This window comes from Microchirus variegatus, assembly GCF_963457635.1.
Source record: "Microchirus variegatus genome assembly, chromosome: 2".
In the NCBI taxonomy this organism is placed as follows: Eukaryota; Metazoa; Chordata; class Actinopteri; order Pleuronectiformes; family Soleidae; genus Microchirus; species Microchirus variegatus.
Genome location: NC_139803.1, coordinates 14,066,131 through 14,186,030, shown reverse-complemented (window position 1 = coordinate 14,186,030; position 119,900 = coordinate 14,066,131). Strand labels below are relative to the sequence as shown.

Below are 119,900 nucleotides of genomic sequence, written 5' to 3'. Positions count from 1 at the left end.
ACAAAGGATCCCTGACTGAGTGATGAGTGTTGACAAGTTGATAAAATGTTTAGGCTTAAATTAAAGAGCAACTGCTGTGGTTTCTAAAAGAAAACACTAACCCGGAAATACAGTACGACACAATAGGTTTATATTGTGGTAAAAAAAACACCATCTAATTCAGTTTCTGTGGCCGGTTTGATGGAGAGGCGTTAGAATAATGTGTAAAGAACATGACACACACCATGCATAGTGACGACTTGGTTTTGTTCATGGTTTCTTGTCTTGTTTTTTAGTTGTATCTTACACTCTCTCTCTTCATAATTAGTTACACCAGTTATCTCATGTCACATGTGTCACTTGTGTCTCTTTTGCTTTTGGTTGTGTTGTTGTTGATGTGTGTGATTGTCCCTGCCTCCATAGTTGACTAAGGCCCCGTCCCAATACCTCCCCTAACCCAAAATGTTTGCCCTAACCCTAAATTTTGTGTGGTCTCATGTAGGGGGGAGCAAGGGGAGAGCGATTTAGCCCTTATAATCAACCCTCAAAATGTAGTGAGCTCTGATGAGGGTTTAAAACAAAGTGGAAGATGAAATCACCCATGATGCTTTGCGAATTCAGTGAGCCGGCTGATTGTTTTTCTCCAACAAAGATGGCGGCCACATCATGCCGAGGAACAATTTTGTTGTAAGTATATTTTTGCAAATAAGCAATGTGGAAATGTGTTGGAATATGTTGGTTTGATATACATCCAGTGGACCGTTGAGCTTTGAACACTAATGTCAGAAAATAACTTGTGAAAGCAGCTAGCTAACTAGCTAGCTAGCTACTATTTGGAGTGCTTAGAGTAGTAGCATGCGCCACCGGTAGAATTGTCAACATGTGATGTAGGTTAGCATGTTCGTTACGTTCACTACGCTAATTTGCATATAGTGGTGTCCCAATTTCATGGGGAAGTCACTTCCTCAACGAGGGGAATTTACCGTTGAGGGGGCACTTCAAACAGAACAAACAGGGAACAGAAATCTTAAGGGAGAGAAATGGGACGGGGCCTTAAGGTCACAGTATACTCCGTTGTCCCTTGACAGAGTGACGGACAAAATATTTTGTGCACCCAGAGACGACGTAGAGACTCTCTGACAGCCTCTCCGGCGACGTAGAGGGGTCTCCGTAACCTACGTAGAGCACTTTATGCAGAAGTATACATTGGGCTTTAGTCTCAGTGCTTCCCAATGTCTTTGACTCTTCATCCTGCTCTGTTTCCATCTTTGAATGTGTTTTAATCCTCAGGTTTTCCCTGACACCATCTCTTTCCGTGTTGAATGTGTGTTGTTTATTTTATCAAAGACTTGTGCGTTAATTACGCAGTCCTGCAATCGGGTCCTTCCTCTTGCAATCCTGACACTTATGGTTGGAGAATATCACACAGATATGCATCACACAGCACCAGAATAGACTCAACTCTAGGAAAAAGAAAGACAAAAAAAACTTGCAACAGTTTGCAGAATCACACATCGACTGTGAATCTCTCACCTCCCTCTGCTAACACCCTGACGACTTTTCCAAGCTACTCCACAACAAAGGAAGAGTCGCTTTCACTTAGACAAGTGAGATGGAAACATTACAGACGTCATCTCCTGATGAAATTTGCCATTAATGTGAAACTGTTTCATGTGGATGTGAATTATGAGATCCAGAATCTCTCCACAGGGGGGTTTGATTATTATTTGGAATTTGATGTGTTCCTCAATTCCATAAAAGTAATGTACGAATAAATGAATGCTGACTCGGGTACACACTGCACTTTGTGAGGACAAAGATGGAAAGTGACAAACTGAGTCACCCCACTGACCAATGGAGCAGATATTTCTTTGCACAAACAAGACTGAGCGTAGGAGGAAGTAACAATGAAGTAACAAGGAATGAAAAACAACAAATGGCTCCCCGGGCTGTATGTGTGCAATTAAGGGGAAAAGACAAGACAATCGTGCTTCGCTCCATTAGAGCTGTAACCACTGTCATTACAAGAGAAGACAGTAAAAGCAAATGACTGGATGACCTTCATATCATAGCAAGAGATAGCCATAGGTGTTTGACTATATCTACTGTATATCCCAAAGTAAATATCTTTACTGTAATACTTGGGAACAATGAGCTGGGCTTATCAGAATGTTGCTGTTATCAGGATTACGCTTAAACTGCTTTTTTGTGGGAGAGAATAAGCGGTCCTAGTATCCTTCCTGGAGGTACACCACATGTTATGTTTGTTCTTCTAAAACAAAGCAAAAACAGATGCTCTTTTTCGTAAGTACATTCTTAGAAATTAAAGTGCTAAGTAGAACCATATAAGGTTCTTTGGCTTGTCCTCATAGGAGAACCCTTTTTGGCTCCAGGTAGAACCTTTTTTATAAAGGTTCCACCTGGAACCCTTTTGGAGGGTTCCACCAAGAACCTTTTTAAAACCCTTTTTCCGGGAAACGGGTTTTAAAGGGTTCTCTGGATCAAAATGGTGGAACCATTAGTGTTACTAAGAACTCTTTCTTCGGAAAAGGGTTTTTCAGACGCAAATGGTTCCAGGCAGAACCTCAGCCCTTGTAGAATAACCCTTTTGGAACCTTTATATAAGAGTGTAATGGGGCATTACCAACATGCTGTTTGGGAGTGAATTTCCATACAATAACACTAAACACACATTTATTACAAAGAAGAAGTCTAGAGTTTGTTCCCTTCATGCACCTTGAGAGATTTCTCTCTTCGACTTCCTTTTCCAGTGTTGAGCATCACTGCTTTCATGTGTCGATGGACAGTCAGTCAGGCCAGAGGAGCTAACTAACCTTGAGCCGTCAGATTCATGCATTAATGCACGGCTCTGCATGTACTATAACGGTCATTAAAGGAGCCGACACATGTTCAGATCCCCTCTTCCTCTTTGCTGTCAGCCCATGTGGAATGAATAAGCGACGTGCTTCATGGTGGGCTGAGCAATGTCAATGAGGGAACCAACGCAAACGATTCAACAAGACATAAATGGCATAAAGCAAGGGTTCCGGGGGCTGCTGTCACTGAAGCTGCAGCAGCAGAAGACGTCATTACCCTCCGGCAAGTTCTAATGATCCCTCCTTGTTTCTCATCTCGCCTTGAAGCGAGTGGCTTGACTTCAAACTGTGCCAGTGAGGTCCCAAACACGATGAGGGATTAATTTGATTTGCATGCTCACTAACAAGGATGTAATGTAAATTGACAGCGGAGTAGTGTTATGTGCTGCAGTGGGTTCAGTGTCAGGGTGCAGCGAGAGGGGAGTTATGAATAGCTCAGTTCTCTGAATTAAACATGAGCTTATGCTTGACTTGGCAATGTTGTTAGGCTTTTGTTGCCGTTTTTAGCTCTCGTGATTCTATATTTAGAGTTTCCACTGCAGCATGAACTGATTCAGAAAAAAAACTTCTAAAGGCGATTAATGGATGTGCCTATCGTGTACATGGCATCATACGCATTCATGTGTTAGACATGTGAAGCAGCAGCCGAGAGGCAGCTTTGTGAATGGCTTAGTGCACAAACACAGTCAATGGCAACAGCACGGTATGAATGGAGTGGAGTAGAAGAGCAGGTTATAGGGTATACATATATATACATATTATATATAGCATGTACACACCTACATTCATAATAGTCACGTCTGTCAGGTTATACAAAGGTGTGTTCAGCAGAGACGACACAAACACACACTGGCGCACAGTACAGAATGGACTTTTACTCTTCTACAAACTTATACAAGTGATGATTCTATTTCAGCGTGACATTTTAGTATCAGTCATTATTAAACTTCAGATCGATGTCAGTAAAAGTGCCTCGGTCCAAAAATCCATGACACATGCCATTATTGTTTCTCTTCCCTGTGTAATTGAGCGCTACCTCACTGGGTTGAACCAGTTCGACTGTCGTGTTTCACAGTCTGAAGACCTCCGTGTCAAAATCACAGAGTTCTGAATAACTGCGGGAAAAGTGTTGCCATATAACTTTTGTTGCAGTTAAGCTAGGTGCGCACAAGCATTCGGAGTCGTTGCTAACCCTGTAAAATTAGCTAAAACATTCACTTTAATATAGAAAAGTGAACATGGTCAACATGCTACTTGGTGTTTACAGTCTGTGTCTATGAATTTAGTCAATATACGTCGACATGAAGACTACGTTTACTAGCACATTTGAGGCTACACACGAGAGACACAATGAGGTCATTTCCATACACTTAGAAATAAAAGTGCTAAGGAGAACCATAAAAGGTTCTTTGGCTTGTCCTCATATTAGAACCCTTTTTGGTTCCACCTGGAACCCTTAGTGTTACCAAGAACCCTTTTAAAAACCCTTTATTCAGGAAAGGGGTTTTTAAAGGGTTCTCTGGATCAAAATGGTTCTTACTGGAACCATTAGTGTTACCAAGAACCCTTGAAAAACAAATAGTTCCAGGTAGAACCACAGCCCTTGTAGAAGAACACTTTTGGAACCCCTATTTCTAAGAGTGTGGATAAGGTCCACAGTGAGTGTGTGTGTAAATATATAATAAACAATGTCATTTTTCAACTAACTTTTTTGTTTTACTAAGACCTAACTATTGAATAATGAATGATATTATCAATACATCTTCAATAACTGTAACTTCTTCAATAGCAATAAAACAATAACTGGATTATAATTAATTGGTTTTTTTAAAAGAATTAAAACCAGTTTCAGATTTTCCAGCTTGTTAAATGTAAATATTTCTTTGCTCCACATAGCAAAGAAATCATTGAACTGAGTTCTGAGAAATTAATGTCTGTTCCTACAAATCTACGTACGTTCCTATGAATCTATGTAGGACCAATGTTATCAAAGTTGTCGAAAGGTTTTGCGGATTCAAAACGTGTGACCATGGCAACCCTTGGCGAATTTTGACCATTCGCCACATTACAGGAAGTGCCCTATAACTTCGGCATAGATTGAGTTCCACCGAGTTTCTACGAAACTAGCCGGGAAGACCATGGCCTCAACTCAACAGGAAGTTGGCCTTTCTGAATTTTGACGTCCATTTTGGCGATTTGCACCCTACGTAAATGAGCTCGACACATCGAAAAGTTGTCGAAAGTAGTTTTTTCCCCCACTTTTTGTTCTATAGGCCGGCCCCTATTGACCATACTAGACATTCAGTGGCCCCCAGGTCATTTGACTTTGACACCCCTGCTCTAACACAATCAGACATGGTAAATAGGATTGATTATTCGAGAGGTCAGGTGACCTGCATACTGAGCAATGATGTTCAAAGTGAATGCTGTGCTGCAACCTCCTTTACAAAGTCCATTAAAAAAAAAAAGACTACAAACTCTTTGGATCAGTGCAATAATGCTCTTGATGGAAGATGTCCCAGTGATGACTAAAGAAGTCTAATTTAAAATATTAGGCATCTCATCGTGAAATCTACAAAATAATTTTTGGCAAAAGGGTTCAATCTAATTTCTTAATTTCTTTCAAGGCCATCGACTGTTTTCTATTTCTTTTCAAAGTATTTATTGTCGTTTGATCCTGTTTTAGTCAAATACAATACACACATTCCCTATACCATATGTGAAAACACAGTATGATATGGTTCGAATGAGCTCATTCTTCGACCACAGGAACTTCACGCTGCCCGTCTTCCACATGTGGCAGTCGAGAACGAGCGGATGAGAATTTGTTTTTCTGTGGAAAAAAACTCAGGAAACGGACTCAAATTCTGTCCATTCATGAGAACCATATTTCAAATGGTGTCGAAATCCGATTTTAAGGAATGTGACATGATAAAAGAAAAAAGAAGCGTGCCAAGACGGACACAATAAGTAGAACAGTATGGTTAGTGTAGATCATGTGCTGACAGGGCGGAAACAGAATGAACATAAATTATTCTTTGTGACTTGATTATTGGAGCCTGAGTCTGTCTTTACGGACACTGTGCGTGTGTGCGCAAGGTGTGGGAATGTGAGAGTCCAACCCAAAATGATGATAAATGATGATTATATTTATTTACCTATTTATTGGTTTATTTGACGTGGACAATGCACATTAATAAGTAATTTCTGTTAGTAGGCCATTACCTAGAATAGGCTCTCTATTTATGATCACATGCAACTTTAACATGAGACAGTTGAGCATAATTCACATATAAATAAAATAAAATAAAATAAGACAGCTATCCCAGCAAATTTGGCCACATATTGATCTTGAACCACATAGTGAAGTGACATAAATGTGATTTTAGAATCAAGATCTCTGCGTCGACACCACAAACCACCACAAAAATTTGATCTGAGTCACATCAGCAGATCAGATTTGGATGAGTAAATTCAGCCTGATCATCTGTATGTAGCCTAGTTTGGTTAACTCTTTAAGGTACGCACCAAGAAAAAAGCAAAGGAAAAATTATTTATTTGCATTTTTTTTTTTTTATGATAACAATAACGACAATCAATCAATATATATATATATAGATAGATATATATATATATCTATCTATATATATATATATTTTTTTTAATTGGACCCTACAGTATTACAGGTACAGGCCTCTACCAAACGGTTGAGACGTCTGTTCATAATAAACCTGGTTTGCATAATTCATGAAGTACAACATTCAAAACAAGTGGCATTAAGTGTTAGTGAGTTCAGCTTGATGCATTTTTCAATGAGATATAGTGACTTAAAGTGTGGTCGACCAAATGGTTGAGTAGTACCTTAAAGGGTTAAGTAAATCCTGCTCTAAAAGTGCTGAAAGTAAAGAGCTGCACGCATAAGAAATTAACCCAAATATTCTTGTTTCAGTCAGAAAAAACGTACAGTTACCTAACAGTGGAGAGAATCTTCTCTGATGCCTACAATGACCCACTAGTGATCCACTTTTTGGAGGGTGTCAGGGCTGGGGCTAGTGTTTTTGCTGACCAGTGACCAAAGATAGTTTGTAAGCTGCACAGTTTATTAAAATCCTCACATTTCTTTGACGGAGTTCCTCTCATGATATGATCACAGTTAGGACACATTTGATTTATGCACAACAGATGACCCGAGGCCACCTCTCCATCTCTGAAGCTCTCTGCCAATGTTTTTCATTGCCTTTTACTGTCTGACTCTTTTTTTTTTTTTTTAACCTTTATCTTTTGTTCAGTTTGGAGTGTTTTTTGTTGGTATTGGCTGTATTGTCCATGCTCTGATTGGTCAAATCCTCCCATGGTGCTACGATTTAGCTGTGAACGAAGCCAAAAGGAGGTGCAGACTGCAGAAGTTGTTGATTGACATTGTGCTGAAAGGTTATGATGAAATTATTTTTTCCAATAATGCCGAAAGAATCTTGCCTACTGTGCCTCAGTGTTGGACGTTTTGCTTTAGCGTATGGGTCGATATCATTCCAAGACATGTAACTAAAATGCTGAGTCATATTATATTGGTTCAGCACCATATCTTTGTAAAATCAATGATATTATCCGTATACTGGAGAGAAAACAGACTCTGGGCTAAAGCACTGGCTCCTATTAGTCTCCTGTAGATCGGTCACTGCGGCCCAGTGTCTTTCTGACATAAACAAAAGCTGCATCATGAGGTGGTGACAGAAATAATTAAACCCAGTGGAGACTGGCATGTTGAATCTCAGCAGGACTGATCACTTGGCTGTTCTGGCCGTTCTGTTCGGGTCACAGAGCCAACATGACTTGCAAATCTATTTTTCGATCCCCACCTTTTCACTCATCCGATCAATTCAATCGATCAAGGTTCCGATTCCTTTCATCGATGATGGAAGTGATTGTGATTTAGCTAATGACATTCGTACTGAAAGCCTTTTTGGTTTCGAGACCGGTGAACTCCCATGACCCATGCAGGGTGAAAGCCATCAGTCTGGCTCATGGTCACTGATTTACTGTCTTACCTATGGCGTCCTGTCATAACAGATGTGTCTATGAAGGGATGGAAGGAGGATGGGCAGGGGGAGAAAAGGGGAACCCTAAATCTCTGCAGCGGGCAAAATCAGGCAAATGAGGTCTTCAAGGAGTCAGAAGATGAATAAATATCTTCAGGTTAGATAAAACCAAATAAGCAGAGATTAGGTGAGGCTTTTTCTCTCTTTATCCAAAATTTAAGTGTATTAAATATAACATTTCTATTAATAGGAAGCCACAGTGCGATTTAAAACATTAGGTACATACAGTATAGGATGATGTACAAAGCATAAATAAATGCCAGTTAATTCAAGCAACTGCATCTCTCACTATCTTTAAAAATCATTTAAAAGGAGGATGAGAATGACTGTTAAGAAAAAGGCTTTAATTATCCCAAGAGAGAAGTGTCTCTCTCACAAACACGCACACACACACACACACCCCGTTGTTTATCATAGCAATAACTAAACCCACATGACGTTTTATCCCAGCTTCAATCCAACCAGTGAATCCATCAGATGCAGGCGTAGGCAGAAGCCAACAGCATTCTCGTGGGACTGAGGGGGGATTTATGGGATGTAGGCAGCAGGGTGGGTAATATACACAGTACTCTCTCTCACACACACACCAGCACCAAACATAAAATATTCATTTCCACATATCGCTGCTCTTCTCATACTCGGTGCAGGTCAAACTAAAATTTTGAAGGTGTTTTATCAAATTGCTTATTCGCCATATTCAACAGCTTTGAGGGGGTTTTATAATGTAAAAAGTGTGATTTATTGTGCAAGTTGGACAGATCTACTATACTGTTTATTATCACTATAACTGCTGAGGCAAGGGACTTCATATTCCCACCCTAACACTAATAATCATGGGAATCATGAGGATAGCACCTGCACATGCATCAGACTGCAGGGTGTGAGGCTGACATGTGTTAATTTACACCACGAGCTCCCACTCAAACATGATGATGGCTTTGATAAATCTAACATTTAGACAAGGGAGAGCCTTTTTTTTTTAGGCTCTGAGCAATGCTGTGCACTTGCTTACTGGAAATGATGGGAGCAGCTCATGTTTTATCTCACCACCAGTCTGCAAACTGAAATGACTCCCACAATAGATCTTTGGGCTCCACCCTGTGGTCACAAACTGTATTATATACTTGTCAGTGGCTCATTTCTCATGCAGATATATGATGGGTTTATTCTTGCTATTGGCTACGCAGCACATATTGCTCTATAAACACTTCACTATTTCAGAAAATGCACAGTTGCCACAACAGCTGTCAGTTAGGGATCACTTTTTTACTGCTTTATGAAATGTTCATGCATTTTAAAATGTGTTAAATTATCTTTAAACCAGTGATTCTCAAACGTTATTATACCAAGTACCAAGATTTATTCCAAATAAGATAATTTGCTCTCTCATCATCCTCCTCTTCCTCACATATACTGTACTTCACACACTGGTCTAGTGATATTAGATTAAGATGGATTGAGAGATAAAGTGACTCTTATTATTATTCTTGTTGTTGTTATTCGTTTCATTTTCTATTCACACCAGTCAAAATTCCTCAACTCCACTCCGATCATATACCCTGGTATATAGAGTAGAACAGGATTTCTGATTTTCTGCTGTATATTTATACCAGTAGCTATCATATACATATATGTAGTATTTGCATATATCATTATAAGAGGTGCCCTGCTTTTAAGTGTAGTGGTATCTTCTTGGTTTTTTCTTAGAGTTGATCCTAATCCAAGTTGTAATGCTGTTTAAGTAGCATTAATGCATTTTGGGTGCGATATTAGTTGTTGTAATGAACTGGTTAGCATATTGAGTCACGACTTAAAGGTGAAGTAAGTAGTTTATAGTGCCATCTAGAGAGGCTGAAATTTACAACAAAGAACTGCTGCTCTGCTCACCCCCTCCCTTCCCTGAGCGCTACGGTATCCTCAGCTGGTCAAATGTCGTCCTTGTCGTCTTTCTCCGTGTCAGCAGATGAGGTTCGTGAGGCGAGGGAGAGGGCGAGCTACCGCGGCCGTAGCAGACGAAGCGGAGAGAGTGGAGGCGGGACTTCCGCTACAAGTAAAGAGACGCTTGATTTGTTGTCTCGCGTTTGTCCTTACAGGCCCGGTAGAAACATGGCGTCTCGCTGCTAACAGTGGCAATGCAACCGCGGCCCACGACCATGTTATTTTACATGACTTTTTGAAACACTACGAAAATGAAACAAAAACCATTATACAGCGACTAGACAATGCAGGAGCACATAATATGTATAAAAAAGTGTATTTTGGGTTATATAAACCCATAAATACTACACATTGTCCCTTTAACAGATGAAGTGACAAAATTATGCAGTATGAGATTTTCCTGCAGAGGGCAGCATTGCACCTCTTAGTGAACAGAATGCCAGAAGTGATAATGATTAGAAGAGTAAAGCCATGACAGGTAACGCCATTTTGATTAGCACCACAAAAGTAGGCAAGACTTATTGACCTGCGCCAAGGATGTATATGTTTTCACCAAAGTTTGTCTGTCTTTTAGCAACATAACTCGAAAAGTCACAGACAGATTTGGAATTTTCTAAAAAAGTCCGTGATCCGTAGTAGCTATCACTATTTTGTAGGCACTTGAGCTGCCTTGGCAGAGGTCTGCGCTCTCTGAGTGCTTTTCCCAGAGTTGTGAATGTAACTCATAAAAGCCAGCTATATTTCAAAGCACCTTGGTTCATTTCTATTATATAAACTAAATATTAAACTGCATGTGTGGTTGGGCATTTCAACTAAGTATTTACAACCAACAGTGTTGTAGCCGCATTTAAGACTAAGTCACAAAAACAGAAGCAAGAGTTTGCTAATAAAAGCCTGTTTAATATTTTTCATAAAAAATAAACCAATAAAGTAAGCAAAAAAAAGAGGGGGGAGGGAAAGACACAGAAGGAATGGTAATTCCTGCCACAAGGCCTCGGTGATGAACAGAGCAGAATGACACCAAACAAGAGTTCAACTGAGAACACACAACATGAAGGGAATTTTACGACATCTGAATTCTATCATGATTTTTAATTGACTGAATTCAAATTTGAAGCAAAATCATAATCTGAGATGATTCCAACCCCAGAGGATCGACAACATAAAAAAAACCCAGAGCAGTCGTCTTTATTACGAGGTGTCCATCGAAGCTGTTTCTGAAATGCAAGAACAGAAATACACTTTATTTCCCTTTGTAACATTGTTTTGAAGAGTGTTATACAAAGTAAGTTATTACTGTGTCTCTCGTGGGCTATGCTGTAAGACTACAAACGATTTTTTTGATTTAACTGATGAACTCACGTGTTTCATTAAAGAGGAAGGAATCCTGATACTCCTTCATGTATTGAGAGGATCTGGCCTCATCCAGGAACAACGAGTAGACTCGCTTAATGTCGTCCACCTGCACTTCTGTCCCCTGAAGAAGCCACAACGCAAAGATTAGCTCAACAAGAAGGCTACAAGCAATCAGGAATACATGTTTTTGTTGTTGTTGTTGTTGTGATCAGCAACCCCAACAATAAACTTTCAACACAACATGAATCAAGCAAAGAGACAATTGCATTTCTGCACCTCCTCTGGGCTCGGTTTATAGCTTTTGCTAAATCTAGCCCGTCCCAGCAGACTAACCAATCTAAGCACTTCAGAGAGAAGCCACTCCTACTGGACGATTTACATTGGCTTGTCAGAGTTTATCTGACGTTTATCCATTCAGACTTCCGTTCAAACCATAAAGATTCCATATATCTTTAAAAGAATATAGCATGTCATGTTATATTCCAAGTCTAGATACAGCATACCTTGCGTTTGCGACACACCAGTCCTGCAGTGCTGATCAGCTGGATGGCGTAACGCAGCGACGTCTCCATGCCGATGCGAGTCAGCACAGTGTGAGCTTCCTCGCTCAGCTCCACATCCTCCTCCTCACACCTGAAATAAACAGCCAGGTTTACTTCATTTCTACTCAGAGGAGGTGGAAACAAATTTTTGATGATGATGATGAGAGCAGACTCTCACCGGATCTTGAGGATCTGCCTCGTCTCTTTCTCGGTGTACGGCGAGGTGGCGATGATGAGGAGGCGATCCAGCAGGTCGATGGGGATTCCGTGAGGGCTCTGATAGTTTGTGCCACGGATACTGAATGGGAGGATATTAAGGATTAGGTGACGACTGTCACAAACTTAAGAATAACAATTTGTGAACATTCGAAACAAGAGTTAAAGACAGATGTAAACCATACCGAGTGATGCCTCTGTTGGTGGCCATAATGAGAACAGGGGACAGGTCACTTTCGAGGGCACGATTCAGGAAAGAAAAGCACTCCATATCCAGCATATGGACCTCGTCGATAAATAACACCTGGAGCCACAGAAATGGAAAATCAGTCATGTGCTCATCAGACATATGAACCACACACACATGCACACACTTGGACCTACCCCTGGTATGATCTCTGCCTTTCCCTCTTCCCTCCACTCGCACACTTTAGCATTAATCTGCTCGCGGACTTCCGACTTTATCTCTCCCGTGTCTCCGGAGAAAAGAGCCAGGAATCCTTGTGTGCGGCTGTTGATGACGTCGATCTCGTGGAGGGACACCGTGTGGACCACCTCTTTCCTCTTCTGCAGCTCTCCCTCTGGACACTGTACAAACTGTGTCTGCAAAGGCACATTTCGAATGCATTTTAAAAAGCTATCAACGCTACTTTGAACAAATTAAAAGTCCAAGGCACAGACATACAAAATGTTAGGCGCACCAAGGCAACCAAAGACAATGCAGTTGATCGCCAAACATTTTAGTGATGTATCAGCATACCTGAGCTCCCATGGCATCATAGTCTCTGGCTCTGGTGAAGGAGCGGCCCAGTTTGCTGATCTTTCCAGTGGCTTTGTCAATGGTAATAACATCTCTGAAAGACATAAGCGAAAAAGCAGTTTAAGCAAATCACAGGCCTGAAATTTGTGAAACTGGAGATTGCATACCGATCTTTTAAATATACATAACTTACCCTGAGCTCCACTCTGTGGTCACAAACTGTATTATATACTTGACTTACCCTGCTTGGACCTTCTCTTTACTAAGACTTTCAATCATCTTGTTGCCTAAATCATATATTGTCTCCATCTCAGTAGTCTTCAAAGTCAGCTTTCCAACCTTGGCACCCTGATAGAAAATAATTACTTTCATTAACATGATAATCCAAAAGGGTTGTTTAGGTTGTTTGTTCAAATATGTTTCAAAGCAGGCAACTGCAAATACACCCTACCGTTCCAGTGGCTGGTCGATCAATCTGGATTTCCACCACCTCTCCTTCAATAATCTCTGTTTCTTCTCTGTAAACAACAACAATTATTTAACAGCAATATATTTAAAATAATAAGAAATATGACTTATGATTATTGTGTTTCACTCACTTGATCCTCACTCCAATGGCTTTTCTAAAAGCTTGACTGAGTGCCTCGGTTTTGCTCATCTCAAGAGAGAAGATCTCACTACCAGCCAAGGCTGTGAAAGGTGTATCAGAGCCAAGAGACTGAGCGATGCCTGCATAAACAAGAACATTTCAAATGAACCTACATGCCATCAATTCATCTGAGAGCAGGGATTCTTTAAACAAAGTAAATATAACTGAAGAAATTGACAAATTAATTCAAAGCAACAATATTACTTCCATGATGATGACGAACTGACACTGAATTTTGGAGTTTCCTGTGTGACACTCACCCATAGCAATGGCTGTCTTTCCTGTGCCAGGTTGGCCAGCGATCAGGACGGCCCTGCCAGCGATTTGACCATCTTTGATAATCTCCAGAATGACTCCAGCAGCTCGACGGGAGGCCAGCTGGCCAACCATGCCCTGAGACACCTGCAGGTGAACAGAGACTTGCTTAAACTGCTCGACAACATTAAATAAACTGAAATTCAAATCCACAAATGTTATGACACAATTATCAACTGTACCTGTCTCGGCTCCAAAGCATCATCCAAACCAAGGCCTCGGATGTGAGAGTGTGCACCTGAACAAAAGATACAGTGGTGACAGAGAAGTCTAGTTCTATATGGGAAAGGCTGTCTATTTTCACATCAAGTGATTATTCATTTATATCCATTGACTGCTTTGCAGTCAGTGTATATGTCATATATATTGTTATGAGACACTGTCTTACCAATTCTCTCGATCCGCATTATATCACGAACCTCTGGAACCTTTGTAGTCGCCATCTGCATTGAGGGATAAGAAGACAACTTGTTTTTTGTTTTTCTGGATGAAAACAGCAGTGACACTAACACTCATCACACTTTTTTCTATCTTTCACAATCTCTGGAATAAAAAACACAGCTAAGCAAGACCCGCACCCCCCTGTACACATGTCATGTATGAAACCACACAAATTATGTTTTGAACAACACTCAGAAGTCGTTGGTGACATAGAAGAACCTGTGTTGTCCAGTCGGTTGTCATAGAGACAGACAACACTGGTTCGACCGTTGCGTTAACGATGTAAATGTGGTCAATTATTTGTATTACACGTCATTTTTATTCATAACAAAACACCGGTGGGTCTGCAATCTCAACATGTCTATGAAAGCCAAACACTGAGCTCCATCTTCTCAACAGCATGAGTTTAACGAAATGCGATGCTAACGCTAGCTAATGTTGTGTTAGCATACAAGCTAGGTCCATTCATAAGTTTCTGTCTTTTATAACAACTCCTACACTCCGATGATGACGTAAAGCTGACACTCGTATGAGGATTTACCCAATATGTTCGCACACTTTTAAAATGTACACGATTTGTGTGATATTTCGTTAAAAATGCACTTACCTCTGCAGCCACACTTGTGAAAATGTGAGAATGCGGCGCTTCTTTCTGAAGGTGCGCAGGGGAAATGTGTCCGGAGAGAAACGAGCTGTTTCTCTATGGGCTAAGCTGTGTTCCGGGTTACCCTCTGTGCACATGGCGGCGACAGAAAAGACAGGTAAAATGTTGAAAAATGTTCAATAATTGTTAAATTATTAGGCAAGTCAAACCTACACACAACCATACATTCAGAACAATATGACCCTGTTGCTTTTGAGCGGTGTTAAAACTACCTGTATCTGGAAACTGACGAAAAGTAGTAAAACGCTAGCTATACATGTTTTACCAGGAAAAGCAGAAAGAAAATAATGCAGTTGGGAATATTGATAACAGAAAAATACGGCGTATAAACATGAGCTTGTAGTTGCGTACATTAGCATGTTGCTACATCGTAGCTTTCCTTTTATTTTTTTCATGATAATAATAAATAAGATAATCACACTGTTGCCTTTGATCTTTGTTAATTTTTACCTGAACCTGTCAAAATGGCTGCTGTGCAAAGACAGCAAATAATAAATGTAATGTTTTTGTTTGTTTGTTTGTTTTACCATATATTTACCATATACCACCTATTTAAGTTATTCATTCATTCATTCATTCATTCATTCATTCATTCATTCATTTACTGTTTCTCCAACAGTGAAACTTCTTTCCACAGCTGATTTTGCGGCAATGATTGGCTCAGCAAGTACTGCACACGTTTCTCCACTAGGGGGAGCATGGATCATGGAGATTTTATAGGTATGTATGCCTAGGAAAAATAACAATATTACAACTCTCACTTTCAGATGCTTCTGAAAAAAAATAAATCATATATTTAATAACAACCAACATCTGTACTATCCTAAATACGTTTTAGTGAAATCTGAAGAAGTGATAGTTGTTTGTCTCCCTTTCCTGGCTAAATACCTACAAAGTGGCAAAAACTTAGTAAGTCAGAAGGTGTTTTTCAATTCTGGGGCCATTCGTTCTGCAAACTGGAAACATTTAGATAACATTTGAATAAAGGTTTCCAGGATCCTGGCGGGAGACTTTCATATCCTTTATGTAATATCCTCCAAGTTTTCCCTTCAGGCTACAGTTTTAGGATTCCACAATCTAAACCTACTTTACTCACACAGGGACAGGAGGACAATACTGGAAGTTACAAACTGTTACCAGAAGTAGTTGTTTGTCACTGTAAAATTGTGATGTGTTATCACTGGATTTGTCAATAGATGTGCTTAGTTGCCTCCCTGAATTTCATATCTTGTTTTGCGTTTTTTTCACAAAGAAAACGTCCACCTGAATCCAGATCTTTAATGAATAACTAGATGATAACGATCTTTACTATTACACTGGGCCATACCTTAGATAAGCATAGCACAAACTTCGAAAGCTGCTTCTTTGGCGAGTTTCGGCCATGTGTGAATTCAGGAGCTCTCCGTTACACCTCACCTACTTCTGTACAGTTTCTCCCAAAGCTCTCAGACGTCCACAAAACCAACACTGCTGTCTATCTCAGCGCACCAGTCATAACACACAAACACACTGTTTCACCGTTATAATAGTATGTCAACAATTATTTATTTTAATATACTTCAGACAAAATATGTGCTTTCTGTGATCTTACAGGCATCTTATTCTGAAATAAATGCATATTATAGTATATATAATATGGAGGATATATTAAAAGCACAAAACACCAGTTCAATCTTGTTATAAAAAATTTTATTGATTAAAAAATATATTCATTAAAAGCGTATCTTCGCCGTATAAATGGTCCTGTGGCATATTTCAATCAAGTACAGCTTTAATTATTTTAAATAATAGGAATGATCATTAACTTCATACACCTGAGTTTAGATTCCACACATGTTAATTTGAAGAATATTCACAGTCATCAAAACCAAGTCCCCTGATACTCAACACATGTTTGTATTGTAAGAAAAAAAGAACATAGCCGAGAGATTATAACATGTCATTACAGAGAAGTAATAGCTTTGTTCTGTATATGTAAAATATCCCTGAATCACTGTTGTACATTGATTGGCAGTGTATATATACGTAAGGGTGATATTTAATTACACCTGGATGATGGTGATGGCTGACTCGTACCAAACCCAGAAGCCTGGATAGACAGCTTCACTGAAAGAGGCCTTGAAGCGATGGATGAGAGACATGGTGTCTCCTACAGTGTAGAAAGAGAGGGTACCCCCAGAATGGTCAAGGAACACGCCGATGCGAGAGGAGTAGGGTGCGCTGACCTCTATCTGATCCTTGCTGTGACGGGCTGAGTAGCTGGAATCAGAACAGAAGAGGCTCCAAGATTTGCGGTTGTATCCGATGCGGCAGCTGTCTCCATAGCCGTTCCTCTTGATGCCTTTGAAGGTGACGCCGATGGCAGCCCCCTCCCCACTCCAGTCAACCTCCCAGTAGTAGGCACCACCAGAAAGGGGCTCCTTACACAGGACCTGTGGCAGGGAGTCAAACCTGACAGGGTTGTCACCATAGTTCTGGGGGTCTCTCTTGAGGGTGGCTTTCCTGTTTCCTCGGGACAAGTAGAGCTGTCTATAGGCTGTGTTTGAGTCCAGAGTGAGCTGGCAAGCATCTAGAAGGAGACAGAAATTTTAAAATCGGTTGCTCGGAATACATGTATTTGAGGAAATCCAAGAAGTCACCATTTCACCACCAGCTGCAAGGCTGCAGATGTTAGCAGAAGGAGACTATTATTTTTTTTTAGTTCTGTAAGATGTTTAACTTCTGCAATTATTTGCTGTTGAATAAAAGTGGGAGACCCCCTAATCAGATTAAACCCAGGGGTTAGATATCACCTGCCTGCTGTCTGCAGGTCACAGCTGGTGGGACACCCGGTGACCTCGGTTAGATCGGCCCGGCTTATTATCTGGAATGCCAGAGGTATTAACACGGTTTATAAGTTTGACCACTGACATAGGTGCACCTAACAAAGTGCATTTTAAACTGTAGCGTGACACCCATGAGCTTTAGGCACCTTACAGAGTGACCTTAAAGATGCAAGTTATAAGTAAACGAAAGTGGCAAAAAGATAAATGAATAACAAGTTGTATTTTTTAAAACTATGGCATGTTTTACTTTAAGCTGACTGGTTAGTAAGTGTTACACTAAAACTGCAAAGCTCTGCAAATGCTCCCAAATGACAGTGTCACTCACAGTAGTTACTCAGTAGTGATTTTTGTGGTCAGCCACAGGCACTGACCAAGAAAACCTCATCAGCGTCTGATGTGTGTTTCCAGTGAAATAAGCAGCGAGAGAGCGAGAGCAGTGAAGTGTGTCTCTACAGGAAACTGTTTCAGAGAAGCTGGGACTCACATTTCAGGAAATCCTCCCTGTACTGAGGTTCCTGCACTGGAACAGACTTGTACATGGCAGCTTCATCACCTGCGGAAGGAAACACATACAGTATATCAGTGAAGCGCTTTTATGCAGACTTACTTTTTTAGTACACTGTGGTACTAAACAGCATTATTGAACAGTAAATGTGATTTTAACAGTAACTGATAACAAATTCTATCAATCAAAGCTGATCCAACAATATGCAGCTTGTTTTTTTTTATGAGAAACATGATATAATAGAAAATCAAAGTAAACATTTAACCACGAGTGACCTGAGACTTCCCTCTAATTAATATAAGCTGCAGCCATGACTGAACATCAAACACAAACTGCACAAAGGCTATAGAGTACAAAGCGGTGGGTGAATGTGTTTGACTCTCCCCTTTTTGGAGCTGACTGGCATAGTGGATTAAATAGAATTTAAACTCATATTACGACTCCTAACTTTTATGCCAACATAAAATCAGCAATAGAAAAGGTATTTATCTTGAAGGGCTGACTTACCTTTTATTGCCTCGTGTTTTGTTGACCGTCTCTTTTTGGACTCATCCAGTTGGCAGAAGGTCATCTTGTTGACTGCAAACAAGGCGAATGTATTAAAATGGTTGCAGTGATAAAACGGTATGTTGAGGACAGAAATAATATCAAACCAAAAATGTTGTATTTGTCTGGCTCCACACTCACCTGTCTTGGCTACCTTGACCAGTTCTTCATTGCCAAATTCATTCAAGTGCTGCTTCATCTCAGAGACGGCCTTATTTACTGGGCCGAAGGTGAAGTAGGGGTTGACGCTGACTGTGGGCAGCTCCTCAGCCTCTGTCTGAGCGATCAGCATGTGATAGGTCTAATAAGGAGAAAACAGAAAATCATGAGGGTTATGTATGCTTTGAATTTGTGCACAATTTCTAGTCAGTCAGTTAGTCAGTCATTTACCTGGATGAAGTGGATGTGGTCCTCAGTGCGGGACAGCTGGGTGATCTCAGTGTCTCTCCTCTTCAGGTCAGCGATCTCGTGGCTCAGACGCTCCAAGTGGCCCTCCGCGTTGTTGAGCGCCGCCCGCTTGTTGGAGGTGATGAGCTTTGCCATCTCCTGCTGCATCCTCTCGATGGAGCGCATCATGTCGCTGAACATTTTCTCGCATTCCTGCAGCGCTCTCTGCGCCGAGTTCTGCACATAGGAAACACAGAGGTATGCAGTGAATCAACTGGCTGTCACACTGGTTTGTCAAGCACATTGAAGGGAAGCTGTCATCAGCCATACATGGAGGAATGTTGTCTGTGTTGTTTCGTTGATTTATCATAACTTTCTTTTCGGCATGCCGTAGTTAATCTGGTCCTATCTGCATGATGAATGATGTTGGCACAAACCTTGAGTGAGTCTACTGCTTGTTTTAGTTCCTCCATCTGCTTGAGCCGGTCATGAATCTTCTCCTGGATCTCAGCCTGGGTGGCCCCCAGTCGTTGCTATAAAGAGAACAGACATTGTTTATACTTGAGACACCCGTTATTTTAGACTAAATAATCCGGTCACTATTTTATAAAACAGACCGATTTTAGAGAAACTGAGTTAAACACAACTCAACACATGCAGCCAGCAGAGTCTCAAATGCCAGAGAATTAGTTTAATTGCCTAGTTTCATGTACTGTAAGCTGCTCTTTCATGCATTACCTGCCACTGTGCTGGTTGTGCAATGACCCATAATATGTGACTGTGTAACTACTGCTTCACAAATGACACACTGTTCATTTACATACAGTATGATAAGATCCGCCATGTTGAGCAAAGTACTTTCGAGCGCTATTACAACTACTGGCGGCGAAAGTCTGAAAACCTGTGTTGTCACTTTATGTAAAAAAGTTACCAACCTGCTCCTCGGCTCTCTCCTGCTCAGCAGACACCATGTCGTGGCCTTTGTGTTCTTTCACCGTACACAGCACACAGATGCACATCTGGTCAGTGCGACAGAACAGCTCCAGACCCTTCTGATGCTGGGGACAGATCTGTCTGTCAAGGTGGCCAATCTCATCCACCAGCTTGTGCCTTTTGAAAGTGGCAGACTCAAAGTGAGGCTTGAGGTGCTTCTCGCAGTATGAGGCCAGACACATCAGGCAGGTCTTAATGGCTTTGTGCTTTTTGCCGATGCAGATGTCACAGCCGACATCCTGGGGTCCTGCATAGTTGTAGTCAGGAGACGGGGGCGGAGGTGGAAAGGCTTCGGAGTTGCGTTGGACGGTGGAGTGCCGTGAGCCCGCCATGCGTCTTGGTGTGGGCCTCTTGCTGTAGCTGACTCTGCACTGTGGGCAGAGGAAGGAGCCTGTGTGGTCAGCGTGGTCCCAGTATGTTTTCAGGCAAATAGAGCAGAAAACGTGGCCACATGGGATGGACACAGGATCCCTGAGGTACTCCTTACACAGGTAGCAGCTATCCTGGTCAGATGACATGAAGACAACTTGGTGCAGTTCCCTTTAGTACAGTGAAGATGCTCCAAGAACAGCCGGTGACTTGTGACAGCACAGTTGCAAAGTGATCACACAGGTACTACAGGCAAGGGTTATATAGCGTAAACAGAGAGGGAGGCTAAACTGGTTGAGCCGAAACCAGTAAAACAAAGGCGGGGCAAGTAAAGGACAATAAATGCCTCCACCAGTCATTACAGAGTGTAAAGAGAATGAATGAAATGTTTGATTACAAGATACAAGGTTTGGCATTGAGAGCACAGGTGCATTTTCAATGTGTGTGTGTGTTTTTTTAAATTCAAATAAACATTTTAAAAATAAATCTGCATAAGCTGGAAGCGTTTTACTCGTGTTTGAGCTAGAAATGGAAGCATAACGTGTGATATTATTAATAATAATGTTTGCATCACATATACAGTAGGTGAGTAATGTGGGGGAAAGTATGATATTCATTGTTACAAGTCTTCCATGCAGCAATGCAAAGTGAAGCAACCACAGGCGTGTCACACTTACTACACTGTTGCACGTACTCTAATTGCTGTGTGTCACGGATTGACTGGTAACAGACTGTTCCCTGTTACGATGTGTTATGATACCCACTCAAGTCACAATGACCTATACAGATTGTTTTCTGTGCTATAACTGACAATGATAGTACAGTTTTCTTTGTGATGTAGCAAATGACTTTGGAAATTGAGGCTTTTTGAAATTGAGTTGTTGTGGTCTTCATGATCCAGTGAGAAGTTGACCTTCAGCTTACCTGCAACCAGTTAATTATCAACCTGTTTTACTTTTGCTTTGACAGGACACACGATATACACACATGCTATCGCATAATATGAGATAGCATGTCTGTGCTATATTTTTGCGATAGTATATTACAATATCGCAAAATTAATTCCACAAAACCTAACTAATCATAAGAAAGTGTATCCTTCCTTGCTAAAAAACCTTCCTCTGAATATTTCATCTTACAGTGAACACACCTCTCTGCCAAGATGGAGTTTCAGTGCTGCTGGAGATAGGAATGCAACTACACTTGATAGCCCAGATAACAGGAGGGCCGAGAAAGCTTGCTCAAAGGATTCCATTGTATTGGAGCCAGCGGGGCCCAAGCAGATTGCCAAGCATCGCAGGGTCTGTTGTCCGTCAACAACGGTAACTACAGCTGACACGGAACACTTCATGTAGCATCATATTTGACAAAAAAATATTCCACTGATGCAGCCAAATTCATGTGATGCTACCGTCGCTTGATACACTGTGTCCAGTTCTTTAGTTTGAAGTGATTCATTTCAGTTATCATCAAAGCACTGGTCTTGATATAACCAAACAAAATGTGTAGCCTTGGTTCAGCAGCAACATTTAATTACTGTCTCGCAAGAAGTTTGTTTTTTTTACTTTGTTCTATCAACTTAGATAACCTCTGAACTCTGTTCGTGCCAGAGCATGGACTTTGCTTCATAAAATAGAAATAAAGTTTTTATGAGGGAGAAGCATATGTAGGCTTTCATTTACAACAGCTCACTTTGATATTGAAGAAACATGCACAAAAAGTTTCTTCTGTACTTCCTTTTTCTTAAGACGAGGCAGAATTGTGAGATTAGATGAGGTGATATTGGGGATATAGGACTGTTAAATTCTTATTCTCATCCAGGACTCACTGGCCGTGGTCGACGTGACAACAGTAACATTTGCAAGCTTTTTAGTTCACTTCCAGCCCCTGAGTGTTTTATCCCCTTTAATCTTTATTTATCTACCAGCATCAGCATATGCGTGCATTGTTTTCTCATAACATGTTTGCATGTCGTAGTTTCCTGTTTTCATTACTCACTCACTCTCAGTGAGTGGGTCAAGCGAGTCTACGTTTTCCTTTGATCAAAAAATATCTGTACACATTCGCCCGCACTTGTCCTGCAGAAAGCACACACGTTAATGGAGGTTGACATTTCACCTTATGCTTGATCTTGTGTAGTTTCATCACAACACACTGGAGTGCAAAGATTATAATTTAAACGTCTTATATCTTAGATCTTCATTATGCTTCATATTAACTTTCCTGAGTTCTTTATTAACAAACATGCATTATCTTAATTTATCTGTCCTGTGATTGAAACACTCATATAAATCAAGTCTGTTGTTGGTCGTGTCTCTCAGTAACAAGTAGTTTATCTGTAAACACACATTGCTCCCTTGACTCTGGAAGAAGGAAGGAAAGCTTGCTTATCAGAAAGCTCGCCAAACATGGAGCGATGAAACTGCCTAGTGTATGAAGTAAGGCACAAAATGCAGTCAAGGTGTGGCCAGTAAACTTAAATTAACATTTAGTTGTCTCGAGTGTGAATCTCGATCAGGCCAGAGCTCATTTATTTCAGGCAAAACCCATTGGTGTTTTCAAAGTAATCTTGTGCAGCAGACTGATACTTTAGTGCTATAATAGGGCAAGAGTATTGGTGGAAACCAGTGGACAAAAGGTCTAGTTGAAATGCAAATGATGTCAACTGACATGGTGTTTCACATCTGTCCTGAGTGATCTAATCAAAAGTGCACAACCTTTAGTAGGATTGTTCACACCTGGCATGAAAATGTGACCATGTGATTTGAATCCAGTTGCACAGCAGCAACAGGTCTGAATCAGGCCTTTAGTCGTTTTTCTCCAACACTCTACACATGATAAATTCATGGTGTATGTTGGCTGAGGGATGATTAACCTGGAGAGTAAGGACATTTTTGAGAAAGGAGGACGGATTTTTAAAAATGTGTTTGTTGGCTTTACAGCTTTATTTAATAAATATGTCATGTCATTAAAGAGTCATTAAAATTAAGTGCCCTGATACTCAACACATTGTGTAGTTTTATATCCACTACAATCACAAGCTGCCACTCAGTGAACCAGGGTTAAAGACACATTTCTGTTTGATGTTTGACCTTGCGGTTTTAATCAAACATGTAGTTCATCAGTTGAGGGAAGAAGAGGAGACACACTGTTATGCAGTAACCGGGTGTAATAACAACAACCACTTGACATCGTGACACCAGCATAACAGTGAATCCCCCAATGATTAGGTTTACTATCCGTCTTCAGAGGGTGGTGTAGAGAGAGGAGACATCTGTGCTCCAGCAGTTGGCAACTTCTTAAAGTGTTTTCTGGGTGTATCTGGACTGCTGAAGAGGAGAGCCAGAGTATTAGTCTACTGCGAGCAAAAACACACAGTAGCAGCACAATGACAGGACAAACAACTGGCTGTAATGAAGTCCAGGCTTATTTATACTAGTCTCCTGTCACAGCCTGTTCACCCTGCTGCAGTCGAGCAACAAATAAATACTTTCTGTGACCTATTCATGCACTAGACTTTGTTTTATGAGTAGCAAAAAGGGGGACTACAACAAACACCCTGTGATATACAGTGGTGAATAAAAGCAGTTGCACTAGAGCAATAAATGGTAGCATATGTAAATGACGCATGCTGCTGAGGAAGGATTTTTACAGATAGCTGAGGTTTGCCGCTTGTCATTCAGATAATGTAAATCTGCGTGTGTGCGTGTATCATTCGCAGCTGTCATGGAATCCTGCTAAGGAAAGTCTGGAAGTCTACACGCAATGTTGTCAGTCAAAATTAGAATTCTTCTTGGCTTTCGTTTCCTGCTTTTTTCCCTTTGAGCATCTAAAAACTGGGATCCTGAAATATAACGTGAAAATAGATGTTACCTGTTACCTTATTGTGAGGATCAGTGGTGCAAAATCTCCCTGCAACTTTCGTTTTTTGCTGGCATCTGGCATCCAGTGCCTTTCTGGTGTCACCTTAGGTGGAGGTGGCTGCCTATAACAGCAGCTCCCAAATGGCAGCCCACAGGTCATGCCTTTATGGCGACTGTAAAGTCTTCATAAGGCATGTTTATGTATGTTACTGTAACAGGTTCTAGTAACGGGCATAATGAGAGTATCTGGAGTTTATTGACAGAGTTGGAGCATAACACAGTCTCATTTGGAATATATGAGTTGGGGGTAGAAGACAATGTTTTTAATGAATTTATTCAAAGAGAGAAATTGAGAGACCACCTACGTGCCGAGCTCTCAGATCTGTGCGAGACTTGACATAAAACATACTCTGCCCAGCCCAAAACAAAAACCACATAGACCAGTGTTTCCTATTTCCGTATGTGCCTATCGTACAAACCTGTTGGGACAGTGTTATAATCTTGGGTTGGTCCAGTTGGTCGCAACATTATGTAACCAAAAAATGAGGTCACCTAAGTAAATATACTGAATGACCAGGTTTTTCTTGCAAGTCTAAGATGACAATGCCATTCATTGGGTTGAAGTTTTAAAAGACTAGCATGACTCAGTATTTTCACACAGGGATTGGCCACCATAGAATCCAGACCTTTTAACCCCACTGAGAGTCTTTGCTGGACTTGACTTAACACAGCTGTCTAACCCCATCACAAATAGCGTCTTATCCATTCAACGCGTTTCTGTTTTTTTTAAAGGTATCACTTGCATTTCATATCCAAACAACATCAAAGTGGCACCTTTAGTAACTCACCTGTCAAGCAACAATAGATGTTGTGTAGCTTATCTTAATAATACCATGGTGAATGCATGCATGCATGTCGTAATTTAAGCCAAAGGCACAAAACAAGCTGTGGAAAGTAAATACAGACGCACGTCCATGCTTTATCCCTGCTACTGCTACTACTATATATGTGTGTGTGTATATATATGTGTGTATATGTATATATGCATAGCAATGCTGTAACCTTTTATGTAGAAGCATCCAGTGTCAGCCAGTCAGCATACAATATTTCAGTACACGCACTGTTAATTTGTTAATTTTAATTCATTATTTATGTTGATGTTTAATTACTTTGAGCACTTTGTTATGACGCGAAAGCTTTCAAATATTACATGAAGCCCAGCTGTAATAACCACATCCATGTGTTGAATTAATCTGCACTGAATTTTTGTGTCCCATGTTCATATAAAAACAATGATATATGGGGAATTATTGAGTCTAGTCTCGTGTGTTGATCAGCGTCGCATTTCAAGGTTTTGGGTGTGGACCTCGGGACTGGCTGCTCTGAACAGACAGTAAACATGGTCTCAGTTAAAAAAAAAACACTACATTATTATTGAAAGAAATGTTTGGACTTTGTTCTACCACCTCAAATAACCCTCTAATGTTCACGCCAGAGGATGGACTTTGCTTCGTAAAACAAAAATGTCGTTTTAATGGGGAAGAATGACCTGTAGGTCTTCACTTACTACAGTTCATATTTATGAACCTTTGCACTTATACTGGAAACTCTTCAGCGTAGGAATCTGTGTCATAGAAGGCAGAATTGTGACGCCAAACGTAATGAAATGCTACGCCTTTACACTTAAAAACTTGTGTTACAAACCAAATCCATACATTCCTACCTCAATGATGTATTTTGATGTTTCAGATGTATCTAAAATCCTTGTAATGGCAACCTTGAAAAATATCCTTTCTTTTGATGCTCCAGTAGAATTTGGTGTTTTTTTTCCTTCAGTATTCAGCAGAAACATTTGCAAGTTATTTACATTTTTCATTTACTTTCAGCCCCTGTGTGTTTCATTACTTTTAATCTTTATCCATCTATCAACACAAACGCATGTGGGCACTGTTTTTCCCTCGCTCCACATTTGAATATCGTAGCTTCCTGTTTTTATTACTCACTCTCAGTGAGTGAGTCAAGTCCACATTTCCTTTGCTCATACGACCATTTGCTTTCTCCTGCTCTCGTCTTGCAGAAAGTTATTCATATTTGCTTCACCTTAACTGAGGTTGCCGTTTCACCTTGAACTTGAACTCAACTTCCAAGGACTGTGTAGCCACTTTTACGCAGATTGTAATTTAAATATGTTTTGTATGCATAACATTATCATGCTAAACATGTAAACGTTCCCATTTTCTTTTTTTTTCATGCACCCACTTCATCTGTCTATCATGTGATTTTTAATGCTCGTATAAATCAAGTTCATTGCTGACTGTCTCTTCCTCTAACACGTAGTTAATCTGTAAGCACACAGCGCTCCCTTTACTCTGGAGGAAGGAAGGAAAACTGGCTTATCAGAAACCTGACCAAATATGGAGAGGTGAAACTGTGTAGTGTATGAACTAAGGCACAAAATGAAGTCAAGGTGGGGCCAAATGTAGTCTTTACAACCTTATATTAACGTTTATTTTCTCCAACACAATTCTGGACCAGGTTGTAAAAGCAGAGTACATTAAAAGGCTTTTATTTCAGAGTATTTTATTTATTTATAGTTTGAAATTATTGTGAACAGCAGACTGATTCTTGTAGTAAAAAGATATGCTGACAGCTCGTGATATAGAAGAGTTCATGGTGAAGAATGCACACAAATATGTAAAACATCCATTGCATCAGCACACCTGGAGTGTACAGAAAACATCTCTTTGAGAACAAGTATGCACGCATGTGTGACGCAGTAGTGACATTTCCTCACTACTGCGCAAACACATACAATACAGTTGCCAAATTAACTCGCACAAGTGTCCAAACTGGTTCGACTGGCCGCTGTGTCAACATGACAGATCTGCATTCTGCTCCCAGACAAACGGCCAGCAGCAAGTTACACTTTTCAGCAAGTTTTTTTGGTGATAAAAGTCACAAAGCAGGGATGTTTGTTTATTGGGTGGTCCCTTAAATTCCTACAGTACCTTCGTCCACGTTGATGTTTGTCGGACTGTAACCGGTCTAAGACAATGGCGATTCTGTCGGACAACAATAGGTGGAAATGCAGCTGCCGACCGGTGTGTGCGCAATTCATCCACAGATGAGCCACATGAGGAGTTTCAGAGAGAAAAGGAAGCAGCAGGGAAAATGGAAGCATTTTCTTCCACATTGTTGACACCTCATTGCTTTTCACATTTCATTCATTCTCTTTCACTGTTTTCTCACTCCCTCTCTCTGTCTCTCTCTCTCTCTCTCTCTCTCTCTCCCCGCTCAACCTGCTTATCTAAACTGGGCAGGGCTCAATATACTCACAGCACAGGGGGAGGGCCTTGTCTGCTTTCAATCAATAACCTCTGGAATTCAGAAATACAAGTAGGTCCTGTCCCTGGCAGGCTGTACCAAACTCTTGAGGGCGGGCTCCCAAGCACAGTCGACGAAAGCTTCATCCACTTCTCGCATTCTCTCTGTCTTCTTCCACAGGTCTGACTGTGTTCCAGGTCCATCACAATGGCCGATCACAGTTCTCCAGATTACTTCAGCTGCTCCCTGTGTCTGAACCTCCTCAGGGACCCCGTGGCGATTCCCTGTGGACACAGTTTCTGCATGGACTGCATCAGTGGCTACTGGAACGAGGCTGATTACACAGGGATTTACGTTTGTCCCCAGTGCAAGATCACATTCACCCAGAGGCCTGTGCTTCGCCCCAATGCCACTCTGAACATGGTGGCTGAGAAGATCAAAAAGAGCGGTCTGAACCTCAACCTCAACACGTCCCAGGGGAATATCTACGCTGGACCTACTGATGTCCCCTGTGACTTCTGTTCTGGGAAGAAGTTAAAGGCTGTTAAGTCCTGTCTGAACTGTCTGGCGTCCTATTGTGAGAAGCACCTGAAGCCTCACTATGAGTCAGCCACATTTAAGAGGCACAAGCTGGTGGACGAGCTGGGAAACCTGGACAGGAAGATCTGCCCGCAGCACCAGAAGTCCCTGGAGCTGTTCTGTCGGACAGACCAGATGTGTATCTGTGCTATCTGCACAGTCAGTGAACACAGGGGCCATGACATCGTCTCTGCTGAGGCAGAGAGGGGTGAGAAACAGGTAAGAAAATCCGGCTGTCTCTGCTGGTGACTTCTTCTTTTAATAGACTCAACATTCAAAGGCAAAGGGATATTAGTAGTAGTAGTATTATTGTTAATCACTTTCTGTCAGCCTCTCAGAGACAGATATACTTAGCTGCATGGGAGAGACCACAAGCTGAAGTCCTTGACATGTCAGAAATAATAAAGCAAACAGAGTGTTTTGACCAACTCCTGCTGCTGTGCTACAAGTGGTAGTTGGACTTTGACCCATTTCACCAGTGCTATCAGCTAGCCCTGGCATTCACCGCCAAAACAAATCCAGCTCTCTGATTAGCTGCGTGCATGAAGGATGGGGGAGTGTTGTTTTTTTTTGTTATCTCCCCTGAGAGCTGCTTTTCACAGAATGTGGTGTTCCAGCAGTGAGATAGATACACAGAAACTGTCCACTTTCCTCTGCTGCTCTGACTCTCACCTGTGGGAGTGGGTCTGTACTGATACTGGACTGTCAGGGAGTCGACGCTTCCCACACCACATGATCAACAAGTGACAGTGTTGAAACCACATTCAAATGAATCAGCCTGTGAAACAATGTGGAATATATAGCACTGCCACCAGACACCGCAGTGTAAATCAGCTTTGTTGAGAGCAGTGGAGCATAGTGGTTTTACATGAATTATGCAGTGAGAGGTTTTTTATGGCAAGTATGAATACGAGCTGACATCTTTTAAGGGCCGGGAGAAGTCATAATTCATCCTGGTTGTTCTCTTTATAACATCAGAAGTCTGCTTTCTCTCATCCAAAGATTTACAGCCTGAATCTCACACATCTCTCTCCATCTCCCATTCTCTCCCCTCCCCCTTCTCATGCTCACCCCTCAGTCCCTTACACCCCCCCCCGAGATTCCCCACATTCCTCGAGCTTATCTTGAAGAATGGGTCGGTGGGCTTGAGTAAAAGCTGAATTAGAAGCCCTCTATTCTGCGTGTCAGTGCTGTGTGCACCTTGAAACATCTCTTTAAAAGTCGGCCAGGGGTAGATTCACATTCCTGACAGAATTCCACCAAAGCAGCAGCCCAGCTCCCTCCCTCTGAGATAAAAAGCTGGGTGTATTAAGCTGATTCTTTTTGAGTTGGGTTTATTAGACATGCCAAAGGGCCTCCCCAGATATTTCTTGATGAAAAAGAATGTTTGCACTGATCCAACAAATATCAAGCTCTATTAGACATAATTCAGCTATGTTTGATTTAATAAAAGTGAATCAACAATTTGTAGCACTGCATAATTCTGTAACCTAAAACAAAAACAGTGAAACAGATGGTTGACTAACACTCCTTTATTCTGCAGAAACTGTTGGGAGTCTCCCAAGCTGAGATTAGACAGAAATGCCAGGAGAGGGTGAAGGAGTTGGAGGAGCTGAAGACATCAGTTGATTCACTGAAGGTGAGAACATTTTGTTAAAAACATTCTGTTTCTTTCTGCAAATCAGCTGCATCTGATTAAAGCAGGAGAGTGCACCTGACTTCAGGCATTTAGATGTAGGCAACAGGGCTTTTTAGGTCAATGTCAAAGTCAATTTGCCTGGTTTAGCTTCATCATGAACACACACCCTGTGTATTCTGTGCAGAATTCAGCCCAGAGAGCCATGGTGGAGAGCCAGAAGATGTTTGAGGACATGATCCGCTCCATTGACAGGATGAAGTCTGAAGTGAGCAAGCTGATCGGCATCAACGAGAAGGCTGCTTTCAACCAGGCCGAGGCTTTGATCGAGCGACTGGAGCAGGAGATCGACGAGCTGAAGAAGAAGGAGACGGGGCTCAAGCAGCTGTACAGCACGGAGGACCACATCCACTTTTTGCAGGTGACATGAATAATGACATGAATTAACATTTTTAGAAGCGATACAACTGGAGTTGAGGTTTAAGGTGCTGTGGTTCACTGTTGGTCTCATACAGTGCACCTATATGACAACACTGTGAATTCTGTTTTTTGAATTTGAGTAAGCCAAACATTAGTCAGTGTTTCACAGTTTTTTGATAGATGGATAGATGATAAGATGTAAACGATGTATACAATTTGGAATATGTGGATTCACTCTCAAGTGAAGCGCTATGATAAGAATAACTAATATCATAGACTTTATTTACCACAAAAGTTCAATAGTACTTACATAAAATGTAACGTATATAGATATGAATGCATAATATACATATACATTACAGTTAATTTCACAGAAGGACAGGCTGGTGCCCAATTTGCCCAAATCTGCATGTTTTTGGGAGGATTTCATTTCTTATTATGCCGTCATGATCCTCATAATTATTTGAGTTATTACAAGTGCAAAGTATGGTGCATTAAATATCACCATCAGTGTTTAGATATAGCCTTCAGTATGTTTATGGCTCCTGATCCAGTATTATTCATGTTCATCAATGTTCGCCTTTCTTTCCCCTCAGAACTTTAACTACCTTTGCACTCCCACCGATGACGGCTTCATTCCTAAAGTTACTGTAAACCCCGACTTTTCCTTTGGCGCTGTGAGGAAAGCTGTGGCCGAGATTAAGGATCGCCTGGAAGAGTTTGGCAGAGAGGAGCTGCTCAAGATCTCCAAGTCAGGTCTGAACTTACCAGCAGAAACACACCACTTTTACATCACAGGCATTAAATATAAACAGCCTGTGTGTGCTAAATATGAATGTCAAATGTCTTACAGTGAGTGAGGTTCCAGTCTACACCACAGAAAGTCGAACACTGGAAAGAAGGAGCAGAGGTGAGCACTAACACGTCCTATGGCAATACAAAACTGGAGGAGGTAAATGATTGTCCATGTTGACAGTGCAGTCATCCTCAGGTGTTGCATGAAAACCACACAGCACTTGCATCATACATTCCTCTGTTACAAACTAAAATAACTATGACAAAAGAATTGAAGGCATGTGGGTGTGTGTTCAGTTCGATCTAATCAGTGCTTCCTCCTCTGCAGGCAAAGAAATGATCGTGAACAACCTTCCTCCTTCAGAGCCAAGGACCAGAGCAGATTTTGTGAAATGTAAGTGCATTACTGGGAGGAGTGACAATATTGGTCAATTTATTTACAAGATAAACACAGTGAAAATGGTTTTATTCCTCTCCCTCCTAGACTTCTGCCAACTCAAACTGGACCCGATCACCGCCTACAAGGAGCTGTTCATCTCTGAAAGCAGCAGAAAGGTCATCCGCACCCGGGACCTGCAGCCATACGGAGAGAGCCCAGAGCGGTTTGACAGCTTTGCTCAGGTGCTGTGCCGGGAGGCTCTCTCTGGAGGCCGCTTCTACTGGGAGATAGAGTGGAATGGAGAGTTCTCCATCGGAGTGGCGTACAAGAGCATCAGCAGAAAGGGCAAAGGCTCGCTGTGTCTCCTGGGTTACAACGACAAATCCTGGAGTCTCCTTTGTTCCGATACAGGTTACTCCGCCTGGCACAACAGGGTGGACAAATCTGTCAGCGGGCCGCACTCCCCGAGAATCGGTGTTTACCTGGATCACAGTGCAGGTGTCCTGGCATTTTACAGCATAGGCAACAGCATGACCCTGCTGTACAGGTTTGAGACCACATTTGTGGAGCCCCTCTATCCAGGCTTTGGAGTTGGAACCTCAGTCAAGATCTGCAATGTCAAGTGATTGTCAATATTTGAGCTGTCATTCGAAAATCTCTAAATATCCGCCACTTGTTTCTTACACTAAATGGAAATGCTTTTGGGATATATATTTTTGCTATATTGTAAAATTGTACCAAACCACATAACTTAACTTTTTTGCTATTTTTTTTAAAGAAGCCTTCTAATGGTGTATATATATATATATATGCCCTGCACATCATATATCACATGTTACGTTCTGCTGTCAAATCATACAGTAATGTTAGTTTTCGAAAAAGCTAAGTGAAATGGATAACTGCGTCATGATCGCACTAGTTGAAAATGAAGAAAAGTATTAAGCATCTGACATTAAAGTCTGGATAATATTATAACATGTCACGTGTATGTAATAAATGTCTAAGTCTCAAGTTCTAATTCTCACGGAATTGTAATGATGTACTTATTGTTCAAAACGACTGTACCCTTGTGATAACCCAAGGTATATTTACTGATGTCATGATGCTGTAGGCCACTATTACTGAATACTACATGTAAAATATATCAAACAAACGTATTTCAACTACGTTCATATTGGTGCATTAACAGGTATTAGCATGGTTTCACTACATTCAGAATATTTCATTGTCATTTCATTTTGTCATGTTTTGATATTATCTAACATGTTTTTTTTTCACCCTGAACTAACTTTTATTTAATTTTGTGTATGTTTACTCATAATGGCCAACCAGATCATAACCATTACCCATAAAAATCTTGTTTTGTAACAAAATGATTCATTTATTGTTCAAAATAAAGAGCGACATGAATTAATGGATTGTTGATTTCGATATTTGTTTTTAAACAAGAACATATAGATATTTTATATAGTTAGTTATAGTTTTATACATGTATTTCATTTCAGTCGGTAAGTCAGTTTGTGAACCACCCCTTTATAAGCACATGACTATGAATCAGCAAACTACCTTTCCTGAAATACGTTGAAGTACACTGTTCGAAACCTTGTTTAACATTGACAGTGCTCATGGCTCCCGCTGTTGGTTTATTATGGACATTGATATTCACATTCAGTATGTGTTTACACCACAAATTTGCAGGTCAGAGATATTCCATACTTGTCCATACCCAAACAGAACAAACCATTACATATCCAAATGTACAAGATTTAGTGGTGGGTATTGACATCCAGATATTAATTTACTGTAATAAAATGGTCATCAAAAGCAGAACTCCATATCAGTTCATAAGGAAAGATTATGCAGTCAGGAAAATTGAGGACTATGATTACATCTGTAATATGTAATATGTAATTATCAGTAATAGTTGATGATCACATTAATTACCGACAGGCCTTCATAATACCAGGTTATGAACTCCTCATAGTAAGAAAAGCACAGCAGTTAATAACATTGACTTTCTTCTGAGGTTTATCCAGTATGTATAATGGGCTATATTGATTACCGACATTTTAATAAATACAAACTGGTAAACGTATGTGGCTGTTTGCTCCGGTCACAAGTCACAACCAATCCTTATTACAGAGAAAGCATTGAGTCAGAGAATATGTTTTTTTTTCAACATACATCCATTTATTATATACCAGGATTGTTGCTGGAAGTTGAACATATAACGCTCAAGAAAAAGAAAGCATGACGGTCCAAAATTCAAACGTTGTAGCCAACAAGGCCTCCTTTGCCAATGCACTCGCCGATGTAGAACCACATCAACACTTCGGTGGCGACCAGTCCATTCCTGAGAGCGTCCTGTGAGAAATTACATATGTATTGGTATTTCTCATTTACATAACATATAGCTACTTGCCAAGTTATTTTTTAACCATCCATTAAAGATGGACAAATATCCATCTATAAATTATTCGCATATCTCTCGAATCGATGGTCCGATTAATTTCAAACTTGACAGGTGTCTCGCATCAGACGACACAATGTGACACAAAAACACACAAAAAAGATGTTACTGAACATTTGTACACAGTTTGTCTAAAACACTTGAACACACCTTCACTGTGGTTTGACCGAGACGTCCTGTCTGGAAACCCTTGATGAGGTCTTTGGCTCCCTCAATGGCCTTGGGGATTTCAGCAGGGCTAGGTGGCACAAGTTCAACACGGGCGTAATGCCAGAAGGTTGCTAGCCGAGGTTTGGAGTAGGTGACAGCGGCTAGAGAAGAAATAACAATGTGAATACTGACAGCAGCATATTAAGATAACATAAATAAATGAATTAAAACAATCGCCAACATAGAATCATTTGTTTTTATGAGTTTTACGTTTGTCTTACGATGCTATTAAGTTGCTGATTGCCGCAAACCAGAATGTTATTGAATAGGAATATGACTCCCTATCTGCACTGTACTACTCTATTACTATTTAGCATTGAGCTCCTTCAGCATTAGCTGTTTAGCTACATGGCTAATGTTCAATGAGTGCATCCAACACAAATAGTGGGATAGCAAACCATACCAGACAGAATCTTCCGACAGTTTTCATGCTCAAATGTAGTTTTGCACATTTCTACTACAGACATTGAGCAAACACCGAGTCCACTTCATTTAGTTTGTGACCAGGTCACGGTGAAACTGACAGCGTCGGCCTCGCTACATTAAGTAGTAGGAGATTACACAAAACCTCCGTCACAATTTTTTATTACTAGACGCATTGGAAGGACTGTGTCATTATACAACAAAATCAACTCACCGCCGACCATTGTCGGTACTTTAGCGACCAGCCTTTGCACTGCCTGGGCCATGTTGAAGTATTTGTCGATGCTAACCGCTCCTGCTGTTCCTGCTAGCCGACTGAATGTCACCCCCAGAAGGACCCAATCATGTAGCTAGCTGACCACACCACTGCCTGTACAGAAACATCCTAGCCGGGGTTTATTATGTACAGTTAGTTCGCATTTAAATGTCACGTTAACGGCCTTTTAACATTTCCACGACTTAAATATAATTCCATTTATACTTTCCTTAAACCATTCAACCATACACTTTATGTATATAAAACAGTTGAAAGCTAATTAAAGGTTACCTGCTGATGCACAAGCCACAGTTTTGTCATGCGGCCAGCAGAGGGTGCAGTGAGCCATATTACAGAAACTATTATGGGATAATCATGACTAAATACATTGGAGAAATGTGTCTGTTATTTAGTATAACATTCTATCACAGCATATAGGATTTAATATTGACTTGATGCCATTATTTTTTCCTAGTCTAAAGGACAAAGGAGGTTACCCAGATTTCCTCTCAACATTGTACCAATACAACAGTTTTTTTTATTGTGATGATGTAATTGTGAATGATATGTTTATTTTTCTGTTTTTTTATGTGCAGTGTTCTTTTTGAAGGTTTGTCGCCTCCCACATGATTCCTATTGTGACCCACTGAAGTCACCACCACCTGTATTCACTCAGTCATGATTGGATGATGCCCCTCTCGAAGTTTTTGGAAAAGTTTGGTTGATGGTTGTTGACCTTTTTGCCCTTCAAGGTCAAAATTAGTTGGCGGTTAATTTCCCTGTACTGCGTATTAAACCATTCTCAAGTATTTTTGTTCCTGCTCCATACAAGAGTGCCTGAAGTTTATATTGTACTTCAAGAGCACCATCTTGAGTCGGACAAGCAAAACACTGCCTTTTTCCCACATACATTGGATTTTCACCAAGAGGATTATGAGAGCGATTCAAGGTAAACTACAGCTTTAAGGTCATGTCTGTTTATGCCTGTGCCAAAAACACACATTCTCATGGACATCACCACTTTTATGATGAGCAAACATTTATTTCATTTGTATCATGTACTTGAAACACACACCCAACAAAATACATTTATCCTGTATACTTTACATCCTGTATTACTCATACAGAATATCAATTTTAAAACCTAAAGAAAACAATTCCTTTGCTTTTTCTGTCTGTTGTTTGTCTTAAACAAATTGAGATTATAGTTCTGCAATTCATTTATTCTGCATTCTGACACTGTTATATTTGTTCCCTTTCGTCTTTTGGATTTCTTTTCGCCGCGATAATGTGATCGTCCAGGTTGGAAAATCTTCAGGATGATGCGTCTTGGTTGATCACACTTGGTTGGTCCTGCTAAGATAAAAGTATAAGACAACATGGTTAAGAAAGTGGCTGCTATTAAAGTGATAAATGTAGGTTCCAGTATTTCATGCACCTCACTGACATGTCTGGAGTCAGTCTGCTTCGTCTTGTGATAGCTTATCTTATCCATGACTGTTAAGGAAAGAAAATGTCCTCCATCTTTCACAAGCATAATAACATCTTCTAGATGTTTTTCCTCCACGTTTTGGCCGTTCACTTCTATCACCACGTCTCCCACAAGCAGTCCTGCCCTCTGCCCCGAGCCACCAAAAGCCACCTATGGGAGAAAATGATTGTCAAAGTAATACTACAGTATACTGCGCTGTGTGCTTAAGTGATAAAGTTATTTTAAGCTGTGGAACGATCACCCACCTGGCTGACAAAGATCCCAGGACTCTGTGGGACACAACCCAGAGTGAAGCCAAACCCTGAAGGTCCTTTGCAAAGAGAGCAGAGTCTGGGCTTACATGAGCCATCTGTTTCCCTCTGGGAAGACGTCTCTTCTTCCTCACAGAAGAGAAGAGGTGACAGACCAAACTGCAGAAATATTAAAAAACAAACACTGATCTTTGTCGAGATAATGACTATGTTTACATGTTGACTTATATGACTTATGATTAGTAGTAGTAGTAGTAGTAATGATGAGTAATGATGCAGATGTTGTGGAGCGAGCTAATGTAAGACCATACATCTCAGACTCTCTTTTATCCCAAGATGGTTAAATCAGTCATGCACAGAGGTGGAAAGTAACGAAATACATTTACTCAAGTTACTGTATTGAATACTTTTTATGTGTATAAATCCTATCCGTTACTGAGTAAAAATAAAAATTCAGCACTATGAAGACAAATTAACTACTTTTTACTTCTACTTGAGTACATTTTCAGATGAGTAATATTTCATCAAAGTATTGGTACTTTTACTTGAGTACAATATTTTAGTACTTTTTCCACCTCTGGTCATGCATCACAATAAACACTCTCAAGTTAGTATGGCACTTTATTCTTGCACATTTTGCACTGTGGTTGCTGGTTTTAATGACTTGTTTTCCTGGTTTTAATGTATTCTATACTTGCATTACATTCATTCTGTGATGTCTGAAGTATACAGTATGTGCTTTGTTTGCTGTGAACCACTTTTGCCCAAGAAGAACTATGTCCCTGTAAGGACAACAAAGTGTTTGGTATGTGTGCTAAACTACCAACCTGTGTGTAAAACTCCAGGCCCTGGGCAGTGATGGTGGTGAGGGAAACCTGTCGTCCGCTCTCTATCACTCTGTTCACAACGTCTTCATGGGTCAGTGTCTCCGCCAACTCTCCGTTAATCTCCAGCAGCAGGTCTCCATCCTGCATGCCTGCCCGTTCTGCCGGGCTGTCTCTGTCCATTTCACGTAGAACGTGGTCTAAAAAACACACCAAAATGATTTTAAAAGACTTGGAATGTTTGTCTTTTTACCTTTTTTTTTTTATTATTGTCTCTCACGTGTGCGTCCTGATGTTCTCTCCAGACGAAGGACGAAGCCATAGCCATCAGGCCCAGAGACCAGGTGGAGTTTTCTGGCCCTAAAAGGCAGCTCGTGTGGAACAGCCATGCTGGTTAGAATCGGCATCTTGTGTTGCAGGTAGTTCTTCTCACTCTCACTGTCGATCACGAGGATGGTGATGGGATTGCTGCATTTTTTCATCTACAGAAAAACTGTTCATCAGTCTGAATATACAGAATATTGTGTTTGAATATAGATCACTTCATCTCCTGACACCTAAAACACCATTACATGCCTAAAAAGCATGTACTGTCTCTCAGTTGACATAAAAGCCTTTGATAAATGAGATGAATGAATAAATTGCTTTTTTAACATTTAATGAGGCATGGTTTTATTTAAAGGTGCCATATGTAAGAATGTGGCCAAAAATGGTTTCTACATTCAAATTTAAAATACACAGGTCTTTTAGGTTTCGTTTTCTGACGTAACTGGCAACCCGTGGTTGCTCGGCAGCTGAGACTCTACTGACTGCAATGATTGGTAGATGGCGGTAGGTGGCGCCACATGACAAAACATGATTTCAAAACATAAACATGATTTACAGCCTGCAAAATATTTTTTTAATGCAAATATTTTGGCTGTACTGTTGTTGTTGGTGAGTTCAGTTTGTTATATGAACATTATTCCTGAGTCTCTGTGACATATTAGGAGGATTTTATGGCCAGTTGCTTTAGATTTATTACATAATGCACCTTTAAAAATACTTAATTATAACAAAACCATTTTAATAGAATTCTTCTAAAGGTGACGGGTTGACTATGTACCATCCTGTTGAGTGCAGAGGGTGAAAGGTCAGACAATGTCGCTCCGTTCATCCACACCAGACGATCTCCCTTACGCACCCCTGCCTTCTCAGCTGCTCCTCCTGTCACCAGACTCACAGAGAAGTGGCCTTTTTCTCCTGCAGGGCGAAAACAGGAGGAGCGACTGAAAATCATCTTCCTCGATCACCTTTAATCCATCGAGTTTACTGTGATTGCCACAGGAAGCATTACCTTCCACAGGTGTGAAGCTCAAGCCCAGTCCTGAGACGGGATGACTGGTGATGTGGCAAAGTCTTGGTGGTTTGGTGGCTTTACCCTTGTGAGCTCTGGCCAGATCTCTGAGGTCATGACCTTGTGACACAGCCTCCTCATATGCCTCCTCATTCAGCACTAGTAAACACAAGTGGTGTCCACTTAGCTTTATCTTCCTGGACACCTTTTTTATAAATGAGAAACACAGTAAATCCACTAAGAATCCAGTATGTAGCTCTTTCCATTCAATAATGTCTGAAACTCATCTTACCTCAGGATGGGGAAGATCATTCACAAAGCAGTTGTTGACTTCCAGAAGCCGGTCTCCATCTTGAAGGCCACTGTACCCAGCCACTCCAACAGGCACCACATTTCTGATGATATGACCCTGGTGCCCTTTCTCCACTCTCAAATGAAATCCGTAGGATTCCCTTTCCTCACGTTTTAGGACACACAGACGTGGACTCGGTGTCGGTGCAGATTCTGATCAGGAGGAAACAGAAAAGTGCTTTTCTATACGGAGAAGACTTTCCTCATGTTTGGATGGATGTAGTTAGAACTGTGTTATAACAGATACCTGCATCATCTGTGATGACCATCACAGGGTTGTCTATTCCCTCTTTTGGATTAAATGAAAATTTTCTGCAGAGGAGATGAGAGACTTTGAACCTTAAGTCACAACTGACATTTAGATTTCATTAACTGGTAAACTTTGTAAACAAAGTACACGATCCAATATTCATGGTCCTCTAAAGCTAAACTGACACTTCAGACAGGAAATTCTTATTTTTCTAAATTCGGAATATATTATATTAAATGCACATCATGCTAATAACAACATCATTTATCTGTTGGCCTTATCTTGATGTTATCAGATGTTTCTACTACAAAAGATAAAACATTAGGTCACATAATGAGTTGTTTATAGTATGAGGTTTTTGTCAAATGTGGTGGACCAAATGTTTTTGTTTTTAAAAAAAAAAAAATTATTTTAAAAATTCCAAAAACTTTTTTAAATTTTGGACCAAAATGTTTTGTCCAAACAATGTCGAAATTTTGGACAACATAGTATAGTATGACGTTTTTGTAAAATAAATTCCAAAAAGTTGTTTTTTTTAATTCCAAAAAGTTTTTTACATTTTGGACCAACATTTTTTTTCCAAAAAATGTAAAAATTTTGGACGACATAATATAGTATGACGTTTTTGTCAAATGTTGGACCAACATTTTTTTCCATACATTTTTTCAAATTTTGGAAGACAATATAGTATGACGTTTTTGTCAAATTTTAACATAAACACTGTAACTTTTGCAGTAGAACACTTTTCACTTTTAGAATTGAAATTACATTAATTTTAATTGGTGCAAACAATTAAATAAAAGCAAACTTACTCGGTCAACCCAATGATTTTCACCAAACCTTGAAAACAGAAATCATATTAGGTTAATGGCATGAATGCACACTTCTGTACCTTCACTTGTACCCACACCAAATTTAGCAGAATAGCAACACAAACTATACACAATGAATCAACATATTTTAATCTGAATTTACAGCTGTGTGGACATCTGTGTGTAGATTTGTCTTTCTCTTAACTGAGACTGTGAGCTGAGAGCAGTGGATCACTATCCCCTATCTGTTGACTATCAGCAGAAGAATTGTAAAACTAGGTTTGACTTTATGTGATTACCTTTAGTCTTTGGCCTCACTAAAGGGGGAGGGAAATCAACTTTAACACCTTTTAAAGTTGTGACAAAAAATATGGCAGCGAATCAGAGTTAGATACACTCTTAGAAATAAGGGTTCCAAAAGGGTCCTTTTACAAGGGCTGAGGTTCTACCTGGAACCATTTGCTTCAACATAGCAAAAGTTATTATATTAACAAAAAAAAGCTTGAACAAAATGTATATATGTATATATATATATATGTATATATACATATATATATATAATGAATTCATGATTAACTTGTTGTTAATGAGTCTCTCCATCATGGGACAGTTTACACACCATCAACCATCACTGTGTCCTTCACTGTGTGAAACTGCTTATCTGTGTTTATTCGTCATGTCACTGAGTCCTTGCTGCTTTGATACAGGACCAATGAAATCAAAACACATGGTTGAGTGATCGGCACACACGCGCACACACACACACACACACACACACACACACACACACACACACACACACACACACACACACACACACACACACACACACACACACACACACACACACACACACACACATTCTTGTACTTGCCACATACTGAGGACCAGCATTTCCACTTTATAAATCAACACAATACTACTGGGACCTTATCGCAATAAAAATAGCACACCATAGAGACTGTCAAAATATCGCAATAAATATTGAACCATAGACTCTCAAAATATTGTAATAAATATTGTACCATTGACTCTCAAAATATCGCAATAAATATCGTACCATAGAGACTGTCAAAATATCGCAATATATATTGTACCAGAGACTCTCAAAATATCGCAATAAATATCGAACCATAGAAACTTTCAAAATATTGTAATACATATCGTACCATAGACTCTCAAAGTATCGCAATATATATTGTACCATAGAGACTCTCAAAATATTTCAATAAATATCGTACCAGAGACTCTCAAAATATCGCAATAAATATCATACCATATACTCTCAAAATATCGCAATAAATATCGAACCATAGAAACTTTCAAAATATCGCAATAAATATCGTACATAGACTCTCAAAATATCGCAATATATATTGTGCCATAGAGACTCAAAATATCGCAATATATATTGTGCCATAGAGACTCTCAAAATATCGCAATAAATATCGTACCAGAGACTCTCAAAATATCGTAATAAATATCGTACATAGACTCAAAATATCGCAATATAAATCGTACCATAGAGACTGTGAGGACCTTAATTAAACACAGACTACAGCATGTTTACGACCTAAGGAAGTGATTTCAATGAAAACAAAGTGAGGACTGGCCAAAATGTCCTCACTTCGTAAAAATGACCTCACTTTGTTGTTTTAAAACCCTCACTGGTCCTCAGTATGCCACAAGTACAAGAACACACACACACACACACACACACACACACACACACACACACACACACACACACACACACACACACACACACACACACACACACACACACACACACACACACACACACACACACACACACACACACGTTGTCCTCTCAGGACTCTGCATAGACTTCCATTGATTTTTACATCCTAACTAAAGTCTAATCCCTAACCTCCACAACCAGTTAATGACTAACCCTAACCTTAACCTAACCCCAATTCAATCTTAGCCCTAAACTTAACCAGTTCCTGCAGAAATGAGGTTCTGCCTCATTAGGACGAGGACTGCTGGTCCAGAAAAGGTCATACAAGGTCATTAATAAGCCTACACACAGAGAGGGAGAGAGAGAGAAATCTTAGCCATTTCATAATTTCACATCTATGTGGCCGAGCAGCTTCCTCTCCTCAACAGCCTATATACCACAGGCACTAATGGATCACTGTTTGCTTTTGCATGCCATAAACCTTCTTTTCAAAATGTCCTAGGACGCAGTGGTCCTCCAGACGCACACAAAGACAAACAACTGACGCTCAACATCTCTGTAAACTGCTGATTATCACAGTTTAAAAAGTGTCCTGGTGTTTTTTTTAACACAACCGGTGTAATTACATTTACGAATCCAAATTGCAGCACAGTGGAACATAAACACACACATATGAAAAGCACGGAACACGTTAAAGATTTAGATCTAATTACCTGAACTCGAGCTCATGTTGTGTCTCTTCCCCATCAGGTCAGCAGTCGGCGACAATGCGAGGGATGCAACAAATGGAGTTGCTCACAACCAAACATTTATTCTGACCACAGAGAGACTCCTCCCCATGAAGGGGGGCAACAAAATTAATGTTTAAACTGTGTGGGAAATGTATTATACACACCCTAACAAGACATTATGGACTGTTCCATCTCAATAAATCACTGTGTTTCTCACTGAGGAAAAAATTGCAACTATCTGTGAATATGTTGCTGTTCAAGGCCATGGCTTACCTCAACTGTGAGATTAAAGTGATGATATTAAGACCAAATATGTCAAAAGAGACACATTTTTCCGAGTGAAAGTTGAAGAAACCAGATAGTTGTGGTTTTAAACCTCTTTATTGACAGAAAACATAACATCGGAGGTAAAACATTCAAATCAGTGTCATCAAAGTGTGTTTGTGTAACATGGTTCAGTTTCAGGGTCTGCTGGTGTTGTTTGTGCGGTTTCACGGTCATACCCCATACGGAGCCATCGAGGAAATGTGAAAAGATCCATAAACCATCAAAAATTTAATATAATAACGTAAAATTCACACCACTGCCACATCACATTCACATTCTAATTTACTGCATTTGACTTGGATTAGGAAGAGATCAAGAGGATGAACAATTATTTCAGCCACCTATAACACTTTGAACACTTAAACGCTTAAAATTAAGCCATGAATCGTGTTTTTAATTACACTAAAATACATTGATCATTTGACTTTGAACAATTTAACCAACTTGGCCAAGGTGAAGTCAGCAAATATGGCCACTAGATGGCAACAAAACCCAAATAAAAATGTCTGCACTGACAACAGCTGTATCATTTTACTGACATTTTGAACATAGCAAATAGAATTATTTTTGTTGTGAATTACTTTTGCTGTCACATTTATGACAACAAGACCTGTCAGTGGAGTTTCTTGGTCTAAAATGATGATATATTATTCGCTTGACCAGCATGTGTATTCATTCTTATGGGAGCAAAGGCCCACACAGTCAATTAGTAACTTCACCTCAGCTGCCATTCAAAGGTTAGGCTACGTTGCATGTCACTGGCACAGTACTTTTGAAAAATTAGTAGAAATATTGTCACGGTGAGACTTTACATCCTGCATTTTACTTCACGGTGTGATGCAGGACTTGTATTCATTTGTAAAATGACAAAAACATAAATAAAGACTTTGTGTATATTGTGTTAGTGTGGTCTAGAGAGGCAGTGGGGGTTTCTCTATGGGACTTTTCAGTCCTGGGTCTGGAGCCAAGCTTCCTGCCATCTGAGTCGGAATTGTTCCTGACGGGATCCTCCCAGCAACAGGAAGACACTGAGCTCCCATCTGTGCTTAAATCATCGCCAAAACACTGGACTGTAATAGTGACCAAAAACACTGCTGAGTAGAAAAGTTACCTTGCGTAAGCTTCATAGACAGCTGTTGTGTTGATCTCACTTTAGTGGTCACTGAGCATCAGTAGATGACCCTACAGGGATAAGGAACCTGGAGGAAGACCAAGCTGCAGAACCACCAGTGTTGCTTGTCATTTTGCATGAGCCTGAAGCTAATTTCAGCCTCATACCGACGGGCCTGCGCGGCTTCTGTGCAGAGAATCCGAAAGGCCACTCTTTCACCATGACACACATTGCTTCTCTGTGAGCGTCTGTCTTGTGTTTCCTTGCTCAGTGAATCCATGGCAACAGCAGCATGGAGTGGTTTATTAACATTGGAGGATAAAGCGGTAGAAGATGAATGAATGACTGAATTTTGACACACTTCCTCTCAGCCTCTGATTGAGAAACGCTTTGAGCAGCTTCAGTCAGCAGATCCTTCTGGACAGAATCATAGTCCAGATGTTGTTTCATGTTGCAGAAATCTCCCTGATACATGGAGTAACGTAAGAACCAAACCTAAAGTACTAAAGCATGCTGTGAAGAAATCCAGTGATGATATGATGATGTGTAATGATTCTCTGTCAGCAATTAAAGACTGATGTTATATTCCGGATTGTGCAAGACTGATTTACTTGTTCATGTGTCATGTTTGTTCTTGTTCATGTTAAACATATAATTGCTTTGCTTAGAGTTCAGTTTTGGCATTGATTGTCAGTTGGCTGACATGATTTTTTTAATTTTAATAGTATTATTTAGTAGATTAACACCTATTATGGTGTCCCATGAATGAACTCTGTTTATATGTGGTGAACAAATTCCATGTACTAATTTACCTGAGATCACACTATTCGTCAGATGCAATTACTGCCGACTCAACAAAGTAAATATCTGCCAACAGTTCAGTTCATTTGAGAAACATCTTTTTTTTTTCCAGCAGCTTTACATTGAGCAACGACTACATCCTCTGCAAACTGTGGATGTAAGAAAAGAGGAAATGATCACTGGGGATCTCACCCCACCCATCACAAATTGCATGATGCTTACAAAAAAATCCTGCATCTATGAAGATAAAATTGTTTTATACATTCTAAAACATGCTCTAGAAATGTAATGAATAATAATAATATTTTATGCATTCTGACAAACGTGTGTCCCTATAAAATTGATCATTCTCAATATGTATTAATGGTATGACAAAAGAAAAATAATTAATATTATATTTAAGCACGTGTTGAGAGATCGAATTTTAATCTAATAATTGATGAGTATATTGTTGTGATTATATGAATAGATACGGTGTATCTGCGGAGTAATCCAATTGGCTGAGAGGAACAAGTGTACGAACACGTAGGAGTGACGTCAATTTACAAAGACGAATGATGTGGCAAAAATCATAGGGCGAATAGAACAAAATAGTTCCCCCCGTACATTTGTTTTATGATACTTTGTACGTTGGAGTCGTATGGGGCTGTTATGTATTTCACACAGAACATTAAATGTAGTAAATATGCCAAAGAACTGGCCGTTACACACGGCGCAGCTTATTTTGAAATAAGTGACACGGTATTCATCCGCCCTGTTGAGTGCACTTCCATTTCCGGGATGTTTTCTCTGCTGACCAGCCTCCATCGCCATTGCAGGTCCAGGGAGTCGGTGTAGTGGCAGTTAGTCGTTAGCTAGGGGAAGCCCGAAAGTAAACATCTAAGGGACGAATTTAAAAGAACCGTCACACCGACAGTGCGATTTGAATAAGGTTTACAATATATTCATTCGGACTTTAGACGTAGAGGCTCCCTGGCTGTCCGACTAGCATCTGAGAGAAGCAGGCGTAGTTTGTTAGCATTAGAAACCAGAGGAGAGTGACAGAGGAACCGCCATGGCTCAGATCCTGCCTATTCGTTTTCAGGAGCACCTGCAGGTATGTGACCGACAATTTAACGATTCATTCACGTATGAATGAATGATTAAATGGTCAGGTATATTTCGTCCCCGGGGCTGAATTTCCACCAGATTATCGGTTGTTCCGGGGACTTTTCAAAGTCTTAACAAGCTAAGTTAGCTTTCGCGAGCTATGCTAACTAGCTTTGCAGGGTGGATGACGTTTATCACAGTTAGCATCTAGCCTTCTTGCTAAGTCTGACTAGCCACCCTCGTTCATTATTTAAATGACGAATTTCACTCGTCAAAACCACACGTTTTTACATATTTCGAAGAATTCGCATTCTTAAACAATATGTTGAAGTTACATATTCTAAAGCCAAGTTTGACCATGAAAACATTCCCAGTACGTTTTCTTACGCTGCTGTAGTGCAAAGTGGATATTGATAGAACAACCGTAAATTAACAATACCTGTGCTAGCGTAATTCATTTGAAAAAAAGTATTTCTTCACGCTTTCCGTCACACAACAGTGTTGCTAAATAAGTGAAAATATATTTTGAGTTTCTCAGCCGAGTTACTTCTTGTGTGGCGTTGGCATACCTTAAAATGTACATCGTTTGATGACTTTAAAGTGATTGCCCAGCCTCAGGAGGTTGTCATGTTTAAAGGTTGTAGAATGGTCATGTGGTGTGCTGGCTTGTCACAAAGCTATCTGACGACCTATGTTTGAATGAATTTGGCCGGGGTTCAAACATTCACTGAGACTGACTTATGTGCCTGTTATATGATAGGCAAACTATTGCCTTGATTTAGCTGTAAATACGGGGTCATCTCATATTGTTCTCAGTAAGTGTGATTATGCCGACCACATTTACCATAAACCATTACAATTATATGTTGGTTAGGTGTAGGGCATGATGCTTATAAATTCAGTCTGGTGTGTTGGCTCTCAAGATGTAATTAATAAGTCATAGTTTCAGTCAAGTTACAAATGAGAAATAGGATCTTCCTACCTCCCAGCTTAAAGAAAAAATTATTTCCTTATTCAGTATTTGTTTTTCTTTTTCCATCTTGAACTTTACTAAAAACGATTTGCTCCTCAAAATAGCATTAAGTGACAGATGTATTTGGCTCAATCCTTTACTTGTGATCTAAGTAGTTCATGATGTTTCTTTAGTTTTCCACACATTTTAACAGGTTCTGTGTCTTATGAGGACTTGGTAATAGTTACAGTGCTGTAACATTGATCCCTCAAGTGAGGTCAGAGGTCAAGGACGGTACCATTTTGGTGGCGCTGATGTATAGTATTGGTCAGGTTTTTTTTTCCTGATCAGGTGGCCCTGATTGTTTGTCAGTGAGTTAACATATTGTTCACAAGAAATATTAATAAAGCTTTGTTGAGATATTTTGTATTATATATTATGGGAGTTAATATGGCATCTTTGTTAAAATCCTTTTGATTGAATTTAGTTGTTCAATCAGTAAAAAAAACACACAACAGAAGTGATGCATTTGGCTTGAAATTCAATTTATGTAATGTATGGTAATATAATAATTTGTTCAAATTTCCTCCACTGCTCAGCAGTTCAGTCATATAAGTTTAAGCTGTGACTTAAAAGTGCTTTCCCAATGGCATGTGACAAGGTCCTTTTCTGTTTCTAACCAACTCACATGTGATAACCAGCAAATATCACTAATGCATGACCTGCATATGTTGTTTCATGCATGTTTTACAGTATGCATCACTTACGCAGTTCATGCTAAGTATTGGAGACATTATGGCCTAAAATATTAATTAAAACAAATTATCCCGTTTACCTCATTAAATACTAAATGCATTTCTTTTTTGGATTTGCACATGTTCGTCCTGAGGAGTGTCTGGATTATTCCGTCAACTGTCTTTTTGTTAGACATGATAAGATGCTTACAAAGCTCCTCACAAGAGCACCCAGGGAGTAGGAAGGATGTTATTGGAGCAATAGAGTCACATGATCCTGGAATGATCTTTATTGACATGAGCTTGTGGGTTCTTCTACGATACTTTAAGGATTTCTCACACCCTGCACACTCAGCAAATCAGGTTGCCTTTTTTTTTTTTCACCATCTCATCACCTCATCCTTCTAAACAGACATTTCACCATGGACCTAAAAAACATTCATTTGAAAGTCTTAATAGATCTCAGTAGAGCAGTTGGTCTCCAATTTGCTGTCCAGCTTTGTGTTTTTGGATAACTACAGAGAAATAAATATTTACTGCAGGGTGTTATGTCTGCTTAAGCCACTGATAGAATAAAATTGTGATATGAATTACAATCACAATAATACTAATAAGCAATTGTGTTGGATCCCAGCTTTTTCAAACTGTACCTCACACAAATGGTTATCACACTGGTCTCAAAGTTTTATGCACAATCTCAAAGTTGTGCATAAAACTTTGAGGAACTTTGTTGAGAGCTTATAGACAGAGATAAATGCCAAGCATGCACCTCAGTCTTCTCGCTCTTTCTTTTTGTCCCTCCCTTTCCTGAAGCTCTGCAGTTGAGTGTCTTCTGTCACCTGGTCAACTTGCATAGCTTGCATTTTTATAAATCATCCATTTATATGGTGAAGCGTACACCCCAGTGTCATGTAAAATGCATTTATCTTGGCACCACATATTTTCACCTCCCTTGGATTAGGAAAACATTTATTAATATACCAGAATTTATCCAATATGATCTCAGGACAGCAGTTAAAATACAACACTGAACATGTCTTCAATAGGTCTTTTATTGAATTAACTATCAAATTAATGAATGAAATTCAAGTGATGTTAGCATCACCTACTGCCCATGTGCATATTGGTTTTATGGGTTTGACCATTCAGAGGAGACAATGCTGATGACTGTTTGTTAATTCAACACAAATATGATTCTGTAATTACAAGTACATATACGGATGTTTCCTAAACACTTCTGTACACATTAGCTCTTTAGTTTACAAAATATGTCATCAGTTAAATCTCTCTGCAAAAGCAAATACAAAACACCAAGAATGTTTTTGGTAAATGTGTAATATGTAGGCAGGGGCCCCCAATTGTTTGGTGGGGGGGGGGGTGTTTGTTGATGTTTCCTTAAATCAGTGTTGTTGGTTGTGTAAAACAAGTTGTCTGTGTTCTGTAAAAGGATTCATTTGCTTGTGTAGGCAAAAATATGGCACTTGACTATGGCTGACAGACTAAAGGCATATCATTTGGATTTAGTTCAGTGGTTTTAATCTGTTTGTGGCATCTACTCTTACTGTATGCAGTTATTTTGCCATGCTCCTTAAATGCCACCCTGCAAGATTTGCAAGTTACACTTTGAACTTTGCTTGGAACTGACCAGCTGAGATCTCGTGACAGGCTGGCGAGGAAACAGATCTGCTGAAAACTTGACATTCTGCAGCTCTGTTAAAATGTAAGATAAAGTGTACATGTGGGAGAAAAAGGAAACTGTCGTCCCAAAACCACCTCAGCAGAACCTGCCTGGAGTGGAGATGGATGGGCTTGAGAAATTCATGCAATCCTTCCTTTTTTTCCCGTCTGTTTATCTGTAAAGGCAGCCCTCCTTCTCCTCACCCCTGGGCAAGTCACATGTCCCCTGTCGGTGTCACATGGTATTGGAGGAGGCAGCAATAGGCAAGCCTGTTGTTTCAGTCCTAGTAGACAATGGGTTCCTGGTTTCCTGTTGTGGAGCACTGCAGTGAAGTGCTGCAAGCCTCAGCACATTACATAGCACATCCTTCCCTGAACTGCTTTGCCTTGAACTTAACATGTGTGGGACACATAGCTTTTTATGCTGACCAAGATGCTGCTTTCCTTTTGAAGGAAGAGCATACAGGTTAAATCAACAGATGGGATTCCCTTTGGGTCATTAAGTGTAGTTTAAAACAGCTGAATAATTTTTTAAAACCTTTTTTGAGCACTCAACTGAGTGCTTAAATGTGTGGCTATTTATAGAAATTAACTGAAGTTTAACATAGCTTCCTTACTAGAGAGCATAGTCATCTAAAACATTTTGAGCTGTGTGTTGGTCTGTGGAAGATTGCACATTAGGAGAAAAACATATTTACTTAAGCTACAGTATATGATGTATCAGTTATTTGTATTGAGCAAGACCTACATGAAAATGATGCTATTGATTTTGGGAGCCATATCAGATGTATACCCCAATATATTGCACCAATTGCCAAGAAACTCTCAAGGGTCCACATCATGAAATAAATAGAGATGAGCAAGATATATCGTCTAAGATAATATTGTGATTTGTTGTTTTAAAGATATGCACATTGACTTTGCAAAAATTATGAAACATGCACTGAAACCACACATTCCCTGAGTGCGTGCAGCAGAAGATTGATCAGCAGTGAGCAGGTTTCAGTGTCACATGACCATTAGTGGGCCTACAAGATCACATGACCTCTCGAGACACCTGCCCCCACAACTAAGTCTTGAAATGACTGTACAGTACAACATCTGAATGTTTACCCAGAAAACTGTTGCCTGGCAGAGAGACACTAATTTTGGACATGTCCTAATATTAATTGAAGATTGTAGTTCTTAAAGTGATTAAAACAGAGCAATGCAGAAAGTTATGTAATTGTGAGTCACTTATGACTCTTATTGGCAGTTGGTGTTGCCATTGCAGTGTCTAGGTGGGTGTTGGTAACGCTAGTCTTCAGGTACAATTTTATACTATTGATTTAATTGATTCTCTGTTGTCATTCTCAATATGATTTCTATTGACAACTAGCTTTTCCATGAGTAGTTAATTGGCTACATAACAATGCTATTGCTCCCCCGTCACATTCACTCTGCCTCACCTACCTTGTTATGCTTGTGCTAACTACAAGGTGAAACACAGTAGCACACGGCCAAGTCGGGCAGGGAACAGTAATGATTGCATGATTTTCCAAATTGGTTGTAGCTTCACTGGACTGACCTGCTTTCTCCTGAATTCCTGCTCACTGATGTCACAGGAGCATTACGCAGTAGCCCACAGCAGTTTTACTATAAGCTTGACATAGAAAACCAGTTTGACAGAGCATACTGAGGTGTGTTGTCTTCCGGCAGGGCAGTATATATCTTATTCAGTTGTACTTTGTTTCAAGAAACAGAGTTAACCTATTCTTTGTGATAAGGCAGCACTGCTATTTCCTGTTAAAGGGAAAAAAAAGATATTGTTTTATGGTGAATGAAATTACTTCCTGCTGATCCCAGAATAGATGCCAGATGGTAGAGACGGAGAATGAGGTTTTCTCGACACATACTGACTTGAAAACTATTTAGTAGTAACAGAGGAATAACTTTCTTTTCCTGCTTTGTGCGTTGATGTCCCCTGAACTGGTTTCCAGACATTGGAGAGCCTATTCAAGAAAGTTAGGCAGTTAAATCACACAGTCCTAGATCTCAGAGCATGGCATCTTTTTGATTAATATTAAGCCTATATTCATTAAATATGGTTTTATAGTTGCTATTAGTAGTTATTACTACTACTACTCTGTTAGCCCTTTCTTTTGTCTGGTTTGTGAATAACTTAATAATAACAACACAACTTCCACACTGGACAATGGCAACGATAAGAGGCATGGGAGCTACAATGATGTTACTTGATGATGTTACTCCAACCCGACTGGCGAAAGCTTGATCCAGATTGGTTTTCATGTCTTTCCTCCTTGCTGGCCGTAACACTCGTTCTGTAAGGTCATTTATCAATGTAGCATTGAAAGCGAAACGGGTTACTCATCAATGAGAGAATGTGGGTGGGGCACGGCTGTGGGCTGTCGTTGATAAACGGTGTTACCATTTCACAGAGCAATTCCAAGAACTGTGGTTTGTCTTTGCTGATTAGGACTCAACTGTGGCAAAATGTGAACAGTGGAGAGACTTTTTTATCATTTGCAAGCCTTGGAGTCACTCACCACCAAAGAGGGCTTGGTTGTAGGTGGGGCTAGCAAGCTTAATAGGCCCCTTGGCAAAGAACCAACACGTGTTCACAAAACTGCTCTTGACATTTGTACATTTACACTAGGGAGCCAAATGTAATGAATCTGTTCCCTTTTATGTCTGGCCAAGTAAAGCTGTTATTAATACATTATGAACACATTTGATTATATTATACAATATACATCTGAATGAGCATTTACGTGCTGTTGCCTACTAAAGAGATAATATTAGTTTGTGCCTCTGCAGGTGTCCATGAGAAGTGTGATATGGATATCAAATTAATTATATTTGAATGTCCATTTTTTTGCTTGTCAACAATTGAAACTTTGTGAATACTGAACTTGGTGACATGTTTCAGGTCTGGTGCATACTGGAAGTTATATTTAAACAAAGATACAAATAAATTATTGATCACACAGTTTACAAAATTGTTTATGACACGGCAGAGTTTAAACAGGAAATCGTAGCCTTAAGGAATTACGTGACATTTGTTCAAGTGCAGTGCATTATTGAAAGGTTGCAAAAGTAGAGGAAGTTGCAACAGAAATATGTGGCCTATGGGAAGTGTTTCTGGTAGTTTCAATTCCGCTAGGCTTGCACCACAATAGCATTTCAATTTGCAGAGGAAAACACTGTTGGTATATATGTACAAAATACCTTGTTCAGTGTTGAGCTTTAATTTTGTTGGACTGATGTTACTGTACAATTGGTTTGTTCTTGTCCTAAAAACCCTGACACTACATAGAGCTGTTCTGGCAGAGCCATCAGTGTTTTTTGCCCCCAGCAGCCTGTGCTGTGTCTGAGTTGGTGTGAGGCAGTGTGTCCTGTGCTCTGCCTTGGCAGCAATCTGTGCTGCAGAGTTTGCTGGCATTATTTACTGCAAAGCAGTGCACCTTTTTCCCAGGCCTTTTATACAGGTTAAACCTCTTTGCCGTATATTCTATATTACAGAAACTCCCGTGACACGGCTGAACTCTGGTATTTTGTGTTGCTTATTGCATCAGGGTTATAACACAGAGTGAAGGTATAAGTGATTGTCAGTATAGTTCACATTGGTAGTCTTTGTGCAGTCTTCACAAATGGCATCCCACCCAAATGCACTCGCAGTCTCGTAGGTCTGTATTGTTGTGTAATATGGTTTTTAGTTTCCTCTTTGGTCCATTCTTAAAGAATGTTTGGATGAGCTCTTCACCCAGCCCATGTGACTGTTGTGATGAGCTCCATGTGTCAAGAAAGCTGCTGTGTGGAGACCATTTGCTGTGCTTGTGCAGAGCGGCTAGGAACATATTCTTTTCATTGAACACTATTGTAACACTTATTCAAAAATATCCTTTTAATTCTCCTTTTACTCTTCCAAACAGCATTGCTAAGGACAATATTCATAAAATAACTGGAACTCTTGATTCTCACTGGGGAAAAAACAACATGCAAGTCTTTAAAAACTAATTTCCTCCTCTCCCCCCTTTTATTCACAGCTCCAAAACATAGGTATCAATCCAGCCAACATAGGATTCAGTACCCTCACCATGGAGTCAGACAAGTTCATCTGTGTGCGGGAGAAGGTTGGCGAGCAATGTCAGGTGGTGATCATTGACATGGCCGACCCAAACTCACCTATCCGCAGACCCATCTCAGCTGACAGCGCCATAATGAATCCAGCGAGCAAAGTCATCGCACTTAAAGGTATGAGACTGTGTTTGAATTACAGAAGGCACATTTTGGTGTTTAAAGAACAAATTAGAGAAGAACTACATTGTAATACATCAGTGTTATATTTTAATTATCCACATGAAGCTTTTAGTTCTGATAGGTTTGTTTAATTTAGCAACATTGTCCTTTTAATAATTAAGATTATTTAAAATGATTTCCATATATTTGTCCATATATTTTTAGTTTTTTCACTACAAAGTAGTTTTACTGACCAACATATTTTTCCCCACACATTTGTCCTGTAAATACAAAAAAATAGCACATTTTTATTCTTTTTGTGTAGCATCCATGATTGCTTTGACTTTTTTTGTTGTTTTTGTTTTTGTCTTCTCTGTTCTTTTTTTTTTTTTTTTTTACTTTACTGCTTTCTTATGTGTTTGCAGACGGTGAGTTGAAATTTAACTACTTAACTGTGGAAGTAAAATCCTGTTTTCAAGATATTTATGGACAAACTGCACCTTTTGAAATGATCGCATTCAGTATTGCTTTCACCTTTAACAAAAAAATATACAGTCTATATTGATTAAAGTTGACATGATCTATCATCAGATTCTGGATTGAATTGAGTTGATTTGAATTGGTACATGCTCTTAAAGACTGTGTACATTCATGGCCTGGCTATCAATGTTTTCTGTATTTTTAAGAATGTCATCTGTAATTCTTTGAAAGTTTTCCCATGCCTTGGCCATTAAATATAATTCTTCATAAACAGGATTTAGCTTTCACAGCATTATAGCTTGCTGGCATTCCATCATTTTTATTATATGTACAAGTGATTTAGAACCCGTTTTACATGTGGTAATACTAGGGGTAAAATTTGTCATTTTAATTACACATTCCGTCTCAATATTCATTTTGAAATCCATGTTTTTCTCCATCTGTGTGAAGTTTTAATTACCCTATCCTGTTGTTTCACTTGTTTCCCTTCTGCCTTTGCGTCTTTAATAATTTAGTTGTGTGTTACCAAAAGTTTCATACACTAAGGAGTGACTTGCAACCTAGATTGGAAGTCTTGTCATCTGGCAGCAGGATTGATTTTATTTCAAGTGTTCTTGAAGTTATAGTCTTCTGAAAAGTAGGTTTAGATTGATGACCAGTAGAAGTTAAGGAGCACTTGTTCTTTAGTAGATAGAAACACCCTTGCCCCTATCCAACATTTTATTAGCCAAACTTGTATTGAAGGATTTTTAGCTTATGTCTCCCTAACTTATTCTAGGGATTTGGTCACTGGCATGGTCACATGGCTTTTCTCTCTAAATTGTTCTTGTGGTTAATTATAATGTTTTGTAATAAGAAGTTGTAACATGGAATGAGTGATGATACTGAGATTTTAATGGTTAAAGTCTTCATTGAGTTTTAATGTTAAATTGGCACTCCTCCTGCTTGAGGTAATGATATAAATGGTCCGTTCTTTGCTGACTGTCCTCTCTTCTGACGATGCGGTGCAATGTGCACTTTTTAATTGTGTGCTAAAGAGTTATATCTTTTATAGAGTTCTCACTCATTGCTGACAGACATGTGACAAGCGGTCATGAGAAGGAGTGTGCATTACAATAGCTGCATTACACTGTGCATTTGCTGCCTGGTTAAATGTTGCACATTAAATGCATAAGGCCCTACAAGTTTTTTGGAAACTTGGAACAAAAATACTTTTTTACCACAGTTTAAAATTACTCTTCTGATTAGGAGCTCAGAAAAATGTCTATGGGGCAATGGGAGCACTTCAGCAATGCACACTGCTCATCATGAACGCATGAATAGACCTATGTGAAGGCGTAGGTTATTGTGATTGGAATTTTACAGCAGTTGAAATCTGCTTTGTTGCATCACTGCCTTCCTTTCCTCTTTCCTTAGCCCCTTTTTGTCCTTTTAATGACCAATTGTCATTTATGGAGAGAAGATAAGAGAGCTAGTTATTTATTTTAGTTCAACCTGTAGTACTTAGATGGTCATTACTTAGTTCAACGTAGGGTCAGCATAGACTACGCCGCCTTCTGTCCACCCCAACTCTCTTCCCTGCTCAGTTTTCCATATTAATGCATCTCAGCCGACCTTGTCTTATGACACAGTATGAATCTTTGACCGCTTCATGTAACCATGTCTGAAAGATGGACACAATGCACAAACACACCTCCAACACCTGATCATTATTCAATTAAAAATCCCTTTGCTTGCTAAAATTTGGCTGCTTTAAGTGGTCGGTTGGCCACACTGCTTATTATTCTCTGATTCAATGGCTTAGTGATGGCAAAATGATTTTTGACAGTTGTGCTAATGCATTGGTCTTTGCTTTTTCTCACCTTGTTAATGAATATTGAATAATGAACAAACAAGGAAGTCACACTGCTTAATAATGAAGCCATCGGCTCACAAAATTAACAATAACAAATTACACAAACAATGCAGGTGAGTGTTTTTGTTTTTTTAAACATTTAGTCTTTGGTCTTTTATCCAGACGTTCCAAAACATATTTATTTCTTTTGTAAATAACAAACCACAATCATCATTGGAAAACTTTTGTTACTGTTGTCCGTAAAGACCGCTTCATCTTAATTGTCCTTTCTGTGTATGTGTAAATGTTCATACTTTTGACAATTTGGCTCAGATGCAGATGTGTTTGCCTTTTTTGTGAGTTGTTTTGTTTCATACGTCTACCTTCTGTCTGCTTAGATTCTTTCTAAGGGCTGTTCATTTGATGGGGTGGGCCTTGTAGTCGGATATTATGATACATAACAAATCATGCATACACTTGAACTACATATTTCAATAATTATGCTAAGGAGGAGGCTTACAAATGCTCATTCTCATCCTCAGAGCACAAGTGATCCCTTTTGATTCATTAAATGAATACACAGAAAATAAGTTTTCTCATTATTCATTAAATTGCATTGCACCCAGTAATTGGCAACAATACACGTATGTTTTTTTATTGGCCTTGAAGTTGTGAAAGTGTGAAAATAGAAAAAAAAATGAATTGCTTCAAGTACACATAATTCAAGGCACAGTGTCAATGCCAATGTGTTGCCATTTTTTCTATGCCTACCTTATTACACTTCATATGACACAATTTCTGACTACAGCATGTTTGGCAGCCTCTATCTGTCCGTCATGGCATCGTCGCCTGTTGAATTGTTTGCCATGACTACCAATATTTCAAATTTTAATCTTCCTTTCTATTAAAATTTGACATGTTCATTCCCTGTGAATGTATGTCTAAAGACATCCTGTCAGAAACTATAACATTCTTCTTGGGCCCGGCTCCTGCCCCTTTTCTCCCTCCTCTTCCTACTCTAGCTGCCAAAACTCTTCAGATTTTCAACATTGAGATGAAGAGCAAGATGAAGGCACACACCATGACTGATGATGTTACCTTCTGGAAGTGGATCTCCCTTAATACAGTTGCACTTGTGACTGACAATGCTGTCTACCACTGGAGCATGGAGGGTGACTCACAGCCTGTGAAAGTCTTCGACCGCCACTCCAGCCTGGCAGGCTGCCAGATCATCAACTACCGTACTGATGCTAAGCAGAAATGGCTCCTTCTTATTGGCATCTCAGCCCAGGTAATTTTCTGCTCATGTGAGGTCTAAAATTAGCACATAACTTCATATACATTCATAAATAGTCAGTTATATGTACTAACTTAAGCTTGTTTAGACCTATTTGTTTTTTACATATTTACGTCGACTGATTTGCCCTTTTCAGCAAAATCGGGTGGTGGGGGCCATGCAACTCTACTCTGTCGACAGAAAAGTTTCTCAGCCTATTGAAGGCCATGCTGCCAGTTTTGCCCAGTTCAAGATGGAGGGAAACACAGAGGAGTCCACTTTGTTCTGCTTTGCTGTCAGAGGCCAGGCTGGTGGAAAGGTAGTGGATGTTAAATATGTCATATGAGAGGAGAAACTGGTGACGTTTGCACTATTGTGGACAAAATTAGTAAATCACTTGTGTGTTTTTCTCTTTGATTTAGTTGCACATCATTGAAGTGGGGACCCCACCAACAGGCAACCAGCCTTTTCCAAAGAAAGCAGTGGATGTGTTTTTCCCTCCAGAAGCCCAAAATGACTTCCCTGTGGCCATGCAGGTTTGTTCTTTTCTTCTGTTGTTACGCTTGCAGCTTGGGGAAAGCAACGAAGTAGTCGTCTGAAAGATTCTCATAGCACATATGTTGTTATGTAAAAATAAGCTGCCCTTCATCTACGTTGACAATGTGTTTCCCTCACAGTAGATGTTCATTGTAAATCTTCACTTTTAGAAACCATGTTCATCTGAGAGTTAATCTTATTTGCTTTCTTCTATTCATGTTCAGTTAAACATTTTCCAAATGAGTCACTGAAGAAGTAGAAAGAAAATGGAAGATTCAAAGTAATGTGAAAATTTGTATCTGATTTCAGTTTTTTTACTAAATGTTTTTTTCCCCCATCTTCCACAGATAAGCGCCAAACATGATGTAGTTTTCCTTATTACCAAATATGGATATATCCACTTGTATGACTTGGAGACAGGCACCTGCATCTACATGAACCGCATCAGCGGAGAGACCATCTTTGTCACTGCTCCACATGAGGCCACCTCAGGCATCATTGGGGTCAACAGGAAAGGACAGGTAATAATGTCAACCTATGGCTTACCTTATGTGCTCAAGGAAACTGCATCGATCTTCTCCATGGCTGCTCAGTTGTCTTAATGTCAAAGTAAAATGTTTCTTATGAAACCAGTGCACAACCACTTTTTCATCATTATCTACTGTACACATTATGTCATCGTCAGATCGTGTGTCCAGCTAAATCTGACACAGGTTTACAAATGTCAACAAGCACAACATCAAACATCAATAGTCACCCGGGATGGCAATTTTCCACTTGTGTCCTGTCATCATCAGGCAAGCCCAGACTCTGCCAGCAGGCATTATAAATAATCCAGAGTGTACCGTTTCACACACAGAGAGGGGAGAGGGTTGTATCTTACTGCTTATGTTAAGCTGAACCAGAAAAGAGAACTGGATCCATCCAGCTGATGAATACTGTTCCAGCCAGGCCACACACACTGCATGAATTATTGAGTGAAGAGCGGAAAGCTGATCTGAAGCAGTGAGGGATCTTGCTGTATTGCTGTGGCAGTGAAGTGCATATATATGTGATTGTGTTTGTGTGTGTGTATTACATGCACAAAACACAATACTGAACAGTGTTCTAAGGGATAGGCCACATTTTAGGTCTTTCCGTATCTCTGCTCATGTGGATTATACCAATAATATTGGTAACATGATAAAAAGAAATGGATTGCCTCAATGATTTAGCCTTTATATTTATTTTTATCTAGTATGTTTGTATCGGGTTTGATCGTACAGGGCTCACTCGACAAGACTTCATCAGAGAGCTCTGACTGAAGCTATATGCTGCTCAAAAAGTTGCTGTTGAAATCATAATGAAGTTCAAGTAAATTTTAAGCAACCCATCTGAAAACAAACGATGATGGGATCATCATGTGCGGGGAGGTTGCTGGACATTTTTCTTGGGGCAATAAACAGTGACAGCTGCCGTGTCCTGTCACTGCAGGGAGGGAAAAATTAACATATTAACAGTGACCTCATAGAAATGTAATGATAGCTGCCAAAACTAGATTGAGACAGAGGAGGGAAACAATTGAGCGAACGGGACATAGCCAGAAAGGAGGGAAAAGGGCCCAACACTCGAGCTGTGGATCTTTACTGGCATCACAATTCGGATTATCAGATCAATGATTTGATTCAATGTCACAATGCAAGGTGTCCTAAAATCTCTATCTATGAATGCACATGGCTATGTTTTCACCTCTTTTTTACAAATTCAATTGTGTTCCATTCACGCAGTCCTCTTACTGCTGGTCCTCTCCTCCAATCAAAACCTCTAACTAATCAGCCGGAGACCTTTGATGCCAGTACTGCAATTTCACTGTTGTGTGTGCGTGTGTTGGTGTCTGGGCTCGTGCATCACTTGATACTACAGCTCATGTATCATCTTGACACTTGGTGCTCTCTTACTGAGAACAGTCTCTCTTTTTTTCACCAGACTGATCATTGCATTTAAATATAAGACTACAATTTAAATGTTGCAATAAATGTCAACACATAATGTTGGTACTGACCCATATCTTAAATTGGCAAGCAGGCAGAAAATGGAAGGCAACACCTCCATGTGTTAGCCAGAGTCTGGACTTATTTTACTTCTTTTATGTCCACTTTGTGTTTGAACTACCTTCAATTAGTCCCCCCACATTATAGTAAGTGACCCTGCTTTAGTTGCAGGAAGAATGAAGTCTATTCACCCATGTTAAAAGCTGTGGTACTGACCTGCTAGACTTGTTTGTAGAGGGACCAACACTAGCAGTCTTTCTCCTTCACCCCCCTCCCCTTTTCTCCATCCTGCTCTTTCATTCAACTTGTTCCCCCCTCTCTCTTTTGCCAGACCTCTCACAAAGGCCATGCATTACACTGGCCTACTAATAATACATTTGCATTCAGCAGCCACAACCTAAGGCTAGACGGAGTTTAATGGAATTGCCCTTAGTTAATTTTCGGCTGAGCTGGCTCACTCATGGGATGAGACTCAGGAATGTGTTCTGTGTATTTTTGTGGTCTACATGTGTCAAAGATGAGTTCAGCTTTTTCACAGCTGGTATTTTGACTTGTCACAGTAGGAACAACCCAGACATTACTGATATAATGCCTCTGCTCTCTTATTAATGTGTGCTTTTCTGTTTCAACATGTAAAAAAAACTGGCCGAATGTTTTGAGGGAAAACCCCATTATTATGTTTGTTTATTTTAAAAAGAGGAGAAAATCTTGCAACGGGCTCTAGTGTGCTATACTCAATCATTCCCTGCATTTCTCTGTAATATAGGTGCTGTCTGTGTGTGTGGAAGAGGAAAACATCATCCCCTACATCACCAATGTACTCCAGAATCCAGATCTGGCTCTCCGCTTAGCTGTCCGCAACAACCTTGCTGGTGCTGAAGAACTTTTTGCACGCAAGTTCAACAACCTGTTTGCTGCTGGCAACTACTCTGAGGCTGCCAAAATGGCTGCCAATGCACCAAAGGTACCCATGATAGCAGTGTTGAATTAATCAACAGGTGTTAGGTGATATAATCTGAATTTGGGCTGGACAATATGATTGAAATGTTTATCATTTTCATATGACTTGGTAACCTTTTTGCTCTTGATTGACGGATAAACAAGTCTGTAAATTGTGGGATTACACCTTTATATTGACACAAAACAACAAACATCAAACAGAAATATTTCACACATCTGAGGTAAAACATTCAACATTGTGTTTGTGCGATGCATGAACATCGAGCAAAATGTTTTATTGCAATATATATTGTTATTGAATTGTTGTCCAGCCCAAGAATGGAATGTAAGATTAACATAGTTTTTTACTATAGTATTTTTGCTGGGCTTTTATCAGTTTTTTCTCACCCTCTGTTGACCTTTTCCCCCTCAGGGTATCCTACGTACCCCAGACACCATCCGTCGTTTCCAGAGCGTTCCAGCTCAGCCAGGTCAGACTTCTCCCTTGCTGCAGTACTTCGGTATCCTGTTGGACCAGGGCCAGCTCAACAAGTTTGAGTCCCTGGAGCTTTGCAGACCCGTCCTCCAGCAGGGACGGAAGCAGCTTCTGGAAAAGTGGCTGAAGGAAGACAAGGTATTCGAGATCTCTATCTCAGCTTCTTCCTGAGCTGACAATTTGTTTATAAGACTTTGCTATTATCTTGGATCACGTTAGATCATTGTTTTGTACGGAGTATGTGTGAGTGTTTGGATACGGACACAGTTTTTATTGGACTCATGAAATATGTGACTTTTTAACATCAACACTGCTTGTTGCTTGTTGTTACTTGTCCTACTTTATAGCTGGAGTGTTCAGAGGAGCTTGGCGACCTGGTCAAGGCAGTGGATCCCACCTTGGCTCTCAGTGTCTACCTGAGGGCCAATGTCCCCAACAAGGTCATTCAGTGCTTTGCAGAGACCGGTCAGTTCCCAAAGATTGTCCTGTACGCCAAGAAGGTAGGGAATCTCTTTCAGTGTTGATTATTCCCACAATGTGTCATAAAAAGTGTAATAAGAGTAAGAACACTTATTGTAACATCCATGCTCTTTTCCCAGGTGGGCTACACTCCAGATTGGATATTTCTGCTAAGGAATGTGATGCGGATCAACCCAGAGCAAGGCTTGCAGTTTGCTCAGATGCTGGTTCAGGATGAAGAGCCATTGGCTGACATCACGCAGGTTAGAGGAGTTGAAGAGAGATTTCCAGTGGTCATAAAAACAACCTTGGATTGTGGTGTTTTTTTAAATGAATGAATCTCTGTTGGCTCCTTTTTATTTTATGTTTAAGAGTAGAAGAGGTATTTTTAATTTATACTTTACTCTGTTAAATCTAACAGAAATTATCATAGCAGGAATTCAGAAACAGATCCCCTGAAAAACAGAATGGGCTAAGTTAAAGATTTAGGATTATTTGGGGAGGAAAAACCACACCCTTTTGCTATTTACAAATAAACCCAGCGTTTTTCTAGGGGGAAAAAGTATTTGACCAAGTCACATGACACGTGAGCATCTGTGGACCTTAACTATCTGATAATTTAAAGGAACTGCAGCTCTTCCTTTGCTTCCTGCCTCTGCAGTCTCTCTGTTCTGCTGACACAGTTTTCTGTATTGCCTAAAGTGCTGTATTGGCAGCTAACAAGAATTTCAAGAATAACATGCGTTGCATCAGAGACTGTCTTCGATCGTTGGAAGAGGAAACTTTTTGTGTTCTAACTGGTCTTAAAATTTTAGAGGAGTATGTGGTCTTCATGGTTTAATTCTGTCAGCGCTGCATTAGTTTTGTATTCGTGTTGGTGGGAGATTTCATTTTGTACAAATAGGTTTTGACAAGTAGAACTCATGTGGGAGTTGTAGCTTTTACACACGGTCTCCCTTCCCTGTCTAGAGTTTTGCAACAATGTGTTTCTGTTTCTTTGTCTGTCCAGATCGTGGATGTGTTCATGGAGTACAACCTGATCCAGCAGTGCACGTCATTCCTCCTGGATGCTTTAAAGAACAACAGACCCTCAGAAGGACCACTGCAGACTCGGCTGCTGGAAATGAACCTCATGCATGCTCCACAGGTGGACACCGACTATACTTTATTGAAAGAAATTCAATTAATAAAGCTGAGAACCAGTTTTCTAACACTTTTTTTGGTGCAGGTTGCTGATGCTATCTTAGGCAACCAGATGTTCACCAACTATGATCGTGCCCACATCGCCCAGCTGTGTGAGAAGGCTGGACTCCTGCAAAGGGCGCTGGAGCACTACACTGACCTGTACGACATCAAGCGTGCTGTGGTTCATACACATCTGCTCAACCCAGAGGTAGTATTTGGTCACCAACTGAAGTTAGTCATTGGCTTACTGTGGAAACTTCAGGTGACATCAACAAACTCTTCTTCTTTCACTTTCAGTGGCTGGTGAACTTCTTTGGCTCACTGTCAGTGGAAGACTCTCTGGAGTGCCTCAGGGCCATGTTGTCCGCTAACATCCGCCAAAACCTGCAGATTTGCGTCCAGGTGGCTTCCAAGTACCATGAGCAGCTCACCACACAGTCTCTCACTGAGCTCTTTGAGTCTTTCAAGAGCTTTGAAGGTAAAATCTCAAACTTTGTGACATGCTGCTTAATTTATATATACATATATATATATATATATATATACACACACACACACACATATAATATTGCCATCTGCAATCCATAATCCCACAATACAGTGTTTTGAAGTTCAAAGACACACGATTCAATAAATGTTTTGGGTCAATTCACCTCTTTTCTGCTCATGTGCAGAGACCGATGTTTCCAGCTATCGGTTAGACAAATAGGTCAGAGCAGAAAAAGGACAATCCTAGACAAACTGTGCTGGAGGTGAATTAATGCCTCCTCTATTATTAATGAAATAATGGAACTTGAATGTTAAGCCATTTGGTGAAGAGAAATATTTAATTTCCATTTAGATTATTTTCAGTGTGCATTAGTGTATCATTATATTGGTGAACTAAAGACCTGCATGTTTCTTTGTCTCTCAGGTCTCTTCTACTTCCTCGGTTCAATTGTGAACTTCAGTCAGGACCCTGATGTTCACTTCAAATACATTCAGGCTGCCTGTAAGACGGGCCAGATTAAAGAGGTGGAGAGGATCTGCAGAGAGAGCAACTGTTATGACCCTGAGCGTGTCAAGAATTTCCTCAAGGTAAAGCTTCAGGGACGGCTTAAGTAATCACACACTGCCACAACAGCCTCTGTCCTATAACTAATCTTTTCTCTCACTGTTCCCTCTCTCCTTTTCTTTTAGTATGTTTCTGTTCCTGTACTACTTTTTCCCTTATTTGTTTTTACATCTTGTCCTTTCTTGACTTATAACAGGTTTTCAGAATTTAATGTGAAGTAGTCCTTTGTAGAGAGCAGGTCTGTCATCATTCATATCACATATTCCTTGGAGTTTCTAATCCAGTTTTAAAAGGTTGTTTTCATTAGATAGAGGAGAGTAATGGTGTCCTGAGCCCAAAGGTCAGACACTTTGCATGGTTATGATTTGTGATCTTTTGGGGTTTTGGTAACCCTTCTACGAATGTATGTATAGTGCAAGTGAGTCACTCTTTATGAAACAGGTAGGGCTCTGCTGCTATCAGCACTGATGTAACATGACACCTTGGGGGTACGTCTTTTAGAACAAACGCACATTGTAAACACACCTGTCACCTGCCCACCACAGAAATGCTGGAGCTACAGTGCTAAATGCTAACCATAACTTACCAGATGTTGGCTGCCATGAAGGCCTGCTGAGCAAGTGGAGGCCCAAATTAAATTCCAAAAGGAGATATTTACTACTCAAGCATCTCATACTTTGACAAGCCACTGACTAGTTTGAGTGTGTTTTTTTCTGCTGGCTTTCACAGAGATAGTCACTGGGTAAATTTAGTCACTGCACTTGTCTGTTGCAGGCACCTGGCTTCTCAAAACAGGCAACAGGAAGTGAGACTGCTGGTGCTAATGCAGCATTCATTGGCAGTAAATGTTGTATGTAAAAGCTTTAAAATGCAGCATGTTAGTAAAAGATTCTATTACATTAAAACTATTACATTTCACATTTAACAGGTTGGCCCCTTCTGATAGATTAGAAAATAATAAATACAAGCAGATTCCTAGTAATTTTATTGGATAGAAATGTTGAACCAACATTATGGCAGCCAATTATCTTTTCTGCTATCCCCATTTGTTTTTGGAATGGCAGGACTTGTTGAAGGTAAATCTATCCCTCTTCACAGCACAGGACCACATATTGTGTTTTTTTCTCTCTCATCCTTGACCCTTTACTTTGGACATAAGATTGAAACTGGTATTTGTATGGTGGCATAGACTGCATGCTCGTATGCAATAATCCATGCACTACTATGATGTGGCAGTGCTGTTGGTGTTAAAAAATAACTAAAGCAATTGATATCTGTATTCCAGGTGTCTGTATGTTTAGTGTGCAGTTCTGTAACATAGCCTGTAGTCTATGCAGCATGTTTTCAGTAATATTGACAAGTTGCAAAATCTTTATGAGCCTGTTTGTGTGTGGATGGCAATGCAGACAAGTGCATTGAGGTACAGATGTCAAGTGGTCAGTGTTGCCTGGTGGTGACCTGATAACTCGCAGCAGCTCATTAACAGGAGGTGATCCTGTTAATGAGTAAGAAATATTCTTCACTAAAATTAAGTTACATAATGCTTAATAAATGCAGTTGTAAAACCAACCACCTAGTGCATCAGGTTTAGAAAATGAATTTGTAGTTTTGGTTAAGTGTGTCTTTCTGACTGTAGACTGACTCTCTCTCCCTTCACTTTGTGTGGCAAACAGGAAGCCAAGCTCACCGACCAGTTGCCTCTCATCATCGTCTGTGACCGCTTTGACTTTGTCCATGACCTGGTCCTCTACCTGTACCGCAACAACCTGCAGAAATACATCGAGATCTATGTTCAGAAGGTAAAGTTCCTTGCAAAAATATTGAAATTTCTATTGCACAACAGCCACCCTTTTCAGACATGATCTAATTGGACTGTTTTGTGTTTCAGGTGAACCCTAGCCGTCTGCCTGTTGTGGTAGGAGGTCTCTTAGATGTGGACTGCTCAGAAGATGTTATTAAGAGCCTGATCTTGGTTGTCAGGGGACAGTTCTCCACTGACGAACTGGTTGCTGAGGTGGAAAAGCGGAACAGGTGATTCACTTTCCATCAGTACACATAACAGTACAAATTTAATAACTCAAGATTAATCTAAATTCAGTGTATATTTGATATGACCTTAAGCGTAGAGTCATATAAAATTAAACTTAATGTCATTCAGATCTGAGCAACCAGAATTTTCTTTATCTCACAGACTGAAGTTGTTGCTGCCCTGGCTCGAGTCTCGAATCCATGAAGGTTGTGAGGAGCCCGCCACCCACAATGCCTTGGCCAAGATCTACATCGACAGCAACAACAACCCAGAACGCTTCCTGAGAGAAAACCCATTCTATGACAGCCGTGTGGTGGGAAAGTACTGTGAGAAAAGAGACCCTCACCTGGCCTGTGTGGCTTATGAAAGAGGACAGTGTGACCAGGAGCTGATCAATGTGAGCCCTGCCTCTTACTATAAATCCAAATGTCTATGTGCATTTAACTGCCTTTGCTATTGTAATATTTGTTGTTGCTTTTCTACTTCAGGTCTGCAACGAGAACTCCCTTTTCAAGAGCCTGTCTCGCTACTTGGTCCGTCGTAAAGACGCTGACCTGTGGGCTAGTGTGCTGCTGGAGAGCAACCCCTTCAGACGACCGCTTATTGACCAGGTGAAGTATACGCAAATTAAGTTTCTTTTTCTTAATATTAGGAGATGGTTGTTTTTCTAACACTCTGTTCCCCTGTACTTGCTCACAGGTGGTGCAGACTGCATTGTCAGAAACCCAGGACCCAGAGGAGGTGTCAGTCACAGTCAAGGCCTTCATGACTGCAGATTTGCCCAACGAGCTCATTGAGCTCCTGGAGAAGATTGTACTGGACAACTCCGTTTTTAGTGAACACAGGTGTTTATCCTAATGTCCCTTTTTTTTGTTAGTTTTTTTGTAGGGTTTCATAGAGTCATTTAATAATGGGATTGCTAAATGAAAGTGTGGTTTGAGTTCTGTCTTCTCATTCTCACAGAAATCTGCAGAATCTGCTGATCCTCACAGCAATCAAAGCTGACCGCACTCGCGTGATGGAGTACATTAGCAGGCTCGATAACTATGACGCTCCTGATATCGCAAACATCGCCATCAGCAATGAGTTATTTGAGGAGGCCTTTGCCATCTTTAAGAAGTTTGATGTCAACACCTCTGCTGTGCAGGTCAGCCATTTGCTCTTTGAACAGGTATTGTAATGCGTTTTGATTGAACAATTTCTCATTGTTCCTTGTTTTCTGTCCTCCACCCTAGGTACTGATTGAGCACATTGGCAACCTGGACAGGGCCTACGAGTTTGCCGAACGCTGCAATGAGCCAGCTGTGTGGAGCCAGCTGGCCAAGGCTCAGCTGCAGAAGGGCCTGGTTAAGGAGGCCATTGACTCCTACATCAAAGCTGACGACCCCTCTGCATACATGGAGGTGGTGCAGGCTGCAGATCAGAGTGGTAAGGAGACTTGCTTAAGCAAGAAAAGGAAAGGAATTTTATAGAAAGATTTTGGTTGTTTGCCAGTGCCATTTAAATTCAAATCAATCAGTACAGGGTTTTATTATGACGCATCAGAACAGACTAATCACTTCATATTACTGTTGATTTTCACTTGCTTCAGGTAACTGGGAAGACTTGGTCAAATTTCTTCAGATGGCGCGTAAGAAGGCCCGCGAGTCTTATGTAGAAACAGAGCTCATCTTTGCTTTGGCTAAAACCAACCGCCTGGCAGAACTGGAAGAGTTCATTAACGGACCCAACAATGCTCACATCCAGCAGGTTCGCCTCATACCCATTCAGTCATGTGTGAATTAGAAGATCAGGCCAGGAATATTAAACCATATTATCTGACTTGACTCTGTCTTATAGGTCGGCGATCGCTGCTATGATGAGAAAATGTATGATGCAGCTAAACTGCTATACAACAACGTATCCAACTTTGGTCGCTTGGCTTCGACTCTGGTGCACCTCGGGGAGTACCAAGCTGCTGTGGATGGCGCCCGTAAGGCCAACAGCACCCGCACCTGGAAAGAGGTGTGCTTTGCCTGCGTCGATGGACAGGAGTTCAGACTGGCCCAGATGTGTGGGCTTCACATTGTGGTGCACGCTGATGAGCTGGAAGAGCTGATCAACTACTACCAGGTAAGATGAACAAAAAGGTGTTTTTGTTTGCCAACTTGTGTACACACGTAAACGGAAATTTACCAAATTCCATCCTCTCTCTTCTCCGTCAGGACCGTGGCTACTTTGAGGAGCTGATCACGATGCTGGAGGCCGCCCTGGGCTTGGAGCGCGCTCACATGGGTATGTTCACAGAGCTGGCCATCCTCTACTCCAAGTTCAAGCCACAGAAGATGAGGGAGCATCTGGAGCTCTTCTGGTCTAGAGTCAACATACCAAAGGTCCTGAGAGCAGCGGAGCACGCTCACCTGTGGGCTGAGCTGGTCTTCCTGTACGACAAGTACGAGGAGTTTGACAATGCCATCATCACCATGATGAATCACCCAACAGATGCCTGGAAAGAGGGGCAGTTCAAAGACATCATCACTAAGGTACAGATTAATGTAATATCTGATCAGAATTGTAATATTTCAATGAAATTTTATCATGACTTATACATCATTTAATAATACGATATTACATAATTCATATGGCACTGCTATTTCCCGATCCAGTGTTTAACACTTTGTTCCCTCTACATCTTGTGTAGGTGGCCAATGTGGAGCTCTACTACAAAGCCATCCAGTTCTATCTGGAGTTTAAGCCATTGTTACTGAATGATTTGCTCATAGTGCTTTCTCCCAGACTGGACCACTCCCGTGCTGTCAACTTCTTCAGCAAGGTACACTTTAATCTCTTACAATGATACTGACTGAGGATGACAGAAATGTCCTTTCTTTGCCGTGATTCATGTAATCATTTTATTTATTGTGTGTCCATAGGTTAAACAGCTGCCTCTGGTCAAACCTTACCTGCGGTCAGTACAGAACCACAACAACAAATCAGTCAATGAGGCACTTAACAACCTATTTATCACAGAGGAGGACTATCAGGTAAGAGCCTTTGGCAACACGTTGATTTTCTTTCTGTCTTTTTTTTGTCTTCTGCGTTTCATTGAATATGTATCTCGTGTCAGGCACTGAGAACATCAATAGATGCCTATGACAACTTTGACAACATCTCGCTGGCCCAACGCTTGGAGAAGCACGAGCTGATTGAGTTCAGGAGAATTGCAGCCTACCTCTTCAAGGGCAACAACCGCTGGAAACAGAGTGTTGAACTCTGCAAGAAGGATAAGCTCTATAAGGTGCCATTCCATTATCCACTCATGCATCACTCACCTTTTCTTTCTCTGTGAATATGTCAGGGGAAAAAAAGGAACTAATTGAATATGGCCATTCCTGAAGCTGCTTGTGCTGCATCTCTCCCACAGGATGCAATGCAGTATGCGTCAGAATCTAAGGACACAGAGCTGGCAGAGGAGCTGCTGTCCTGGTTCTTGCAGGAGAACAAGAGGGAGTGTTTCGCCGCCTGCCTCTTCACCTGCTATGACCTGCTGCGACCTGACGTGGTGCTGGAGACGTCCTGGAGGCACAACATCATGGACTTTTCTATGCCATACTTCATTCAGGTCATGAGGGAGTACCTCAGCAAGGTGAGAGAGGTCTATGGAATGAAAGGGTGTTAGAAAGAATAGAAATGCAGGCCATATAGCTGTGTTAGGGTTCGCCAAGGATGAATACATGGGTCAGAGAAAAAGTGAATACACACATTCAATGACACATTTAAAAAAATAGTTTTCATTTGATCAAAGAAACAATCTAAACACTTTTATACCAGCTTTCTTTATGGGTTTAAGATTTTAATTTTCTTCTGCTGTGCTGCACATTTTCTCTTCCAGGTTGATGCAGTTACTGATCAGGTGAACGTTTTTTTTTTCAGGATTTAACTTGCAAGATTGCAGCCTTAAGTGTGCATGGTTGTAGTTCCACCACGTGCTGCACTTCAGTCGTGACTGAGACATCTTTTATGCAGTCTGCTTTTTTTATATAGTATAGTTATTGCAGGTAGTAATTTCATTGAGTCAAAAAGAAAAATCTAATCAAAGAAGTCTACGTTTATGATAAACCCCATTGGTAAAAGAACAATGTTTGAAAGGTAACACATTTACAGTATCCACAGTTAACTCCTCAGAAACATGCTGATTTTCCAAACATGGCAAGCAACTGACTAACATCACAAATACAAGTGTGCATAGCTTTTTTTTGGAAGGGGAGGGGAAATCATGGTTGTTTTATATTCTAATTTTCTTAAGTTAATTGCCAAAAAGTGTATTTCTCTATGCTTAATTACACCGCACTGCATAATATGAAGATGTATTTTCTAAAGGTAGATGTGTGTTGATGACTGGCACATGCATGTTTGCTGATAACTTTGCAGCAGGCGGTTTGTGTCTGGTTTTCTGTAGTAAGCCATGAGCATTGGGAGTCGATCTCTGTATCATCTGGGGATAAGTTAACCTCTGCAGGGACAAGAGCCAATATTTTGGGGTTTCCTGTTTAGACATCATTTATCTAGTGTATGGTGTATAAAATCCAACGAGTACAGTAATAGAGTTGCTGATGAAAGACCTCTACGGCCGGTAGGTTTTCCACAAGTAATGAGTGTTGGGCTTATCTCAATTAACAGCTGTCTGCCTACGAATGCATTTCTGTCAATGTGTTCTGCCTCTTATTCTCAACACTGACTGTTTACCTGCAGGCTACTAAAACCTGCTCAGACACAATTGGTCAAAAAAGAAACGGTAACCAGGAGGCCCCGAAATCTTGTCTCTCGTCTGTTTATAGAGACGAATACAGGAGTCCTCATTTTTTACTACCAGCACTGTAACACAGAGCATGGTGACGGCAGTTTGTTGAACTTGTGTGTGCTGTCAATCAGAAGAGGCATGAAGGAAATGAATGATGCATATATTAACTGCTGAGCTCTTACTGTTAGCTTTGGAAATAATCTGCATCCAGTTGCTGCTACTTGAAAACTGAAGTGTGCGCCTGCATCTGACTTCCTGCCTGAAGTTTTTTGTCCTTTTGATTTTGCAAAATTGTTTATTATTATTAGGGCTTCAACCCTTGATTCATTTCATTATAAATCCATCTGCTGTTTTCTAAATTATTGGATTCAATATTTGGTTTGTAAAGTCGGAAAAAATTGATAATTTTTGCAGCCCCAACTATGCTTTTTGTTAGTTTTTGCTTTCCCCCCTTACTTGGCATTACGAGTATGATTTCTATTATTGAAGATACGAGAAATGAGTTGAGCGCAGCACTTCATAATGTATTATTGCTGCTTTTCAGTACAAGCTGTAGAACACTCAGTGTTCTGATTCAAACATGTGGGTTTGGTTGTCCTGCTTTTTCATTGAAGGCGGCTTTTGTCATTACAATAGTACATCTAACAAAAACTTGTTCAACACGTTATTTTACTAAGTTACTTTGTTCTTAATGTACTCATTTCTTCTCCCTGCAGGTCGATAAACTAGAAACCTCAGAGTCCGTAAGGAAAGAGGAGGAGCAGGCAACAGAGACACAACCTATTGTCTATGGTAACAGTCCTCTAATCACATATGTCATGTCTATCTCACTCACTGTGATCAGATACAAAGGCAGCAGTCTTCTTCCTCACATTATGCTTTTTTGGTCAGCAGCTAATCATCAAACTTGAGGTTTAGGTCTTTTCACAGTTGATTAAAGAACTTGTGGACCAGACAGTAAAAAATTAGCTGCATAACAGATAAGGATGATCTGAGTGGACTTGTCTTCCAGTAAAGTGGAATAATTAGAAGGAATAAGCCTTTTCAGTGTATGACCGTAGCATATGCATCACATCTGAATCCGACTTCTTCTCGCAGGCACACCTCAGCTGATGCTGACAGCGGGCCCCAGTGTTCCTGTGGCACCACAGCAGACGTACGCCTATGGCTACCAGGCACCACCTGCAACATATGGTCAGCCAGCACCTCAGCCAGGCTTCGGCTATGGCATGTAAAGTACCCGAACCCCTCCTTCCCCTTTATCTGTCCACATGTAGGCCGGACCCACCATCCATCCATCTCCCACAGTCCTTCACCAGACCATTTCTGTCTCTGCCCTCTGCGTGGAGCTTGAGATAACACACAAACAAACCCTTCTTTCACTTATTTTTTTCCTTTCTCTCCCCATTTTAAACCATCATGAAGGACTCTTATTTGTTGTCAAAGAAAAGATTGAATCACAACGTTTAATTTTCTCACATTCCGTGTAGAGCTAGGTAATTTTTTTTCTTTGTCTATTTTATTGAATGGGAAGTGGTTTATGTACAACGGGGGGCTTGTGAGAAGAGCTAGACCTCTTCTGAGTAAAAAAAAGAAAAGAAAAATAAGGTCTGTTGTGAAGCATCTGATTTGCACTCTGTAATGAGAAGACATTGATTAATGTAGAACCTCTTTATTTTTTCCTTTTGATGTGTGTGAGCAGCTTCTTCTGTCCGACTGTAAAACGCATTTAATTATTGTACATTCAGACACACAAACTGCTACTGTGTTCCTCTGTATCTGAACATGAAACTGCCGCTTCCATTGACCACAGTCAGTCCCGAAACACTACGTTGTACCTGTCCAGTCCCCAGACTCTCACTTCAGGGCTTTTTCTTGAAGAAAATCCAAAAAGAAAGAGTGTTTTACATATGATTTTCAGGAATGCTCTTTTTCAACAAAGCCTATGCAGGACTCTCCAAACAAATCTGCAGTCAGACGTGATTATTACCATGTGCTTTAAATACTGCTCCAACATGGGAGGGACCATTCCACCTCAGGAGGTACTGCAGACATGTTTGACAAACTTGCCCCATGCCCCCTCTTTGTGCTGCAGTTTGTCTCTGCTGGATATCTGTTCTTTGAGTGTACAGGAGTGATTTTTCGAACGTTCCGCTCCTCCATATCCTGTCGAGGGTTTTGCCTTTTACCTTTTCAGTTCTCACCCCGCTCATCGTGTTCTTCGCAATTAATATCACAGACTTGTGGTAATTTGAAGTTTTTATCAAAGGCTTGCGTGTATACAAGAAATCAATCATTAACTCCTTTGAACTTATATTCTTATCTAAATTACCTTTAGATTTAAATTGTGCACTTAAAAACGACTTGATTGTGCATAATCAGGATCATAATGAATGAAACAGCAGTTTTGTTTTCCACTTAACAAAATAAAGGCTTCTTGTTTGTCAAGAACAGTCTGGTTGTGTCCTGCGTATACAGCATGAGTGTGTTATTTTCCGACCAATGAACTTACTGCATGCCAAGTTCTAAGAAGGGGGGAAGTGATGTCATGCTCTTAAATGAGTGCTTGTGAGCAGAGCAATCATCGGTTGCAAGTGTGTGTGTCGGAGGAGGATGTGCTGTTTGTAGTCCAAAGTACGATTATACACCGAGTTAGAACACACTTCTAGATGAAATGCTTATCAATTTAAATAGGGACTGTATCAGTATTTCCCATTTTCTTTTTTCCAGGCACATAAGTCCACAGGACAAAGGTGAACCTAAAGTCCACAAGAGACAAAAGATCACAGGGGAAACCTTGATTTGTTTGCAGTTTTCAGTTTAAACAGATGTGAGTTATATTTGTATGATCAGTAAAACCTACTTTACAATACGTATCAGACAGCTGAAGATTGATCTCTGCCCTTAAGAGTAATTGTGGCTTTAATTTTTTTGTGGACTGAAAACAAACTCTTTCAAAGTCCATAACAATAATGTGTTGTATTCCAGTGTGTGTGTGTGTGTTGAAATAAATTTAACTTTATTGAAGAAAGTTATATTGCAATAATTGTTTTGGTGGAATCCAGTATCGGAGTCTGTACACTGCTTAACTGGTTCTCCCTTTTCAAGGCCTTATTTTGAACATGCCTCTTAATGTACTTTACAAATTCAAATTCATGCAGTTGTGTGATGTAGTTCTAGCACCCTCTGATGGTGTGCTACTGTACATGTAAACCAGTCTGAACCAAATTGTTACAGCTCATCTCAAAACAACTTGAAGATTGCTATGTGTTTTCGTTGTGAAGACAAAAGTGGACACAGACAGGACGGTCATATAGACGAATGGAACTCTTGTGACTGATTTTAATCTTTTTAACTCCTAATGACATTCGTCATATCACAAATGGTCATGCTCAATGTGGTGACCTCTGTATTCTTAAATACTTAACATCAAATTGTATCTAATGTCAGAATTAATTTGTAAATTATGATTGAGAAAATAAGTCACTGATTATTTCTCTAACAGATTCCATTCATCTTCAACTGGTTAGTGTGGTGGAATAAAACATTAACACTTGACTGTGTTTCACTGTGTTTTTGCTATCCAAGCTCAACATATTATTAAAATAAAGACTGATGACATCCGAGTCTGTTATGTACAAAATTTATAATTGCATGGTAACGCATCTTTCTACATTGCAAATGTTATGTCAACAAAGAAAGTCCCACAGGTGCATGCTGGTGGTCTAGTAGAGCTTCAAGTCTCCACTGACACTATCAATCAGATCAGCCGGGCCTGGTCCAATTCCCAGCACAGTGCGTGAGCCAGGTGCAATCTGTGTCCTTCCTGCATCCTGGATCAGACTCACGGGAAGCCCGACTTCTTTAGCACGACTCAGCAGATCAATCAAGGTGTCCTCATCGGGGGCCTTCAGCACCACTTTGGGCTGGCCACAGTACTCCCACTGTTTGAGCAGCTCTGGTTTCCTGCGCTGGACCTGCTTGTATGCAGACACGGCAGCATGGGAGCACTGGGCAGCGACCTTGCCTTTGCCCATCTTCAGGTCATTACGGACGACCAGGACCATCTTCATTTCGCCTCCTTCTCCCATCACACTTGCATCCTCAACAGTGGACGCACTGCCGAGGCGTCCGCGAAGGTGCCAACCGAAGAGGAGCCCGCAGCCCAGTCCTGCTACAATTCCCAGGCTCACTGGCAATGGCTGGAGGTGGAAATCCATGTTTCAACCTGCAACAAGAGCAAAATGGAATACAGACTTGGTGAAGCACCCTAACAACATGCCTGCATCACAGCTGCTGCTGTTCATACACCAAGCAGCTCCAAGTATACTGGATGCAGTCTGGAGAAGAGAGAGACTTACTGGAGTATAACGGAAACAAAACTCTTATGTCTTTTACTCTAGAAGGTAAGAGTTGTCTATCTCTGGGAGAGAGAGAGAGCGAGAGAAATCCAGCAGCGTTTTGGTAATAATTCGAAAGTCCTCAGGGGGGCGACAGACGTTATACACTGGAGCTAATCAATAACTTTTCCGGAAATGGACACTTAAAAGAAATGATCCTACACTTCGAATAAATTCCACCAAGCTGTACACTGAGAGGTATAATGCTGCCCTCCACAGTTCGAAGATCTTAATCAGAAATTCATCAGCACAGTAGGTAGTTCAAAGCCTCGTGTTCGATTATTTAATGCTTTGATTAGGACTTAAAAGCGCCCGTTTTGTATTGTTTCTATTCATTTAAAGACTGACGTTTTAATGTTCAATTCCTAAAAAGGGAAATGTGGGTGTAATCCTATAAACCGCGAGAAAGTAGATGTGTCGTGTTAACTTCTCTATTGCATTAGCTTCTTGGCTAAAGAAGCAGCAGGACCGCAAAAAAACACCGCCTCACAACATTACATAGCATTTCTCCAGCAGTTTAGTTTTCATACATTAAATGGCCACACGGAGTACACACACGGCGCTGCACAAAGTGTGTACTTTCTACTTTCACTGGTTTTTATCTCGTACCTGAGTCGCTTTGAGGAACTGGCGGCATGAGCCGGGACTTCCTGTTGCGCCTAGTGATGACGTCACGACAGCGTCACACAAAATATTGTTCAGCAAGAACTTAGGCAGATTCCTGTATTGAAATACTTTGCACTGTTTTTTTTTATTATTATTATTTTTTATTGGCAAAAGACAGTGAACATACAAACCATATTCAAACCATACTTTATTCATACTCATTTATTGAAATAAGTCAGGAACTAATCCATCCTTTGTTTGTGGCTGTGAGGACACAAAAATAAGACATGTCATCTCATCTCTATGTTTTCTATCGTGCTCCAAACCAAGCAAGACCACAGTCACTCAGTGCATCATAAAATAAATCAGTTAATCAATTTTTTAAAAACATATTTTACCCTGGCAGTTTATCACTTTGTTCATACACAGTGTATAGACATTGTTTTGAGCAGTCTATATGATGAATTTTAAAGTTCATGCTTTGATGCCCATGACTGGGAACATTGTATAGAAAGGTACTTATTGCTGCTTTATGGTCGTAGAGCTCCCTCTTCTGTCTGTAGCTGCTTTAAGCAGAGTCATTTCCCCTCTGAGTTCTTCCTGATCACAACAGACAAAAACACTCCTCTATAATGTATAACTTAACCTTTTTATAGAGACAAGGGGAAGGTGTTTTAAATTACATGTAATACTGATAAAAGATCAGATCATGTAGTCTGGACTTGAGATCTGAGGCAGACACTTCATTTCAACAATCTGAAAAGGCCCATAATGTTACCGACTATATTGCACATATCCAGTAGTATAATTAGTGGGACGTAGCGGATTCTGCTGTCATGTGAGAAGTTAAATGTTTTTACCACCTCTCTAGATCAAATGTCCCAGTGTAGAGTTGACACAGTGACTCGCAGCAGGAGTCGTACGTGACACAGGTCACCTTCTCCTTCAAATGCACCTCCCCTAGAGACTAACCGAAAATCTCCCCGCATTGTGCCCACGTCCAATCACAGGCGAGCTCCACAGTGGGAACGCCGTGCACCTGTGAGAGAAAGGACAACAAAATACTCCTCCCATGATGGTAAACAAGGTGACGACTTAATACAAACATGAAAATACCACCAAGGTCTTATGTTTCTGGTTATGACCTGAAAAATGTGACGTGATGTGTGGAATGAGATGAGCTCTTTTTGCCCAAATAATGCCATTGTATCAAACTCTCAGAAGACTGAGAAAGACAGTTCATTTATTTTTAGGCGTGTAATTAGACTTTATCTCTGGAGGTTTCCATCAAGCAAAATAATGGAATCTCTTCCTCTCTGTGTGTGTCTCCCTTCTGTCCGCCTGCTCTCCCCTCCCCCGGCAACCCTATATCAGCCCTCTATCCCTCCCTGGCCCCCTCCATCACCACACCCTATACTCAAGTTATGATGCAGCTCCTGGGTAAGCTTACTTTTTGCCTTAAATTGCCACTGCAGCTCCTCCACAGATTTCATTTGAGGTCTGGATGTGGCTTTAACATCATCTGAACAGTGAGTTTTACTCTCTCTTTGTGATGTGTTGTTTAAAAAATAGTGGTCTGTAACATTGCAGGCCCAGCTGTGCTTTCCACATTGTGGCAGTGAAATCCAACATGACATGAGTGTTTTATTTGTTTAAAAATGTGGAAATTGATAACAGCTGATCAAGTTTCTCCTTACCCTAACATGGAAGTGCCCGTGTTGAGTTTCACGTTGTCCCGTGAACAGGAGTTACTCAACAGGTCTGGGTTGTTTTGGTAGAAGCTGTTGCGCAATCGCACGCAAGGGCTACTGTGTCGCACGCAGTCATGTTGTTATCAAACTGTTTACCAAGTATTAGCTGTGAACACTCGTTTGAAATTGGATTAATATTGAATATTATTGAATAAAGTGCATATTTGTGGACTTGCAGCTGAGCTGCAGGGGGATTTTTTATTTGTTTGTTCCAGTTTGTGATCTTGTAAACAACTACAAGAAATGATGTTTATTTGATACGATAGTGCTTGAAGAATTAGTGTGTGGTTAAGGTTTCAGCTCCTTTTTTTTGCAGGTTGTGGCTCTCTGAACACCTTTCAGCCTAATTGTCTGTGATGATTTGTATTCTTCTCTCTGTCTGTGCGAACATTCAACTCCAAAGACTCAGACTACAGTGTTCACAATGTGTTTGACACCGCGCACACCTAAACATGTCGCGGGTGATTTTTAGGCCTTGTTTATTCCTTGGCATCATTGCAAAATCTAAATATTGGGAATGTTACTGCTATTGTAGAAACAATCTGACATGACACAGGGAAGGAGGAGGGAAATCAAAGCATTTCTCAAAACCTCAGAGGGAATCAGTTCCATCGAGGTACAAAGTAGTACTGTGCTGTACAGTGTGGATGTACAGAAACAGGAGCCAGAGGTCCAGACCTAAGGTGACATGAAGTGTGTGTGTGTGTGTGTGTGTGTGGACAATTCTACCAGATGGTGAGCTGCATACCTCTGTCTTAGTGTCCCTATCTCACTGTTCGCTGACAGATTCCTAAGAGGCCCAAGGCTTTGCAGTATGTTACTCTTTTTGGCTTGTGCACGAAGATGTATGCATCTTCTCTGAGGATGGAATTGATGCGCAAAAGGCTTGCTTCAGTCTGATTTAATTCAAGTCCCTGTATGTATGATTTTGAAGATAATCATGTTGTGATACTTGAAAAAAATTCATTTGATGAAACACAAGAAGAACTGTGTTTGCGACCCGGTTGGAACAAGGGCCTTTCTGCATGGAGTTTGCATGTTCTCCCCATGTGTGCATGGGTTTTCTCTGGGTTCTCCGTTTTCCTCCGACAGCCCAAAACATGCAATATGGGGATTAGCTAAATTTGACTAACTTGACCATAGGTGCGAGATTGAGTGGTTGTTTGTCTCTATGTGGTCCTGTGATGGACTGGCGATCCGCACATCGTGTACCTTGCCTATCGTCCTATGTCAGATGAGATTGGCACAGCACCCCCGCCATGTGCTGTGAGAGCAGCCATACAATGGTAGATATTGTCTTACATCGAGCCTCTTGGTCACAAAGTAAAATGGACTTATATTTAGGCCTAAATGGATCATCAGTAATCTGCAGTATGAAGCGGCATTGGCTGCTCCACTGGTGTGTGTGTGTGTGTGTGTGAGTGTGTACAGACATGCTTGTGTGTGGAGAGTGTTTTGGGTGGGGCCGTTGTGTGCGGGGCTGTGTTTTGGGTCTGTGTTGATGATGATGATGATGATGGTGGTGTGCAGGAGACTGGTCTCATCTCGTTCTTTTCACGGCAGCATCCTGGTGAACGAGACGAGCAGAGTGTGAGCTCGAGGCGAACTCACTCAGAGGCGTCTTGGTGTCGAGGAGCATTAAAATGGAGAGGTGTAAAAAAAAAAAAAAAATGAAACCGAACATAGAGTTGATCAACAGATCAAAGCACATCAGCACTGCAGTTGTCGTGATCTTTGGGACTCACTGTGATTCTGTTTGGATGTTTGGACGTTTGGTGGTTTGGTTTGGATTTTGTGTTTTTGGTGTTTTTGGGCTTTGTTTGATCTTTTCATGGAAGATGGGATTTCATTTGTTTTACTTTGTGGTTTATTCTCCTTGTGATCCATTTCTTGATTGAATTCCTGGTTTATTTTGGTGGGTTCTTGTCAGCGTGCCTTTTCCCAGCTTTGCTTCCTGCCCTCATGTGTTTCACCTGCGTCTTGTTAGAGTCTGCTCCCTCTGTTCAGTGTCACTTTGTTTGTTTGTTTGTTCACTGCTCCTTGTGCTCCTCAGTGACTTCATCATAGCTTTGATCTCTTATGAACCTCGGAGGAGGTTATGGAAGAAATCTCCACTACTCTGCTATTCAATCTGGAGCTTCTCATCACATTTATGGAGAGTGGATCTAGAGGTAAGACCTAGGCTGGTTTTACGTCTTTTCTGCAGAATTGCAGAATTATACTTGACGTATTTACCCCTGAATTAAGAAATATGGAACTATATTGTTTGGTTTACAAAACGTCCATGTGGCCAAACTGGTAAAAGCAAGTTAAAGACAAACAAAACTTGGGTGTTGTATACTTTGTTAAGTCCATCCATCCATCTTCTACAGCTCTATCCTCCACATGAGGGTCCATCGCAGAGCCACTTTATCATGTAACGCAGCTAAACAGTGTTTGATGTTTGTTTTATTTGTGAAGGTTCGTGTTGCATCATGTCATCAACAAGAGACTAAGGTGGTTGTGAAAAGTTAGACACTCACTAACCCTTCCTCAAAGGAGCATGAGAGTCCAAACACACACACACACAATAACCCCAGACGGGAGGTGCTTTTCTCACTGCTATCAGCCTGAGAGGCTGTCTGTGTTTAGTCTTCGTTCAGAGGCCAGGCGAAGCCTTTAAAGGAACAGTGTGTCAAATGGAGCAACATTTGTTGGTGAAGTTGCTCACCTTCCCAACTTAAAAGGAGGTTTAGTTTTGTCCTTTATGGGCTATTGTAGAAAAAATTGTGGTCCAAAATGGCGGCCTGTGTGGAGCTGACCCAGCTCCTTGATATTATGTATTATCTATCCGCTTTATCCTCCACATGAGGGCTGCAGGGGCTGCTGGTGCCAATCCCAGTTGAGATACGGCAAAAGACGAGGTAGACCCTGGACAGGTCGTGAGTCGATCGCCGGGGCAACATATAGAGACGAACAACCATTCACTCACATGCTCGCACGTGCAGGAAATTTAGAGTGTCCAACAGCCTGTGCTTGTTGTTTTGGACATGTGGGCGGAAACCGGAGGAACCTGGAGAAAACCCACCACACACACGGGGAGAACATGCATGACTCCTGTTGCTGAAGAATGAAATGGAGACTTCTGCCGGCCTTCAAGGTTTTATTTTCTTTGCAAAGAGAAGGTCAATCTACACACGAGTGGTCGTAGCTGGAGAAAGACCCAGAGCATAGTGAGCCCTAAACATTTATACCTAGGGAACATCCCTTTCAGATGTCTTTGTTTGGGAAGGGGTCTGCCCCTCTAGGCCGTGCTTTCACACCTATTTGTCTACTGCAGGTATCAGTCGACTCCCCTGCAGGATGTTGAATTTTGATGCAGGTTGAGTCTAGACGTCCTAATTTGAATACACAAAAGGACCTGGTATCTTGATTTAGGAAAGGGGTGTTAGGCAGCTGTCGCTCTGAGACAAAGAAATTGAATTTACCATTTCACTCGACACAGGAAGTTCCACACAGAAACCTTCTTGCTGTAAGGCCACATGTCCTATAATTAATCATTATAATAAATGTAAAAATATAGTTGCAAAGAAGCACGGCTCACGGCTTTTCATCCTTACTGCTGATTGAGGTGACAAAGTCTTGTCACTGTATTAGAGGAAACTTTAGACACAAAAGCCCACCCCCCCCGTGCACACACATTGAAAAACATGTATGTTGCACACGTAATCTTTGTCTCCGGGAGCTCGAAAGAAGGTCAGCGTGTACTCCCTGTGAGGCCTTTGTGGTTAAGTGTGTGAGGACAATGTGTTTATTTTCTAAACTACAAGAGGATGTGGTGAGCCGCAAGCATCGAGCGCAGTGTTTTGACTGAGAGAAGCTGCTGTTCACAGACACTCAAAACACATGGTGTTTGTAAATGCTGCAGAGGGGACACACACACACGCGACCACATTACTGCTCAAGTGTGCGCGAGTACAAAGAGACTCATCCCGAAATCGCGATAGAAGTGGTTTGTAATTTACGTTGTGTGTATGTGGAGTCCTGAGGGCAACATGCTGTACTGTTCAGAGTTGTGGTTCTGGTGTTATAATACACGGAGAGCCCAACCTGGTGGTGCACTCGGTTCATTCTGTGAATATGTCTTTCGTACTGTAAGCAGGTGCAGCATGCACTCATGTTGATTGTTGATTTATTATATCTTTACCTCCAGCATAGCATTTATTTGTTTGTAACGTTATTCCAGGGCCATAATATAAATTTAAACAGATATCTCAATAACCTCTACTGTGGAAGAAATTGCGCTATTTTTGGCCATGTCACATGGTAGTGATGATACGGCTACCCGCTGCCCGCAGATGGCTTTCGAGGATTTTCGAGATTTAAAAAAAAAATTTGCTTACATCAGAATGGGAATCATCATTTGTGGATGTGCAGCTCATTGAGGTTGAGTAGAGCTCGAGGTTGTTGGAAATGCTGTGATTTGTTTTTGCAGCTCATTTAAAACCTTGTTCCCATTTGTGGCACTGATGCACAGACCTTACGGGGAGATTTCGAGGTGTTTATGCTCACCATGTGTTAATATGCTCCCACCCACTAGGGGATGTACAAAGAAACTTCTGTGGATAAGCAGGAAGGAGCAAAATTGATGTTCTGTGTTGTATAAGTACTTACTGAGTGGTCAGAAATGTGTTATGTAAAAATGTATATAAAAATGTTATGTAACGCCTGCTCCAGTGGTTCAGCAACCTTTGTTTTTTTGATTACACATTTTGTTTTCACACACCTCACACGTCTAATGGGCTGTATTAAAGTAGTGAAAGTGTCTGTGTGGTGTTCCAAACAGCTTGAATATGACTTGTACAGGCACATCTGTTCTGCTCGTCTTCTCTTGTATGCATCCACTGCGTGACTGGCTGGTGTGTAGGTCATCAGAAAAAAGAAAAAAAGAACTGTTAAGTCTTCTGTGCATGTTTTTGTAATGACGCACAGAATTTAAATCTCATTTTCTTAATCACTGCAACCATGTCCCTGCAAACTTGGCTCACTGGTTGTCAACAAATTAGTTTGTAGCGATGTCATGAGAACTAAGTTGATGGCAGGATCTTAAAAAAGTGAAGGTTCTTGCTTTTCCACGGTGATGCAACTAGTACTGTGAGTAGACCTTTGATAACTAAAGTCTATAGTTATTCATGTTTAAAAATAAATGTTCATGACATGTTTGATTAGCACTGATTGCATTTTTTATAAGGGCTTGGGGTGTATAGGTGATGAGGGTGGGGAGTGATGGTGAAGGCCCCCAATTAGCTTCAATTTGCCTGGGGCGCCTCAGAGTCTAGGATCGCCTCTGTCTGTTCTGACGTACCCCTGTGTATTAACGTGATTAGCAACACCTGTGCTTGTCCTGCTTGGGAAGAGCGATGAATCCCTCTGTTAGCCGACACTGAAGTGAAGAAGGCTTCAGGTGAGTCAGTTGAAGATGTGGAAATGATTAATTAGGCATAGGTTTAATCAATAAGGATAACAAATTTAAAATACGCGCCCAATTAATCACTTCGTTTGTATCATTGGGCGCCATCTCACTCATGGCTGGACTGAGGTAGCTGGCCAGCGAGCTAATTGGCTAGTGACAACATTAATAACAGTTAGAGTTTGGCTTACAGTTGATAAGTACCCTGCAAGTATAGTCCATTTATTGGCGTAGTGGTATGTGTTATCAAGTTTGAGTATAGTTTAATATTTATATTTATTTTATTGTTTAAAATGTAGCTCATATCCTTTAGCTGGCTAGCTAGCTAATTGGCTAACTAGCTAATTGGCTAACAGCTTGTGTTCATTTACAACAAAACCGCAACTGAAGGAGCAGACAGACAGGTGAAGTATCACCATAAAAATGTCAAGAGACTATTTAATTCTTAATTAAGTCAAATAAAAGTTGGGTTATATTTTTATTTTTGAAATTAATAACTGTCTAGTATATGCTGTGTGTGTGTGTGTGTATGTAGGCGATAGATGTGTATATGTATATATATATATATATACACACACATGTATGTCTCTTAAGTACCAATGGGACACAAAAATTAATTAACATTATGAAGGAACTGTGCTATTCTGTGGTACTGATATCTACATAACACCATCTTGTAGGTAAAGCACTTGGTGTCCTGCTATTACTCAGTCTTTACAACAAATGGGAACTTATAGTGATGTGAAAGTTGTTTGTTGCCCCCTAAACATTGTCAGTTTTCCCACCCTTGCTGAAGTATACTTTTGTACTTTCTTTTTAAAACTCTAAAAACATTATGTACTTATTTGGTAGAGCCAAGGCTTTAGAGGTAGGACAAGTGACAACATTGCATAACATGGCAAGTTAGAGCTTGGCTTACAGTTGATAAGTGCCATGCAAGTATAGTCCATTTATTTGTGTAGAGGCATGTGTGATCAAGTTTGATTATAGTGTGATTTTTATTTTTTATTTATTTATTTTTTTGCTCACAGATTGGGATTTATCCTGCAGGAGAGGGGACAAACCAAATGAATGGCACTTGCATCTCTAACAAGTGAGTGTGTGCTAGTACAGTAAAGTATAGTGTATGCGTTTCCCCATGTTCAATTTTCTACATTAATTTCCTATGTGCACGTGTCGAAGTTCTCTGTAAACCACAACAGACTATGTCATGGACTTAACTGGAACCCGTTCCCTTTCCATTTTCCCACTTCTTGTGTGTTTCCTGTCATGAGTTGTAATATTTTGAAACCCACAGCCACAGAATGTTTTCCATTTTTTTTAAAAGTTATACACAGACTGAAAGAGTTGCATAATCGGTACTCGGTAACTATGTGTAATAATCTCTCATCGCTGGCACTGCACTTACCAGCATTCTTTCAGCAAATAGAGGTGAAGTTTGTACTGTTTGTTTTTGTCAGGTTTCCTGGGAAATGGAGTCTTTGGCTAGAGACCCCCCCCCCTTCCCCATATTTCCCCACTTGTCAATCCCTTCCACCCCTCTGCTGCCCTCTTCCCGTAATCTACACATTCTGTGCTTCTTCCTGAAAACAACCTGCCTCGGCTCAAGGAAGGGTGTGTAAAAACAGAGTGATAGATGGAGTGATAATAGTGGAAAGAGAGAGGGAGAGATCTTGGCTTGCCGAACTTTACTAGTTGTGTAAGAGCATTCCTACCCTACGGCTCTGTCCTCTCAACTCAACAACAACCTCTGTCTCTCTCTCTTTCTCTTCTCCTCCCTCTCTTTCTCTACAACACTTGCCCTCTCCCACCCTCCAAAGTGCCCTCTGTGTTGCACACTTTCATTCTTGTACCATCTCTCTCTGTATGAGTCTGTCCCTCCCCTCCTCTCCCCAACACTTCTTGTTTTTCTCACACTGTATGCATGTGTCTCTGCCATGTGGTTCACTGCCCCACTCTCTTGCCTCTGCAGTATGTGCGATATATGGAGAGAAAGACGCTGGGGTGCACCTCTACTTTGTCAACCTGGGCATCCTCTCCTCGGTGGGTCTTGGCACCGGTCTGCACACCATCCTCCTTTAGCAGGTAAGACAACAGTTTTCTCTGTGCTTCTCCACAACACGTTGTCCCTCACTTCCACACTGCAGTTATTCATTTGCCTCTGCATGTTCATGACGGAGTTGAAATGCAAACACAGGATGGTGGTGGTGGAGTGACGCAGGTCTCAAAAGGCTGTGTTGATGCTGTTGTGGGGTTGTTGCTAAGGCTTTAATTTGGGCGTTATTAAAAGCTTTTGCAGGCTCCTCGTGCACTTGCACATGCTTATTCGCATGCGTTTCAGAGTGGGTTGGAGATGAATAGAGGCTGTGGTAGCCACACTGTTTTGACAGGCAGTCCAGGAACAATCGCACTCACTGACCCCTCTGACTGAGTGCACATGAGGATAAAAACATTCTCCCTCCCCCTTTCTAGTTCTTTCTCTCTCCTTTCTCCCCTCTCCCCTGCTCCCCACTGAGTCGCTCACTCTCACTTTCTCTTACACTCCCTCCCGTTACTAGTTTGTTCCTTTTTATGTCTTCCCCTTTCTTAGTCCCCCCTTTATGTGTGTTTCTGCATGTTTTCAAGTCTTCTCCTCCCCGTGTTTGCTCAGTCCTGAGCGCAGGGAGGTGTTGGGTCTCTGCTGCTGATCAGATCATGGTTTAAAAAACATCTGCTTGTGTTCACTGCTCTGAGTCCATCTGTCATCAGGTCCACTGACATACTCATGTGGCTTGCCCAGTGGAGCTGAACTGGAAACTTTGAAGTGCATGTCCTCCATTCTCCTGTTTTTAAAAGCCAGAACATGGTGCTCCAAAATGTAATTTGAGAGATTTTTCTACTCTTCCCCAGTGGCTCATCTCATTTTTATGCAAGGTTTAATACGGGATGTCGCCATCTAGTTGAGAGTCACTGCAACAGCAGGTTGTGGTGTCATTGAGTTCATGACAGAACTTGGTGCTCCTTGCTAGAGCTGCCATTGGGTATTATTTTTTTCTTAGTTTGACTGATAGTGTTTTTAAAAGGTGATACTAGTGAACATGTTTATGATTTAGATCACAAATAAATACTTTTATGAATACTTAATGTTGAAATTATATATATATATATATATATATATATATATATATATATATATATATATACACATATATATATATATATATATATACACATATATAAATAAGTATCAGTTGATGGTAAATAATAATAAAAATATACAATTTAAGCATTTTGTTTCCCACCAATTGGCTTATAGAATGGAAACATAGTATGAAACAGAATGTAAACCTTGAGATATATAAACATTGTATGAACAGATTGATTAACCAGATCATTTGTGCTAGGTGAAATTAATTATCTGGTCAGACAATTTAAAATAAAATGTTAAAATAATGAATTGGCTGTTAGAAATGTAGTAAAATATTCAAATGAGTTGCTTTTTGTTTGAGCATTTGTCATTTCTGTCTATTTTGATTCTTGTAGAAGCAGGGAGAGCCTCTGAACAGTAGTCAAGCTGCGGATGTTGTGGTCATGTGTCTGTGCTTTAACCATTAGACTACTGGGCTGCCTCTATATTGGCCCCATGTTATTGCGCTAACCATATTTGTTTTTATAAGAAACTCTGTCTAATCTTGTATCTGTTTCCTCTCTTCAACTGTGAGCCTATACCACAAGTAAGAAGCACAAAACTGACCTCAGAGAATTATAATGATATATCTTCTTTTCTGGAGAAACACTCTTTAAAGAAGGGATTGAGATTCCTCAGTGATTTTGTAGATTTCTGGGTTCTGATGAGATATTTCTGTTTTCTGATGGTAAAAAAGTTTGAGAATTTTTGTGGTAAGTGGACTGTGGTGAGTGCCAGCAGACATGTTGTTCTGTTTTCAGGAACTACGACGGTCAGAGATTATAAATGGGTCAAACGGAACACTTGCTTAGATGTCGCCACTAATTAAAGATTCTTAACACTTGCAGTTCGACCTTCCTGGCCTGGTTTTTGTCCTTTCCATAAGACTTAATAATATGCTAGAAATAAAAACTGAAGTGGGCCCGGGTGTTTACCAGCTCTTGACTTTGATTTACGCCCATGTCAACATTTGGAAAGAACACCACCACAAGTATTATGTAAGTGGTATACAAGTGCACCACTCGAGATATACAGCAGCTTAGTGGAGCTTAGTGGAGTGAATTTTTACTGCAGTTTGGTAAAACGACTCAATGCTTTTTCTCTTCAGGAAACTGACTTTGAGCAGCCTAACAGACCTAATAATCATTCAATTGGTTGATTAGATGGCCCACATATTTTATGGCAATAGGTTTAAAAATATATCCATAATTTCATACAGGTAATGAAGAAATTCAATGTATGGTTACCTTACTCTATTATTATTCTATTAGTCTGAGATTCTTTGGGGTTTGCACAGATCAAAACAAGATTAAGATTTAAAGATGTCACCTTTTACTCACAGAAAGTGGTGGTGGATATGTTGTATATCAAAAGACTAATATAATTATACTATTTAGATAATGTAAATTTGATAGTTCAGTGCTGAATTTAACTTTTTCAAGCAAATAGAACAAATCCAGGTGTCAGGTTTTCAAATATGGTCACTTGCACTTTTCTATTTTATATCATTATAACTTCTTGCATTGATTTTTGATTTTTGATTATTAGTTTACTAGTATATAAATATATTGTTTTGGGAACTTGTGACAACCCTATGTTCAATTTACTGTCAGTATGTAAACTTTCTTTATTGTTATCTTATATGTATATAATTACATTTTATTAATTGAAAGGCCTAGCTACGGTCCAAAGATTGGACACGAGCTTTGGCTAGAAACCCTTTATGAAAAACATTTGTTAAACCAAATTTTCTAAATAACATTGGATTCATATTGTTATTAAGACAATAACTGAGGTCATTGCCATGAACAGTCAGTAGAGGGTACCAGTGATCTTAAGATCTGAAGATTAGCTTGAAAATTATACATAATATTAAAGTATTGTCTGAAAATGAAGCTCTACAAAACACAGGAGACCTTGAAAGCAGTTTTATTTGTGTTTTCTATTAATTCTATGAAATCTTTCAACATATTTCTACAGTTAAAAAAAACAGGGAAAATCTGACATCTGACGTGTTAGGATTCAGGAGTGGCACATTGTGTCTTTTTCCTAATAAATACATCAGCAGTTCTCTGGTAGTCCCCATTCTTTGCAAGAAGACATAAGACTTGACCATTGGAAGGTCTCGTAACTACAAAGGTGACAGGAAGTACTATTTTCACATGACACATCATGTGACTGTGGGATGTCACGTCGTTATGCATCTGCATTTCTTTCATTTTAAAAAGCTTTTCTTCTCAGTTAAAGCTATTAGTTTAATTTTGTGTCGTTAAAGTAAATGTGTGGTTGTTTGTTTTTCCGTGCAACAACAACTTCACTGAATAGAGCTCCAGACTCCGTTTGTTAACACTGACATGGTGACAGGAAAAGCCTCTCTGAAAATGATAAGGCATCAAGCTGTCAGCGTGCACTGTCCACTTAAATCCATGGTGCTCGAGCAATATGGACAGACTGAATATAACTGAACCTTTCAATACCCACACAGTGCTGTTCGAGTATGAAAACAGCCAGATCGAGAGTGGTTGTTATTTCAGACCTGCTGTATTCCGACATCTTCATCTTTCTGATCAACTTTCCCTATTTCTACTCTGGAAAAGGCTTAGAACCATTGTTCTGAAACTGTGGTACATGTACCACCAGTGGTCCGCGAGCTTCCTCTGGTGGTACTGGTAGATGACATAACCAACATGTCATGGTCTGTTTTGGGGCTATTCTGCAAACAATTCCCCCAATTTCACTAATTTATCGGATCTTTTTATCGGATAAAAAAAGATGACTTAATTTCCCCCCAAATTGGTCAATATTTTAAATATTGTGCATCCCTAAGTCAGAGTGCTAGAGAATGAAACAAATAACAAACAAACAAAATGAAATAATAATTAGTCACCTTATCGCTTGCTCCACTTAAAATCTAAATTTAGTATGCCAGTGTCTTAAGAATATGTGAGGAAGATTTAATAAGAATTTTCTTATTTGGAATAAATCTGCTTCCTGTGAAAAGTCTGTAGCTGACTTTGCTCGGCCTGTTTATTTTGATGTTTTGTGATAATGGTGTTCATTTGAGAGCTCAATATTTTATTGATCTCAATAACTAATGTAGTTAAATCATTAACGTCAGTTACCATTGGATTCTGTACCTGATATATAACTACACAAGTGATCTCTACCGTTGTCTTGTTTTACTGTATGGCAGTGATCCACCATTGGCTTTCACGGTTTTTCTGGTCCTGTAAAATATTCTTCCCTTGTCCCACAGCAGCTTCTCATCCTCATTTTTTATGATTACAGTTGGCAAAGAGGTGAGTTGCCTAACTGACTGCCTGGTATACATTCTGTTGTTATATATGGCTATGGAAAGTGTAACTTCCTGCCAATGGAATTGTTTTGATTCCAATTATTGCAAGATGGGATTTATTGTGGTCAGCTACTGGAGCTCTACTGGGCATTGCTAAATGTACCTTTATTAATGTGATTTCACAGATAATGGGAGTTTTAAATAAAATGACCACAGCACACACCCATTGTGATTGGTGTTGTGTAAGTTCGGTTATGAAAGTACTTGAGAGTCACCAGCAGAGGGGGTTACAGAACTAGTAACGTGTTTACCACCCTGGTTGGTTAATGAAAGCAGAGCAGAAGTGGCAGCTCTCCTGTTCCCTGACATGGGCAATTGCTGCCCTGTGTCTCCTCTGTGTTCGCATCCTGCTGAGACTGCGGGAGATTGTACATGGACAGAACTGTTTAATGGAGAAAGATAAAACCCTGCAACTCAGGCGTAGAGAAGAGGAAAAAAGCGCACTTCTTGGCACACCATCAAGTGTATTTTATCCAGCTGCTCTGAGGGAGGAGGTAGTGGGTGGGTGCTTACAATACAGACCATGAAAACAATAAAATCACAGGAACACTGGAGGGATCTAATTTCGGCAGAGGTTGTGGAGGCGAGGATTGGTGCTCGCAAACACACGAACGCTCGGTGCGAGTTCTGCACCTGCACATGTTGTTCACCAGATCACAACTGTGAGTGGGACAGTCTTTCATCCCCACTTAAGGTTTTAAGCTTTCCTTTTCCAGCGACAACTGACCGCCATAATCCTATTTTAAATGAGACGAGGTTAGCAATGAGTGTGACTCTTGAAAGCTTGGGAATGTTGTAAATATTTTAGAGGAGAGCTCATCTGAGTCATCCACCATTAAATTACTTTCAGTAATGGCTTTTGCCATTAAGTCATTATGGGCAGCATGAAAATTGTTGTGCTCAAAGTTAAATCAACAGCAACAAAGAATTAAAGTCATTATAATTGAAGCCGCGCATGTTACTGTTTACATAATAGCAACTAGGGTAGACTTTTTTTCTATCTCTCTTGGCCTTGAGCTGTTTTATGAGTGAGAGGTGTAACATGTTGCGTCCCTCTGAGAGCATAAATGTCAGCAGCCACTAGGGAAAAAACAATACTGATCCTCTGGGATAATGTTTCTCGCGTGTTTATGACTCATGATTTACAGTCCCTTGTCTTTCAAAAAGTAAACCAGTGGCTCATCTAAATAAAGGAACATTCTGTAGTTTTCTACACTCAGTTTCTTTTAGGATTGCTAAATTACAGGTTGCAGTGGAGGTTTGTGTAGAATATACAGATTTTCCCCAGCAAACCCCCTAACATTAAGTTTTGGCTGTTGGCAATTACCAGGAGCACGGCTTTAATTAGTGCCAACTATCGCAGTCAGGGCTGAGCAGGTCTGAGAGTGTGGCTTCCAAACACTCTCCATGCACAGTTGTTACCAACACATTCGCACACTGTGGCTAAGGTCCTAAAAGTCCTGCTGCTCAGATGTCGTTATACAGTTAAGGGCACTCCGCCCACACATATGACAATATCGTGTCGGAAGTTTGATCACCTGACCTGTGTGAGGCTTTTACAGTCATCATCCTAGCGGAGCCACTCACACCTTCATATTTATGTACACAGAAACCTGCTTTGAGTTGTGAGTCAATTTAAATGTAATCAACAATTTAAAATTATTATTGTTGTTTCTAAATTTAAACAAATGACTCTTCACAAAATGTTCTTAATCTCACTGCACATGACCCTGTTGTCAAATGTGACTCATCACAGCATAATTGTTCTCCTGTTCGTTATTGCATACATGTTACCCGGAACATGAGTGACACATCAGGATCAGTTTCAGTAGTTCTTTGACAAGCTGAAAAGCTGCTCTTGACTCACCACTGGCTGGCAGTAATGGATCTCTCACTTAAACTTCAACACCTCTTGAATTCAATTTGAAGCCATTCATTTTTAACAACATCGAGATAGAGTGTCAGAAATGTATCGCTTGGGTTTTCTCTTGCCTCAGTATTACTTACATACCATTAAGTTCAAATTTTATACTGGTAATTGTCACACTTTTGGTTTCATGTCTTTGGCAAAAAAAAAGTGGCACAAATGCTTTCATTCATGATTTTTAAGTAATTCATTTCCTCCCTTTTAAGGATGAAGACGAGCCAAATCTCCCCCTAGGTCTTGTGACTTACTCATCTTCTCCAATCCTCTTCAAAGACAAATGACATAGCGCTGTGTAAATGGAAGCTTTGTGTCTTTGCGTGTATGATGTTTAGAATGGCTTTTCAGTGTTAACTGTTACACCTCAGTCTTTGTGTGTGTTTGAGGGCACAGGAGTCATGCTAATACTGAATACAATTGCCATTTGCTCAGAAACACACACAGTGAGAAGCCACAGGAAGCTAATCCTGCGGCTGCCACCAAAGTGCCCCTTGTGTGTAGCCAGTCTGGAATGGCACCAACAACTCTGCCAAAACCTGACCAGACCAGAGCCAGCGTGCTGCTGGCAAACTGAAGGTGTTTATTTTTTTTAAACCATAGTTTTGTTATGAAATTCTCTATAAAGGTCATCATACCACTGAAACCTTGTGGTGGATGTCTCCCTATATTGGCTCTTTTTTTTATTTCTGACTCAATTTTAGAGAGTAACATGTTATTTCCCTGTAGTAGCTTTGCTTTGTACTTTTATTTTTTGTGATTTGAGCTGACACTAGTATTTGTATTTTTGTGCATGAATAATAATTGTGCATAATAATTGAAAATATATCCATCACAAAGTCCCAAGCTTCAGCAATGTCTTCAAATTGCTTGCGTTGTCAATTTCCCTATGTTTTGTAAAATGCTTTATTTAACAATTGACCTTTATTTAAGCAGTTTAGATTATTTCAGATCTAAAGATGAATGACATAAATTGGAAAATTTGTATTTTTCAACAATATTTTAAATTAATAGATTTAAAATAATTAATAATCAATACAATATTTGAAACCGTATTCATGATGTGTTTTTCGATACTAAAAACGTTGTAGGTTAATTGAGAAATGTAGCTCTATTATGAAAATGGATGATGTGATAGTGGATTATGGCATAACAGTAAAAAGTAAAATTATTATTTCACTGAATTGTTGAGCCTTACTCTGTAATTTGATTCCAGAAACATATTAACATTTATTTTCCCTGTTAGGTTTCAGCTTTCAGTCATTTTGATTGATATAACGTGTATAATCCATCATAGGGTGGGGGTCAGAGTGAGTGTGTCATCATCGAGAGGTTTCTGAACATATGGTAATATGGTTCGACCACATGGATACATCTCTGAGACTGTCCCCTTTACCCTCCAACATCTGTGTGTGTGTGTGTGTGTGTGTGTGTGTGAGTGTGTATGTGCACCCACACACATTTACCACCCACTTCTATCCACCCCTGCCCCTCTGTCTGTGCTGCATCACTTGCCTCGGTCCAGCTTTCTCAAGCCCCCGCCCAGATACTGACCTGGGCTTCTTCATAACAAACTAACCTCAAATGTTTGTCCTGTTTCGCCTCCAGCAGCTTCTGACTACAAGAAGTGGTTACCGGTTATGCTAGCCGGACCATGTCTGATGTGCTTAAATGGCCCTTGACAACCACAGCGACCTGTTAATGACTGGACTGTCCTGTGGCCATGGTCACTGAGAACTGGTCAGTTTCTGGTCACCCTTTAATATTTGGTTTGGGCATTTGGAAACAAATGCATTTGCCACCATATACTAAGAAGAAATGGCCACGCCACAACTGGTCGCTTGAACGATTATGGGATTGTGTCTCACATTAATAATATAAACACTGGAGAATTTTCCCTTCCCATTAGATTTTTGATCAACTGAATCATGGCCAAGATTAAGTAAAAAAACATTATGGGGAAAATTAATCCAGTATTACTTATGACCTTATGACCTTAACTTATTACCTTATTACCAGTATTATTATATGATTGTGTCACTGCTTTTGATTATGTGAAATGTAAAATGTTATCACGAGTGCATTCACTCCACTGCATGTGACTGAATACCCAAGAGAAAATATGTAGATGTATAATCATTAAAATGCAAAAATGACCCAGTGCACTTGGATGATCAAGCCTATTATTAAATAATAATGCTCTTACATAGTGTCTGATATAACTGAGCTGATACAAATTACACAGGGAAACATTGTTAAACAATTCAAGACTGCTAAAACAATGATGCTGGATCCTGTGTTAGCAGAGATGGTGGTTGACACTCAGTCAGTGACTCTTCCTGGCAGCAGCTATGACCTGCCAGCTTTCACATCCTCCTTCAATGGACACACTGATGTACTCTTTGTTCTTACTGTGGCACTGAGAGGAAGCTCCTTTTCCGCTCATGTGCTGCAGTGCATGTGGCCGATCCCGTGTCCATGATAGATAGATAGATAGATAGATAGATAGATAGATAGATAGATAGATAGATAGATAGATAGATAGATAGATAGATAGAGAGATTTACTACATGTCAAAAGTTATTTATCAGTTCACCTTCATGTCGATCCATGTGCATAATGCCAACAAGATGGGGCATATATAATACTTTAGAGTGTGAAGAGCAGTTAAAACCAAACCAGTGGGACCATTTAATCCAATACCTTTTCTGTTGTGAGATGGCCTTTGATAATAAAACTCAAAATTTAAACAATTCAGGAAATCGTGGTCTTATGATCAACATTTAATGAAACTGTTCAGAAAAGAATTCCAGTATTAATCTGTGGCTGTGTTTTCTGTTTTAAGACTGTTGTGCTTAAAACTTAATTCTTTATATAGTGGTCTTGGTACTGCTTCCAAAATAGGTTGATTTTAAATTGTATGATGGTTAACATTATTTATAAAAAACACATTTCAGATTGAATCAAATTTTAAGAAAATTGCATATAGGAAAGCAGTTCTTCCCATGGCCTAAACTCAGGGATCCGCTTTAAAACACAAGGATGCACTGTAGCTCCAGGTGGGATTTTAATTACGGGCAGAGCAGCATGTTTAATGAAGAACAGTAGGCTGTGATAGTTATTGGGGTGGGGGTGAAAAATTACCCACATTAACACTCCAGAAGGGATTAAAATCACCAAATAAACTTGTAATGTTTAAATCACCACCTCCCCTAGAGAAATAAATCCAGTCTGAAGGGGGCTTTATATGACAGCCTGACTAAGTTTCTAATTGTATAGATCATAGATCATTCTTTTAAACATCTTATGCTCAAACTCTTACTTGGATTATTTGTCGGTGGATTTTTACTTTGACTGTCTTCCCTCTGGCTTGTGCTGTGCTCTGTTTTGCACAGGACAAACAAACATACACACTTTATTACCAAGTCCAAACTATGTGTTACTCCCCATGTGCTCGAGTGGGGATTCCGCTCGTTTTGCGAGGCCGAGAGACGTTCTGTGCAGGTCGCCACAGGAATGCCAACAATGTTGCCTCCACTAAAGACCCCACAGGGTCAGAGGGAGTAAATTTGTCTCGGTGCGGATGTGAATTTAAACCTTTGGCAGAACTTAAAATAGATGCAGGTAGGATGTGAATAGTTATCTATACACACACACACACACACACACACACACACACACACACACACACACACACACAAAACAACCCTGCCTGAATAAGAAGTATGAGAGTGTTGCTGTCTGTCATAGATAAAAACAATATAACCTTTACCATTATTATTATTAATCATTTACTGTGTCCTGCCTGGACAGGAAGGGTGTTTTTTTTGCCCGTTTATCCATGTGTCATCAAGCTGTGAACACAATGAGACATAAGGCAGTTACCTGGCTATTGTGGACTGAGTTGCAGATTAATAGTGAGTCACCTGTACAACATGAGAGGACTGGGCTTTTGTGTAAGTCGAGAAGCAATGACACAGCATTAAGCAGAGAAAGAGAGAGAGAGCAGATACTCCAAGTCACGCAACACTTGCTGTTGGCAGGCTGTGTGTATGTGTGTGTGTTTAGTAAACACATTACCTGAGATAGAGCTGGAAAGTGTGAGCAACAGGAATAGTCTTTCTTGGCCTGACAAACATTTGTCTGTCTAGGTAAATGAAATGTGTGTGTGTGGATTTCAGGGCAGTGTGATCTCACTGGAGTTGGTGGGGAGTATTTGAGGCCAGGGAGTATCCAGTCTGACTGGGTCAGTGTTGGGAGTTTCTTGACTTCTCTCTGGGTCACTGAAAATGTTCCCTTTTCCCCCCCAATTTATTTTGCACGTTATAATGTTTACACACACTGAAATTAAGTGTGTAGGTGTTTTTTTCTGTTGATTTAATGAATGTGAAAGCTATTGAGCATCCTTACTAATATGTGTGTGTAGAAACAAGTCTGTGCCATCTATAGGGAGTTAACTGAGAAGGCTTTGCCATTTCCTGTTGCCTCACACACCACTGTCCTGCCCTCCCACGTCTCGTCTTGTCCCGTCCTGCCTTGTCCAATAAAGCACCGGAAGTTCCAGCCCCACCCCAGGCCTGTGAGATTGCTGTGGCGCTACGTTGCGTAATGCCCAACTGCCCGCGTGCGTCACAGGGAGCACCCTTCCTACACACATAGGCATGCATGTAAACACATGGACTACACACCGAGTATACAGAGCTGTCATTTCATATCCAGCTTGATGATTGCTCAGTAGGTCGCTTGCATTCTACTCGAGGAATGCATTCACATGGCCTTTTTCACTGTACTACAACTACAATTTGGTTGATATTGTGCTCTCAAAATTATCATTGTTCACCTTGCCTGTCATAATGAGCCATGGCTGAATTACCTATGGCTATTGGTACTTTGTTCCTCTCAGACGTTTTGATTCCAAGTTTGAGTTTTCACAAGAACTGCTTCAGTCGTCTTCAACCAGGTGTGTTTTTAAATGAACTTGAGCCATTTGACCATAAACCCTATTGTGAGGTGGCAGTGGAAAGTGGAAAGACATCAAATGACTAATGTTGGTGCTTCATTTCAAAATGCCAGGAGTGTGGTGAAATTTCCCCATTCAATATATTTATTTTAGGTTTTCCTGAGTGATTGCATTTGATTTGAATGTGTGTGGCCTCTCGAGTCTCTCAGTGCAGCAGCATTACGGATATCGGGGTGACTTGTGCAGATTAAACAGGAAAAAGCTGGCAGATGTCATAATTTTCAACATGCAGCAGAAATCCAACCGGCACTTCTCCTCATTATTTTGATTCCTTTGTTTTCTATCTGGAAGCCTTGTCAAAATGAGCAAAGGAAACAGTCAGAAATGTAAACCAGACGAGGCCTTATCAAAGACACAACGACTTATTCTTGCTGCGGGAAGAGTCAAACTGTCTGAAATTTGACAGCAGTGGAGAGAATCATGTTTTCAAACCTTCATGTTAACGAAACCCAGTTTATTATGCATTTATTATAGGGCTGCAACAACGAATCGATAAAATCGATAAAAATCGATTACTTAAAGCGTTGGCAACAAATTTAATTATCGATTCGTTGAGTCGCGCGATTAATACGTCACTCCTAGGCGCGGAACTGTTTACAGATGCTGACTGTTTCATGCCGGTTCATGCACGCCCACAGCGAGCCTTGTGTGCGCGTGAATAGTCGAGCGTATAAGCGGTGCGGGAAAGTTTTAGAGTGAGCGACAACTTATATTTTAGACTTGAAACATGGCGGAGGCGGAGAAAACCGTTCGGCTGAAATCTTCTAAAATGTGGGAACACTTTACCATTCATGAACCTAAAAAGTGTGTTAGCTGCAATCTTTGCAAGAGCGAAATGGCGTGGCACGGGAGTACCACGGTGATTAACCAGCACCTAAAAAGAAAACACGTCGGAGTCCTCCGTGACAAGGAAGGGAGTAAGGCAGTAAGGACATGTAGCATTAGTCTCTCATGTTTCTCGTTTAGTGGGTTAATTTATTCATTATTCAGCTTTACAAACATGAACAGTTTATTAAACTAAAGCATTAGTGTGTGTGTGTGTGTGTGTGTGTGTGTGTGTGTGTGTGTGTGTGTGTGTGTGTGTGTGTGTGTGTGTGTGTGTGTGCTTCGCGCATGTCTTTTTTGCTTCTATTTTTAAAGCACTTACAGCTGTAAGTTATTAAAAATAAGTTTACATACTACTATGATGTAATAATGTAATGAGTAAGTTTCAAGTGTACATTTTCTGTAGTAAGCAGGTGAGATTCAAGTGAGGTAGAACATTATGTCGTCAGACAGGGTCAAAATCAACATATTAAATATACTTAAATTAGTATAAAAATACAGGTGTACTTTAACCTGTGTGAGTATCAATTAATTAATTAATATTATAAAAAATGTGTCTCTTCTGTAAATGTATGTATATCATACCTTGTATGTTTTTTTGTGTTATTCCAGTAAGTTATGATTTTTTTTTATCATTTAATATTACTTTTTGATAGCTCAGAGACGTTGGAGCAATAACCAGTTGTTTTTACACTTTAGTCTGCACTGTGAACAAACATGAACTGTTCCGTTTTTGAATAAGGATATGGCAATTACAAATGTTTCTTTTTTTTATCCGATTTAGTCGAAAAAATAATCGACAGATTAATCAATTATTAAAATAATCGTTAGTTGCAGCCCTAATTTATTACTTTTTATTTTGCTCATTTTTATGTGTAAACAAATGTGAGTGTGCCAGTTCCTGTGGCCGGACTTGGGTGTCACTGGGCCATGATTGTCCTGCAGGTTTTTTTTTATCCCTTTTGTACAATTAAATAACTTTCTCTGCATTTCTTAATGGACTATTTGATTTATGTAGTGAAACAAAGCAGAGACACATTGACTGTTCATGTTTATTTGTAGTGACTCCTTCCACTGCTGTGGGACTACAGAAGAACCTGGCCCACTTAATGCTATCTTTTTTAATCAGTATTTGACTCATTGCTCTCTCTCTTTTCTATGGTAATAAAGAGGGGTTCTTTCTCTGACTCAAAACCCAGCAGGTGGATTCACTCTGACCTTATTCTCTCTTTCTCTTTATCTTCCTTTCTCTGTTTCTGTCAACCTTTCTTTTTCTCAGGAACCATACATTACATCTGTGGTGCAGCTCAGTGGATTTCCCCAATCCACCCCATCCACACCAAATCATCTGTCCCCATGCATCATGTACCATGCTTGGCTCTGATGCTAAACAGGTGGGTGTGGTGTCTGCGGGGGTGGAGTTAGACGCCGCCCTGGGAAGCACCTTTCTGTGGACCATCATCTCTAAAGTCTGCCTGGAAGCTTGGATGTGTGTGAGTATCTGTCACACACCGGTTGTCCAAACTGTAGACCGGAAGAGCAAAAGAGCAGGCAGTTGCAGGATCTGCACAAAGCAAAGCTTTTAAAAAGATTCCTCATGGCTCAGTATTGGTCACAGTTTGCCACGGCCTTGCACATTCACCACAGCTTTGACCAGTATTCAGAGAGAGTGCTTTGAAATATTGTTGCTGTCAGGTGAAACCCTCATATCTCCCAGATGCAAGTTTCTCAGAAACGAAGAAATGCAGTCTTGTCCTCAGATTAACCACCATGCATTTTTTTAATGTTTCCAGTGGGTTTTTGTCACTATACAGAGTCTGCTAGAAACATGGAAATTACCAGAATTGAAGGCTTTTAGAGACATAGTTTTCCAAGTTCAAGGAATTTGTATGCCAAGGACTCCAAATTGGATGCACAAATCAAGCTACAAGCTATTTTTTTTCTTAGCAAGCATGCAGTTTATGGTGCAGTAACAGATCCATGTGTATTAACATTTTCATAGAAATATCTTTTAAGTCTTTGAGAGTTATCAGCGTGTGACTTAATTTGACAACACTGGTGTGCCATAAACAGAGGTGTGCCATGTTAGCCCACAGCATATGGGCATCCCCCATATACAATTTATTTCCGTTTTAATAATTGATTTTGTATTTATTTTTATAAATTCTTTTTTAAAAATATTTATTTGTTTTGGTATTGATCAGCCTTTTCTGGAGACAACTGATCACGCTAATTAGAACATGCAGTTTATCATATGCTAAATGACTGATAGCTGCAGATAACTGGACTTAATACAGAACAGTGAGTTGGAACAAAGGGACTGCAATCTAGCTTTGGACAGTCTGTGTACAACAAGCTATTGTCACAGTTGTCCACAGAGTGATTGCTTATTGATATTTGCAGTACCCCCACCTGTGAACACTAATCTTAACTGGTGGAGATACTGCAAATTTGCATGAACGCTGAAAATATAATACTCATCGACAACTCGTTGCCTGGAAACCCCCAGCTCCTTACCACAAATTTCCCCAATGCAGTGTCAGTGGTTTTACACGTCTAACCAAAGAAAGATGAAATGTTTGGTGCTTGACGTTTTTTTCAGAGAGAGAAGAGATCTCACACGCGCTCACACACAAAATATGCGGTAGGTTTTAGCAACTAGTCTACTTTGGGGCTTGCATTGACATTTATTTGGGGCCTCATTTATAAAACGTGGCCTAAGTGCTTACACATGCTGATTATAAAACCATGCATACGCATGTCTTGCACCTATTTCCCTTTATAAATCATATCACAATTCAACGCACCTTTTGCAAGATTCAGGTAACACTCATACTTGCCTATAATTTAATTTATAATTTAACATTATAACATTGATTGGGAGTGAGAAATTGAGGCGCAAAAAAAGTTGTTAAACGGCGTCATCATCGCTAATGCCAAATTAACTGAATGTGGCAGATGCTGTAAATACAGAAGACCAATGGTGCTGGTTCACAAAAGCACTCATTTGATTTCCGCTCCTCTGTGTACTGTGGGTTGGGGGAAAAGAGTTTGTAGCCACCACTTATGTGGTTATCCACCGTCACCTGCAAGCTTATTCAATGGTTATTAATTGTAAGAGAGATTGTTATTATAAGTGTGTGTATACACTTTATTTTTTTTTAGCTTTTATAGCTTTAATTTTGATAAAGACCTTCAGAGTCCAGTTCAAGACATGAATGAGTCATTGATAAATAGCCCAGAGTTTTTATGAAAGCACCAACAGTGGCTTGTGCTACTGTTAATCACACAGGCGCTCACACGTACACATGCAGGAAATAGAGAAACATCAGAAATGTGGCACAGTGATCTAGATATCACACTTCATAATGGTCAGTATTGTTTAATGCCCCTCATTGTTGTCAATTTCCGTTTCCTTACACCGTGAGAAGGCAGAACTCCTGAACACTGAGAAAAGAGAAGTTGTTCTCTGACACACTGTCCGAGTTGTATCATTCTCTCTTATCTGTTTCCCTGTTCTGCGTAATGTGGAAGGTGCTGAGGTGACGGGGGAAATATGTTCTCTGCTACTTCTTCATTACTAGGAGCTTTACAGGAACTAGGCAGGTTTTCCACAACCATCACTATATCCTGTAATTAGCCTTCTGTTTCCTTAATGTTTGTAATACATTAACTACACACACACTACTGGTCAAAGGTTTATAGCAATCCTGTTTCCCCAGGTCTAGTGAAATTTAAGCATTTCAAGTTGGTAAACTTCCCAAAGAGGACAATTTTTGTCACCAAACTGAAAAACTAGGAGTGTTTCACAGACAACATACTATTTAAGGACTGAGAAATTCTTTAACTCCACTCCAATGTCTGCAGGTGTCCAATCTGTTGATAAATACCACATCTGTGTTAATATCTGCGTGGGAACAAACTGTTACTAAACCCGCTGATGCATTAGTGAAGTACTTAACTGCACTACAGAGAATAATACTGTATATTGTTACCACAATGGGGAGAAAATGTAAGTGACAAAGTAAGTCAAACTGGTTGGACTTGACAAAAGTCAAAGCAAAACGGCTTACACTTGTAACAAAAATTTGTATTCAGGTTTTACAAGCCAACAACAGGGCTGATGATACAATGACGTAGGAATGCTGCCGATGATTGCTGATCACTCGTCAAGTATAGATAGTAAATATTTTCTTTTCAGCTACAACTGGGCAATTGTAATGTGCACAGATACATTCTGTATGCTTAATTACAGAAATTAAAACTTGAACACATGTAATGTAAGGTTAGTAAGGATTTAATTTACTGGATAATCAACCTCTTACACAAATACACATTACAATCATTACTGCCTGAACTTTCATTGTCATTGATTTACTTAAACAGTAACTTCAGATTTGTTTGCTTCCTCTGCATAACTGCTACTTCTTTTTGGCTTCTTTCCACCACAGCCCTATCCCTTGTGTCCTCCTATGTTAGACCAACTCTTCTCAAGTCCTCCTTCACGACATCCGCAAACCTTTTCTGTGGTCTTCCTCTTCTCCTCCTGCCCAGCAGCTCAATCCTCAGCATCTTTTGTCCGGTATAATCACTGTCCCTCCTCTGCACTTGACCAAACCATCTCAACCTTGAGTCTTTTAATTCTGTCCATCCTGGTCACTCCAGATACAGCTCCCTGTCCTTTCTTGCATCATAGCAGGTCTTGCTACCATTTTGTAGATCTTCCCTTTCACTTTTACTGACATCCTTCTGTCCACACATCACCCTGGCACTTGTCTCCACCCTCTATCTCTCTTCCTCTACTACTTGCCTTTTTACCATACCACCTGTCTTACTGTTATTCACACACCGGAATTCTGTCTTGCTCCTACTAACCTTCATTCCTCTTCTCTCCAGTGCAAACCTCCACCTCTCCAGACTCTCTTCCACCTGTCCCCTACTATCACTACACATTACAGTATCATCTGCAAACATAGTCGATGCAGACTCCTGCCTGACCTCATCTATCAACCTGTCCATCACCACTGCAAACAAGGTGGTGCTCATCTGTCACTCCAACTGCACACCTCACCACTGTCTCACCGTCCTCAGCCATTGTCCTGCACAATTCTCTCTCAGCACCTGATCCGAAGCTTTCTCTAGATCCAGAAAGACACAGAACAGCTCCTTCTGGCCTTCTCTGTTCTTCTCCATCAACACTCTCAAAGCGAAAGCGAAAATCTCATCTTTGGCACTCTTTCTTGGCATGAAACCATAATGTTGCTCGCTGATCTTCACTTAACCAAGCTTCATCTGCATAACTAAATCTTATAAAAATCTAATTAAAGGCTAATGTGACATTATGATCCCCACTATCATGACTTTTAAAATAATGTTAAATGCTGTTGCAAAGACACACCCTGCCTTATCACTTCCCCATCTGGTGTGTGGAGGCGTGGGTGGGGGGGTGCTGGATGATATAGGAGTCTCTGTTTGTGGGCGTGTGTGTGCGCCACCTAATCCCTTTGGATTCAACACTGCCCCGTCACCACTCTTGCCCTGTAACCTCACCCTGGCATGGCTGAGGCTTGTCAGCTCTACAGTTGGAGACACCTGTTGCGCCCACAGTTTCAAAGCACCCCTGCCAGCATTCACCCTCTCTCTGCCAGCCTCCCACTGGTGATGAGACATGACATTCCCCTCCCAGCTATGACCACCACCACTGCCACTCCCTCTCCTTTCTCTTTTCTCTTCTCTGTGTGCATTTTTGTCACCTCTTGAAACCTCTCTGTCTACTGCAGCCTCTGCCTGAAGTGTTCCACTTCAAACACCACTGTGCAGGTGGATGTCTTTCACTACACTGTGGACACACTCATGTACACACAGAAGACACATGCAGGCTCACAAACGGAGGCAGAGCTATTGAATGGAGCAGCTGCCAGAGAGATCAAGGCACGTCTCCATTATGAGAAAAAAAACTGGCAGATTTCATCAAAGACTGCAGTGCTAACAGGAGAAGAGGGTGTCCAGAAAGATGCCAGGTTTGGAGTTAGCACCGCCTCCTGAGAATGATTGTTTGGGCTTGTTGTCGCTGCCATGGTTGCTAACTACCCACTAATCATCTGCTGGCTCAACCATCCAGCTACGTGCAAGTAATGTGACTGCGATTAGTTAGTCATGTTCATCTAAGAAAGGGAGACTTTTGCCGCTGTCCGTACATTTCAGGATGCTGGGGGTGTATTGGGGCTTGACATCACCCATATGCCCCTAGTGATTCTAACTTACACTATCTATATCCACAACATCCTCTGTTACCCCCTTGCGCACCTACTTTCTACCCTGTGCCTGGAAACATTAAAGTAATGAGCTGTGAGCAGCTCCTAAAACACCGCATTTCTTGGCGGCTGTTTTCATTGTGTTAATTAAGTCTTTAGCCTTCACCCCTCACTCCCCCACCCCCCCTTCGTCCTCATGTTTTGGCAGGGTGAACTTGGTGAACCGACCAAGTGCTGAGAATTTATTTCCCTCAAATCACTTCCGCTTTTTGCCTGTTAAGCCCCTCTCAATCACACAGGCTCCAGTGCTTTAGAGGTACAAGCTCCTTTTAGCTGTTAGATATTGGTATCTTGGTTCCTTTCGACCACAGCTGAGCTTATTAGCACTTCTTAGGTTTTCCAGAAACATTGGATTACGTATGAACATGAGTAGATTCGAGGAGAGCTGTTGGAGCAGTGTGTTGATGTAATGTTTTGAGGTGGTTCCTAATTTTTTTTTTGTATGTTCTGGTCTGTCTTTTAATGCTTTGATTGTTTAATAATCTGTGGGATTTTCATTCTCATAAATCCTTTCCTTTATATTTACGTTAGCAATCTGATCACAGAATCCAAACATCAAGCAGTCCTAGCTGCTCCGCTGGTACTTTTGCTCTGTTAATGCCCCTGAGGATCATTTCCATGCTTGTTCAAAAATATATTTTTTATTTAAAAAAAAATCTACCACAGCGCAATAATACATTTGATACAAAAGCTTATTAGAGAACAAGAAATATAAAGAGTCATAATAATAACCCTCTCTTTCTTTGCATGTGTTTGTGTGCATGGGAACAGGATGAAGGTACTGCTGTATAGGAGAACTTCCTGCTCACTTCATGGCACGAGTGTGCAGCTGTCAGGTGTTGACTCTGATGGCGACGCCTTCCAGAATTTTGAGGGCTTGCTGTCGGCACAGGTGACACTCTACTCTATACATCACCCTCATCAACTCATTCTTCGTCATCACCCTCTGCGACCTAAACGTTGTCTCTCCACATTATTCTGGTTCCACATCCTCACAATACTTGTTAAGCTGTAACTTTTTCTTTTACCTGCCTCGCCTCACTCTCACCTTTCTGCTCAGCACATTTATCTTTAGATTTTAGTTCCATTAAGGTAAGGGTTGGTGTTAGGCAAAAATTGGGTGCTGCATGGACAACTGTTGAATGTGTAATGTGTGAAGACTGACCCGGCCACTTATTTTATTATGAAACCACCAGCATGTACCTGTAAACAAATGATTATGCAGCTCTTGGTGTTCGTAGAAAGCAGGACACATGGAAAAGGGTTTCGTTGTGATGGTCAAGGTTAGGGTAAGGAGCAAGGGAATGCATTATGTCCTCACTTAGAGCTATCTTTACAAATTGTGTGTGTGTATGACTAAGAGATCACCGATGATACACTTGAGTGAAACGTTGAATGAAAAACAATTTTTTTCATATCCCCGAAAATGTTTCAATAACATCTTAGCTCAGTGTAAATATTTATTGCCCTTACCTCTTGTGATTATGACCGGAGGAGGAGAGTTTCGGGGGAAATACGCGTGTGGTTTTTTTCAAGGCTTTTCATCAGAGCTGCCTGTCCTGACACAGGAATGCATTTCTCTTTCCAGCATTGTGGGTCAAACCGTCAGACAGGTCAAGTGCACTGGAACAACTGCATCCATAAAGGGCTTTGAACTTCACAACAGGCTTACTCCCTGTTGTATTTGCAAAGGAACAATTGCAGGTGGTATCAGAATTTATTCAAATAAGGCTGCCTGTATTTTTTTTAAATATCTGAATCCTATAAAGTCGAAGGTTTGCGGAGTGAATCACATGAATGTTTCTGTTTGTTCACAGTATATACAGTGTTTAATTTTTCACCATGTATACAGGATTAGTAACAGTCCAACTGTGTTTAGACATGAATCATTCAGCACTGCCATGGGTTCTGTGATAACTTTGAATCTCCAACAGGAATAAGCTCTGGTTATACCATATAAAATCTACCTTTGTAAGTCCATCCAAGTTTTGTTCTTTTAATTTTACTGGTAGAATATGACTCTAAATTACTTGCATTTCTTTTGAAATGCCATGATCTGTTTCTATAAGGTTGAAAACAAATACGTAACTTGGGCTCATGTTAAAAGGAAGAGATAAATGTTTATTTTACTATGTGGTTATGGATTTATGAGCAACCCAGCCAGCCAGTTTTCACTTATGTCACACTTGGACCACTTGTTTTCTTTGTTACATTCTGGTTCAACAACCCGTTTTTGAAGAACTTGTTAAACAAGGTTAATGGTTATTACATTTTATTACAGACAAAAACATTTGTTTGAACATTTTGGAGGCAGCATTTGTCTCGTTTCTACTGTTGATTTCACTATATATATATATATATATATATATATATATATGTGTATGTATATATATATATATATATATATATGTGTATGTATATATATATATATATATATATATATATATATGTATATATATATATATATGTATATATATATATATATGTGTGTGTGTGTGTGTGTATATATATATATACATATATATATATATATACACACACACACACACACACACACACATCACAATTATCTAGAGAAAGTGAAGAAATTATATCACAGATGTTTGATGTGTTGTACAGATACCTACAGACACATGGCAGTAGTGTCTATCCTGTTCTCCGACATGAAAGCTAAAGAGCCAAAGAAGTCACAACTGTGAGTAAACGTTAACCTTGTGAATGTCCTGTTTCTGTAACATTCCTCCACGGTTTGCTCTCTTCCTCTTTCCTTCCCTTGATCCTGCTGTTTTCTCTCATGTTTCTCCACCTCAGCTCCTGCCACCACTACAACTTCCCTGTTTGTGACTGGGCAGGCTCAGTGTGACATCAGTGTAACAACAACTTAAGAAACTACCAACATGTTACGTAATCGGAGCTTAACGTAAACCTGTGGAGAAAACACCAACACTGAAACAGATTCACGATAGTCACAAACAAAAAATAGAACAAAAATCTGTTCTGCCAGTTAACAGGGGGAGAGGGTGCAGCACCTTCTGTAAGGTTAGTCTGTTTGTAATGCTGTGGTCAGCTGCGGAGGTTGGCAGCCACATCACTGCAGCATTAATGTTGAGATCACAATTGTGAGAATGGAGCTCTGACATCACCTACTGATAAACTAGCACTTCCCTCCAAAACTGTGAGAAAATAGCAGATATGATAGAAAATCAAGAGAAATTGGCAGCGTATGGAATAGTAGTGTCTGTTTCAATGATCATCGCAGCATTGTAGGCTTCCCACGTGTCTTTTCCCAAACAAATCGAGTGTTATGCAGGAGGAGCATCGCCTATTAGTCTCGCATCCATGTGAGGGCAGATTAGAATTGAAGCTGCACGCTGCTGTCTCTGCCTGATTCTCACTCTCTCTCTCTCTTACATCATTTCTTTTTGCCCCTCTCTTCTTATTCTCCCTCGCACTGTTTTTCTCCCACTCTTAAGTCTCTTTCTCTCTCTCTCTCTCTCTGTCTCTCTCTCTCTCTCTCTCTCTCTCTCTCTCTCTCTCTCTCTCTGGTGATGTCTGGCAACCATGTGTATGTATGTAATGTGTGCTTGTGTGATTGGATTGCATCTGGAGACAGGTTGCTTGCACCAGTGAGGACCTGCCACACACGGAAAACTTTTTTTTTTCACTCTTGCAAAGCTTTTACTATTTCTTGGATGTTCGCAGGGTTCCGTCTTTCACTTAAGGAGATCCCGCAACCCCATTCTGATTTTCAAGATTCCTTTTTTTGTTTGTTTTTTTATCGTTTCTTGTTAAGATAGACAAGGAGGCATTCATTCGCTCTGAATTTGAGGTTGTAATTAAAAGCTGAAAATCAGTTTGTAGTAGATGAAAAGTTGAAACCGTCTTCATCGGAATTGGATTTGATAAACTGTGCTTGGAGTGGGGAAACTTTGCTATCGGATAATTGAGCTTTGACAGGAAGTGGTTAATTTTAGGGCTGTGATCTGCTCTTCAACACCCCCCACAAACACACACATATACCTCTTTCCACTCTGTAAGATCACAGCTGGATCAAGATGCTGACTACATCCTGGTTTTTAGGTGCCAGCAGTTTGACTTAAACCCAGTGGAATTTCTCACAGTCTATGAAAGCATGTGCCAACTTCCTGCCACAAGCGCACGTGATGCACAGTACCAGAGCACCCAGGGTTTTTTTTCTCATTCATTCAACAGAGCTATTCAAGAATAATGAAGTCATGCCTTTTCTAACGGCTCCAGACGCTGATGTCATGAACATCAGCTCCCCCCCCCCCCCCCCAGATCTTTAGCTCAGTACCAGAGCACTCATTGTGCTGGACCGGAATCTTCATCTTCAGTAAGCATCCTGCATGGATCAAGTCCATGACTGCTTGTAACCTCCACTTGTAACACAAAGGGTTAACAGGCTGTGAATTCTTGATTGCCAACTCCCAGGATCGTATCTCCTGTAACTCAAATCAGGGCCATCTGCGCTGGGCGTATGCCTGCCTTCCCCCCTGGCCTACTGCACTCAAAGGCTCTCTGTGCTGTGGTTTGCCCGGCCCCGTCATGTGACTTCTCTGAAAGTGCCCCCTCCCTCCTCCTCCCTCTTTATTTCCAGTAAACTGTTTGAAAGGAGGGGGTGAGTCAGAGTAAAACCAGCTTCCCTTTAACCACAGCTTGTTAAAGAATTTGTCAACGTGGACTCAGGGGTGCATTTTTTTTGCATTTTGTGTGTATGTGTGTGCATGTGCACGCGTGTGTATGTGCCAGATAAAATGAATGCGTAGCTTTTCTTTTCTTGAAAGACGACTGTAGCTTTGAATACATCAGGACTCCGTAATCGCTCCACTTCTTATGTCGGAGAGCGCAGGCGCGGGCTTGTCAGGAGTTAATGAGATGAACTTTAACCGTCTTCATGTCGGGGGGCTCATGGCCACTCCGGCGCTGTGTGTCTTCAGTGTGAAAGACTTTCATTGAGAAAAAAAGAAAGCAGAGAGCAGCAGAGAAAAAAATGTGTGTGGGTGTTGACTTGTGTATAGGCTATGCATAGATTTTTCCTTCGCTGACACTTTTTTCCACATGGAGAGGGGTGCCTTGTCACTGCCTGCTTTTTGTCTGTATTCGAACTCTGTACCCTGCCAGTTCTTCCAAAGCCATAGTGAACCATGTTTCCTTTGCCAACTTTTTCACAATGAAAATCCATAATAAACAGATATCATATCACATCATGCAGTAATGTATTTAAGATGAAAAACAGGCAAAGACCGAACTCCACTGCCATAGTTTAAAATTTAAAATCTGAATGCTTGGAACTGACCCCTTTTACATTCAGTGTGTCAACATACACCAATATAAATAAAAAAGGCTGTTTAAAATTAAGAAATGGTTAATGCTTGTTGAAAAACAATTTTTTAGGTGACTGTCGTAACCTTGAAACTGGAAACACTGACATTCAAATTATCATAATTAATGTAAAGCTCACTGAAGCACAAATTTCACTCACAGACTAATTTTTTGTCAATTTACCAGATAATTTAATATTTTTTTATATTACATAATTTAATTAATGCAAATCTCATAATGAATACCCCTGTATTTCTTATGTTTCTGAGCGTTAAAGTATCATGGATGAGCACGGAACAAACGTGACAGAGCATTGCCACCCAGAATCACGTGGGGGCAGTGTAGCCAATAGGTGAAACGAGATAGAACCAGAGGAAGACATTTCAACAAGGGTGGAACTGAGAAGTCACTCTGCTGTTGGTAACGATAAGAATGTGGCCACTCCAATCATAAATCCGAAGTGATATCGCATCAACTTTTAATAGTATTCCCCACAGAGGTCGGCTCCATGGGGGGTGACTGTGCAGACTGCTGAGTAAAGCATCTGTGCTGGAGCAGCCAATCCTGGAACCAAAACCTCCATGGTTTTAATGATGCTGCACCCTTGACAAGATCTTATCAAATGTAATTGCTGCTTAGCCAAGCCCTACAGGCCACCAGTGATGGGATGGAGGCGGGGTGGGGGTTCGGGAAGTGGCAGGCAGCCCTTGGCAAGTTCATAAACACAAACGCACACTGTTACACCCTCCCCTTTACCTCCTCGGGGACCCTTTGTTCACACTGCGGTGATATGTTCATGCTTGCGCTCACTGCATAAGCCAAAAGCTTGTCTATAGTCTATTAACGTAAACAATGCATGTCATGATGTCACAAAATGAATGGGAGTAGCAGGCCGTTTCCATGGGTCTGTATGAGATCATCTCATGTCCCCGGTTCAGACACAGTCCCCAATGGTTCAGCTGTAAACTAGTAATACACATTCCTCCCTGTCTCCCTCCAGCTGAGCAACTTTTTATTTCTTTCCCACTCTAACACACACACACACACACACACACACACGGAGGGATAGACTAGAATTAAATCTACAGGCTTGTCCAAGGAGAAACCATCATGATTGGACATCAGGGAAGGCAGAAATTCAAATCGTGAACCAATCAGATTCTGTGTCCTTTTGCTCCCCCCACCATCACCTTATTAGGGGACCTCCCATGTCTCTCAAATTTCCTGTCCACTGGGTTGCACCCCATAAAGAATGTCATCAAAACTGTACTGGTGTTGTTGACCATATTAGGTATGATCATGTATTGCCAGCCCCCTTCTGATTCTCTCATCGTTTCTAAGTAGAATAGTGTTTCAGAAACAGAGGCCTTACTTTCTACAAGAAAACCTTTTTTGGTCTTTTGGATGAAACTAGTTTTACATTTTTCTTACTGTTCTTTATCACTCAAATTTCGGCTAAATTATGATGCTTTCACAAACATAAATTGAGGATATTTACATTTAAAACAATTAAACTATCCACTGTCCAATGACATTTAATTATTTTGGAGGTTTTAATTCAAAAATACAGTTCACTGATATTTTTTACAAACTTGTCTGCACAAAAACAATAAAAAAAACGACTAAACTGGAGACAACTTTATAAAAAGGTCATTATTACAAACAAAATGTTACTTTAAAAGTATGTATGTTCTGTGGCTGTCAAAATCATGTACTTAAGAGAAATAATTCAATATTTCTTTTACATTAAAATGTTCTAGGCAATAAGTTTGAAGTTTAATACAAAAGACACAAAAAGTAAATAAAAATATGTATATAATTTCATGTTCTTAATGCACACAATAATAAATACTTAAAAAGCATCCGAAATATAATACAATTTGAGAGCTGAAATATAGACAATATCTGTCAGAATGCATTACACACATTTGTCTGCAACATATTAACGAATATATTTAAAATAAGGCAGTAAATGTTATGCAGTATATGACAAAATAACTTTGAAAAACTGCAACAATAATTCCACAAACATATCATATTGTTTTTCATGGTTAAAGAGTAAAATATAAGCTCAAACAAATCTCAAAGTAATAATAATGAAATTATAACAATAATAATTAAGAATAAATGCCATTCAATTGTATCTTCTCCCAACTGATCAATGTAGTAACATTGACAAGGCCTGGAAATAAAACAATAATAAAGTTATATATTTAAAGTTATATCAGCCCAGAATCAAACAATTACTTTGAAAAATACTCATAATAATTAAACAATTTAATTTTACAAATCTATGGAAACAGTAATTATTTAATTTACCTACATATGTCTTCCAGAAATATGAAAAGTCCTATATCAGGGTTTTTTTCCCCCCGCTGCATTCCTCATATATTCCCAGAACTCGAACTGAGGTTAATCCTCCTTCCAGAAAAGTTATTTGGGGAAAAATCTGTGTCAATGCTGAGAAAAGAGGCTTTTGTGGAGCTGTCAGGAAGGATAGAGCAAGATCTGCAGAAAAAATGGAAGAATCTGTGAGTCACAACAGTCTGTTGTCTTTTTCTCACGTTCCCAGTGACAAAGGAATTAATAATTTGCACTAGAGTTTAGGAACATACACACTAGTTTGTAATTTATAGTTATACAATGAAGAGGCAGTTTTTAGAAATAAGCCTTGTAATTATGTTACATTATATGGCAGGTGAATCTGCATTTAAATGGACATTGATCTGATATTTTTCATTCACATATTTAAATGCATTTTCCTGTAAAAGGTTGTTTATTTAGTTATTGTTTTATTTGTGTGTCTGATAAATGTTATCAGTCAATTCCCAACCAGTATTTTATCATCACATCAGCACAATGTTATTAAATTAGAATGAAAGCTGTGTAAATGTTGTAAAAAGAATGTTTGAATACTTGGTTTCGAAGATGTTATCTTTTGAAAATATGTTCAGAAAGATTTAGAAACTGATATTGAACAACTCAATCGATGAAACTCATCCTGATGCCCAATAAAATAATTAAGTTCATAAGTTTGCTCTGCTATATATGTAGTTTCTGGGGGGAAATGTGTGTTTTGTCAGGTGTTGTCTTATTTAATAATTAATTCAAATGTTTTGCTGAGGACACGAAATAGGGAAAAGCGTCTGTCACAGCTGCTGCTCCTTTGAACTCTGTTAGAAATTGGCACAGATGAAGAAAATAGTTTTTTCTCACATTTTTCGTTTCTTCCCAACACAAACATGTTTTTAGACACAAAATGGAAAGAGTCAATATCAGTGCTCAGGTAGAAATGAGCAAACAAACTGAAAACAACTCTCGGATGAGGGAGACATTCTAACAGCAGATCTTCAGTTATGTTCTTTTCCCAAATTATTCATTTGTTTTGGCAAGACATTTGCATGGGTTTAAAATCATTTACAAAAATCCCTTCAAAAACAACATTTGAGCTTGTTCTACACATTTCTTTCTCTCTCACACACACACACACGCTCTGTGATATTCCCTCTTTCTCACGCATGCTTGGAAAAAAATGTATAAGATATAATTTAAACTCTGTGTTGTTAATAAATGCCTCACAATACAAATGATTTATTTTCCTTATCTGTCTGAAATCTACTCGAAATTAATAATAAATTATTTGAAATAAAGTCAGTCATCTTTTCAAACTGTAATTTATATTTCTATATAATCAAATATTTAAAAAAAAGACTTCTCAATGAGACTAAATGGCAGTAAAATAATTGTTTTAGAATTTGCCATTTTGTGAATACAAAGTAGATCTGACCTGTGTCCTGTGAATAACAATAGATTGACTGTATAGTTAATGTTATCTATGTGACCTGTACCAGCTTGTACTGAAAGTTTAATCACATATTTTGTCTTTTTTTTCAGGATTGTGCCTCCAGAGTAAACGTGCTGATGAGTGCAGAAATCTATCCACAATTTAATTTTGGGTTTCTTGGAATGATGGCCTGCGCCTCCTGTGAGTAAAATCATTATTTTGTTTTCCCACCCTATAAAATAATATTCACTCCACCAATGATGTTTAGCAGCCTTAATATTTTTTTCTTGTCCAAGCATAACTTATATTTACATGTCTACACAAGTCAGAGGATATTATAAGTTATTATTGAGTACAGTATGAACAAAAATAATGAAATTAATAATAATTGTACGTTTTCTTATGGCACCTGAATGGATACCTAGGTAACGAAATGGGGGAGAATGTCACTACAAAAAAAGAAAAATACTGCATGTGTTTAAAAATGCATCCATTTTATCATCTATTTATTTTTAAGTCCAATTGTCCACTTTGTTTTCAACAGATACCATATTATCCTGTGTTTGACTTGGAAGGAATATTGTGGACATTTTCTGGTTCTGTTATGGATTCTTTATTCTTTTTATGGCTACTCTCATTGGCACAGCAGATATCAACATGCACATTCAGGTAAGCTGCATTAAAGTATATAAATATATATTTACTTGGATATGGTGAAGCAGGGTGTGACAGAACAGTTTGTGCAGTGTGTAGTTCTCTTCTGTCTTCCATCTTTTCTTTTTCTTGCTACAGAAAAAGTTTTTTGTGTGTGTAAGTTAGTGGTTTGCATCGTCAGTGTTCAGTGGTATCTGTAATTAATAATGAATCACACTCATGTACGGCGTCTCTCCTACTACACTCAGCTTGTAGTGAGGAGGCCATTTTGTGGAGGCATAGTAGGGAGAGTCAACCATTTTGTGACTGCAGCTGCAGCAGCCTCAGTGCACTGTACAGTAGACTGGTCAGACGACAGCTCACTGAGAATTTATGGGAAAGCGAGACATCCATCCGAACCCTTGAATAAGAAACTGCTGTTAAGAGACTTGGCATCACAAAACGTTTCTTCTAATCCTGGAAAATCCTCAATTTGCGTCCAGGAATTTGCAGTATGTCTGTGATTACCGTCAGGGGCTCAACTTTCTGTTTTCTAAGCAAAAGCTGGAGTTTGCTCATTGTGACACAGAGAGGAAGGGTTAAACGCTAAGCTTTTTTTTTTCCACTCGGCCCCAATCCTTACCATACGCAAAATGCATTGTCCTGCACCGCACTAGGAAAAAGGTGGAGGGGTTAGCAGTGAACCTAGTGAGTCTGAGCTAAAGCAGATAAACATTGTCTGTGGGAGGTGATGTAGAAAGAGAGAAGGAGAGATGGGGTGGAGGGGAGTGGGGGTTGCAGGCATGGCCAACACCGTCACACACACACAGGACCAGATTATACCCATGGAGTCCCAGGGGCCTCTTCTGACAGAGGTGCCTTCCTCCCTATGCCACAGAAAGACTTCACCGGACCCTCCGACATGTCTGGGCCCCCCAGTCCCTCCTGGTTTCATTTTCTTCAGCCTCACATTTCATTTATAATGCAAATGATTGAGTAGCTCAGTAGTTAAGAGTGGGCAGAAAACAACAAGTATAAGATAAAAGCTCATAAACAGCAGGTGATGTTCTCTTTCATGAGCCAAGATGGAACAAAAGGGGGTTTGAGAGAGAGAGAGGGAGAGAGAGAGAGAGTTTGCACCTGTACTTCAGGTGTATTCTCATCACTCTGTATAGAAAGGCTTACTTATTTCAATTCTGTGCCGTTTCCACCTATTACGTCTTTCGAGCTCTTGAATGTTAACATCAGCTGGTTTGTGATGCAGCTTGTCATTGTTAGATTGTGGCTGTTGTCATGGAAATACTCATTTCAGGCTTTTGAGGTAGGAGTGGAGGTGTGGCAGACAAAGTAGACCTTTATTTTGCAAGAGTGAAATAAGAGAACACCCTTTGACACGAATCACCGTATTATGCGAGTTTTAAAGCAGGATGCTGTCACTTCTGTTTCACTGTAAATTCTCCCAGTGCAGCTCATGGTTCTTATATTGTGTAAATAATGATGGGAACTGATGTCATGTCCTCCCCTTGTGTGTATGTGTGACAAAGTGGGGATGACAGGAATGTGTGTCACTCTTATCGGCTTTATCAGGAATATGAAGTCCACACTGTCATCATTAACTTCCAGGCAGACGCATAAGTCATCTTTTCTTTTCTGTCGGCCATTTTGTTGTCTCTGGATAGTCAAGCTGCGTATGTGTGTGTATTAAGGAGATGTGGGTGCAAATAAATCAGTGTTGGTTTTAATGTGTAAGACACAGATAATAGTTCTTATTGAAAGGAGACAGATTTGATGTCAACACCCACCTCAATCAAGCAGTGTACAATATGGATGACCTCGTGACAGGTTTCTTTACATCAACACTGTAACTGTTAAAAAGCCCTGTCACAGTTTTAATGAGATTAATAATGTATTCATTTTGACATCTTAGTGCAGTGTCTGCATGTCACAATAGTGCAGTATAACCATATAAAAGTGAGGGCTGCACATTTTATAGAAGCCTTTAATAATCTTTAGTCTAATGACACATTTGTTGTTTAAGTTTCTAATATATGTCTTCAAATTACGTAGGAACAAATCTGTACATTGTGGATATTTCATTTCAAATACGAGAATTTTAGATTTTTCACAGTGAATAAATCTCTATAGTATTGAATTGCCTATAATATCTCAGAGTTCAAGTAAAGATATGATCTTCTTGTCACAAAGAAGCATTTGATTTCATCAAATACATTTGCAAAAGCATCTTAAGCCAACCCTATGCTATAAAACATGGTTTCACATCATATACAATATATTCTGCTGGTACCCCACTGCCCTAATTGAAGCTATGCATTTGTATTGAGTAAAATATTCATATCTTAGATGACATTTTTATGGCTCCATCATTACATCAAATGGAAAATTCTAGATGTCTTGTGTATCATTTTATACACTTTTCCCTGTAATTCAGTAGTATATATTTAGTGTCTTTGGAAGCCTTGGGATCTGGACTAGAATTTAAAATAAGGTCCTGTGGGTTTGAACAATCCTTTTCTGCACAACACAAGTTTGTAATGATGGACCCGCCAAAAGCTCTGTTGGGTTAAGCCTTTCTAATGGCATGTTGAAGGCAACCTAGATATTCCCGGATCAACCCACTTTTTTTAAACTTGCCATAATGTGTTTGTTTATAAGGATAAACTAGCCTACAACGATTCAGAGGGCAAATGAAGGACCTTGAAAAATCTGGTCAGTTTGTTGGCCTGTGTTCTTGCTTCACAAGGCCAACAGAGCCAGAATGGCTGTCTGTCCTCTCTGGCCTAGTGACTAAGCAGGAATCAGACCAGACCAACGGAGCCAACGTCCAGACCCCCTGTGAAGCAATGACACATCTCCTTTGATTTCTCCACTCCTCTATCATCCATCCTTTAAACACACACACACACTTGTGTGATGACAGCCAGTGTGATATGCTGACCTAGTGTACTGTGTCAGTGGTGTGTCATAGAACCTGAGGCTTTAATTGTTTGCCCGTCATGACAAAGGGGGGTCTTTGTGGCTGCTTAGACCAAACTGGTCTGTGTGGTGCATGGCTTTTGGAAATAATGATATTTGGTATATGATGATGTGTGTGTGTGTGTGTGTGTGTGTGTGTGTGTGTGTGTGTGTGTGTGTGTGTGTGTGTGTGTGTGTGTGTTCTGTGTGTGTGTCTGTGTGTGTGTGTGTTACTGAAGAAACTATGATGCACACACTGCTTTGACCTCATGGTTCAGTAACTGACTTGATCTTTCTCTGCTTTGTCATACAGAAACTGTTTGTGATCGTCACCTTGAGCAGACACAAAGTGCAGATGGCCTCTCTCATTGGGTGAGTAAGTCTCAAAGGGTGTGTATATGCGTGCATGTGTGTGTACCTGACAGTGTCTGTTGTGAGTGTGACACAGGATTTAACAATTGAGGGACCTTTTGGGTGGTCATGTGCTGTTCAGGTCATTTATATTCCTTTGTGTGAAATCTGCCTCCTCCTGCTGCTTTTTCAGACGGCGATGACAGTCACACAGAGTCAGTGGGGCTTTGAATTAAACATGGCGACTTTTAAAAGATGATTTGTTGTCTAAATACGTTGCGTGTAACTGAAAACAAAGGTTTTCTCCCACTTTGTTCTCATTTTGGCTCCTTATTCTGCTGTAGTCTACACAGTGATTAATGGCAGGGATTTTTCCACTGGATGACTATGGGCATGAACATGTTCTGGCTGCCTCACAGGACAAGATGAACTCTTGTCTATCATAGAAACCTCCTCTCTGCTCTATCTTTGATTTAGCATAGACATAGACAGTTATTAACTGTCTACCTGATCTCATAGGGAGTATAAGCCAAAAGAAAGGGCTGCTTCTGGGTGTGTAGATGAGACTTGTAGCTTTTTAAATAAAATAAGGTTTCTCATGTGTCTGGCCTGGGAGCTCTGAGGGGGAAAGAGAATATGTGTTTTTCGAGTTGGAGATTTATCAATGGAAATTGATTTGTCAGTATTCTCGCAGATCATCATCATTATATAGCTTAGTGCAGTGTTGAAGATACACCACATTAAGATATAAGTGAAAATACAGACTTATTTATTAAACTGTAAAACCACTAAAACTTTTTAAAGAAACATGCAAAGTGTAAATATAAGCTCTGTAAGTAATAGAAGTTGACAAAGAGCCTTGGTGTGTGTTGGGTGTGGGTGCTGATGAGCGTCACGTTAGGTGTCCTTGTAGAGATGCCAGGGGCTGCAGCTGGAAACTGCCCTCAACACACCTGCTGGTGGGAGTGCCATTTACAACGCACACACACACACACACACACACACACATTCATATTTACACTCATGCACTCTTGTTCTCACACACTTGTTGAAATAAGGCGATGCGATTGCATCAGCTCTCTTCCATGCCATCTTGCCTGTTTGGATATTTACTTAAAATAAAAAGTATTCAGTCAAAGATGATGTTTAAATCATCTTTTACATATTACTATTGTTTTTTACAGTACAACATTTTTAGAGTGTGATGCTTTCACACTTTTTATTCTTCAAATCAGAATAAGTTTATTATTAAAATGAATGCATATGTTAGTATTACCTCCTTTTCTGGCATAAACACTGATCTTGTCAGGACCTCTGGCCCAAAACCCAGTCCTAGTGAGGACCATTAGATTTGGTTTTATGGATTTGAATTGTGGTTAGGTTTAGGTTAGCTGTGGAAAACCTGTGAGTGCATGCGTGTATTGTGAAAGGCCTGTCCCCTCTTGCAGTCACTGTTCATTGAGCTGCACACTCAGAGCCAGCACATCATTGGTTATTGACAGGTTTCAGTTTGACTCACTGCCCGCTTCTTCTCTAAAGGAAGTTTCCCCCCAACTTGTCAACCGTCAGCTTCCTTCCTCACTGAGGCCTTTCCACTGTCACCTCTCATTCTGCGCCTCCCTCACTCTCACTTTCACTCACACATCACCTTATGAATGGGTGACAGTCTTTCATTTTTAACCCTTCACACCACAGTGTTAACTGAGCAGGTGTTTAAAAATAATCTTAATGCCCGCTCAATTTCACACCTGCAGCTGTCCCCACCCACTGCACTGAACACACACACACACAGTTCCTGTCCATGTCCTGAATGAACAGTGAATGACAAAGTTGCTGTTACACATTTTCAAAACTATACCTACTATACTTCACAAATTGTTATATAATTTAAAATGTGTCTGGACATTTCAGTAAAGCATTTCACACCTTTATAGGAATTGCAGTGAAAAATATTTACTACTACGTTATTTATATAGTTATTTGTTCATATATTTATTTATTCATCAACTCGTCCATTAATTAATTGGACTAGAGTTTATCAAATCATCATTTTGTGAATTTCTAATTTGTTCACAACGTTTGATCTCTACAGTTGACAGTCTACAAAACTGTTAATTGTTTTTGAAGTGTCTTTATTTAAATTAATTTTTTTAGTCTCATTCTAATCTCAAATCATTGCTGTTTTTGATTGATCCTTGTGAAATGTTTTGAACATAATCACCATTTACCAGCTGTTTTTCTTGAGGTCTCTGTTTTTACTTTAGTGAAAATACAAACAGTTTTATATATATATATATATATAAATATTTAGGCTGAGTTTGTGTTTGCTACCTCAGGAGGCCTCCGAGAGAATAGTTTTTGTCTTTGTGAGCGACTGAAGTAATTGTTGGACTTTGGCTGTCAGGATTTCAGTCTCACGTGACATAATAAAATACTACACAATTCATTTCCTGCCTTTTGCGAGTCAGGTATTTGGTACACACGGAAACACACACACACACACACACACACACACACACATAACTTCCCTGACTTCCCCGGGCCTTACAGAACTTGTTTCTTATAAAGGAAATTGAAATATAAAATTATTACATACTGAAAATGTCATCATGTTAAGTACTATTTTTGATCTCCCTAACATATATATATATAAATATATAAATATATATATATATATATATATATATATATATATATATATATATATATATATATATATATATATATATATATAAGCTGTTGAATCCACTGAATCACATGTAATCTTTTTTAAAAAGACCAGGAATTTTATAGTGACACAAAGCATACATCTGTTGACTAGATCTCTCGCTCTTTGTCTCTGTGTGTGTGTGTGTGTATTTATTTAGCAGGCCTTTGCTTTTTCAAAGCACATTTGAGTAACTAAAGATAAAAAAAATAGTTAAAACCCTCAGTGCTTTGGTATCTTTTGGTTAATGTGTAACTCCGTTAGTAGTCTTATAATCATGACACATGTTGATAATCCGATTGATGGAACAGGGAGTGCCCCCAAATTCTTCCATCAGGTTTGATACAACCTGAGTTGTGCATCATGAAGTAGTTATTATGTCTGACTAGGCTCATTTTTAAATGATCTACATTTATTTCTTTTTTTAAAAAAAGAAACATTTCCTGACATTTTCTAACACTAATCACTGGATGACAAATAGCAAACAGCTTGTTACTGAGATTTCGTTTGACAGGAGTGGTTTTTATGTGAGGCTTAAACGTCACAAGGCTCTAAAATGTCAGCAGCCATTTCCGTCACCCCTGTTAAAAAAAATGACTAACACCTGAGAGTTTTTTTAATTGCTGGAAATATAATGTAGACAAACTGCAGATTACCTTTTTAGGACATTAAGTGACATAAAGTTTCCATTATGCCTCTCTGAGTTTCTGAT

At 40.1% G+C, this 119,900-nt stretch overlaps 8 protein-coding genes across 15 annotated transcripts; 3 read left to right on the top strand and 5 right to left on the bottom strand.

Moving 5' to 3' along the window:
• Positions 1–11,040: 11,040 nt before the first annotated feature.
• On the bottom strand, positions 11,041–14,820 carry ruvbl2 (RuvB-like AAA ATPase 2). The gene is made up of 14 exons (XM_083910737.1): positions 14,776–14,820; positions 14,116–14,170; positions 13,910–13,965; positions 13,673–13,814; positions 13,363–13,492; positions 13,215–13,281; positions 13,005–13,111; positions 12,764–12,857; positions 12,388–12,606; positions 12,189–12,307; positions 11,966–12,085; positions 11,749–11,878; positions 11,252–11,366; positions 11,041–11,106 (listed from the first exon to the last, which is right to left on the bottom strand). The coding sequence occupies exons 2-14, from the start codon at positions 14,168–14,170 to the stop codon at positions 11,081–11,083; spliced, it is 1,380 nt and encodes a 459-aa protein (XP_083766863.1). The 5' UTR covers positions 14,776–14,820; the 3' UTR covers positions 11,041–11,080.
• Positions 14,821–16,874: 2,054 nt separating this feature from the next.
• Positions 16,875–20,606, bottom strand: ftr83 (finTRIM family, member 83; the record flags this gene model as incomplete). The annotated part of the gene is made up of 7 exons (XM_083910562.1): positions 16,875–17,401; positions 18,142–18,210; positions 18,670–18,741; positions 18,850–19,009; positions 19,099–19,332; positions 19,533–19,628; positions 20,031–20,606. 7 exons carry the CDS (start codon positions 20,604–20,606, stop codon positions 16,875–16,877), a joined length of 1,734 nt encoding a protein of 577 aa, XP_083766688.1.
• A 7,230-nt stretch (positions 20,607–27,836) lies between these two features.
• On the top strand, positions 27,837–32,796 carry ftr82 (finTRIM family, member 82). Its single transcript, XM_083885876.1, has 7 exons — positions 27,837–28,442; positions 29,767–29,862; positions 30,047–30,280; positions 30,876–31,035; positions 31,133–31,189; positions 31,403–31,468; positions 31,559–32,796. The coding sequence occupies exons 1-7, from the start codon at positions 27,852–27,854 to the stop codon at positions 32,077–32,079; spliced, it is 1,725 nt and encodes a 574-aa protein (XP_083742002.1). The 5' UTR covers positions 27,837–27,851; the 3' UTR covers positions 32,080–32,796.
• Positions 32,797–33,627: 831 nt separating this feature from the next.
• On the bottom strand, positions 33,628–34,890 carry atp5l (ATP synthase, H+ transporting, mitochondrial F0 complex, subunit g). The gene is made up of 3 exons (XM_083910535.1): positions 34,771–34,890; positions 34,074–34,234; positions 33,628–33,817 (listed from the first exon to the last, which is right to left on the bottom strand). Exons 1-3 carry the CDS (start codon positions 34,820–34,822, stop codon positions 33,719–33,721), a joined length of 312 nt encoding a protein of 103 aa, XP_083766661.1. The 5' UTR covers positions 34,823–34,890; the 3' UTR covers positions 33,628–33,718.
• A 1,236-nt stretch (positions 34,891–36,126) lies between these two features.
• On the bottom strand, positions 36,127–44,230 carry nherf4b (NHERF family PDZ scaffold protein 4b; the record flags this gene model as incomplete). Its single annotated transcript, XM_083910560.1, has 12 exons — positions 36,127–36,165; positions 36,260–36,454; positions 36,550–36,714; positions 37,383–37,579; positions 37,660–37,861; positions 38,485–38,621; positions 38,716–38,920; positions 39,008–39,219; positions 39,314–39,378; positions 40,129–40,156; positions 42,544–42,624; positions 44,167–44,230. The coding sequence occupies 12 exons, from the start codon at positions 44,228–44,230 to the stop codon at positions 36,127–36,129; spliced, it is 1,590 nt and encodes a 529-aa protein (XP_083766686.1).
• Positions 44,231–45,627: 1,397 nt separating this feature from the next.
• cltca (clathrin, heavy chain a (Hc)) lies at positions 45,628–73,125 on the top strand. 3 transcript variants are annotated; one of them, XM_083909982.1, is made up of 31 exons: positions 45,628–45,896; positions 53,299–53,506; positions 56,828–57,096; positions 57,239–57,400; positions 57,504–57,617; positions 57,966–58,139; positions 60,415–60,612; positions 61,021–61,221; positions 61,431–61,583; positions 61,683–61,805; positions 62,552–62,689; positions 62,771–62,935; positions 63,025–63,205; positions 63,641–63,804; positions 65,455–65,580; positions 65,670–65,812; positions 65,973–66,207; positions 66,299–66,421; positions 66,510–66,655; positions 66,774–66,957; positions 67,046–67,238; positions 67,402–67,559; positions 67,650–67,922; positions 68,015–68,332; positions 68,491–68,622; positions 68,723–68,833; positions 68,917–69,087; positions 69,214–69,435; positions 69,682–69,702; positions 71,307–71,382; positions 71,689–73,125. In XM_083909982.1, the coding sequence occupies exons 1-31, from the start codon at positions 45,855–45,857 to the stop codon at positions 71,823–71,825; spliced, it is 5,061 nt and encodes a 1,686-aa protein (XP_083766108.1). In that variant the 5' UTR covers positions 45,628–45,854; the 3' UTR covers positions 71,826–73,125. The 3 variants fall into 3 exon arrangements, with proteins under 3 accessions (XP_083766108.1, XP_083766109.1, XP_083766107.1); XM_083909983.1 differs by lacking the exon at positions 69,682–69,702 and having other exon boundaries at positions 53,299–53,518; XM_083909981.1 differs by lacking the exons at positions 45,628–45,896; positions 53,299–53,506; positions 69,682–69,702 and having other exon boundaries at positions 56,756–57,096.
• Positions 73,126–73,759: 634 nt separating this feature from the next.
• ptrh2 (peptidyl-tRNA hydrolase 2) lies at positions 73,760–75,646 on the bottom strand. Its single transcript, XM_083909484.1, has 2 exons — positions 75,600–75,646; positions 73,760–74,818 (listed from the first exon to the last, which is right to left on the bottom strand). The coding sequence occupies exon 2, from the start codon at positions 74,808–74,810 to the stop codon at positions 74,316–74,318; it is 495 nt and encodes a 164-aa protein (XP_083765610.1). The 5' UTR covers positions 74,811–74,818; positions 75,600–75,646; the 3' UTR covers positions 73,760–74,315.
• A 9,105-nt stretch (positions 75,647–84,751) lies between these two features.
• Positions 84,752–106,791, top strand: LOC310939726 (uncharacterized protein). Of its 6 annotated transcripts, XM_083904551.1 has the most exons (8): positions 84,758–84,881; positions 98,363–98,576; positions 101,535–101,665; positions 101,980–103,103; positions 104,169–104,289; positions 104,986–105,368; positions 106,017–106,092; positions 106,209–106,791. In XM_083904551.1, the coding sequence occupies exons 1-4, from the start codon at positions 84,781–84,783 to the stop codon at positions 102,206–102,208; spliced, it is 675 nt and encodes a 224-aa protein (XP_083760677.1). In that variant the 5' UTR covers positions 84,758–84,780; the 3' UTR covers positions 102,209–103,103; positions 104,169–104,289; positions 104,986–105,368; positions 106,017–106,092; positions 106,209–106,791. The 6 variants fall into 6 exon arrangements, 5 of the variants coding, with proteins under 5 accessions (XP_083760677.1, XP_083760680.1, XP_083760679.1 ...); XM_083904554.1 differs by lacking the exon at positions 101,980–103,103 and having other exon boundaries at positions 104,986–105,101; XM_083904553.1 differs by lacking the exon at positions 101,980–103,103.
• The last annotated feature ends 13,109 nt before the right edge of the window (positions 106,792–119,900 follow it).

Excerpts from the sequence above, each read along its gene's own strand:
- ruvbl2 (XM_083910737.1), bottom strand. The coding sequence starts at position 14,170 with ATGGCGACTACAAAGGTTCCAGAGGTTCGTGATATAATGCGGATCGAG. Across the intron at positions 13,815-13,909 it reads ATGCTTTGGAGCCGAGACAG|GTGTCTCAGGGCATGGTTGG; the intron begins GTACAGTTGATA and ends GTTCACCTGCAG. Across the intron at positions 12,858-13,004 it reads AAAGAGAAGGTCCAAGCAGG|AGATGTTATTACCATTGACA; the intron begins GTAAGTCAAGTA and ends TATGTCTTTCAG.
- ptrh2 (XM_083909484.1), bottom strand. The coding sequence starts at position 74,810 with ATGGATTTCCACCTCCAGCCATTGCCAGTGAGCCTGGGAATTGTAGCA.
- ftr82 (XM_083885876.1), top strand. The coding sequence starts at position 27,852 with ATGGCCGATCACAGTTCTCCAGATTACTTCAGCTGCTCCCTGTGTCTG. Across the intron at positions 28,443-29,766 it reads CAGAGAGGGGTGAGAAACAG|AAACTGTTGGGAGTCTCCCA; the intron begins GTAAGAAAATCC and ends TTTATTCTGCAG. Across the intron at positions 30,281-30,875 it reads ACCACATCCACTTTTTGCAG|AACTTTAACTACCTTTGCAC; the intron begins GTGACATGAATA and ends CTTTCCCCTCAG.
- cltca (XM_083909982.1), top strand. The coding sequence starts at position 45,855 with ATGGCTCAGATCCTGCCTATTCGTTTTCAGGAGCACCTGCAG. Across the intron at positions 61,584-61,682 it reads TTGTCCTGTACGCCAAGAAG|GTGGGCTACACTCCAGATTG; the intron begins GTAGGGAATCTC and ends CTCTTTTCCCAG. Across the intron at positions 69,436-69,681 it reads TGAGGGAGTACCTCAGCAAG|GTTGATGCAGTTACTGATCA; the intron begins GTGAGAGAGGTC and ends TTTCTCTTCCAG.
- LOC310939726 (XM_083904552.1), top strand. The coding sequence starts at position 84,781 with ATGGAGAGAAAGACGCTGGGGTGCACCTCTACTTTGTCAACCTGGGCA. Across the intron at positions 84,882-98,362 it reads ACACCATCCTCCTTTAGCAG|GAACCATACATTACATCTGT; the intron begins GTAAGACAACAG and ends TCTTTTTCTCAG. Across the intron at positions 98,577-101,534 it reads GCCTGGAAGCTTGGATGTGT|CCCTATCCCTTGTGTCCTCC; the intron begins GTGAGTATCTGT and ends TTTCCACCACAG.
- atp5l (XM_083910535.1), bottom strand. The coding sequence starts at position 34,822 with ATGGCCCAGGCAGTGCAAAGGCTGGTCGCTAAAGTACCGACAATGGTC. Across the intron at positions 34,235-34,770 it reads AGTACCGACAATGGTCGGCG|CCGCTGTCACCTACTCCAAA; the intron begins GTGAGTTGATTT and ends TTTCTTCTCTAG. Across the intron at positions 33,818-34,073 it reads TCGGTCAAACCACAGTGAAG|GACGCTCTCAGGAATGGACT; the intron begins GTGTGTTCAAGT and ends AATTTCTCACAG.